General features: G+C 48.8%; 51 protein-coding genes across 54 annotated transcripts; 27 read left to right on the forward strand and 24 right to left on the reverse strand.

Moving 5' to 3' along the window:
- The first annotated feature begins 5305 nt into the window (after positions 1 to 5305).
- On the forward strand, positions 5306 to 7551 carry LDX57_006514 (putative sterol carrier protein). The gene is made up of 2 exons (XM_046088225.1): positions 5306 to 6306; positions 6369 to 7551. Exons 1-2 carry the CDS (start codon positions 5813 to 5815, stop codon positions 7249 to 7251), a joined length of 1377 nt encoding a protein of 458 aa, XP_045944195.1. The 5' UTR covers positions 5306 to 5812; the 3' UTR covers positions 7252 to 7551.
- Positions 7552 to 8744: 1193 nt separating this feature from the next.
- On the forward strand, positions 8745 to 9402 carry LDX57_006515 (uncharacterized protein; the record flags this gene model as incomplete). Its single annotated transcript, XM_046088226.1, has 2 exons — positions 8745 to 8891; positions 8947 to 9402. 2 exons carry the CDS (start codon positions 8745 to 8747, stop codon positions 9400 to 9402), a joined length of 603 nt encoding a protein of 200 aa, XP_045944196.1.
- A 702-nt stretch (positions 9403 to 10104) lies between these two features.
- On the reverse strand, positions 10105 to 10814 carry LDX57_006516 (uncharacterized protein; the record flags this gene model as incomplete). Its single annotated transcript, XM_046088227.1, has 4 exons — positions 10105 to 10211; positions 10266 to 10377; positions 10429 to 10644; positions 10713 to 10814. 4 exons carry the CDS (start codon positions 10812 to 10814, stop codon positions 10105 to 10107), a joined length of 537 nt encoding a protein of 178 aa, XP_045944197.1.
- A 284-nt stretch (positions 10815 to 11098) lies between these two features.
- On the forward strand, positions 11099 to 12089 carry NOP15_1 (nucleolar protein; the record flags this gene model as incomplete). Its single annotated transcript, XM_046088228.1, has 2 exons — positions 11099 to 11132; positions 11191 to 12089. The coding sequence occupies 2 exons, from the start codon at positions 11099 to 11101 to the stop codon at positions 12087 to 12089; spliced, it is 933 nt and encodes a 310-aa protein (XP_045944198.1).
- A 239-nt stretch (positions 12090 to 12328) lies between these two features.
- On the forward strand, positions 12329 to 12625 carry NOP15_2 (nucleolar protein; the record flags this gene model as incomplete). The annotated part of the gene is made up of 1 exon (XM_046088229.1): positions 12329 to 12625. One exon carries the CDS (start codon positions 12329 to 12331, stop codon positions 12623 to 12625), a length of 297 nt encoding a protein of 98 aa, XP_045944199.1.
- A 1121-nt stretch (positions 12626 to 13746) lies between these two features.
- Positions 13747 to 14575, reverse strand: GET1 (guided entry of tail-anchored proteins factor 1; the record flags this gene model as incomplete). Its single annotated transcript, XM_046088230.1, has 3 exons — positions 13747 to 14072; positions 14200 to 14386; positions 14489 to 14575. 3 exons carry the CDS (start codon positions 14573 to 14575, stop codon positions 13747 to 13749), a joined length of 600 nt encoding a protein of 199 aa, XP_045944200.1.
- A 398-nt stretch (positions 14576 to 14973) lies between these two features.
- LDX57_006520 (uncharacterized protein) lies at positions 14974 to 16110 on the forward strand (the record flags this gene model as incomplete). Its single annotated transcript, XM_046088231.1, has 1 exon — positions 14974 to 16110. One exon carries the CDS (start codon positions 14974 to 14976, stop codon positions 16108 to 16110), a length of 1137 nt encoding a protein of 378 aa, XP_045944201.1.
- A 2367-nt stretch (positions 16111 to 18477) lies between these two features.
- Positions 18478 to 19386, forward strand: LDX57_006521 (uncharacterized protein; the record flags this gene model as incomplete). Its single annotated transcript, XM_046088232.1, has 3 exons — positions 18478 to 18667; positions 18742 to 18983; positions 19048 to 19386. 3 exons carry the CDS (start codon positions 18478 to 18480, stop codon positions 19384 to 19386), a joined length of 771 nt encoding a protein of 256 aa, XP_045944202.1.
- Positions 19387 to 19924: 538 nt separating this feature from the next.
- On the forward strand, positions 19925 to 21145 carry LDX57_006522 (uncharacterized protein; the record flags this gene model as incomplete). Its single annotated transcript, XM_046088233.1, has 2 exons — positions 19925 to 19953; positions 20014 to 21145. The coding sequence occupies 2 exons, from the start codon at positions 19925 to 19927 to the stop codon at positions 21143 to 21145; spliced, it is 1161 nt and encodes a 386-aa protein (XP_045944203.1).
- Positions 21146 to 22170: 1025 nt separating this feature from the next.
- LDX57_006523 (putative longevity-assurance protein (LAC1)) lies at positions 22171 to 23834 on the forward strand (the record flags this gene model as incomplete). The annotated part of the gene is made up of 4 exons (XM_046088234.1): positions 22171 to 22303; positions 22506 to 22816; positions 22887 to 23174; positions 23238 to 23834. 4 exons carry the CDS (start codon positions 22171 to 22173, stop codon positions 23832 to 23834), a joined length of 1329 nt encoding a protein of 442 aa, XP_045944204.1.
- Positions 23835 to 25237: 1403 nt separating this feature from the next.
- Positions 25238 to 25789, reverse strand: LDX57_006524 (uncharacterized protein; the record flags this gene model as incomplete). Its single annotated transcript, XM_046088235.1, has 1 exon — positions 25238 to 25789. One exon carries the CDS (start codon positions 25787 to 25789, stop codon positions 25238 to 25240), a length of 552 nt encoding a protein of 183 aa, XP_045944205.1.
- A 373-nt stretch (positions 25790 to 26162) lies between these two features.
- Positions 26163 to 27460, reverse strand: LDX57_006525 (uncharacterized protein; the record flags this gene model as incomplete). The annotated part of the gene is made up of 3 exons (XM_046088236.1): positions 26163 to 26291; positions 26342 to 26628; positions 26809 to 27460. 3 exons carry the CDS (start codon positions 27458 to 27460, stop codon positions 26163 to 26165), a joined length of 1068 nt encoding a protein of 355 aa, XP_045944206.1.
- Positions 27461 to 28716: 1256 nt separating this feature from the next.
- Positions 28717 to 29661, reverse strand: RAD10 (DNA repair protein RAD10; the record flags this gene model as incomplete). Its single annotated transcript, XM_046088237.1, has 1 exon — positions 28717 to 29661. One exon carries the CDS (start codon positions 29659 to 29661, stop codon positions 28717 to 28719), a length of 945 nt encoding a protein of 314 aa, XP_045944207.1.
- Positions 29662 to 29817: 156 nt separating this feature from the next.
- NOP4 (mRNA-binding ribosome biosynthesis protein NOP4) lies at positions 29818 to 32127 on the forward strand. The gene has a single exon (XM_046088238.1). The coding sequence runs from the start codon at positions 29869 to 29871 to the stop codon at positions 32074 to 32076; it is 2208 nt and encodes a 735-aa protein (XP_045944208.1). The 5' UTR covers positions 29818 to 29868; the 3' UTR covers positions 32077 to 32127.
- Positions 32128 to 33214, reverse strand: LDX57_006528 (putative progesterone binding protein). Its single transcript, XM_046088239.1, has 4 exons — positions 33077 to 33214; positions 32766 to 33019; positions 32592 to 32687; positions 32128 to 32485 (listed from the first exon to the last, which is right to left on the reverse strand). The coding sequence occupies exons 2-4, from the start codon at positions 32872 to 32874 to the stop codon at positions 32307 to 32309; spliced, it is 384 nt and encodes a 127-aa protein (XP_045944209.1). The 5' UTR covers positions 32875 to 33019; positions 33077 to 33214; the 3' UTR covers positions 32128 to 32306.
- A 1028-nt stretch (positions 33215 to 34242) lies between these two features.
- AGP2_1 (general amino acid permease agp2) lies at positions 34243 to 34788 on the forward strand (the record flags this gene model as incomplete). Its single annotated transcript, XM_046088240.1, has 1 exon — positions 34243 to 34788. The coding sequence occupies one exon, from the start codon at positions 34243 to 34245 to the stop codon at positions 34786 to 34788; it is 546 nt and encodes a 181-aa protein (XP_045944210.1).
- Positions 34789 to 35219: 431 nt separating this feature from the next.
- On the forward strand, positions 35220 to 35555 carry AGP2_2 (general amino acid permease agp2; the record flags this gene model as incomplete). Its single annotated transcript, XM_046088241.1, has 1 exon — positions 35220 to 35555. The coding sequence occupies one exon, from the start codon at positions 35220 to 35222 to the stop codon at positions 35553 to 35555; it is 336 nt and encodes a 111-aa protein (XP_045944211.1).
- A 47-nt stretch (positions 35556 to 35602) lies between these two features.
- On the forward strand, positions 35603 to 36793 carry AGP2_3 (general amino acid permease agp2; the record flags this gene model as incomplete). Its single annotated transcript, XM_046088242.1, has 3 exons — positions 35603 to 36232; positions 36309 to 36685; positions 36754 to 36793. 3 exons carry the CDS (start codon positions 35603 to 35605, stop codon positions 36791 to 36793), a joined length of 1047 nt encoding a protein of 348 aa, XP_045944212.1.
- Positions 36794 to 37092: 299 nt separating this feature from the next.
- LDX57_006532 (uncharacterized protein) lies at positions 37093 to 37689 on the reverse strand (the record flags this gene model as incomplete). Its single annotated transcript, XM_046088243.1, has 1 exon — positions 37093 to 37689. The coding sequence occupies one exon, from the start codon at positions 37687 to 37689 to the stop codon at positions 37093 to 37095; it is 597 nt and encodes a 198-aa protein (XP_045944213.1).
- A 657-nt stretch (positions 37690 to 38346) lies between these two features.
- On the reverse strand, positions 38347 to 39361 carry LDX57_006533 (putative JmjC domain protein; the record flags this gene model as incomplete). Its single annotated transcript, XM_046088244.1, has 2 exons — positions 38347 to 38367; positions 38417 to 39361. 2 exons carry the CDS (start codon positions 39359 to 39361, stop codon positions 38347 to 38349), a joined length of 966 nt encoding a protein of 321 aa, XP_045944214.1.
- A 531-nt stretch (positions 39362 to 39892) lies between these two features.
- Positions 39893 to 42466, forward strand: LDX57_006534 (transcription factor domain-containing protein; the record flags this gene model as incomplete). The annotated part of the gene is made up of 6 exons (XM_046088245.1): positions 39893 to 40050; positions 40131 to 40207; positions 40292 to 40337; positions 40410 to 41148; positions 41199 to 41450; positions 41504 to 42466. 6 exons carry the CDS (start codon positions 39893 to 39895, stop codon positions 42464 to 42466), a joined length of 2235 nt encoding a protein of 744 aa, XP_045944215.1.
- A 966-nt stretch (positions 42467 to 43432) lies between these two features.
- Positions 43433 to 44503, forward strand: CKB1 (casein kinase II subunit beta; the record flags this gene model as incomplete). The annotated part of the gene is made up of 1 exon (XM_046088246.1): positions 43433 to 44503. One exon carries the CDS (start codon positions 43433 to 43435, stop codon positions 44501 to 44503), a length of 1071 nt encoding a protein of 356 aa, XP_045944216.1.
- A 4459-nt stretch (positions 44504 to 48962) lies between these two features.
- On the reverse strand, positions 48963 to 49980 carry LDX57_006536 (uncharacterized protein; the record flags this gene model as incomplete). The annotated part of the gene is made up of 3 exons (XM_046088247.1): positions 48963 to 49097; positions 49166 to 49740; positions 49806 to 49980. The coding sequence occupies 3 exons, from the start codon at positions 49978 to 49980 to the stop codon at positions 48963 to 48965; spliced, it is 885 nt and encodes a 294-aa protein (XP_045944217.1).
- A 6560-nt stretch (positions 49981 to 56540) lies between these two features.
- On the reverse strand, positions 56541 to 56969 carry LDX57_006537 (uncharacterized protein; the record flags this gene model as incomplete). The annotated part of the gene is made up of 1 exon (XM_046088248.1): positions 56541 to 56969. One exon carries the CDS (start codon positions 56967 to 56969, stop codon positions 56541 to 56543), a length of 429 nt encoding a protein of 142 aa, XP_045944218.1.
- A 120-nt stretch (positions 56970 to 57089) lies between these two features.
- Positions 57090 to 58460, reverse strand: BAT2 (branched-chain amino acid aminotransferase, cytosolic; the record flags this gene model as incomplete). The annotated part of the gene is made up of 3 exons (XM_046088249.1): positions 57090 to 57102; positions 57161 to 58157; positions 58229 to 58460. The coding sequence occupies 3 exons, from the start codon at positions 58458 to 58460 to the stop codon at positions 57090 to 57092; spliced, it is 1242 nt and encodes a 413-aa protein (XP_045944219.1).
- A 513-nt stretch (positions 58461 to 58973) lies between these two features.
- ppk32 (putative protein kinase Scy1) lies at positions 58974 to 62346 on the forward strand. Its single transcript, XM_046088250.1, has 2 exons — positions 58974 to 60639; positions 60690 to 62346. The coding sequence occupies exons 1-2, from the start codon at positions 59205 to 59207 to the stop codon at positions 61988 to 61990; spliced, it is 2736 nt and encodes a 911-aa protein (XP_045944220.1). The 5' UTR covers positions 58974 to 59204; the 3' UTR covers positions 61991 to 62346.
- LDX57_006540 (dipeptidyl-peptidase III) lies at positions 62342 to 65112 on the forward strand. The gene is made up of 3 exons (XM_046088251.1): positions 62342 to 62849; positions 62936 to 63815; positions 63866 to 65112. Exons 1-3 carry the CDS (start codon positions 62422 to 62424, stop codon positions 64979 to 64981), a joined length of 2424 nt encoding a protein of 807 aa, XP_045944221.1. The 5' UTR covers positions 62342 to 62421; the 3' UTR covers positions 64982 to 65112.
- A 105-nt stretch (positions 65113 to 65217) lies between these two features.
- On the forward strand, positions 65218 to 67347 carry LDX57_006541 (putative general stress response protein Whi2; the record flags this gene model as incomplete). Its single annotated transcript, XM_046088252.1, has 7 exons — positions 65218 to 65231; positions 65648 to 66237; positions 66299 to 66335; positions 66389 to 66524; positions 66595 to 66944; positions 67004 to 67268; positions 67327 to 67347. The coding sequence occupies 7 exons, from the start codon at positions 65218 to 65220 to the stop codon at positions 67345 to 67347; spliced, it is 1413 nt and encodes a 470-aa protein (XP_045944222.1).
- Positions 67348 to 68113: 766 nt separating this feature from the next.
- SFH1 (putative RSC complex subunit Sfh1) lies at positions 68114 to 70023 on the forward strand (the record flags this gene model as incomplete). The annotated part of the gene is made up of 4 exons (XM_046088253.1): positions 68114 to 68457; positions 68542 to 69714; positions 69787 to 69871; positions 69925 to 70023. 4 exons carry the CDS (start codon positions 68114 to 68116, stop codon positions 70021 to 70023), a joined length of 1701 nt encoding a protein of 566 aa, XP_045944223.1.
- An 885-nt stretch (positions 70024 to 70908) lies between these two features.
- Positions 70909 to 71666, reverse strand: LDX57_006543 (uncharacterized protein; the record flags this gene model as incomplete). Its single annotated transcript, XM_046088254.1, has 2 exons — positions 70909 to 70956; positions 71121 to 71666. 2 exons carry the CDS (start codon positions 71664 to 71666, stop codon positions 70909 to 70911), a joined length of 594 nt encoding a protein of 197 aa, XP_045944224.1.
- Positions 71667 to 72276: 610 nt separating this feature from the next.
- On the reverse strand, positions 72277 to 73661 carry pex20 (the record flags this gene model as incomplete). The annotated part of the gene is made up of 4 exons (XM_046088255.1): positions 72277 to 72380; positions 72446 to 72563; positions 72669 to 73481; positions 73548 to 73661. 4 exons carry the CDS (start codon positions 73659 to 73661, stop codon positions 72277 to 72279), a joined length of 1149 nt encoding a protein of 382 aa, XP_045944225.1.
- A 391-nt stretch (positions 73662 to 74052) lies between these two features.
- On the forward strand, positions 74053 to 75663 carry sec13. 2 transcript variants are annotated; one of them, XM_046088256.1, is made up of 6 exons: positions 74053 to 74222; positions 74288 to 74332; positions 74428 to 74543; positions 74604 to 74634; positions 74729 to 75138; positions 75200 to 75663. In XM_046088256.1, exons 1-6 carry the CDS (start codon positions 74220 to 74222, stop codon positions 75522 to 75524), a joined length of 930 nt encoding a protein of 309 aa, XP_045944226.1. In that variant the 5' UTR covers positions 74053 to 74219; the 3' UTR covers positions 75525 to 75663. The 2 variants fall into 2 exon arrangements, with proteins under 2 accessions (XP_045944226.1, XP_045944227.1); XM_046088257.1 differs by having other exon boundaries at positions 74053 to 74332.
- Positions 75664 to 76148: 485 nt separating this feature from the next.
- On the reverse strand, positions 76149 to 77147 carry LDX57_006546 (uncharacterized protein; the record flags this gene model as incomplete). Its single annotated transcript, XM_046088258.1, has 1 exon — positions 76149 to 77147. One exon carries the CDS (start codon positions 77145 to 77147, stop codon positions 76149 to 76151), a length of 999 nt encoding a protein of 332 aa, XP_045944228.1.
- Positions 77148 to 77359: 212 nt separating this feature from the next.
- Positions 77360 to 77912, reverse strand: LDX57_006547 (uncharacterized protein; the record flags this gene model as incomplete). The annotated part of the gene is made up of 2 exons (XM_046088259.1): positions 77360 to 77660; positions 77728 to 77912. 2 exons carry the CDS (start codon positions 77910 to 77912, stop codon positions 77360 to 77362), a joined length of 486 nt encoding a protein of 161 aa, XP_045944229.1.
- A 281-nt stretch (positions 77913 to 78193) lies between these two features.
- Positions 78194 to 80970, reverse strand: GCN20. Of its 2 annotated transcripts, XM_046088260.1 has the most exons (7): positions 80164 to 80970; positions 80008 to 80088; positions 79643 to 79946; positions 79413 to 79586; positions 79273 to 79359; positions 78748 to 79216; positions 78194 to 78670 (listed from the first exon to the last, which is right to left on the reverse strand). In XM_046088260.1, the coding sequence occupies exons 1-7, from the start codon at positions 80812 to 80814 to the stop codon at positions 78319 to 78321; spliced, it is 2118 nt and encodes a 705-aa protein (XP_045944230.1). In that variant the 5' UTR covers positions 80815 to 80970; the 3' UTR covers positions 78194 to 78318. The 2 variants fall into 2 exon arrangements, with proteins under 2 accessions (XP_045944230.1, XP_045944231.1); XM_046088261.1 differs by having other exon boundaries at positions 79643 to 80088.
- Positions 80971 to 81688: 718 nt separating this feature from the next.
- Positions 81689 to 82907, forward strand: LDX57_006549 (uncharacterized protein). The gene has a single exon (XM_046088262.1). It carries the CDS (start codon positions 81833 to 81835, stop codon positions 82409 to 82411), a length of 579 nt encoding a protein of 192 aa, XP_045944232.1. The 5' UTR covers positions 81689 to 81832; the 3' UTR covers positions 82412 to 82907.
- A 590-nt stretch (positions 82908 to 83497) lies between these two features.
- LDX57_006550 (uncharacterized protein) lies at positions 83498 to 87956 on the forward strand. Its single transcript, XM_046088263.1, has 2 exons — positions 83498 to 84048; positions 84202 to 87956. The coding sequence occupies exons 1-2, from the start codon at positions 84031 to 84033 to the stop codon at positions 87226 to 87228; spliced, it is 3045 nt and encodes a 1014-aa protein (XP_045944233.1). The 5' UTR covers positions 83498 to 84030; the 3' UTR covers positions 87229 to 87956.
- A 1924-nt stretch (positions 87957 to 89880) lies between these two features.
- LDX57_006551 (uncharacterized protein) lies at positions 89881 to 91527 on the forward strand (the record flags this gene model as incomplete). Its single annotated transcript, XM_046088264.1, has 2 exons — positions 89881 to 91223; positions 91284 to 91527. The coding sequence occupies 2 exons, from the start codon at positions 89881 to 89883 to the stop codon at positions 91525 to 91527; spliced, it is 1587 nt and encodes a 528-aa protein (XP_045944234.1).
- Positions 91528 to 93365: 1838 nt separating this feature from the next.
- LDX57_006552 (uncharacterized protein) lies at positions 93366 to 93974 on the reverse strand (the record flags this gene model as incomplete). The annotated part of the gene is made up of 1 exon (XM_046088265.1): positions 93366 to 93974. One exon carries the CDS (start codon positions 93972 to 93974, stop codon positions 93366 to 93368), a length of 609 nt encoding a protein of 202 aa, XP_045944235.1.
- A 118-nt stretch (positions 93975 to 94092) lies between these two features.
- LDX57_006553 (uncharacterized protein) lies at positions 94093 to 94650 on the forward strand (the record flags this gene model as incomplete). Its single annotated transcript, XM_046088266.1, has 1 exon — positions 94093 to 94650. The coding sequence occupies one exon, from the start codon at positions 94093 to 94095 to the stop codon at positions 94648 to 94650; it is 558 nt and encodes a 185-aa protein (XP_045944236.1).
- Positions 94651 to 97486: 2836 nt separating this feature from the next.
- phoC (putative cyclin dependent kinase inhibitor Pho81) lies at positions 97487 to 99805 on the forward strand (the record flags this gene model as incomplete). The annotated part of the gene is made up of 1 exon (XM_046088267.1): positions 97487 to 99805. The coding sequence occupies one exon, from the start codon at positions 97487 to 97489 to the stop codon at positions 99803 to 99805; it is 2319 nt and encodes a 772-aa protein (XP_045944237.1).
- Positions 99806 to 100812: 1007 nt separating this feature from the next.
- On the reverse strand, positions 100813 to 101675 carry NAT2 (DUF1279 superfamily; the record flags this gene model as incomplete). The annotated part of the gene is made up of 2 exons (XM_046088268.1): positions 100813 to 100964; positions 101063 to 101675. 2 exons carry the CDS (start codon positions 101673 to 101675, stop codon positions 100813 to 100815), a joined length of 765 nt encoding a protein of 254 aa, XP_045944238.1.
- A 361-nt stretch (positions 101676 to 102036) lies between these two features.
- LDX57_006556 (mitochondrial 54S ribosomal protein uL3m) lies at positions 102037 to 102988 on the forward strand (the record flags this gene model as incomplete). Its single annotated transcript, XM_046088269.1, has 2 exons — positions 102037 to 102829; positions 102900 to 102988. The coding sequence occupies 2 exons, from the start codon at positions 102037 to 102039 to the stop codon at positions 102986 to 102988; spliced, it is 882 nt and encodes a 293-aa protein (XP_045944239.1).
- Positions 102989 to 103453: 465 nt separating this feature from the next.
- COA1 (cytochrome c oxidase assembly factor 1 family protein) lies at positions 103454 to 104107 on the reverse strand (the record flags this gene model as incomplete). Its single annotated transcript, XM_046088270.1, has 2 exons — positions 103454 to 103543; positions 103643 to 104107. 2 exons carry the CDS (start codon positions 104105 to 104107, stop codon positions 103454 to 103456), a joined length of 555 nt encoding a protein of 184 aa, XP_045944240.1.
- Positions 104108 to 106261: 2154 nt separating this feature from the next.
- LDX57_006558 (putative JmjC domain protein) lies at positions 106262 to 107745 on the reverse strand (the record flags this gene model as incomplete). The annotated part of the gene is made up of 3 exons (XM_046088271.1): positions 106262 to 106365; positions 106406 to 107374; positions 107478 to 107745. 3 exons carry the CDS (start codon positions 107743 to 107745, stop codon positions 106262 to 106264), a joined length of 1341 nt encoding a protein of 446 aa, XP_045944241.1.
- A 1084-nt stretch (positions 107746 to 108829) lies between these two features.
- Positions 108830 to 109594, reverse strand: LDX57_006559 (putative flavoprotein; the record flags this gene model as incomplete). The annotated part of the gene is made up of 1 exon (XM_046088272.1): positions 108830 to 109594. The coding sequence occupies one exon, from the start codon at positions 109592 to 109594 to the stop codon at positions 108830 to 108832; it is 765 nt and encodes a 254-aa protein (XP_045944242.1).
- Positions 109595 to 109797: 203 nt separating this feature from the next.
- Positions 109798 to 110819, reverse strand: DAD2. 2 transcript variants are annotated; one of them, XM_046088273.1, is made up of 4 exons: positions 110727 to 110819; positions 110347 to 110661; positions 110235 to 110294; positions 109798 to 110117 (listed from the first exon to the last, which is right to left on the reverse strand). In XM_046088273.1, exons 2-4 carry the CDS (start codon positions 110576 to 110578, stop codon positions 109996 to 109998), a joined length of 414 nt encoding a protein of 137 aa, XP_045944243.1. In that variant the 5' UTR covers positions 110579 to 110661; positions 110727 to 110819; the 3' UTR covers positions 109798 to 109995. The 2 variants fall into 2 exon arrangements, with proteins under 2 accessions (XP_045944243.1, XP_045944244.1); XM_046088274.1 differs by having other exon boundaries at positions 109798 to 110661.
- A 548-nt stretch (positions 110820 to 111367) lies between these two features.
- On the forward strand, positions 111368 to 113389 carry LDX57_006561 (shugoshin family protein; the record flags this gene model as incomplete). The annotated part of the gene is made up of 3 exons (XM_046088275.1): positions 111368 to 111663; positions 111722 to 112212; positions 112263 to 113389. The coding sequence occupies 3 exons, from the start codon at positions 111368 to 111370 to the stop codon at positions 113387 to 113389; spliced, it is 1914 nt and encodes a 637-aa protein (XP_045944245.1).
- Positions 113390 to 115077: 1688 nt separating this feature from the next.
- Positions 115078 to 118941, reverse strand: CRM1 (exportin CRM1; the record flags this gene model as incomplete). The annotated part of the gene is made up of 10 exons (XM_046088276.1): positions 115078 to 115550; positions 115600 to 115978; positions 116045 to 116274; positions 116369 to 116839; positions 116888 to 117659; positions 117737 to 118449; positions 118505 to 118576; positions 118640 to 118712; positions 118782 to 118811; positions 118876 to 118941. 10 exons carry the CDS (start codon positions 118939 to 118941, stop codon positions 115078 to 115080), a joined length of 3279 nt encoding a protein of 1092 aa, XP_045944246.1.
- A 2448-nt stretch (positions 118942 to 121389) lies between these two features.
- Positions 121390 to 123576, forward strand: LDX57_006563 (uncharacterized protein; the record flags this gene model as incomplete). Its single annotated transcript, XM_046088277.1, has 2 exons — positions 121390 to 122110; positions 122360 to 123576. The coding sequence occupies 2 exons, from the start codon at positions 121390 to 121392 to the stop codon at positions 123574 to 123576; spliced, it is 1938 nt and encodes a 645-aa protein (XP_045944247.1).
- Positions 123577 to 124088: 512 nt separating this feature from the next.
- HEM2 (porphobilinogen synthase HEM2) lies at positions 124089 to 125299 on the reverse strand (the record flags this gene model as incomplete). The annotated part of the gene is made up of 2 exons (XM_046088278.1): positions 124089 to 124991; positions 125081 to 125299. The coding sequence occupies 2 exons, from the start codon at positions 125297 to 125299 to the stop codon at positions 124089 to 124091; spliced, it is 1122 nt and encodes a 373-aa protein (XP_045944248.1).
- Between the last annotated feature and the right edge of the window lie 6717 nt (positions 125300 to 132016).

Below are 132016 nucleotides of genomic sequence, written 5' to 3' on the forward strand. Positions count from 1 at the left end.
CAGAGCGCTAGCTTCCTGCCAAAGACTGCCAGAGCCAACGTGAGTGGGCCAACGCTTTCCCCCCGCCATGGGAAAGTCTCGACCCGGTTTAAAGGCGGGTTGGGCCAATGACGTCGTCGTGAGGTCTCCAGTACGATCCCTCCTCAGTTTTGAGACTGCTCGGTCTACTGTCTAGTGGTGACACGGAGGGCGATCAGTCTGTCGAGCAACCACTGCGAGAGACGATGACATGACATAGGGCCCTGTATCGATGTCCACAGACTGGACGGAGTACTATGTACAGTACTGCAGCACAGGATGATCGCCCGGGTCCAAGACTTCAGTTCAGAGTGGCAAGGGACGGACCAACCCAGTCCGGCGGTGGTCGTACCCGCCCGTCTCGTTTACCCCGCTTGTCTCGCATTGGTCTGAGCTTCCTCTTCCTGATGCAGTAGGGGTTGCAGATGGTGGTGATCGGCGACGAAGCTACCTCCTTAGCCAGATATGTTTATACTCCAGAGCTCGGGCACAAAGTACGAAATGAGCCTTCCTGCCTCATCCGGACGTTGCCGCCTTTATCGCGTTTCCGTCTCATGCGGCGCTTATTTGCGATGAATGACGGGGATGCTTGTATGCAAGCACATCTCTTCGATTGTCCATGATAAGAACATACTTTTTCCGGGCTACTTCCCACAATGTTGGAGGAGCTATTCAATAGAATCCTTAAATAAAGTGACATTTGTAGTATCGTGAAAACCTTGGGAGAGAATAATCCTATTTTGAGTGTATGTGGGCAAAATTGGATAACGTTTGTCATGATGAAACTTGGAAATCTAAGTTGATATTATACTGAGCGGTAACTAGTCTATTTGTTTAATTATTATTTGTTTAATATATCTAAATTTATCTTAAAAGACTAACTGATAGGAATAAAAGTTAGATATATTATAAATATAATTATCTTATAAGTCCTGATTTCTCTCTTTAGCCTTTTACTGAGTCATTTTTTTAGATCAATCGATAGAAGCTATAGCTCTGCTAATACTGGAGATTAACACATGAATGTCGAATTTATTCTATAAAAAGACAGATACCTTGTCTAAGTATAGAGTAGATTTATTGATTAAACTGTTGTAAAGCGCTTCTAGGATTAAAGATATAAAACTTTGTGGTTAGTTAGCGCGGATTGGCAGTGCTCTGGGATTGTTGAATAGCTTTAGATTTAATTAGATTGAGTAAACTAATCTAAGGCTACACTCAGCAGCATTGATAATCTGTGATATAGATAGCTCATTGTTTTTCAACATGTCAATCTGATTTTAGAAAAGGCGAGCCTTGATGCCATGCTTGGGTTAGAACTGTAGGTCTCTCTTAGGGGCTCATGAGTGAACAGCAGATTAATTTACGCATGTCTTGTTTCCTGATCAAGGTAGTTATGTATTATAAGAACATTGTATCAATACCAATCATTACTCCGGCGCTAGCTATTCATGTTCTTGCGTTTCTTAGGTGTAAACTAAGAGATAATTCCTCTTCTCTGCATTGTGAAGCTGATTTCACAAATTAGTGTATGGAAGACAATGGAGTCGACTCCTTTGGGTGGACAGTGTACAGTTCACCGGTTGATGTGCTATGCTTTGATTGCACAAAAGAAAAGAAATTCCCCGGATCCAGGACCAACGCTCGCATGGGTTTAGATCATGATACCTACTTCAGGGCTGCCTCCCAAGAGCGTACCTTGGCTGACCTATCAGGAAATCTGGATTACTGTCCAGAAAAGGGTTGTTGACTCGATCATCAGGCTGGGGAAGGACGGTTCGTGGATTCCCCAAAGTCTATAATCACATGGACCGTGGTATTGTGGTATCGTGGACCAACCCAATCGATTCAGAGAATGGTGTCGTAATAGTACGTTGTCCCTGGGTTTATGCATTTAACTATTACTGTACGGAAGTAGCTAATCACTCAGCTTGATAAATTATGGAGCCATCAACTCTTGTATGAGGGCCGCTGTAATTCAGCACATATCTCAGTGGGTCACCCCTACCCATCACTATGCGAACTACACCAGACATATAATTAGTATGATTCAATGGACCTACCTACGTGTACGAACGGCGGAGTACGGGTGATCTCCACCCTACATTCGTCCAGCTCATTCAGCATATGATCCAAAGTCAATCACCAATTGTTCCCAGATTGCCTATATCACTCAAGCATGCCACACCAGCCCGTCCTGGATGATACAGATGTCTCTAGTCAGTATACGAGGATATCTCATGAAGCGATACCGCTCACGCGTGACTCATACCAATCTGCACCCACTGCAGATCCTGGGCAAGGCTCAGGTGACATGACGCGGCCGACTTTGAGAGCATATCTTCCCCAACTACAGAGGGCCCAGTAAAAGCAGGAAGAACGAGAGAGGAGACTCGAGCGAGAGCGTCTCGAGGAAGCACTTAGTGGGGGCCCTCTGGTATATCATAGCAGTCGGACAGAACTATCCAATACTATTATATTCAGGGAGATATAGCTAGGTCAGACATAAGTTATCCATGAGAGAATGATATAGTACAAAAGACGTAAAGAATTCATTTCCAGTTATTTTCCACATAAGCTAGCTTGGAAGAGTTCACTTCTGCATACATTCGCAACTCAAGCCTTTTCTCGCAGCCGGCCTCTCAGGGTTATATGTAAGCAGAGCCTTTAACTACGCGAAGGCCTCTGCCAGGTATCAGCTCCAACCCGTAGAACTAAGGCATGACAGTATATGAAACCAAAGAGCGGTAGGATGGGGCTGACAAGCCAAGATATATGACTTACAGAGTACCACCGAAGTAATGATCGAAAATGCCGCAAGTGTGATGAGAGCTTCTGACTAAATACTGTGTCTATACCAATCGAAAGTGAATCCAATTTGCTCAGGCTCGCCTGAAGTAAGCGCATGAAGAAGTCTACGTTTCTCCAGGTCCCGACAGAATTCCTGTTTCGAAATAAATTCCTCGCCCAAGCGATTTTGGTCACTATCACGATTGTCGCCACTGGCTCGCTCAGCAGTAATTGCCTCGCCGTGGAAACTGTTTAATAACGACCTGTACCATGCTCCAAGGCCATAAGCATCCCATGAATTATGCGACCCATGACCATATGCCACCTTTCGTTGAACATTGTTGTGACAAGAGTTGCCACTTCGCTACTTTCCATTGCATCGGTTCTTTCGTTCAAAAGTGACTTAGTGTGCGCAGCTAATTCCGAAACAGTTACATATTTATTATGCCAACATTTGTCCATGATATCGTCAATCAGCGGATTGCCGTCTAATGCCGGAAATTCCATATTTTGTAGCAAGTCCACAACCTTAGAGCCATGCTCGTAAAGATCCTCGGCAAGACAGCGATCTCCATAAATCTCAAAGCCATAGTTCATCAAATAATATAAGGAACCAAGGGCGAGCTGTTCCGTTCGAGGAACAAGAAGACCAGGAATGCCACATTCTCCTTGATCTGACTCCTTGTTATTGAGCATTCTACCATACAGAGCCATGCAAGCTTCGTAATTTGTTTTAATTTTCGCCGTACAGTCACAACCGGATAGCTTTAGTCGATTTCGGTCCAGTAAAACATTTTCAAGTCGTAATCACTATAAGCTAGGTTGAGAGACTCTAAGAAAGCGATAGCTTGAGCGAGATCATTCATCTATTTTTTCCGTAGGAGTAGAGATTCTAACTTCTCAACTTTAGTAATTATCATAATTTGCTGGTCCCGAATATAATTGTTTTGTATTCTAAAAAAAAAAAGGGATTTGTCTAAGAGAAATTAGTAGATAGTATTTTAACTGTTGATTAGGGTCGTACCTCTCATGTACTCGAGGAAGATGCCACTACTAGAAGAGAGAGAACACTGCACGATAGAGGAACAAGGCGGATTTTGCGAGGATACTTGATAATAGAGCTAAAAATCTGAGGGTTCAGATTCTACTGGAAGATGATTGCATAGTAAGCACAAGGAAGTATATGATAGATAAAATTCACTAAATTGTGAGATAAACTCCTATTAGGATCTCAGATCCCCAAATCCACTAGGCCCTCTTCCAAGCCCCATTGCTCTTTATATAATTACCACTGGCGATGCGGTTAGGGCATGGGTCTCTTTTGGTTGTCTTGCCGAGGTGCTCTGTTTTTTGGATGATGCCACAGTTATTGCAGCCGTTAAGTTCCCTGGTTATCCCGGGTGAATCAACTCTATATCTGCATAAATATTCAATTGTCTCAATAAGCTTCTGACACATGATGTTCCTGAGTACTTCTCTCAGGCCAGCGGGGGAGGTGCTTGAGCACATGAGGCGCCTTGGTCAAATATTCGCGTCTACCAGTCTACCAGTGGCCGAGCAAACTTACTCATAGATACCACCCGGCCCACTATGGCCCAGCGGATTCGGGATCGAGGTTATGGGCAAGGCCTTTCAGTTCAAGCAAATCCTGGATGGCTGCTCCAGTGAAACCTCTCATAACCAATTATACAGTCCAGGGAAGCGAGCCGTACTGTACAAGCACGACAAAGTAGCCAATAGAAATCCTTGACATGGCCGTCGGATGCGCTGTAGCCGCAGGTTGTCCTCCTCATTTTCCACCATTTTTCCCACCACTGGGAAAGCTGTATTCAAACAGCTTGCTGAAATAATGCAGCGCTCATGCAGTTCTCTCATGTGCAGTTGCCCTGGGGCAAGTCATCGTCACTAATATGAATCAGCACAACCGCAATCGACTTGGGAGCATTTTGAAGACTGATACTTGGCTTCCTGGGAGTATTATACGAAAGTTTGCTAATGTTAAATACAATTTGTCGAAGATTATACAGCGTGAGTAACAGTTCAAAGTTAGAAAATCAAGATAATTGCTTCAGATCTCCGCCTAGGCTCGGAGGGTTTCCGGTGGCCAGAAATCCTAGCAGAAAATATACCGAGTAGTAAAACAATATTTGATCAGTACGAACAAGCAGCTATGTTGCCAGGGCCTTAACCAAGCGGATCGATTAACAAAAGACGTGAGCGAGAAGACCGTATTTAACATTGCGTGGATATAAATGCACGGATAAGTGGCGGATAAAGCTATGATACGCTGTATATTAGGACTTTATATCTCACCAAAAGGGCCAACATCAATCATCACAACCAACTCTTTATTTAGGTGTGCATAATCATTCATTTCTTGTCATTTTCTAACACCTCAGTGGCCACCTGGCGTCTAGAAATTTGCAATTCCGGGTTATCTACAGCGGCTAGAGAACAATATATATATTTTACTCCGTAGAGTATCTTGGAGAACAGAAGTCTGTCTACTCGGTGTACAAAAGTCTATTGATCCAGGACAGAATCTTACCACTGATCGTCAACTTATTCCCCGTGAAGGTATCCTGGGTTATCCCCACTACTCGTTAAGTCCAACCTGGACACATGTATGTACCTACCCATACAAATTTTACATGCGCTACCCTTTTCACGTGGGACATTCTCCACAAGACAGGCGACTTGATTACCATAAAAGGGACTCTGCCGAAATATCGGGAAACGATCAACTACAAAGCGTCTACTTGAGCATTGTGCACCTTCATATGGTTATGCAGGACCGGGCTGCATCCTCGGGACCTCGGTCGCGCGGCAAGCCTCTCCCCCGCAGAAGCCACGGCTAGCTTCGTCGCTGCAGATCATCCCCATCTTCCCCAACAACTCATCCTTAATTATATTACTTCCACCGAATCTACTCGATTCCGACATTGTCTTCATCCAAGTCAGTACAAGTCTGAATTATTTATCTCTTCCTTTCAAATCCTCAACAATGGGCAAGAAACAAGCATCGCCCGCCTATGTCCTGGGTGTGGGAATGACCAAATTCATCAAACCTCGGGGCAAGGTTGATTATCATGAGCTTGGTTTCGAGGCTGGTGTGAAGGCTATGCTGGATGCGCACATCAATTACGACGATGTAGAGCAAGGTGTTGCTTGCTATGTGTACGGTGACAGTACCTGCGGCCAGCGCGTCTTCTACCAGTTCGGCCTCACCCAGATTCCCATCTACAATGTCAACAACAACTGCTCCACAGGGTCCACCGGTCTCGCCATGGCTCGAACTATGGTCTCCCATGGCGCCGCCGACTGCGTGCTCGTCGTGGGTTTCGAAAAGATGAACCCGGGAAGTCTTCAGTCAGTGTACAACGACCGCGAGAACCCGACAGGCCAGTTCGGAATGATGATGGCCGACACAAGAGGTGTCACCAACGCTCCGGGTGCCGCGCAGATGTTTGGAAACGCCGGTCGGGAGTACATGGAAAAGTATTCTCTCCCGGGATTCTTCGTAATACATCATGCTGCAGGAACTAACGTAAAACGATTAGGTACGGTGCTAAAAATGAGGATTTCGCCGAGATTGCGCGGGTCAACCACGAGCATTCCAAGCGCAACCCATACTCGCAATTCCAGCAAGAATACACCCTCGAGCAGATCAGCAAGGCGCCGATGATTCACGAACCCTTGACCAAGCTCCAATGCTGCCCCACCTCCGACGGCGCAGCCGCAGCCGTCATCGTCTCCCAAGAGTTCCTGGATGCCCGTCCGCATCTCAAGGACCAGGCTGTTCTTATCGCTGGTCAGCAGCTGGCGACGGACAACAACACCGTCTACAACCGCAGTGCCATCGATCTGATGGGATTCGGGATGTCCCGAAATGCGTGCCGAGCGGCCATCAAGGAAGCTGGCGTCAACGTGAAGGATATCAAGGTGTGCGAGTTGCATGACTGCTTCTCAGCCAACGAGATGATCACCATTGACGCGCTCGAACTGTGTGAACCCGGGCAAGCGCACGAGATGGTCCGCAAAGGCAACATCACCTACGGGGGCAAGATGGTCATCAACCCTTCGGGTGGTTTGATATCCAAGGGCCACCCTCTGGGAGCGACTGGTCTGGCGCAGTGTGCGGAACTGGTGTGGCATTTGCGTGGCTGGGCTAACAACCGGTTGATCGACGGAACTGATGCCGCTTTGCAACACAACCTGGGCTTGGGCGGTGCGGTCGTGGTGACTGTGTATAAGCGAGCCGATGGCAAGGTAGCCAGTCCCGTCTCGTCTGACACCGTTGCAAAGATAACCGGCCTCGGATATAACCCAGCCGTCGAGGCCAAGGGGTTCACAGCCCAGCAGGCTCAAACGGTTCGGAGTAAGAAGTATAGCGATGAGTGGGCGCTGTCCGACACTCAGGAGAGAGTGCTGGCTCGGTTCTAGACCGGGATGGCATGCGCTTTGCCGACGCGCCATCGGAGATTCTTACGATCTGCATATCTCAGTGATTCCCCTGCAATTTCTGTAAATGTAAAGTTAAATTCCAGATCGGTTTCAATCGAATGAAATGTGTTCTGTCGAAGTGCAACGTCTAGATTTCTGATAAGATAACTGATAAACAAAAGCCTTCCGGGAAATGATTCCTCCGGCGTGGGATGACATAAGCGACGCACTCCGCGGAATGATAAATTTTCGCGTCGATTTTCCGCGTTCCTTCCCCCTTTCTTCTTCCACATATACCAGGTCTCCATACCCTTGTGGATGGGCTCTCCATTCCGTCTGCAAATTTAGATTTGAGACCGAGACTGATATACGCGGCTCGTTCTAATCCCATCGCCTGCCACTTGGATAGGTTTATCCTGTCCGCTCCGAGGTCGTTTGGGTTCGCTTTGAGCACACATCCCTTTTCGAGGGAGATTCGCAGATTATGATCCAGTTGCATTCAATTGCCACATAATACAAGCTGTTGGCAGTCGAGAAGCCCGCCTTTGCGTGCGCCACTCGTTTGGAAGAAGATGATCTTCCCCGAAGAACGAATGCTTTTTGCTCATCCATCTTGATTGTTTAAGCCACTAACGCGCAGGTGAAACGTCGAATCCAGTAGTCTCCAATTACAACCTGGCACATTCGAAGCCTTGTCCGTCACATCTATGATATTCGAGGTCAAAATCGTGCCAATAGTGAATCGATTGGACATTGTCCATTCTTCAAATTCTCTCTCGTGTTGCGTCCACTGCCAATTCTTAGGTGCGGTGGTACGTGTCAAAAGTAGGGAGATACATTCCAAGCCAAAATCTTCGCCATAGTATTTTCGCATTGTGAACTGTCGGTGGAATGTGTGTGTGTAGCGCGTAGGAGGAATTACTGGTCATCAAGCACCTTTGGTATGCTGAACCGGTCAAGCCTTGGGGCGTCCCAGCATGGCGGCGCCTGCGGCGAAGGGGCTTTTCGACGTCGATCATCTTTGGCATGCTGCGTAATCAAGGGCTAGAAGGGTTGGGACCTGGAGAGCCAATGGAAATGACTGCCATTGAAGCGTTACGGATGCTCATACTCATGAGGTCGATGTGCAGTCTTCTACCCCTTGCTTTCAATCAAGGCACATTACTGACGTGTCGGACCTTAGAGCATGCGCAATTGCCATTGCACGAGAGGATGCGAACCAGGCGGCATCAGGAATTCGGTTTTCGGATTCCATGCCGTGGCACGCTCGAATGTTCCTGGTGTAGCCCTCCTGTTAACGCCCTCGCTCGTGAGTGCTATAAAGCATGCCGTGAGGCTCGACCATGTTGGTAGTTGTTCTGTTTCTTTCGACCGTCCCATCTGGTAGTTTCAGCTGAATCTTGGCTATAGAACGTGTTTGTTGACTAGCCTATCCATTCATTATACAATTGTTCAATTCTTTTGCGCTCCGCTGTCTATTCATACCAAACACAATGGCCCGTCTCAACCTTTCTATCCTTGCTGCATGCCTTTCGCTGTCTGCCCTGACGTCGGCTCTGCCGACCAAGCGGTTTGACCCCATGGCCGACGGTGACTTGATCCCCGAAAGCCCTGCCTCGATTGCCGAGATGTCCCTGCGTGTGAGTTCCATTTTATAAACCATTATCTGAGTGATCATGAGGCTAATTGAACTAGTCTACTGTCAACTTCTTCGACGACATGGAGCAAATGTGGAAAGAGGACCAGGCTGAGAAGAACAAGAAGCCCGGTGCTGCTACCGGCGCAGAAGCCGAGTCCGCTGATGCCGTAACTTCGGCTGTTCCGATCGTCCCTATGCCCCCTACGCCCAGTGAAGAGGCCGCTCCCAGCCAGCAGTCGCACGCACCCGTTGAGATCAACAAAACAAACAAGGGCGAGACGTCCGAGACGTACAATGACGGCCAAGAAGCACAGAGTGCTCCGACTCCGGCCCCTTCGCGTGCTATGAGTGAGCCCCAGGCTGAGGAGAAGCCCACTGCCACGACACCGCAGGCCAGTAGCTCCGCCAGTGCTGCCGCTAGCCCGTCGGGAAGCGTACACGAAGTCAAGGACAACTTTTTCTCCAAAATCCCCGTTGTCGGAAAGATCCTGAGCGGCGGTGGAATTGCTTAGATTGTGTGCGGAAGAAGTGACTGGTCTGAATGTACAATGCAACTGGAACATGACAGTGGGAACGCGTTCTTTTGATTTTTATTGAAGGAAAATTTATGTGTCTTTATGTTTTATGCCACGGTGTTTATTGGAATGGTTTAACGATGCTTATACTATAGGTATAAATCTTAGCAAATAACAATATGACTACAATTCCTTGTAAGCGGTGAGTTTTTGACTTTCATGTGTTTTTAACTCTTTTTCTACTTAAGAGCCCTTTTCTAGCTGCAGCAATGCACCAGCATGTGCTTTGCTCATGCTACAATCACTCAGGAGCAGTCTAACTACGGATAGAAATCATTAGCCATGTATGTACGGAGTAGTTATGATCATATTTACAATAACATTAGTTTTCCCTGACTGAAAGTTGTGCTGTACAAGCATATAGTGGTCCTGACGGGTGATCCATAAGCCCTTTGATGTAGCCCACCGATTCTCGAGGTTTGTTGGGTGCACACCCAGCGTTTCATGGCGGGCCGAGACTGCTATCTCCCCGATATGAGGATATTCTGAAGAAACCCTTCAAGTGCATGGCAATATTGCACTGTATTTGGTAGTCCAACTCGCCTCCGAAGGCCTGGTATAGCACGTCATCACGAGCGTAGGCGTTATATCCGCCTGGTTATCATCTAGAAAGCATTTGATCGGAAAGACGTGGGCGTTTCATGAGCTTTTATTCTGGTTTGCCCGCTGCTGTCCCTCATAGAGGCCTGTATAATACCCTGCAAAGTACCAGGACATCATGAGGTTCTTCAGGCCTTCGTCTTGTACTATTCTCAGCAGTCAGTAGCCTGATTTCTCAAATCTAATGCTCGGGTACCTACCTTGCGATATCGCTGCATGAGGCATGGCCATTCCCAGCGAATTTCCTCCAGCCATCGAATTGCCCCCGGTTGGCTGCGTTTCGAATGATGCATTTTGTTCTCCATTGGAGGGCTGTTTCAGTTAGTACGGTTCGTATCACGCAGATATTTGGCGGTGACGTACCTTCGGAGCCTCTCTCAGTGGCGGCTGCGCAGCCTCAGTTACATCACCGACGGCAGCGGCCTCTTCGCCAGCGATCTCCGTCTCCATGGGCACATCAGCGACCTTGTCATCTGGATCTTCTTGACCCGGTGCATCGTCCGGGGTGAATTCCGCGGCTTCGGCCTCTCTTAGAACATCCTCAACATTTTCCCCCTTAGCTTGGATGCTGTGATAGAGCTTTGTGTATGCGTTGGATGTTAGATGTGATCGTGTCTGGAGATATAGAGTAACTTCGAAGAACTCACTTTGTACTCGTCGACCGCCTCGTCCCAACTCTGGACAAGGGCCGAATCATCCCAGATTTCCTCCTGTGTTAGAGCCTTGGTTGCATTCTTGGATTTCCCCATGACAGCTGGTACCCCACAAAATAGAATAGAGTAAAATAAAAGCAGAAAGAAGGATACCAAAATGATCAAGACTATTACCAATGTTTTGTTGCTTGGTCTTCCCCAAGAAACATCCAGACCGAGGGCTTACTACCGGGCGGACTCACCGCCTTCCCCTCCCGGCCGGAGCGCAAGAAGGAAAAAAAAACTAAAATGGTTCCTGCAAAAAAGTTTCCGTTTTCTTAACTGCGTCTAATTTGTAGTGCTCATTCACAGCCTACAATTGACTCGATCTTGAAAAAGTCATGGCTCCTAGCAAGAAAGACAACAAGCGCAAGGGTATGTTTTTTTTAACCCCCATCGATTCTGTTCATTTGCTGAAAAGTCTCTTATCTAGCTGCCGCTGCCGCTGCCGCCGCCGACTCTCCCGCGAAGAAGACCAAGAAGGCGGATGCGAAGCCCGCCGAAGCTCCTAAGGAGGCCTCGAAATCGATTCTGAAGAAGAGCAAGGGTGATGGTGCTTCTTCCGAGAAGAAGTCCGCCTCGAATGTGAAGTTCAACGGCGAGCCCGCGAGACAGATCAAGCCTCGCAAGCGTGCCGCTGATTTCCTGAGCGACGACGAGGACAGCGAGCCCGAGGTGGATGCGAAGCCCGCCAAGGCCCAGGCTGAGAAGAAGGCCAGCAACAAGAAGACTAAGAAGGAAGACGGCACTGCCGCTCCGGCCGCGAAATCGAAGACCGCCAACGCCAAGGCTGTCCCCAAATCGAAAAAGCCCGAGGTTGTCGCCGACGAGTCTGACGATGACGATTCCGTTACCTCGGAGTCTGGTGAGGGTGAGGAGGAAGAGGACGACCGCACCGTCGCTCTTATCAAGGGATTCGAGAGCAGCGGCGATGAGGACGAGTCGGGAGATGAGGGCTATGACCCCAGCAAGCCTGTTCCCAAGATTCCTGATTCGAAGAAAGCCAAGCGCAAGATCTTGAAGAAACAGAAGGACGAGAAGTCTGGCAATGGAGAAGAGCCGGGTGTCGTATATGTCGGGTATGTTCTCCCCCTCATCGTGTGCGCTTACGTTTATTTTTGCCTACTGGTTCTAACATTTGATGCTATAGCCGTATTCCCCACGGTTTCTACGAACACCAGATGCGCGCATACTTTTCACAATTCGGCGAGATTCTTCGTCTTCGTCTTTCGCGGAACCGTATCACCGGTCGTTCCAAGCATTACGCTTTCGTGGAATTCGAGTCGGTCTCCGTTGCCAAGATCGTTGCCGCGACTATGGACAACTACCTGATGTACGGCCACATCCTGAAGTGCAAGTACGTGCCTTCGGACCAATTGCACCCGGAGGTCTTTAAGGGCGCCAACCGACGATTCAAGAAGACCCCCTGGAACCGCATCGAGAAGAAGCGCCTCGACAAGGGCAAGACAAGGGACCAGTGGTCTGAGCGTATTGGGCGCGAGCAGAAGAAGCGTCTCGCCAAGGCCGAGAAGCTGAAGGAACTCGGGTACGAGCTCGAGCTGCCGCAGTTGATGAGCGTGGACGATGTCCCCGTCCAGGGCGAGAACAAGGAAATCGAAGCCTCCAAGCCCGCGGAGGAAGAGACCCCCAAGGCCGTTGAGGCGCCCAAGGAGACGAAGGCTGAGAAGAAGTCCGATGATACCCCCAAGAAGTCCAAGAAGGAGAAGAAGGGAACCCAGTCGGTGACTGAGCAAGATACCCCCAAGCAGGATGGCAAGAAGGGAGCCAACGAGGCCGCCGCTTCGCCTGCCACGAAGGCTGGACCCAAGGCTAAGAAGGGCAAGGGCAAGGCTAAGGCCAAGGCTTAAATAAATCCGGCGATGAATTGTTTTGTATTTCTCAAGTAAATAGCATAAATGATGTTTTCTTTCACCGAAGATCGTTAGCAACTGTCTATATGTAGTTGGTTACTTAAGATATGGACTGCCTAAGGTACCTACTCGGTGGTCTATGCAAGTCATCACATGATTGGCCAATGCTCGTCTACGTCACATGACATTAAACTAGACCTAATATAGCTAGCGCCGTTGACCGAAAAACGAAAAAAAAATAAGGCTACAAAAAGCTCCCACATTTTTCTTTTCTTCTTTTCTCTCCCAACTCCTCGCTCAAAGGATCGCATTCAAAGCTCACACACAGGAATCCCTCCACCGGGAGGATTCCTCTCATCAAGCTTTGGGGAAAGTCCCCGGACATCCTGTCCATTTTTATTACGGTCAGGCAATGCGGAAACGCGCCGCCATAGAAGCAATTTGATAGCGGCTGACTGCCCTATTCTCTCCCGGCATTCATGACTATATCCGACGCCGGTTCGTCTGGTGGACAGAATGGTGGTATAGCGGGGTGTCGGAGGGAGGTTGTTCTATTGGGTTGCCTTTCGTCGTGTTTGAATAGTCATGCGATTGCTCGGTAGGGTTCTTGTGATCTTACCTGGGTAACTCAATGGGGCTCATTCTTGAGGCGAGGAGTTCATTTTTTTTTTCTCTCTTCACTTTCCGAGTCTGTAGCTTATGGCAAAGCGGTGACTCAGTGGCGTTTGGATGAACGTTCGCTGGTGGCACAGAAACCCTGTCGAAGGGGTCGGACTCTTCTCATCTTCTCTCTGGGACTACTGTATTACAGTGGTCTTGTCTGTCTTTGCCTTTTGCTGCTTATGTTCATATGATGATATACAAATCATAGAGTCAAGCCCTGAGATCCCTACTACGGTATGGGGTTATTGACGAGAAACGATTTTTTCTTATATCTGAAGAACATGCCTCAAGCTTTTGAGATAGCATACTATTGTTAGCTTTATAATGTCATGAATCCTACCAATGAAACATAACCGAGTGATTTTCTTCCCTGTCTCCGTTCAAACCATTCAAGAATATTTTTCATTATCTATCTTTACATTCCACCAACCTTCATCCGTAGCATAAGCATTAAATCATTTCGTCTTCTGAGCCGTCGCTGCTGGAGCAGGACGTGCTTTCCCAACCGCCGCCTGTCCCACGATTGTGACAATCTCTGCCAACGCCGAAATCGCCGTTGCGCACACGTTGCTCCAGACCTGGATGCTGACCGAGCCCATTGGCGCTCTCGGGAACGACAAGATCCATGCGATGTAGTAGGGCACCCAGGCCTCCGGAAGGGCAAACACGGGGGTTTTCGAGTACCAGAATTGCAGGAAGATTTTCAGTCCGTTCGTGCTCAGCCATCGTGCGATTTTGACGCTCCATTCGAAGGAGGACTTTTGTGCCGACAGGGCCTTGTCTGTTTGGATTGGTGTCCTGGATTAGCATCCTATCTTGCGGAGATCGACACTTTCACATGGACATGCGGGCCTATCCTGTGGGAAAATGAAGGGTAAAGGGAGTATGAAAGCTCGTTCCAAACGTACTCATTTCCTCGTACTCCTCCATGGTCTTGTCGTGTCGTCTTCGCAGCTTGGCCCACTTTGCAAATTCATCCTGGGAGCTGGTGTTGTTCATTTCCCGCTTCAGCTGGAGAGCTTCGCGTTTCAGGCGGTTCTGTTCGCGCGCTTTCTTCGACGTCGGAGTAGGGAGTTTCACGTAGAGAATCCATAGCTATAGGGAGAGAAAAGAGATGGTCTGTCAGTCGGTCTGCCCACAGTGTTGTTGATGATGATGATGCTGGGACGGTAAACAGCCCCAAGAACAAGAACATACCAGGTTGTCGATTGTGCTTGCACCAATGGTGTTTACCAAATAAATGGCCACATGCACGAAAAAGACAGTCCAGATAAGGGACAACATTGTGCAGGTAACAAAATGTCGATGGTTCTGTAAAAAAGAGGCCAAAGAAGTCGCAGAGAATCAATCGCACACAGCAGGTTTCGGGAATGTGGAGAGCGCCACGAAACCCACTTGCGCCGGAAGGGCAGAGGTTAAATTAAGGGAATTCAAAGAGAAGAAGGAGAAACTGCCGGTGGCTAGACAGGTCGATAACACCAGTGGAGAGGACGAAGAGGGAACAAGAGGCGGTGTTTTCCGAATGACGTTGTCACGTTTTGAGGTGTCGCTTTTCCCGCTCGGTTGGCGGCGTTTCTGCCCCTCCGTTCAAATAAACAATTATCCTCCTCTTCTTCATGGTTACATCTTGATCGCCATGCTCATAGGTGGCTGATCTAGCCAATGCTGCTGGTAGACTCCAAATGTCCTCTCCAGATGATGCTTTCCAAGACCTCGCCCGCATCTTCGCTACCAGGAACAATCGCATTCTTGAGATAGAGATCCTTCCTCCGGCTCTAGGCCCTCTCCTACAAGATGATTGCTCAATAGGTATCAGCAAGAAATGCTTGGTGCAGGCTTTTGTGACGGCTCGACGTATTTTCTTCCAGGACACCATCTGCAAATTGGACCGTGGCTCATCCATAGCATTCAGAGATGGAGATGCGGATGCGATTGCGACAACAACCCCGGAGAGGAAGTCCGACGACCTCTCCATCTGCTCCGAAATTATCCTTCTCTTCGATTGCGAACATCTGACCGCGTGCAACTGGCGAAAGAAGCGCCTAGCCAGTCTCGTGCAGCAGCATGAGCTCGATCCCGACAACAATGCTGCTCGGGAGACGCTGCTTCAAGAACTCAATGCGGAGATGTCGCTGCTGACATCTTTCCTCTGCTCGCCATTGCACAGACACACCAAGTCGCCGACGCTCTGGCAGCATCGGTTATGGGTCCTGGACAGGATGATTCACTTACACAATAATGGCTGGCTTCCGCAAAGACCGGACTTGGCCAAGCCACGGCCTCTTCGGGATACTACTCTACAGAGTCTCCTTGAAGATGAACTTACTATCGTGCTCCGCGCAGCGGAGTTGCACCCAAAGAATTACTATGCGTTTAGCCATATGAGACAACTGCACGGCATGCTGTCGGGGTACATGGAGAACTCTTCGAGTTCCCTCCGACTGCTGGCTGAACCAATCGTCAAAACAATGTTGGATTGGTGTCAGGCACATCCGACGGATATATCTGGGTGGATGTTTACTCTATACGTCTTGCAAGCAATCGAGGACCGTGGCGCCCAAGAAGGCGCGGTTAGCCGGGTATTTCGCTTTGCCGTGGACATTGGCTGGGAAGGAGAGTCTCTGTGGACGTTTGTGGATCTGTCTGTGAAATATTTCGGCATTACAGGACCGACTAGGGGGTATCGGTCCTCTGGCCTAGGGTGCACTGCTACTGACCAAACGGAACGAGAGCATGGCACGCCCGGACCGAAGCACCCCTGGAAGGAATGGTTAACCGTCGCACAAGATCACCGGGCCAGCCAGAGTAGCCAGAGTTGATATCGTTATCGACGGGACATTGCACTTGAACTTGGCCAGGAGGCTAGCCCCGATGAGACCTCTAGTCTCGAGCGAGGCGCAGTCAGACGCTGTGTTGTTAGTCTCTCCCCGGTGGTTTGCATAGTAGGCTATGTTAAGACAAAGAAGTTCGTGAGATTACGAAGGTTTTGAACGCCAACGCAGGTAGAAATAAACGCCTCGCTTGCCATGATGTTATATAGTAATAATCTGCGCCAATGACTCCTAACCTTCTTCACTTCGTCATTGTAGAGTATCCAAAATGAAACTTGCGCCTCCAATCTGCGCAAACATGTCGCCCTCAGGGTCCTTGCCTTCACAACTTTCCAAGAAGATACCGGACGGCTTCTAAGCAATAGACCGCGTACGATTCCTTTCCAAGAAAGCGTTGTCAAAACGTTACAGCAACTTGCGAGTCGGAGCGAGTGGACAGAAGATCATGCATCGGCGGACAGACGGACACGAATAGATAAGAAGCGGCAATGAATCTTGGATTTGGTCGGTGTGGTTGGTAGAGCGCAAGAGTCTCTAGAGAGGGGGAGGTCATTTCTTTTTGGCAGCTTCAGCTTGGCGGCGTTCATCGGCTGGAGTGACCGGGAAAAAAGGTTAATAGGAGTTCACAAACCAAAGAAAGAAAAAAAAGACACAGAGAGAGAGGGGGTCATGCGGGGATAGAGACATACCGAGCCTTTGCTTTTCACGCATGATAGCAGCGCTGCTTTCTTTGTGTCGTTGAAACTCGCTGCCAGTCATCGTGTTCTTAGTTTTCTGTATAGGCGATGCACGTCAGTGATTTGAGATGAAAAGCGCAAAGAGATGCTCCGAAAAGACAAGAATGGAACCGGAACAAATGCAGAAAAGAGGGTAAACTTACGACTGCGCTCTCGGCCTTCTGGTTCTTAGCGCGAGCCTTTTCTCTCTGGTTTCCACGAGTCATTTTGAGAGGGAGTATATATAACCACGATCTGTGAGGAAGTGCTGGTGCCTGGATGAGGGATTTTGTCTTGGTTGACGGATAAAGGAAAGGGGGGGAAAGGGAAGCGAAAGTTTTCTTTCTGTCTAGAACGTCTGCCACTCTTTTTTAGGCCCCGAGCCGCCGCCACCCCGGCATTCCATCCCCTCTTTTTATCTTTCGTCCTCTCTTGACTTCGTAGGCCTCACGAGTCACGGCATGACCTTTTGGTCTCTCTTTCTTTCGTTTTGTCATTTGGACCATGGATTTATTCTCTTCGACCCCTTTACTAAACCCCAACAGCAATCATCAAGTATGCCCGTGACTGTTGACATCTGAGCCGAATTTCTTCGATTTGCTTTAGTTTCCATCCTCGGCCGCTAGAAGATTCTAGCCTCGCTATGATCCCGACGGATTTATTTGAACCGTTCTATTTCAATGCCTAGGAGGTCCAAGGCGGTTATATGCGACGACTAATTGGACGTGCAGAGCGTCAGGCAGGGAAGCTGTAACCGCCTCGGCGGGTATCGTGCAGTGTGCAAAGGAATCTTACTATATATAGGTTTCGCATGGGTCTCGCCAGTGCAGTAAGGCGCTTATTCGCACCATTGACAGTCTATCCGATCGGAAGAAATGGAGAGACTTGAAGGAGAGGCAAGTCGAGGGCCAATGATCTGATCCTGGCAGGGCGATCAGGGTTTCAAGCCAATGCCAATCTTGCGCTGTCAACCACTCCTTCTACTGTCCCCGGCATGACACTGTAACGCACCCTACAGTCTGGTCAGGCATGAAGAGATTGGAAGAGTCTGCATGCCCCATCCCAGCGCTACGAGATTCTCTAGCATCTCCCCTCGATTCACACTTCCAAGCACCTCAACACGGTAAGGCTTTGTCCGAGATAATAGCCTGAAGACATAAAAATAGCCAGGCGCGAGAGAATGAATGGCCATTATTGTCCCTTTGGGACTCGGTGATGTTTCAGGCCCGGCTCCTGTCAACTATGCCTATTGTTGTCTTTGTCTGGGCATTATTCATTCACTCCATTTTTGTTCCTACTGCAAGATTCCCTCGGATGAATGGTGTTCCATTGTAGACTCCTGTCATTGTCGTTCTTTCTTTTTATCCTCGACTCGACCTCGTGGCTCTTTCTTTCTGTCTTTCCTTCGGTTCTTTCTCTGTACACGGTCCTGCTGGCCGGCCCTTGTGCTTCCACCTTCCTTTTGTCTTATTGTTTACTCAGCTAAAAGCTGCTCAACGAGCTCTCGTCCTTTTCTTGAATCAATATTCTCCAGAACATACCATACAATTTTGCATGATCGAAAGTTAGAAACCTCCGCGCTTTTCAGTTAAACTATCCTGGCTTTTCTTTTCTTTTGCCTCAAACTCAAACATCAACAATGATGGCGTCTCTGAAAGAGTCCTTGGCTGGTCCAGGATATGTCGTCTTGAACGCTATTCGAGTCTTGAATATAATTGTTTTTCTGGACATCATCGCCGCCAATGTGGTCATGCTGGTGAAGATCTCGCTGTTGAACAGCTTTTTCTTTTTCGAGGCGGTCACCCACGCCATGGTGGCCGGAGTCAGCAGTAAGTTGCACTCTGAGGCATTAAACACACTCATCTGGTCGGGTTGCAGTTACTGACAGGCCCGCAATATATAGTCTTTCTAATTATCTCCGAACTTCCCTTCCTCCGCGGATATTTTGATCGCAACTGGCCATTGCTGGGTCAAGAATCCGGATTTATCGCGCTGGCTATCGTGATGATGATGCTGGGCATCAGCGTTCTGGGCGATCTCAACACCCCGGCCACCAGTCAGGAGTCTCTGGGGCTTGCGTTCTGGCGTATAGTGCTCTCTGCGGGCATCCTGGCCATGGTCATGAGCGTGGTCAATGTGATTTCGGTAAGTTGTGCCTTGATCTGGTGAAGAGCAGATGAACATACTAATGGTTGATCCCGGTTGATAGAGTTTCCTCTTCACGAACCGTGATGCTGGTGTGAGCGCGCGTCATGTCCGGGTTTACGGAGCGGTTGCACCACAGAAGGTTGTCACGCGAAATGGTAGCCAGCGGTCTCTTCAGCTGGGTCTGAAACGGGAAGACTCGCTGCCCACTTATAGCCCTCATTCTCCGGTGAGAAGGCAGTCGTCCATACGGAGCATGTCTCGATTTCCCCTGAAGATCTCTCGTCCGGTGAATCCGGTGAACTTGAACGATGCGGCGTCGTCCAAATACTCCAGGGATTCATCGGGGGTTGCTATCCCGAACCTGGCGCATCACCCTGCAATGCAATCAAACCATGTCTGAGCTTCTTTCGATGCTGAAACGGGGGCGCCTTACTTTGACCCTTCGGCTGCTCCATAGGAGTGCTATTTACGACGGCGTTGTGTTGAATGGAAAATTAGCGGGTTTTAGGGGTTACCGGAGTCTTATTTCTTTCCGCTTTTCTTTTTTGCTTGCTCTCGTTTTCTCTTCTTCTTTTTTTTCTCTCTTGTCTCTTTTTTTGGTGTATTTGTTGATTGTTTATCTTCTCCTTTTCTTTCCTTCCTTAACCTTTGCGCACAAGGGCTTTTTTCGGGTGGATAGTAGCAATCGTTAGTTTGATAGTGAAATTCTACCTCGTTGCTTTAGTGATTGTTTGTTCTTCAGATGGATGTGATTGCAGTTCAAATGAATGCGATCTTCTCTGTCTGATGGAGTATAAGTACCTAGTCCGTAGAAGTATACAAGCGGCGCTGTGATTGGGGACCGGCATTCTTGGCACGTTCGACATCCGCGGGCATTCATCTTTCTTGACGCCCGTCGAACTTCTGTCCTTTCATTGTTCCGCCATCGTCTGGTCAAGATGGTTGACCTCGGAATCTCGTTTGCAACGTGCGTCTGTCCAAATCCCTGAGTGTCTGATTGCATCCTGTACTAACGAGTCGACTACAGCGTCAAGTCGCTCTTGATCTTCTTTGCCCCCGTCTTGATTCCCCGTGTCATTAATTACTACCGAAGCCTCCGAGTTGCGCTCGCCTCGCGCCCCCAGCCCCGGGCTCTCCCCGCCAATGCCGGACGCGCACTGAATATCCTCTTCTTTTCGACCCTGTTCTGTCTGCTCCTTAGCCTCCCGTTTAACCCTCATGCCCCCGGCGAGAGTATCTTCGCCTTGACGCGCTCGCGCATCAACACCTCGACCGACGTCCTTTTCAGCCGACTGGCGCGATACCGGCCCGATAACACGCTGACCGATGCGGACACGCTGCTCCGGTCGAAGTTGACGTCGGTGGGGGCCCGCAAGGTGTACCTACGCTTCGGGCCCGAGACGTTGACCGGATGTCAATTCTGCTCGCTGGACAATGTGAACACCTACCTACTCTACTACCTGCCGTTCAACACGCTCCTGCCGCATCTGCTGCACATGGTCATCGTGGGCGTGGTAACGTCGGCTCCGTTGGCCGGCCGCGAGGCAGCCAGCTGGCGCAACAAGTTCACGGTGGCGGGACTGGCGCTGGCCGCACTCGACCTGTACGTTGTCTCTACGCGGGACCCAGTGCAGTCGGCGCCCGCCTCGGTGCGGGCGGGCATCAAGCCGCCGTCGAGCCTGTACCATCAGATCACCCTCCTGCGACCGCTCGCGCTGGCTATCTTCGACGGCATCTGTGCGTTTCTGATCTACGTGACGGCCACCAACCGGTTCTTCTTCGCGCCGCCGTCCCAAGCCGACCAGGTGGATCAGCTGGTGAACAACTCGCTGTCGGCGCTGACCGGGGCCAGCGCGAAGCTACACGCCACGAGCGTGACCCGTAATGCGGTGGTGCGGGACAAGTTGCTGAAGGAGCGGGATGACAGCTACTGGCGCACGGTGGTCGAGACGCAGGCGGACCAGGGCCGCATCGGCAACGGGGACCCGAGCGTGGACGCCACGAGTATCTGGGAGGAAGAGGAGGCGGTTCGAGCCATGTCGCAGGCGATGGGCGGACAAGGAGGTGTCGATATGGCCAAGCTGGGGGTCAATGCGGCGGAGTATGTCAACGGGGTGACGGCGGGGTTGGATAGCGAAGGGGAGGTGCGCGGTACATAAGGCAGAGGACAGACGATAGGAGACCGAAGTGTGTAGATAGATAGTGACGGCAATTGCAGACTTCGTACACATACAGACTACATGTACACTGTCGAGATGACTACCTGAGTATACAATGGAGTACTTGTAGATTGTACAGTACGCGTACGATGACCCGACAGATGTAGATCAACGAGGGTCCGGCTGAGCAGATGAGTAACAGAGTAGGGTCCAAGCCCTCCAATCCCCCCAGCATCTCCCAATGACAGGATCTGGGATCTGCCCATGACTCCTCCTGTCGACCTTCATTGGGGGAGACCTTGCGGAGTCCACCGGATTCAGGAAGGCTGGCGGTGAAGGACGGCAGGTCCGCCATCCGTACGGAATACTTACGCAGTACCTCGCCTCAGTATGGCTGGTCCACGGCGCCCAGCGGTACCGCGTACGTAACTGCGGGTGGGCCGTCCCTCTTTTGTGAAACACTTTTTTTGGTCTTTCTTAGTATACGACGAGTTGTTTTACCCTGATTAGTTGGCCACACGATAAGTTGATCAGATTCAACAGATAAAAAGAACAGATAGCCTTGTTTTTTTGTTTTTTTTTCCTTTTCTTCTTCTTCTGCCTCCTCCTTCCCCAGACTTGCTATTGTTTGTTGAGGATTCTTTATTTACTCCTTGTTGAATGTTGATAGATTCCTCTTTCAGGTCTCTCCAAGTTTTCTTGCTCGTCCTCTTTCTCTGTTAAGAAATTCCTCTTCCTCCGACCAGTCTGGTACTCGGTCCCCGTCCACGTCCAGTAACCCATTCATCTGCTGATTATTCTAATCTGGTTGATCGACCAGCCCAACGTACCCGCGGCGGAACCGCGCGTTTAGTGCGCTCCGTCTGGCCTGTCTGGCCTCCTGCCCGGTCCCCGCCATTATTGGTCACCGTCTTCTTCCTCTGCCGTTCTCCCTCTCCCTCCCTCTCTTCCTTTTCCTCAATTCCTTCCTTCCTCGTTACTCCTCTCGGGATCTGGCATCCTTTGAAGTTTCGAGTCCTCGAGCCATGGATAAAGACCTCTCCGCTCCGTCACCATCGGTGACGGAACTCAATGCCTGCGTTTCCACCTCGACTACCAGCCATCGGCCTGTCGCCAAAGAAACCACGTTCCGAGAATGGATAGTGGACAACCAGATTGGTATGTCTCTTTTCTTGGAGGATGAGCGGATATGACTGGGGGATTATTTTTGATTTTTTCCCCCCCTCTCCATATATCTCGTATCTCTATCTTCTATTTTTCTGTTTTCTTCTGTTATGAATTGGTCCAACAATGTCACCGACTGCAGAGGATTGCAATCTCACTCCGAGTATGATTGGCTAACCCGTCTCGTGGTGCACAGGGATCTCGTTGACAACGCTTTCGATGTTATTGGCCGTTCATCATCTCTACCCTTCGCTTAGTCCCTACACCACCCCCTTCTTCCAATTGTCCTACTACCAGCCGGAGTCCGGTCTCTACATTCAAGGCTGGGACGACATCTACTTCGTGGCCAGCGCCGCCATCGCTTTCACGGCCATCCGGGCCATCGCTATCGATTGGGTTTTCCACCCGTTTGCCCGGTATGCCGGACTGAAAAAGAAGGCCGCCGTGCGATTTGCCGAGCAGGGCTGGCAATGGATATACTACGGGTTCTTCTGTACTTTCGGACTGGTTCGTACCGCTGCGCTGCGTCGTCGGTGATCGCTCTGTGGAACTTGCATGCTGACTGGGAACGCGCTAGTATATTTGGTCCAATTCCTACTACTGGCTGGATAACGGTGCCATCTGGGCCGAATGGCCGTCGCGGGGCGTTTCGGGCACCCTGAAATGGTATCTGCTGGCGCAACTCTCCTTCTGGTTGCAGCAGATCTTCGTCCTCAACATCGAGGAGCCGAGGAAGGACCATTACCAGATGTTGACCCACCACTTCATCACCAGCATCCTCCTGAGCTCGGCGTACATCTATAGCTTCTATAACGTCTCCAACGTGGTGCTGTGTTTGATGGATATCGTGGATCTGCTCTTGCCGGTATGTTGACGCTAGGAATGGCCCTTTGCTACCAAAGTCTGGACTGACCGACGAATTCCCTAGACGGCGAAAATCCTCAAATACCTCAAGTTCGAAAAGACGTGCAATATCGCCTTCGGCGTGTTCATGGGGACGTGGCTCGTCACGCGCCACATGATGTACCCGCTGCTGTGCTGGTCTATCTATAAAGAAGTTCCCGCGAAAATGGCGTACGGCTGCTATTCGGGCACCACTGCGGAGATGATTTCCACCGACGGCTATCCCGATAAATTCACCTACCTCTTCTACCCGTTCCTGAACCTCGACGGCCCTATCTGCATGAACCGCACGATCAAGTGGATCTTCCTATCCTTCCTCCTGTCCTTGCAACTGCTCTCGATCATTTGGTTTGCGATGGTCGTGCGCGTGGCCGTGGGGGTCCTTCGCACTGGCAACGCCGAGGACAGCCGCAGCGACGATGAAGAAGATGAGGAGGTCAGTGCCGGGAGCAAGGACAACACCCACAGCAGCGTCGCCGCCGCCGAGGGCACCAATGCCGAATGGCGCCGAGCCAACGGATCCTCGACCGTTCGTCCTCGAGGACGCGGCCGGGTCGGACTGGGCCCGCAGAGTGACCACAAAGCCTTGCTGGGCCGTATTGGCTGCGACAAACCTAGCTAGATGAAAATTTCCCAGTCTTCTCGATATACCACTTGAATTTTCTTCAGCTCGAACTTCTTAATGCTCTTATGGATATGGAATGGACATGCGGCGTGACCGATAAAATGACGAAGTCACCGAATCATTAAAATAAACGAAAAGAAAAGAAAAATAAAAGAACCCCAAAAGAGAAAGAGAAAAGAAACAGAGGGAGGTTGAACATTACCTCCCATGCTTCCCTCCCCCCCAAACCTCAATACACATACACAAGATACGCCCTCGAATATTTCATGCCAGCTGGATGTGTTTTCTTTTTATTATCATTCGAACTCTTCGTGTCCGCATTTGATACCATGAATTTGGTCGATCGTATAGGCGTTATCTTTGCCATTTTTCTTTTTTTTTTTTTTTTTTCTGTTACTGCTGTTTGCTTGTTATCATTGTTGTTATTATATCCTCTCCCGTTGATGATTTACATCTGATAGGCATCATTTCAATCATGCTTTTTTCGCCTTCTCTATATCCTTACTTGGTATTGAATATCATGTCATGTCATTTCCATGGATGGTGCCATAAATCTTGCTCGTCTCCGTCTTTCTCACAAGGAACCTGAACGAGGGTAGGTAGAGAGGAATCATGAATGGACGAGGCCATTGCATTGCATTGCATTGTAATTGCCAAGTTTCCGAGGACAGACACCCTTCGCCGTTACCACTCCTGCTCCGTAACCAGATCCATTTGCCCCATTTCCGCTGTGCCTTGCATATCTCATCTGTACAGGGGGAGAGAGGTTGTCCACCTGAACTTACTACTCTCTCTGTAGGCCACAAGTAACTAGTGACTTAGCCGAGAGATCCTTGCATAATCGCCTCCGGACCATTTCGATCAATCGAGATTCATTCGACAGATCAGATGTGGAGAACCGCCTTGCTTCTCTGGACTACTAGTTGACTACCTAGTACCTACCAAATGGTTGAAACGGATCAATTCCCTAAGCAGAAATGAGTGGGGAGATAGGTGGTCATGATAGGACGTCTCTATGTTTTTGATCGCAGTTCCAGGATGGTAAGTAGCATATGGATGGACTGGGGGTGTTCGGTAAATAGTAGTATTCAGTTCCAAGAGATACCTAGGAGATTTTTTGGCATGAATAACCTAGTTTTAGCTATAGAGCCAGGAGAATCAAAAGCTGGTCATGTGGATATGTGATGCCTCTTCTCATGCCCTTGTTCATTACCATTTCGTCGTCATCAATCGTTCTGTCATAAGGTAGAAGTAGAAAAAAAAATCAAAAAGAACAATCATGAGGTGCGATAACCCGCCGAAAATAGAAGTTGAGAAAAAAAAAAAAAAAGAGCGAAAAGAAACGAATGGGTGTTGGGCTATATCCAGAAGTCCTGAACGAAAACAAAGGAGGTTATATATTACGTAAGAACTGATGCATTCATTTCAGAGTATGTCGTAGCTGTAGGGATCTCGAGATCAAGTATGTCTCCACGCATCTGGTCCTCGTTCCAGAAATACTCCGGAACTCGATTGACTCTATGCTGTCGAGCGAGGAGGGCTGCTTCGTCAACGCTGTCCGAACCGAGGCCGCATTCTTGTTGCGTCGTGACGAAGTCGATCAGAACATGGCGGATGCGGTCCCAGAGGGTACCCTGGCGTTTCCATTCCAGACGTTTGGCAATCCGTACCATGCGGGACACGATCCAGCACCGGTCCCCCGTGTCCCCAGGATGATCCCTGGGATACCCGCCGTTGTTCAGGAAGAGCCAGAGGATCGAGGTAATGCTGGGATTTGTGTGTGGATTCAATTTCCTGACTTCCATGCCCAGCCATTCAAGATATCGGTCAAAGTTGAGGGAATTCATATAACAGTCGTAGAGGGCGACAGCGAGAAACAAGAGGCAAGCCATGCCCGTGTATTCATCGATGAATCGAATGTCCCGGATCCCGTGGTCGTAGTCGGGAAGCATGGTGAGTATGGAATGCAATTGCGTGCCGCGGCTAAATTGCTTAGTGCTCTGGCCCGGGTTACTAGACATTAGAACAGGAGGGGCGATCAACGCGGCATATTCCAAGTCATGTAGGCGGCGGAAGAATCTCAGAAAGTCCTCGCATGCTCGGAGCTTATCACACTCGCTTTCGGGCCCCTCATCCGTCGTAGAATCGTGAGGTATAGAAAAGTGAAGATCATGAGAAAGAAAGTCAACCCCGGAGGGTGGGATGTCTGGTACTGTGCCTGTCCAAGGTAGCGAGGTACTAACGATTGCCTTCGGGGCACAACTGAAATCAACCCTGCACGAACGGTCAGTCTCCAGACCCAGTGGGGCCAAACATGGTCGGGAACTACCAATAGAGAACTTTTTCCAAGAAAGGACTGGAGACGCGCATTCCTCGCATCCCTCCGCGATTTCTGATCATCGACGCCAGCCCTCGAAAGTGCATACGCTCGATGGAAGCATCTTTAGACCATTTCTTCTAGGTGTCAGATAGCTTTCTTCTAAAACCAGGAGAATCCTACGAACCTCGATAACAGCCATGGTAGCCACTGAGTAAATGGTCCCGTCATTTTGACCTGTCGAGTCTGCATGAATGCGTTCGTTCATCATCCTCAAGGCTCGCATCTTGTGGGTAAGACTTTGAACCGACTCAGTCTTCCCCTCTACACCTGCGCGATGCTTGGAGGCAATAGCAAGCATAGCTTGGAATGGAAGATCGTCATGTAGAGCGAATTGCCGAAATATTTCCATCATGGGGTTGTCTGTAATGCGATCGACAAACTTATACATCATAGATGGATAGGTCACCACAACTTTATAATTCGTAAGCTCCCAGCCAGGAAATTGTGAAGCATCATGTTCTTAAGAGGAGAAGAGTATAAAAAGAAAAGACAAGCAAGATATTCTAAATGCACACCGCAAGGTGGACTCCCACTGCGTCCTCGGGACAAAGGGACCTCACAACAGTGAAATAGCAGGCGAGCAAAACTTACAGTGTTGGATCAATTCATGATCCGCATGACAGATCGGGATAGGATAGCAGCCAAACGGGTCCCGGACGCCCCCTTCCCCAGGAGAGGCGCGGGGATCTGAAGATTGGAAGCTACTCATTACCGGAGACGGCTCTTCTTCCCGTTTGATAGTCTGGACTTTAGGGATTAACAGCTGCGAGGAGGGCTCTTGCCATCCCTGGGCAGTGCCTTGCTCCTCGTCCGTGGATGGTGACTCGCGCTCCGACTTCGTAGGAGAATCATCCTGCGCATCTTTGATCCGAGGGGACAGCCCCGAAGCCGCAGGATTTGAGGCGGGACGAGTACTCCAACCGCTAACCGGTACACGAGAGGTCCCCAGTCGAGCAATGCTGTCCAAGCGCCGCTGATGCATGTACTGGCGCATTGCATGGCGGCGGACCTGACGTCGCGACTCGCTATCGGTTACAAGGACAAATTCGAAGCTCCGAGACTGGGAAGCTTGCTGATTCGCCCTGGAGGACTGGTTGTTCCTGGACGATCTCGGGTTGCCCGCCTGATTACTGGCGAGTCGGCGGGCAGGCGGAGCCCCCGAGGGACCAGCATCAATCAAATCCTGACTGTTGACGTCGGGCCTGATGCTTGGCTCGGCGTCCCTGCTACCCTCTTCCCCCATCGTCTCATGATCCGGCTCGGACCGGCGAATGAATAGCACAGATCAAGCCGTGCGTTGGAAAGTAGTCGGGTGGGGAAGAGGCTTGTCCAGTTAGCTTGTCGGTGGGGAGTACCGACTTGCTCGGATAAATGAAAGGGTCCCTTGTTTTCCCGAATCTAATTTGTTTAATTGAATTTCGGCCTTGACTGTTTCCCGAAGAAACTGCCTCGATGCGAGAGACAGACTAGGGCCGCGTCAGATGGCACTGGGGCATATCAAGAGAAGACGAGTCGGGAGAGACCAAGACTGAGAGACTCCAATGTTCGCCGTTGGCCCGATTTCCCCTTTGGGCCTGGCGCCCCACCGTGACCGCACGTGACCCTTGACTCAGCGGCACGTGCCAATCGGAGGCATTAAGGCTGCCTGCTAGTTTAGTGGATGTGACGGCTTTGATGAATTGATGTCCAGTGCAGATTACGCGACCCTTTAGTCGGTGGACCAGCAGTCAGATCTACCGTCTACTCGATCATGACCATCATTACGAAAGGAAGGAAACACGTTTTTTTATGCCAAGCAGTTTAACGCCTGTAACCTTCGTATTCCCATGCAACCTTAGCGCCGATCGCCACGAGACCCGAATTAACCGTCCCATGGCTGATCCGACGAGCAAAGTATATTCCAGGGCTTGTCAAGTTTCAACTACTCCGTCTTCCGGAAATACTTGTGGGATCGTGGAGGACGTTGCAGGCGCTGTTCGATGCCAACCGACATGGCAGGCTCCACATTGCTTGTTTTTAAGGTTATTTATTTCAGATCAGATCCTCCCATGAAGTGGATACTTGATCTTGGCTCTCTCCGTCTCGCTGCTTTCCAATGATGCGAGTCCCATTGGTCATCTCGCTGGTGGCTGTTGCCCCGTTCTTCATGCCACGGACGAGGTTCCAAGGATGTCAACCAAGGCAATCCTAGTTTATGCCAACCCCTGTAAGCCAAAAAAAAAAAAAAAAAAAAAAAAGAGAAGGTACATGTCCGTGCCGGAAAATACCCCTAAGGTTTTTCTGACGAGATCGAGTCGTAGGGACTGCATGCCGTGTGATTTGCTCGCGAGAGCTCTTGGGACAAACAGAAGTTTCGCGAACCTTATGCGACGAAGGAATCTGCAGAGTACCGTCGAGTCAAACGAAGGGAAGACGCGTACTACCTTGAGTCTCGGAGGAGGACTCGGTCAATGACGCGTTACCTCGTTGGATTTAAGACCAGGGAAAATGTAGTCATAATCAACCACCGCTTTCTCGAAGATTTGTCAGTGCCGCCATTATTCCTTCGCTCATTTCCCCCTGGTCAGGTTCGTTAGCCCGGTTGTTTTCGACGGCGCCCTCCACTTGCGCACGATTCTCTTCTGATCTTTCCGAAGTCATGGTCAGACCGCTTTGATCGAGCCGTCTGGTCTCTGGGCGTGAAACGTCCCCTGCGGGAGCCGTTGCCCGTTTGGCAGATTCAACTCTGAAATCTTCCCGGACGGCATTGCACCACTGGCGCACTTTCTTCTCACCCCAGCCAGGCACTGAACCGATCTGCTCCGGTTGCGCGTTGATGGCGTTTTGCAGGCTCCCGAAATTCGAAATCAGGCTGGCAGCGTCGGACTTGTTCACGGTTCTGGGTGTGGTGACAAACTCGACCAAAGACTCTTTGTATGATTGCGCCTGCTGCGTGCGGATAGCCGTTGGTTGAGAGTTTTCCGAGGATTTGTACAACTCTAGATAGTGAGCGGCTTCGGGGGCTGACCAGCACAAGATCAGCGTAAGATTGTTGATGAGCGATGTCTTTGACAATTCCTTCAGACTGTCTTCGTGGTTGGGGATGTCGACCATAATGAGCAGGATTCGAAGGAGATATTTCCCTGCCATCTGCCGGATCCGAGAGTAGATGTATTCGGGATGTAGTCGGTGGTACTTCAGTGACAGAAACAGTGCGCAGGTAGTGTTACCAAGCACGTAATCAGCTGGGATATCGGCATATTCCCACGGCATGAGTTTGACATGATTCAGGATTGGGTTCCCTTTCTGTCTGGTTGAGACTAGAATCGCTGAAGGCCCGCTCCTGTTGGCAAGCACTTGCGGCGTTGGTTGCTGGACCTTTGGTTGCGACGGTCGTGTAGGGACAGAGCGCGCCGTCGAGGACGAACGACTGTTGTTTGGATCAGTCTCATTTTCACCGGCCATGATTTCTGCAAAGACCCGTTGCCTACTAGTATCTTTGCACAAGCTTGACATGATGTAGTCAAATGCAGCCTGCGGTCTCACCGCCTGGACCCACTTTTCCCTCCCCAAAACATCGGCGGCAATTTTTCTGCCGCTGATTTTGCTGCTGCCGAAAGAAAAAAAAAGACATAATCTGTCGCAGTGTTGGCTGGAAGCAATCAGGCCAGCATGGGTAATTCTTCCGACAACAAAGACACCTCCAGTCCCGAGGTGGCTGACACCGCTATGGAGAACGCGAAGAATGATGCGACCAAGGGGGATTCGACCTCCAATCAACCCAAGAGAACTTTGTTCGTTCGATCACTTCCCGCCTCAGCGACGACGGAGAAGTTGGCGGAACATTTCTCGCAATCCTACGTGATCAAGCATGCCACTGTTGTCACTGACTCGGAGACAAAGCAGTCCAAGGGTTACGGATTCGTGACCTTTGCCGACGTTGACGATGCGAAAGCCGCATTGGAGGAGCTCAACCAGTCCACTTTCGACGGGAAGAAAATTCGAGTCGACTACGCCCAACCGCGCCACCGAACAATCGACGAGAAACTGGGAAAAAGTGTCCCGTCCTCCGCTGCCATCGAGTTGAAGAAGCAGAGGGAGGATCAGAAGGAATCCTCTCTGCCACCGAAGTTGATCGTCCGAAACTTGCCGTGGAGCATCAAAGAACCCGATGACCTGGCGGTCCTTTTCAGAAGTTTCGGCAAGGTCAAACAAGCCATTCTCCCGAAGAAGGGCAAGGGACTCGCTGGTTTCGGTTTCGTTGTTCTACGAGGGAAAAAGAACGCCGAGAAGGCCCTGGAGGCTGTGAACGGCAAAGAAGTCGACGGGAGAACACTGGCGGTTGATTGGTCCGTGAAGAAGGACGTATGGGAGGATCTTCAGAAAGAAAACCAGGAACAGGAGGACAATGCCGACGGAAAATCCAGCGATGTCGACATGGAAGATGATGCCGAGGCGGCGAAGTCTGACGAAGAAGACGAAGACGATGAGGACGATGAGGATGACGAAGACCTTGACCTGGATGAGATGGATATGGATGATGAGGACGTGGAGGGAGGGGAAGAAGAGAAGGAAGACGAGCGTAACGCCTCTACTATCTTTATTCGCAACCTGCCCTTCACATGTACGGACGAGTCGCTCTACGATCACTTCACTCAGTTTGGTAACCTTCGATATGCGCGCATCGTCGTCGACCAGGAGACTGAGCGCCCTCGAGGAACCGGGTTTGTATGTTTCTGGAAGGTCGAGGATGCGGCCGCGTGCGTGCGCGATGCCCCAAAACAACAGGATCACGCCGCGGCGGACAAGACGTCAAACAAGAAAGCATCCACCGGATTCAAGCATTCGGTCTTGCAAAACGAAAACTCCGACCCGACCGGCAGATACACCATGGAGGGTCGTGTGTTGCAGATCTCTCGTGCTGTCAGCAAGTCGCGTGCTACGCAACTCGAAGACGAAGGCGTGTCGCGGCGGCTTGTCCGTGATACCGACAAGCGCCGTCTGTATCTACTTTCGGAGGGAACCGTCCCTCAGAACTCATCACTCTATAAGAAGCTTTCGCCGTCCGAGATCAAGATGCGAGAAGACAGCTACAAACAACGACAATCGTTTATCAAGAAGAACCCGACACTTCATCTCAGCCTCACGCGACTTGCCATCCGCAATATCCCACGCCATGTCACTTCGAAAGATTTGAAACAGCTCGCTCGACAGGCAGTTGTTGGCTTTGCCAAGGACGTTACGGCCGGTCTGCGCCAGCCCCTTTCCAAGGATGAACAACAGAGAGCCGCCGAAGAAATGAGAGAAGCGGAGAAATTGAGAAAACAGAAGGGACAGGGAGTTGTGAGACAGGCTAAGATCGTCTTTGAGAGTCGGGATGGCAACAAGATCGAAGAGAGCAGCGGAGCAGGCAGAAGCCGAGGCTACGGCTTCATCGAGTATTACACTCACCGTCATGCCCTGATGGGACTACGCTGGCTTAACGGCCACGCCGTCGAGGCTCCCAAAACCGCCACCGAGGAGGATAAGGAGAAGAAGAAGCGGCTCATCGTCGAATTTGCCATCGAAAACGCCCAAGTTGTCAAGCGCCGCATGGAACTACAAGCCAAAGCGCGCGAGGCGAAGAAAGAAGACCAGAAAGGCGACGGCAAGCCGGGCCGATTCGGAAAGCCAGGAGGACGACCGGACAGACGTGGTAAGCCGGGTAGGGACGATTCGAAGAACGACAAGGGGCCCCAGAATGGGACGAAGAGAAAGCGATCTGAGAGTAACGACAAGGGTCAAGACGGTGATCCCGACGAGCAGAATAAGGTGGCCAAACGCAACCGAATCATCGCCAAGAAGAGGATGCAACGCAGGACTCGCAAGGGGAAGGCTTAGTTGGTGGACGGGGAGACAAAAGTTAGAGAGATATAATGGCGCACAATGCTTTCTTGTAATTAAAATCAGTAACCGGCATGGTTAAATTCGAGTTTATCCAAAAGCACAAGAACCCTCAAATGCATCTGTAATGATTTCCATCCGTCGCGGGTATAGAGCCTTCTTCCAAAGTGCAGCAGAATCGCTCTTCCAAAGCAAAGCAAACATCATTCAAATTTCCGTCCATCACTTCAGTAATTCGTAGCATCCTGGACCTTTCCCACAATGTTATATCTCTTGCTAAAGAAGGTAAACCATTCTTCTAGCACCGTCTTCTCCTTGTCCTCGAGGTCATACCATTCGGGAACGCAGTTCTCGGGCTTGAGGGACGAACAGGCCAGGGCTCGAGAAGGGTCTTTTCCTGCAAATACTGTGCATTTGGTCAACTCAGGTCCATCTCGCCAATCTAGTCTTCTGAACACGGGACAAAAGGCAGGGCCAACGATGGGAAGAAGCAGGAGAAAAAAGCCACCTACCGCGATACTGCCCACTAGGGCTATAGGCGGCGTTCTTGCTCACGTCAAAGACGATTCCCTTGATAGCGACCAGAGTCGGACGATTGGGGTCCGTGCCTGTGAAGGAAATGAATAGATTGTCAGCAGGCAAACCGCGCAAAGAAAACCCGAAGACGCAATGTGGGCAGGGCAGACCATCGCATTTAGACAACTCTTCCATGGTGATCGGGTCGTACTTGGGGGGGTCAAGCTGAACCGGCACCTTGGGCTCGAAGCGTTTCTTTCCTGAATCCTGGGCCGACATTGTGCCAGTTGGTCAATTGCAAAGGGGTTGTTGGTTGACTGTTCAAATTGCGACTGCTCGGTTTCCCGGCAGAAAACAACGCGGGGCAGGCGGGGAAAAGATCGGAGGTCGGCATTACCGTGGGTCAGAGGGAGACAGCTCTAGTCTACCGGATCATTATTAATATTAATTACCTCAATCTGGGGAGATGGACCACGCGGACGGGCTGGTTTTGTCTGGTACAACAGCGTCAAGCTCTTTCCCGGGTCAAACCCTTTCAATGCTGCCGGAAATGGACATCTAAGGCATCCTCAGGCTCCCCTGTGCAACCTCACGTGGTGTAGAACCCGTGACGTCAACGTCCAGCTGTTCCAGGCATTTTAAATTCAACCCTTGAAGTGTTCAACTAATTACTCCGTATCTCCTCTGCCATCTGCCAGACTAATTTCTAGAATATCAAACAAATCCTACTTCTATCCCAATGTCGTCGTCACATCGGTCAGAAAGAAGCCCTCCCGAGCCCTCGTCGTCCCCTCGTCCTTCGCAATCCGGGGGTCCCTCTTCGAGTCAAGTCCCCCGAGTCGACGGGAGAGGCCATCTCAGAACGGGCTCTCCCGAGTCGGACTTTTCGCATTATCTCCATTACGACGACAACGATTCTTTCTTCCCGCCCAGTTTTCTCGGACAGAAACCGCCGACGCAACGCCAGCGACAAGTGTCTGAATTGGGTGATACAGTCAGGCAGCACTAAAACCAAAGTTCCTCTTTCGTCCTTGAGACAAAGAAAGTCAGGAGACGTGCTTGAAAAATGCAAGAGAAGAGAGTTTTTTAGTTCTTGGGACTGCAAGCAGAGTACATCCTGGAAGCAATCGTTAGGGCCCCACTCCCCCGGACTGGTGAATCCCAGCATGTGCTTCTGCCACTGTGGGTTTCCCTTTGAAGGCAGAAGTGCTTATTTCTCTTCTGATTTGCCCCTCTACTTTAGTAGTGCGTCGTGCATGCATTCTAATCTCTCGGCACTTTTTTTTTTTTTGGGCTCTCTCCCTGTCCCTCTCTCTATTCCGTTTCCCTCATGTCAAGCCTAATGCTCCTAATGCTACATTAGTTAGAGTTAATGACATCTCGCCTAGCCAGTTACTAGTCTGTCTGCACATTTCTTGTTTTTTCTTTTTTTTTTTTTTTCTCCTTCCTCCCTCGGTTCTTTTCTTCTTGATCCTGCCTTCCCTCTCAACTCTCAAGTGCTCCCTCATTTCTTTACCCCTCCATTTTCTTTTCACCCTCTCTTCCCCATGTTTATGACCCCATCGCTTTCATGAATTATTTTCTCTATTCTCTTGAACAATATTTTCCTCTCATTTAGTACCCTCATCGTCTTAAGTGATCATCACCATGGTCAATTCCAATTCAGATCTTGAGCGTGCGCCTGGGGTGGGGCCATCCCCCGCGGTCAATTCTTCTGGTCTGGCAACGGACAAACTGACCAAGAGAGTCGGAATCTCAGCCAACTTGTCGGAGAAGAATGTAGCAGACGATAGTCGTGCAGGATCAATTGACGATGAGTCGATTAAACCAGCCTACGATCACACCCACCGCAAGTTGAAGCCCAGGCATATCCAATTGATTGGTATAGGCGGCACAATTGGTACGGCGTTGTACGTCCAGATTGGCAAGAGTCTGGGAAAAGGCGGTCCTGGAAGCTTATTCCTGGCATTTGTCATATGGTCAGTCCTCGTCCCTTCTATCGATATGCATCTTGTTCTCGTGCCCCCGCTTGCTATTCTTCCGGTCCCCTCGACACCGCGATATCTCGGACGTCCTCGGCCATTGGTAAGTCTCCGGGCCAGAAAGTTGGAAATAGCATGGTCTACATGCTCCGAATTGAACAAGAGAACCAGAAGACAAACATTGAAAGCAAACCCTTCCCACCAGACGTAAAAGAGAGCAGAGAATAAATCCCTGGTCTCAGAGCCCACGCAACATACCATGACCTGCCACGTTGCCGCGGGGCTTAGGAACCCTTGCCTTATGCCCTGATACCTTTTCTTTTTGGACCTATGGAATCTTATACATCTCTGAGTTATAGGTGCTCGGTGATCCTGGCTATAACCGTTTGTACGCAGCCCCAACCCCCAATTCCACGAGAAAAAATACCCACAGCGGCCTTGTATTTGGTTCCCTCGCAAATTCTACGATTCCAAAAGCGCCTTTACCTACACCCGGTGTCATTTCAATCGCTCTGTCGACTTCGAAGTTTTGAAAATCCCATTGCAGCCATGCAGTCTCCCTGCCCTCCTCCCGGACTCTGCCCCTTCCCTTTTATTGTGTAGCGTTTACTGAGACCAGGATGATCAATAGGTCTGGCCGAGATGGTCACGTACCTACCCATTTCCTCGCCCTTCATTCGGTTTGCCAGTCGCTACGTCGACGAAGCGTTCGGAATGGCCGCTGGATGGAACTTCTTCGTCTTCGAGGCCGCCATGGTGCCTTTTGAAATCACCGCATGTAGTATGATCATCAACTATTGGAGTGATGCGGTGCCAGTGGCAGCAATCATCGTGATCGTGCTTGTACTTTTTGTGTGCGTTTCCTCGTCTGCAGTGGTGACGCTGGCAGTGTCTCCAATTCTGATTCGTGATATCTTAGACTCCTCAACGTCTTTGCGGTTCAGTGGTACGGGGAAGCAGAGTTCTGGCTCTCCCTAAGTAAGGTCTTGCTCAGCGTGGGCTTGATCTTCTTTACTTTCATCGTGATGGTCGGGGGCAACCCTCAGGGCGACCGCTTCGGCTTTCGATACTGGAACAACCCCGGAGCATTTGCAGAGTATTACAAAACGGGAGATCTCGGTCGATGGCTAGGCTTCCTTGCCTGTCTGATTCAGGCCAGCTTCACCATCGCCGGCCCGGACTACGTGGCCATGGCCGCCGGGGAGACAGTGAACCCTCGCAAGGTGCTGCCGAGCGCCTTCAACGGTATCTTTTACCGACTGACCTCCTTCTTCGTCCTGGGAGCCCTTTGCGTCGGAATCCTAGTCCCGTACAACGACGAAAAGATGGCCGCTGCATTTGGCAACGATTTGCCTGGCGCCGCCGCTTCGCCCTACGTGATTGCTATGGACCGACTTAACATTCCCATTCTTCCGCACATCGTTAACGCCATGGTCCTCTTGGCCGCCTTCAGTGCCGGCAATAGCTATGTCTACTGCGCCAGTAGAAGTTTGTACGGGCTTGCGCTGGATGGAAAGGCTCCGCGGGTGCTCATCAGGTGCACCAGGACCGGCGTTCCCATCTACTGCGTGGGGATCGTGCTTCTTATCGCGCTTCTCGCTTTCCTTCAGGTGTCCAACAGCGCGGCCGTTGTCCTGCAGTGGTTTGTGAGCCTGGTAAGTGCTTTCCCGTCTGCCGGCGGCTTGTCGCTGGGGTCGTCTCCCACCTTTTGGTTCTAATCCTGGCATGTAGATGACTGCTTCGCAATTGATCAACTTCTCGGTCATAACCTTCACATACACCCGCTTTAGAAAGGCGCTCATAGCACAGGGCATTCCCCGCCATAGCCTTCCCTATCAGAGTCTGGGTCAGCCCTACGTCGCGTACATCGCGCTGGTCTGCACCAGCGTCATGGCCTTTGTAGGTGGCTACGAGGTGTTCCTGCCCGGCAATTGGGACGTGCCCACCTTCTTCTTTTCCTACACTATGATCGGAGTGTTTCCGATTCTTTACTTTTCCTGGAAGTTCTGGCATCGTACCGAGATCAAAAAACTGGAAACCATTGATCTGGTGACGGGACTTGACGAGATCGAGACGTATACGGCCAACTTCATCCCGAAGCCCTCTAGGTAAGATGGAGAGAGACGGTCCCTACTTTCCCTATCTATCTGTTGGTTTGAAGCTAAATGTCGCGCAGCAATGTGTTTTCACGATTCGCCGATTGGATCTTCCAGTAACAAACAGCTCTGTGTACTTGGATGCTTAAGCAAGTATCTTGGATATCTTGGAGATAGGAGGAACTGCTTGTCTATGATTCTGATACGACTGATGACATGAACGTGTAAACAACGCAGGACAACGTGATGATAGGCTCGTGCGTGCATGCAGTGAATAAACATTGAGGCCAAGTCCATTAGTGGTTAACAACCAATAAGATAGAGATCAAACAAAATACAATCCTCAACATACACAGTAGCAAACCCCACAGCAAAAACCCTCTAGCATATATGTACAGCAGTCATAGAATGGAACGCGATTACTCTTGTCCCCCTCCAGCGGCCTTCACAGCGTCCAACCTCAACTTATTCCGCTTCCCTAGCACCCGCAGCGTATTCTTCTTCTCGATGTCCGTCATCTGCGCCCAGTTCGTGATCCGCGATAGCGATCCGTCCTGATTAACCACCATCGGTCCCAGGTGGTCCAGCGTCACAGTGGAATCGCCGTTCCCGCTCACGTCGAGCTTCGGGGTGTGCGAGTCGGCGCTGCTTGCGTCGGGGAGCGCGAGAGGTCGATGTGTTTGGTCTTTGTTTGAGTTGGTGTCCGCCGGGGTTTGCTCCTCCTGTTGTTGGTGGTGTTGTTCTTGGGCTTTGGATGATTCGGTCGACATGGTGGCGTAGGATTTGGAGTGGTGGGCTCGGGAGGTAGTAGCAAGGTCAGAAGGACACTGAGGATGGAAGATTGAGAAAGCGCTGAGTCGGGCGGGCGATTGAGTGTGGATGAAGTGGAGGGAGGAGGAAGAGGAGGCAGACGATGACGATGCGATGTGCGCGAGGGCGGTGGATGCGCGGGACGGAACCAGCAGCGGATTCAGGATGAGGTGGAACAACGTTGCGCGAGAGAAGGACATGTACATGTCTTGGATTGTGACGGGTTCTCTTTTATGTTGAAGGGAGGGAAATCGGGGTTGGATGGTGCTGGAAGGGGGTCGGAGGTTCTTGGTTCACTGATTGACGTATTTGAATGCTGGGGGGACTGGTGTCTTTTTTTTGTTCTCTTCCGGTGGGTTTGGCGGAGGATTCTAGAACGATCGTCGTTTAGCGCGGATGCTTTGAGTTTGGTTATTTGGTCTTTGGTTCAACTACAATTGATCTATTGATAGCTTGGAGAGATGATTCATACGATGTTGTAGTTGAAATTCCGACATCAATTGCAGTGGCTGAAATGCCTGCAATTAATGTTCTCAATGCTCGTACTTTGAGTTCATAACAGGTGTCTCATCTTCCCTGGACTATACATTCTAATAGTGCATGTAATATAGTTATCCGCATCGTTCAAGGGGGTATATCTAGTAACGCTAGCAATATATGCATGGTAATATGGGTGGCGACAGAGGATAAGGGCAAGATTTGTTGCAAGAGAGCGCAGAAAGGAATCGTCCTGATCGTCAATCATTCAGCCCAAGCTCTCGCGAACCAACCGAGCTCTATTTAATCGCTACGAAATTCATCAGCCGATGCAATGCAGATTCCACTGGCCAATTCTGCTGCCAGTTGCCGACTTCGAGGACTAATTATCGAAACCACCAATTGACCTATAAGATCCATTAGAAGAGCCCAAGTATCAGTGTCTTCCAGACTCACCGAGGCAGTGACTCCCTCTCCAACACCCTTAATGCTATGCCACCAGCCTTTGGGAATAAACAACCCATCGCCGGCTGACAGGCGCGCCTCGAACCCTTCGCAGTCCCCGCGCGACTCCGGACCCGAGGTGGTTATACCATCACCCCAAACTGCCGCCTCGAGTAAGGTCCTTTCCTGGCCCTGCATCATTTCCTCTCCCCGGAACGCTGCCGCGCCATGGTCACTGCTCCTTCCCAGCTCCCGTCTCACCGACGCAAACACGGTCTGGCCTTTATTGGGGGCGATCAGTCGCACAACTTTCTGCCCCGCAAGCTGCACGAAAAGGTTCGGATTCGGGTCGCGGTGAAGGGGTGTATATGTGGGTGGATATCCGATCCACACGTTGGTGTCGTAGATGTCGCCACGGCCTGCTTGTGACACGACAGAGGGTACCGGAAAATCATCGCGCAGGGTCTGCGGCAGATCGAGCAGTTGGCATTGCGCCATATATAGACGTGCAGTCGGCGATTGGGTCTCCGCCGCACGCATCCACTCCAGGAAGAGACTCAGAGGGGCATGGAATTTCCGGAATTCTACCTCTCCGCCTCCCGGCTGCCCCTGCTGGACAGATTGGGTGAGTTCCAGCGGGACAAAAGCGTCACCACCGTGCTGTTGCAAGTATTCCGTGTTCAGTTGCGACGCTGAGGGCGAGGATGAGGATGATCGGAACCAACGCGTTACGGCCGGAAGGTTATCAAAATTCCCGCGTGGCAGGACGATTGGCAGTTCTGGGGCGAAGCATCTTTCGCGGAATCTGTCCACGTTGACGTCGTCGAGAATGTCAAGAGGGCGGAAACGAGACACGGGAGGCTTACTCTGGGTGGTGACCCAGCTTCGTCCGGAGGGGGATGATCGTGCGGCTAGACATGATAATTGAGTCCGGACTCTCGAGTTAACGTGAAGCATTCCAACTAAGGCGTTGGCAGATGTTGCTGTCCCTGGTTCTCGAAGGAATGAAGAAAACCGGGCGCAACTCGGCAACGGTCGGGAGTCGGGAAATCTCCAGCTCCGGGCGCCGAACGATGAAGCAACTCACTGCTCTGATGGTCCGTACGGAGGTAAACCGACTAAGAGAAACCTTTTGCGAGGTTGTAAGGAGGGCTAGGGTATGAATGCACAATCGACCTGTTCAGTCAACCGACCGGGGTGGTGGGATTGTGCTGTCAAACCGATCGCGAGAACTGGCCTCTAGCATACTCGCGCATTGTCCGGGTGACCAGTTCTTGATCAGGATTCTTTTCGAAGGAAAATGAAGTACCTCACGATCTCTGGGACACAAGCTGGATCGATAAACGTCAATCGACCCGCCAAGTCTGGGGAAAACGGAAAACCCCGCGCGGCCGTCGACGGACGGGAAAGGGAAAGGAATCTCTCCGCGCCTGTCGCTGCCACCTTCCGCTCCAACTCCGCTTCTCTCCTCCCCAAGAATCCGTCGCGATGTCTTCAGAGTCCCCTCAGGTGGACGTGACGCCGTCCCGGCCGCTATCAGGCGAGCCAAATCCCGCCGAGGCTGGTGACAGTGCCAAAAGGAAAGCGGAACAGGCCAACGGAACCCACACGCGCTCCAAGCGGAATCGCTACATCTCCATCGCCTGGTATGACCCCGGATCTAGATTCCCCGAGTGTGGGATATCCAGAGCAGATTGGCGCTGACCACTGATGGAAATCCTTTTAGTAATGAATGCAAGCGTCGCAAAATCAAGTGTAATGGTCAAGTGCCGTGCCAGCGCTGTGGGCATCTCAATCTTGAATGTGCGCAAATCCCCTTTGGCGATGCTTTCTCCGTCCGAGAGTACATCCTCGCATATACATATATCGTCATTAACACGAGTCTAGGCCGATATGCGCCGAATTGTTGCAACAACAATTTCAAGGACTCCGAGTGCGTTTCCTTTCAGGTATCTGTTCGCCCGTTTCCGGTCCCGAAAGCTAACATACACATCACTACCAACAGGGAATTCCGGTCGATGAAAGATCAAATCACCGCTCTCCAAGACCAGGTCAACAGCCTTTTTACTAGTCTCAACGATCTCCGATCCCAACGATCTTCTCTCGGCTCCCCAGGACTCGAGAACTTTTCCCGAGATGGCTCGCAATCGGTCTTCACCCCGATGCAAGTTGGCCTGCCTAAACCACGCATAAGACACCCCCGGTTCCAAGGGCCCACGAGCTCTGCCTTCAACTTTGACGTGGCAAGATCTAGTCTGCAGAACATGGGCATCGCCCCTGCAGAAGAGGTCATCACGGATGACCTTACCACCGCGCATGCTACGCCCGCCGGATCGCCTCCTCGTGTGGCTCCATTGGTCCCCTCTATACATCCGACCAAGGATCCCATATGGGCCATCAATCGAGCGGATGCTCTGCGTCTCTGTCGGATCTACGAAGAAGAAATTGGCATCATGTATCCGCTCGTAGAGATCGACAAGGTTACCCGTCAGGTTAACCTGCTTTACACATTCATGGAGGCCGCAACCCGCACTGGATTTGCCCAGCGGGGACTTCCTGGATCGGACGGTCTTCAGGATGATAACACAAATATCTTGAAGATGATCATTGCGACGACACTAATTGTCGAGGGCGGCGGGCAGAGCGACCTCGGTCAGCGTCTGTATCTGAGCGTGAAGCCCGTCATCGAAGCTAAACTTTGGGAGCCGCTGAACATCAAGTCAATCCAGCTTTTAGGGATGGCGGTATGTATTTCATAACTTGGTAGTGAGTAGGTTCTGACTACGACGGCTAGGCAACGTATCATTTCCACACCGACGACGATGCCATGGCCTACCGCGTCATCGGCCTTGCAGCGCGCATGTGTCTCGAGATGGGCCTACACCGACGAGACGCGCTGGCTAAATCTTTTCCGGATGAGGAGCAGTGGCCGGAAATCGTCCGCATCTTCTGGGCCATCTACACCCTGGACAGGCGCTGGAGCTTCGGGACTGGATTGCCCTTCGTCATTCAAGACGAGGACATCGATCCCAGCCTACCTGAGCCGGTAAGTTCTGAATGAGATACCAAGATATAAACCAGCCGTGTTGACCGGAGTAGGATGCATCCATGCCCTACTTAAGGTGTATGGTTTCGTATAACCGCATTAGCTCCAAGATCTGGTACTCCGGGCTAGGCTCGGAGGGGATGACCGATGTGCGACGGGACGAGATTGGTTATCTGGACTATCAAATTCTCCAGTGGTACAAGCAGGTGCCAGACACCCTCAAATTCTATCCCGTGGAGTCTCCCAAGCACGAGTCAGCTAGTCGGGGACTTCGACGGTTGCGGGTGCTTGTGTACCTTCGCATGAACCAGCTTCGCATCCTCATCTATCGTCCGATCCTTCACTCAGCGGCCAGTATCGCCGAGGACAAAGGACATGCCCAAACGGTGGTCGACGTCGCCAAGGACACTGTCCGCGTACTGACGCGGCTGAACCAGACTTCTGACATCTACCGCACCCAACAGATCACCTTCAACTACTTCCTTGTCGCTGCGCTAGCTGTTCTCTTCCTGGCCGTGTGCCATGCACCGAATGAATTCAACCGGCAAGTGCGAGATGAGTTCTACATGGCGCTTGATCTGGTCAATGGCTTCAGTACAAAATCGTACGTGTCGAAACGATTGTGGAAGACCATCAAAGGGCTCCGCAAAATCGGCGAGCGACTCGGCATGCTGGTGCGTCCATTCGGGTCTGACTCGAACGATCCGCATTCGACGGCAGCGGTCGCTATGGCTGGCTTAGCCGGTCACCCAATCGAGGACATCTCGATGTACGGGCCCGTGAATGCGATGGAATTGGGGAACAGTCCGTTGAACGGACTGCAAATGAGCCAGGAGCTCACCAATCTATTCGAGGCCGTTGGGGGATTCGGCAATTTCATTGCACCCAACGCGAGCCACGACGGTATGCACAATTTTGTTGGTCACGACGGAGAGATTCAAAACACGGGCGAAGGATTGTCTGGCGTTTTGGGGGATGAAGGGGAGTTCGCTCGCGTCATCCGAGATCTATTTTGAAGGGCGCTTGGTTCTAATGTTGTCTGTATATACATACTTGGTACTTGTCTTGCCTTATATAATACCTACTGGGCTGGCCAGGATCTGCTGAACCAGGTCCTCCTCCGCCTCTGTTCTTCTCGTGTAGATCTGTGTGGATGTGATGCCCCAGGCCTAGATGGAACGCGCCTGAAGATCCAGGCCTCCTCCAAGGCGGGACACGTGACGGGGGGAACGGCAACCTCGCTCGACGTTCTTCCTCGTCTCCAGCTTTCTCTCTGTCTCATCCTGTCCCAACTGGTGACGGACCGCCTGTGAATTCACTCCTTTTCGCCTTCTTGCCCTGATCATTCTGCATCGAACGGTGCCTTAACACCTGCTGCGCGACGCCATTCGTCCCATCTCTGGACCAGCCACTTTTTTCCCACCGCCCCACGAAACCTAATTTCGGAGACCCCTCGACTCCGTCGATCGATCACTGCACCACCACCTTTCCCACTTCTGTCAAAATAACCTCCAACTGCAATTTGCTCGTCGCTTGCAAACCGTGCTTTTCGGTAATTTCGATGCCGCGTTGAAGACGGTCACCGTTGTACGGCCATTGCTATTCCGCCAACGCCTCTTATCATCGCACAATAACCCGCCGGCCCGCACCTTGTCATGACCCCTCAGGTTTCCGGATAGACGCAATCGCTTTCCATCCCAGTTCCCGACAAATCCCGACGATCGTGCATCTTACGACAAGCTTCCACTAATTCTGCCCCTTTCTGCAGCTTCCAAGGCTGATATATCGGACCGCCCGTGAAATCGGTACAGGTCTGCAACCCGCGCAGTCTCTTTCCGAGAGCATATCGAAACAGTTTTCATCACCATCTCGGCAACGTGTCGAGAGAGACAGGTTCGGCGTTGGCCGACGGCCTAGACAGGCTGGATCTGAGTCAACTGTCTGAATCAACGCCCTCGTCATCCGCATCCGACTCGTTCGATATGTCGTCGTCGGAAGGCGCCCCGGAGTCATGGATCTCCTCGTTCTGCTCCCTAATGGGCCATGAATTCTTCGCGGAAGTGTCGGAGGATTTCATCGAGGATGACTTCAACCTGACGGGTCTGCAATCGCAGGTGCCCATGTATAAAGAGGCCCTCGAGATGATCCTCGACGTGGAACCGGAGGAGGATGAAGACGAGGAGGAAGAAGAGGAGGAAGAGGATGACGATGACGAAATTCTGGGCGACGAGAAGCCCCCTGGATACCGAAGGGCCAACGATCGCCGGCATACGCGCGTGGCCAGTGATCTGAGCGTCATCGAGAGCTCGGCCGAGTTGCTTTACGGACTGATCCACCAGCGTTACATCACCTCGCGCCCCGGAATCCAGCAGATGCTCGAGAAGTATGAAATGCAGCACTTTGGCGTCTGCCCTCGCGTGAACTGCAGCGGCTGCAAAGTTCTGCCCGTGGGCCGCTCCGATACTCCCGGCCAGGAGACCGTGAAGCTCTTCTGCCCCAGCTGCCAGGACCTGTACACGCCGCCCAACAGCCGATTCCACTCCGTGGACGGGGCCTTCTTCGGCACCACGTTCGGATGTCTGTTCTTCATGACGTTCCCCGACCTGGACATCAGACCTCAATGGGACAACCCCCTGGCCATGCAACCTCCCCGATCGTCCTTGCCTAGCCTGAACAACCAGGTGTCGGCCGAAGTGCCTCCTCCCAATCAGCCCGCGGAGATCAACGGCATGCGGACGGTGAACTTCAGCCCGGGCCTCGGCAAGGGCAAGGTCTACGAGTCCCGAATCTACGGATTCCGCGTGTCAGAACGGTCTCGGTCGGGGCCCCGCATGAAGTGGCTGCGAATGAAACCGACCGACATCACCGAGCTCGACGAGCTGACTCGCTACGAGTCTATCCACGGATCGGCCGACAACGAGGGCGATACCGAGATGGGCGCCGCTGGCGGAAGTGCACAGAACGCGGCGATCGCAAAGAGAAAGAAGGCGCCGATGCGACGACGACGATACAACCCTGATCAGATGAGTATTAATGGAGCGGATGCACCATAGTTAAACGAGGTGATGACATGTTTTTTTTGTTGTTCCAGGTCTTTAATTTAATGATCTCGTTAGGTTAGGTCGAATTGAAGAGAAAGCAATGTGTTTGATTGATTGATGTGACTGGGAGATGAAGAAGCAAGCTGCATTTCCTTTTATTTTTCTCTTTCTTCTTTTCTTGTTCCCTTTTTCTCTCTTTCCTCCTCTCTCGTCCTTCATCCTGTCCCGTCTATTTCTCCTTTCTACTGAATTCGTTTCTTCTCATTCATGGTCTCGTTTCCTCGTCTCCCCAGTTCTACTACGCCTAGTTTCATCTTTCCATAACCCATGTCTCCTTGTCTCCGATCGACTTGAAATATCTCTCTTACATTTCCTGTTCTTTTCTTTTTTTCAAAGCTGCATCGAGGCGTCGTTGAGTCGAGCTTTTTCGTCTTCCTGGCGTACAGATTCAAGTTTGAGTACAGTTAAGGAGGAATTCATGGAATTGAACTTATTCAGATACTAAAGTGCCTGCGGGTTTGATCGTATAGATTATAAAGCTTCGATCGAGGGCATCTTTGAAAGATATTCGAGATGAGAATGTGTTCGACACTACTGACTAGTGGGTAGAATTTACTTGATCGCATGTGGCGATATCGAGACAAATCTCCGATCAATTGCTTTGTCTGAATGTGACTCTATCCAAACCTGCCAATTCCGACCACGGGCCAGAGCAGGTCTACGCCTAGAATCGATCCTCACTGGACGAGATGATATCTTTTCGTATATTCCATCGGGCTAAAAGAGAAAGGAGATGAGAATGGCCCTTCGCGGATCTCTTGCCGTACAAATGAACGAATGAGAATCACATTGGCCTCACACTGTAGAGTCAGTACGTAGCAACGCCCGTAGTTCGCTCGATGTTGGTGTTACTCTTCCAACACATCGACGGCAGCTCCGTGAAGCCAAGGGCAGTCATTATCAATTAGAAGGTAGCCCTCGACCACGAACCCCAGACAACCAACCGCCTTTGTGTGTTCATCGACACCATGGACGGTAGATACCGAATTCAGCTTATTAACCCACGAATGACGACGTATCGCGCGAAGCTTCTGAGAGGCTGGTGCTAGCGGTCAATCACCGGGAGGTGAAAACCAGTCGCCCTTCATTGGTGAGCTGCAGAGGGTGAGATGTTAGTTTCCTTCATGTAGACTTGCATCTCACGGATGTGTTGGAATGGGCGAATTTATCCGTGGGATCTGGACTGGGTGGGATGCCATGGGGCCCGATGGAGAAAAAAAAAGGACGAGCAGGTGAGTGACGGTGACAAACAATCACTCTGACACCCAACCATGCCATCCTTTGATTGCTGAAACAGGCCACTGCAAGTCCCAAGGACTAAAGACGCACTAATAGCTGGGCTTCAGGAAAGATGAACGGTATCAGCACTAATGACCCTCGCACGTGGTGAAGTGATGGACCGTAATCTTCAGAACTCACGGACACATCCTTTCATTTAATTTTAGCGATTTTGGGATAAAAAAATATTCGAATCACGGAAGCCGGAAATTAAAGGAAACAAAAATCAAGATCAAGATAAAATACAGGGGCATTGAGTACGGAGGAAAAGCAAGGCAAGACAAAGAAAAACAACCAAGGGGGCCAAGACCGACGATAGACTCACGTCAATGGACCGTCGGGATCCAAGATTGATTAATTCATTTCTGTCATTCCTTGCAGGGGTGGTGCCTTCGTATCCGTCAATATTGCGACATTTTTCCCTTCCAACGGCGATAGAACAACCATATCGCCATCAACTTTGCATGGGGATCAGAATGCAACCTCCTCAAATACTTGTGTCTCTCGGATTTCGCCGGTATTGGACGCGATCATTGGCTTGATTGAGCCGCGTGTGTGTGCAACCTTACTTCACGAATCCAAGCCCAGCGCCGACATGCCAGGCTACTGCACAAGAAATCGACGCCCGGCGGATACGAGCTTCTGGTCAATCCGGCAGGTATCACCAAGGCTACCGAGATGAATGGCCGAGCTTTAGTTTATTGAGCGATATCTCCGGGTCCGACCATATTCTTGTGTCTGGGGAGAGTGCAACGTTGGAGGCCGGATGGTGACTAGAGGGAGAGACTAGCGACTAGATTAATTACCGTAGGAATGAGTCGCCACATGGACTGGTGATGTTTAGCCTTTAGGCGCCCAGCTAGTGCCAGCAAACGGCACGCCCCTCGACGATGGGATGGAAGTGGAATGTTGGACGGTTGGACCCAGGGGCCAACCATTCCCCTCCCCTCCACACGCAGCCGATTGTCAGCATTCAGTTTTCTGACCTCCGCCCGTCATTGGCCCGCTCGCTGTTGATCTGGCTCTGGAAGAGCATACCCGCTTCCTAGGCCGGGAGGACCGCCAGCGCGACGGACATTGGCTCCCCCGCTAAGGACCCAATCTCTGGGGCTCGAATGGAAGAGGGATCCATGGATGGGAGGAAAGTCCGCACTGAGGAGTCTAGACTAAAAGGGAAACCGACGGTTTGTTAGCTGTTAGTGTTACCCAACCCAACCCTGGAAGCGATACGCCCACGAAGAAACCCCTCTCCAAATGCTAGAAAGAAGAAAAAAAAAAGACAAAGACGTAATTGATTAGATTAATAACAGAGGGGGGTAACCAAATCAGTTAGTTCCAATCCATGAAATCCATCCCGGGAGGCTGAACTCGGCCATACTCCGTAAACACCTTTTAATCCCGAATGACTCAGGAAGTGGGGTGGGAAGGAAACAATTAACAGAGATAAGGTCAAGTAAGACAGTTGAACGACGGTCTATACTGAGAGGGGCAAGAAGGCTTTGAAACCTCTTCGCATCGCCTCCCCTCAAAGTACCGGTACGGAGTCGCAGGTCTGGGTGCTCCGTACGGAGTAGGACTCTATTCTTTAGGACAGGATTTGCAGCAAGTGAACCTCGTCCGGGTCACACATGGTCAATAGTCGACAGGCTAAAGGCGGCTCCCGGGCCAGGGCCTGCAGGCGGTCGTCGAATGATCATGCACGGTACCACGTCATGCCAGCTTGGTGGAGGCGCAGCTCGTACGGTCTAACTCGTGCGGGCTCTAATCTAGGAATATCCTGGGCTCTAGACGGCCAGAGGTTCGTTAGAGGTCTTCCTCGATGCAGAGCCCCACTGCAGGCATCGATAGTGACGGTGACGGTGATAGTGATGGTGATGGTGATGGTGATGGCGATGGCGATGGCGACGGCGATTACAGACTCGAAGATCGATCATTGTTGATTAATGATCGTAACGAAAGAGGAATGGTTAAGGGTTTGTTGACCATGTCGAGGAAGAAAATCCACGAATAGGAGGATGGAAGGTTTCACCGGAAGCATCGACTGGCAACGGCGGATCGTCCCGGCCATCCTTTACCTTGTCTTATAGTTAGGGGAGTATATTAGAGATTAATATTCGTTGAGAATTACTCATATTGAGTCAGCCTGTCAAGAAAAGGAAGAAACAGGAAGAAACGAAGAAAGACAAGAAAAGTAAAAAGAAAAAAGAAAGAAAGAAAAAGATCGCCGGCAAGTTCAGTCCGGAGACCAGCAACAAAACACGTGCAGTTGTCAGTGCCTTCTCGTCCAGGTTGGAGATCCTTCGCAACATCCGCCCCAATTCCAGTCGGGACGACGATGGCGATTGGGGTCCGTTTTTCCTCCCGCGCGTGCGGAGTACGGAGCTGTGCTGCTTCTTGTTCTTTCGTCTCCTCTTCCTCCGTACGTACTCAATACTACTCCGTATGTCGAGAGCAGAGCGACTCGCATCGCTAAAGAAGTCACTTCGTTAGCTCGGTGGGACTCTGGTCGCGCACGACGATACACCGTACACGAGCCATCTTGCCGATTCTCCAGGCGACTCTCGACTGCAGAGCTCCCTGTCTAGCGTCGTTCACTTCAGGCCCCCGAGGTTCCACCCGGTTGGGGGCCAACCAATTGTCGATGCCTTCGCGATAATGAACTAACTGGGTAGTTGGAGGAGGCTTTCCTATTGATTGATTTGATTTGATTTGGTTGATGGATTGGAGTCTGTATCGCTCGAGAAATCTAGACAAATAAAAAAGAGAACAGAAAAAAGAAAGAAAAAAAAAAAAGGACACCCTCGGTCCAGCGCTGCCAAAACGCCCGTAGGAATAGTGCTTCTATCGGTCTCGCCAAAAATTCACCCATCCATAACCCCAGCTAGCCCGTGTTTTGCCCGCTTCTCCTTCGCCCAATAGCTATTGAAACAAACACGATAACAATAAATGAAAATCAAGGAGTGGAAAGTAGTCCAAACACAGAGGTAACAAACAAAAATAGAATAGAATAGAAACATAGGCCCATTTAACCGTCAGAAGCCCGTAACCAATAATCGTATCGGTCATCATTAGAAATAATAATCAACAGTAACCGCGCAAGGCATAGAGCCCCGCCGGAGACCATTTCAGCTCCTCACAGCAACGGAGGAAACGAATGGGGCGAGCATGGGCCTGATTCCGGTGTGAGAGGGCATGCCATGATTGATGGCTCGGCCGGTGTAGATGGCGACGAGCGATCATCACTGTACACTTGCGACAGCGGTGGCATCTGAAGGCATGGCATTAGCGCTTGCTGGCTTGGAGGCTCCGAGCAGTCCGGTGGGGGAGGGTATGTACCGGGATATTGGGCTCTGCAAGGTGGTGGGGAGTCTGGCACAAGTCAATCCCGGCCATAGACGCGTAGCTCATGCTGAATGGACTAATGATATCTTCGTCGGAGTAGGCTGGGTGTCTCTTGGTGGGCCCCGCATTGGCCATCGTAACCGGAATGATTGAAGGCACCGGCGTTCCGTATTCTCCGTGGACAGACATATCATGGTAGGAGCTGTGGATGGAATGGTATGGGTGCGGTTGCCCGTACCCCGACTGTCCGTAGGGATCCAGGTGTGAATACGAGGGGTATGAGAAGACCGGCGGCGGCGATGCGGAAAGCTGGCGTGTGCACTGGTGGGAGAACAGGGTCCCCCGCTCTTCCTGACTTGAGTAGCTGTCATAGGGAGCAGCTCGTTCCGTGGTGTGGCGGGTATGGGCATTCGCGGCCGTGGACTTGGGGGCGCGCTGCGTCTTTGCACGAGACTTGGTAGAGTGCACCGTCTTGGGTGCTTCTGGCTTCTCGAGGGTCCGTTCCGGAGACACCGAAGCCGTGGCAGCCCGCTTCTCCAGATCCTCCAAGCGCCGCTTTAGCTTCTTGCCTGTTGCACCCACCGATGGTCAGATCCACGTTTCTAGAGACGGTCTTTTGAGAGGTGCCACTTACGGTAGTTCCGCTGGGCAATGCGATTCTGGATGCGGCGTCGTTCGGCAAGATCTGAGATCTTGGTCCAATCCTCGTTAGGGTTGGCGTTTGGACTGAAAGCACTACTCGTGCCATGACTCGACGAGCTTCTAGTGCTAGGAGATTGGTGGTAGGAGTAACCAGCGGAGCGGTTCATCTTGAAAGTCAAACCGAGGTGGTGGGAGTAGAAGTAGGGTGATAGGACAAAGATATCAATGTATTGGAGCAAGGTTTAGAGTAGTGGATATGATCGAATAAATCGATGAAGGATGGACAGGTATGTTGAAGGAATGGGAAAAGTGGATGGAATCAAGAGGAGAGAAAGAGAGATGAAGGTTGACTATATAGATTTAGATCCAAGTAGATTAGGTACCCGTCAATATGATCAGCACGCTCCATCAAACGAAAGCTAAAACGAGGGCCAGAAATCCGTATTTAAAACAAAAACGGAGCCTTGGTCGATCAGCTGGAGAGAGCCTGTAGCTTATGCCTGCTAAGCCCCGGTCTCCGATGTGACGGACGAGTGAGTGAACCGTTGCGATAACAGTCCTACTCCGTGCTCCGAGGAATTCCATTATTTTAATTAATATATTAATGTATTAATGTGATAATGTTGGCTTTGTATTTAATCGGAAGCAGGGTTTCTGGAATTTCCCTTTCTCTTTTTTATTTTATTTTTTATTTTATTTTTTATTTTTTATTTCTTATTTTTCCTAGTTCAGGTTAGTTCTGATCATCTTGAACCTTCCTCTATTTCGATTTCGATTTCTATTTCTATTTATGATTTAATTGCTCAGAAGATCACTGTTTGGCGAAGGGGGGACGGAAGTGGATGCCTTGGGGCCTCGCAGCGTATGCATGGCAAAACCATGTGTTGGTAGGGAACTTTTCCCGAATGGATGCGCCGATGTGCAGGGCTGCGTCACTAATGCCCGGTGTGGGCTGAAGGAATCCCAGAATGTGAGGCTGTCGAACGGACCCCGATGGCCGAGAAAGAGCGAGCATGTCCTGCGTAAAATAAAATACGCTCTGGTTGTAAGTCAAAAATGAATAAATAAATAATAAATAAAAATGATAGAAAAAAAAAAAAGCAAGCAGGGAGCGGACCAGGCAGTGCTGAGCCAACAGCCCGGAGTCGGTTACCATATGGTTCCCGCCGGCTAGCTCGGTGCAGCGACGTGCTATATGTGTGTCTACTCTTGATGATTGATGATGATCAATAGTGAATGCCTACCATGAATCACCCAGCTTTAAGATTCGATAGCTCTGCCTACACCCAGACAGACTTCTGAAGTCGAAGAGCCTACGCAGTGCGTCGTACAAGCCTACAAGGCCAGGTTCCCTTGACCTGGCCAGAACGATCTGGCTCCCTCGACCGTCGTTTTGCGCCCCCTCGAACCTGTATTTTTGGCCCTCTAGGTTTAATTTCCTGCTGGTGTCCCGTGGAGGACTCCAAGAAGAACAGATTGCCCAAAATGGTATAAACGATGCAAGCCAATGATGGGCTGAATTCCTCACCTTGCAGGCAAAGGGTTGAAACATCTGCAGTGCAGCACCGGGCATTTTCCAAATCGGTGGATAGCGTTTCTAGTTGCCTCCCAAGCCGGTCGAATTCAGGCAGAAAAGGGGATAGCGCGGGGACAGAGAGATTGAAAAAAGAAAGCAGATGGATCGTGATCATACATTAGGCCCCTTGCTGGTATGAATGGTTGACCTTGCACGAGGTGTGTGTGGGGGGAAAGAGGGGGAAAGACAGACCGGACCGGACGAGCATGGATGTTCGGAGTTGCTCTTGACTGCTGTTGAAAGTGGATCCCAGTTGGTTTGATTTCCCAAGGAAAAAACAAACGAGGGAGCCAATGGCCATCGGCAGGCATGAAACAGGCCAGAAATGGGTGCGTGGCTTGACAGGATGTTGCTGCAAGGAGGGGGCTGAATTTCGTCTTTAGTGCGTCGTCGTGACTCTTGCCCCGGGGGTTTTGTTGGTGGTACAGTACCAGTCCTCCTGGCCTTCCGGTTTGGCGATAGAGTCTACCTTCTTTGTTGATTTTTTGATGCCTATGCTGGTCATTCGGCGATCTGCATCAGTATGTCCGAGCAGGTTTACCGTAGACCTCAGTTGAGTCAGTGATCAGGCTGTGTCACCATTATTTATTTAGTACGGAGTACACGCATCCCCCATTCGGGTCAATCTATACCGGACGCCTGGGCTATCATTATCAGGGTGCCCCTATTGTGATATGGTTGATTGGAGGGGGCCATTGTCACATTGACACATTGAACATTCCACTTGCACGGAGCCCAGAGCGGAGAGTGCCTTTGGGTCTCGGCTCCAGCCGCCCAGCCGTGGCATTAGTAGTTTAGTACTAGCAGTATATTTTCCGTACTAGGCTAGGTACCTACTAGGTAGAGTCTAGACTGAGCAATTTGTTTTAGTGTACCAGGTATCCGTACATACCTGGGTAGTACAAAGTACCTAATGCTATCTCGACGCAAAGGAGGTAAAAGTAGCGACGGTAGCATGGTGGGTATGTATCCATGGATCTCTTCAAGGTACCGGTTGCGAGGGGAGCGTCACATGTTATGAATCGAATAGACTTTGGGTCTACATCGCTATATTTTTATCCTCCAAGCAAATCCCTTCCTCGCGATAACAAGCGCTTTGGGGGTTAGCGTTAGTACTTGGTGTTACCAACCTCACTGAGAGGGTGTCCAGCCCTCCAGCGTCACATCCCTCGATCCCGATTCCCCAATTCACGACGGGATGGAAGCGGGCCATCTAACTGGCTTCCGTCCTGCGCCCGTCGTCTGCGCATGGGAATTCAAAAAAGACAATTCCATGAGGAAGCGGCTGGAAAGTGAGCGGCGGAAGGTGCACGGTCTCGACTTCGGCCACGTTGCACCCCTTGATCTTGGCAACACACTAGAGGATAAAGATCTCACCTGTCTCCAAATGGATGGGTAGGCTTTGATGGCAGCTGTGATTACTGATTAGTTTATTCGAATCAATCCTTCTCTCGTAATTCCTCAGATCGAACCTGTCTTGAAGAATCCTGACCCGACGACCTTTTTGATTTGCAACTACTAACCGAGATTCTCTCTCTACCTTTGCGGGGCCGGACGACCGGTGGACCCGATAAGTCATCTGACATGCGCTCCAGGGAAACCAAAAGAGCCTAAAGGGCACCTGGCACAACATCCTCCACTCCAGCCTTGCTATCATTTCCCTTCATCCATTCATCTCCTTACTTTCCCTCCCCCCTTTGGGTAAAAAGAAAAAAGAATAAATTATCAATAACATGACGTATTCCGTACAACAAATCAACATGATAAAAAGAAAGCAGGGCCCCCACCCACCCTTGACCCAACATTCCAGGCACCCTGGCTGGGATAAGGGGGCTACGAGGCCAACATGCTGTGCTATAACATGAAACCAGTTAGAACGATCAAGACTCTTGCCTGATTAGGACACTGCTCTTGAAGAAGTCTGTAATTATTAGAAAAGATGGTGACCGAACTACGGAGTACTCTGATGTTCCCTCCCTTCCCCCTTGCAGGGATGGGAAAGAGTAAGTGGATGTCACCATGACAGTGTCTGGCTGGCACTCGGAATCCCGAGACGCTTTTTTTTTCTTTTTTCTTTTCTCGCCTTTCTTTCTTTTTTTTTTTTTTTTTTTTTCCCGTCTTAATCTGTGGCTTTTTCTATTATTATTGTCTATTGATTAACTGATTTAATTAATTTAAAATTAGGCTTGAGGCTCAAATACCGGTACATGTCCCTCATGGCATGATTTATAATACGATCTTCTGCTGAACACCGGGCAGTTGCACTAACTGAAAGGGGCAATGCTGGCCCAAGGCGGCAAGGCCCCCCATGTGTAGGGCTGAAGAAAGGTTCGTCCATTGGCCAGTGCTGGCTTGGTGTGACTCCTCGGGTCCTCATGCCAATCACCGGTTTGGACGGGGGGAGGGACGTCTTGTTGATCCTGGCTGTGTTCTCTTGGCCTGGGCACACATCCTCCTCCAGTTCGCAACCTCTGGATCACCCATGTAACCCTATCTCGTATGAGCGTTCCGCAGTTATACCCCGTTTGGGCCCCACGGTCCGAAAATTACATACCACACTACTTTGGGAGACTAAAGTATGCACACTCATGCCCGCGTGCAGAAACCAGCTCATCTCTGCATGGTGCACAGTAATCATCTAATTTGGTCTCAGGTCCGCTGGCGGGCTTGGTCCCCGCTGGTTTGGTTTGCCCGGCATGACTCCCCCTTGGGTGTCTATTATCATTGGACAAGGCGTATCTCACGGGCTCCTCGAACATTCTAGCAAACATCTGGAAGCATTTGGCCCCCGAGGAATGATGGTGGGCGTAATTCCTTAGTTAGTGCCGGTGATAATATCCCTATTGCTCCCATGCTTGGATCTGCAGTACGGTGTACTTACTGTACGGTGTAGGTCTGACGAGGAATGTATACCGTCACCAACCTAGGTGGTGAACCAAAGATGGAAAACGTAAAAGAAAGATCTAAAAGAGAGAAACAATACCTAAAAAGAGAACGTAACTGTTGTGGGACCAACATCGTTCCATGGTGTCATGATGGGGGAGGCAGCATACCCGCAAGTCGACCCCGAGGAGCCGCTATTCCTCCTGCGTAAATTTTTGCGAACCGAGCTGTGGAACGCATTCCAGAAGATTACGGATTTCAGCCGCGGAGACGGTATGGGGTAGTTAGTTTACGGGGCACACACACACACACACACACGTGGTCAGACTTGCTGGCTGACGGCAGGTGGTGGACGGGAAACATGGCTTGGCTTCTTTTTGAGCCGCCGGGTTTTCGAGTCTGCGAGTCTCGACATTTCTATTTTTCGCTACTTGGGATTCGGTCGGGTCTGGCGGGATCGAGTCCCACCTGACAGACTGATAGACACGGAACCTGCTATGGGAGTACTTCACCTCCGATACCCTCCGTCTACTGTGTAGTTGAGTACACCTTGACGAACATCTCACTCCGCCTAATCTGATATCAATTAAACATCTTACTTTTGAACTGCCTTTCATGGCGGTGCTCACTCACTAGGACTTCCCGTCTCCATGCTTATCCGGCCTCTCCGGTGGCCTTATTTGCTGGCCTTGGGTATTTGGAATCGATAAGGACCGGGACTTCAGTCCCAGCGGACGAAGCCACAGCGGTCAAAGCGGTCGGGCGTTCTACTCTGCCTCTGAAGAGATATGGCTCCCTGGGTGGCTTGTCTACTAAATAACACCATATTCCTAATCTGGAATTTAGGCAGTTGTGGCAGAAACGCGAGAGAGAGAGCCAGCCCCTGCCGTATTGTGGTAAGTGAAGTCTGAAGAGTTTTGAATTATTTAGCCAGCATAGAGCAACTAACTACCTATATGATACTTGACGTCGCGTTCTTCTATCAAACTGCACGTTCTATATACTCACTCCCATGAGCTCAGGACATCCCTCTCTTCCAAAGTACTGAAACAATTACAATACTGTACGGGTGATAACAATAGTAACAAAGACACTACAGCTGCAAGAACCTCCATGCAAACCATTCCCTGTTCAGCTGCAGGATCCCAAGAGCCTCAGGTGCCTTAGCGTGGTGCGTTACGCGGTGACCAAGCCTGCAGCCGTACGGCGTGTAGTTTCCCTCCTTGGGGCTTGGACTCTGGGAGAAAAACAAATCCATCTACTGTACTCCGGTCAGTTGCATCCATGATAGCCCATGCAGATGGTCTAGTACCTAGTAGGCAACTGTTTTTCCTGTTTAGTCGGAAGCGACGGTGATAGCGCTCGGACAAAACGGACACCCTAAAACCCGATCTCCGTTCTAAACTGGGTGGGGATGTCATAACATAACGTGGAAATGGGTTCAGATCATGGCACCATCATTGGATCCCTAAGGCGGATGATTGCACCATGAGGAGGGGGGGAGGAGCATTGCGGCTCACCCGCAAAAAAAAAAGGAGGTGAGTCAAGTTGCGTGCATTGTTTCAGGCCTTTTTTTTTTTTTGTCACTTGGTCGTATTCCAAGGGCCCACACTGGCAACTGACACAGCCTTGATCATCCGGCCGGGATCAACATTTTAGTTCTTCTTAGGGGGGAATCCACTGGACCACTATCCACGTATTGAATGAAATGACAGTGAATACTAACTACGGAGTATACGGAGTTAATGGGTAAACTAATCAATAAATGAACATTTTGATCGTTCCCGTCCCGCCCCCGACGAATTGAATGGTTGTCATTTTGCTCGATCGCTTCCCGCTTGATTGTCGAAGGGGCCGAAAAACAATCCACACAAATAGAATGATGATATTAAACACCTACTGTGGAGTACCCAAGTGAACTACGGTCTACGAAGTCTACTCGGGCTCCGTACAGCTAACTAACAGTAACAGCATGCACATATCGTACGGGGAGTTCTGCAGCGCAGCTACCAGCCTCCGACCTGAAACTGATTTGGCCCCAAGTGCCCCGTGCAGAGCGCACCATGAGGAAGTTTTGGAGAATCTAATGCAGGTTGTTTGGCAGTATGGAGCGTATGGCCTGGGGCCTAAGTTGGTCTGCCTTCTCGTCTTGCGTCTTTGCTAGGCAGAATTCATGTCGGCCAACGACGATTGCGTGGGTTTCTGATTTCTATGACGATATGAATACCCTAATCAACCTCCTTCGGTTGCACTGCCCAGCAGATCAGCCTACCTCGTAGATTGTACTGCCTTGATGTTTTTCGTTCTTGGTTGTTGGACATCTTGGATAGTACGTAGAATATGGGTTTGCAGAGGACATGGAAGAATCGACGGTGACATGAGTACTAGATTTGCTATTCGCTTCCGAACGGGAGAGTCGGGGTCACCAGACTCCCGACTAAGTCTAGGGTAAATCTGGACAATGTAAATCCAAATCCACTCTTGCAAGTGCTGCTTTCTGTCGATACTACTAGGCCGCGCTGCCCGGCCGCTGGCGGTCAACACCAAGACGCCCGGGACTTCCAGGCGATCGAGTCGTCCCACAACTCGCGCCTTCCCGGAATAGCCAAACTGAACAAACAGAATCAAGAATGTTCCAATGTATATGAATGGATTGAGTGACACACTCCATGCCACGTCTGTAACAGCGGCGCTCATGTAACATCACGGGTAGTAAACAAAATGACCGAGAAACGAAGATAACCACCCTCTTTTACTCTAAAATCCACAACAGGAAAATCAATGCCGACTGACCTCCCCATTGGGTAGGTTAGTCGTTCACAGAACATAACTAATAAGACAGTTAGCGCAAGTGACTCAGAGCGGACGAGGATACAGGCACAACTCACCTCCAGTGATGGTCCTCATCACCGTACTGGATTCCCTCGATCCAGTTCTTCATCTGGAGAGCGATCTCACCAGCTTCTTCGTTTTCCTTCAACCCGCAGTCCACCGACTTACCCCGGTAGCTGATAGACCGCACGGGACTCACGATAGCCGCAGTACCAGAGCCAAACACTTCGACAAGTCGTCCCTCGTCAGCCGCTTCGGCAACCTCCGACATTCTGATCTTGCGCTCAGACACGGTCCAGCCCTTCGGCACGAGTCGCTCACGGGCGAGCTCGAGAACGGAGTCTCGGGTGACACCCTCGAGAATCGTTCCATCCAAAGGTGCAGTAACCAGCTCTTTCTGTCCCGTCTCCTTGTTTTTCAACGCAACGAAGAGGTTCATGGTACCGACCTCCGTCACGTATTCTTCCTCCCCGAAGAGCCACAAGTTTTGCTGGAAGCCCCTCGAGGCGGCATTCAGCTGAGGCAGAACGCAGGGGGCGTAGTTGGCACCCAATTTCTTGTCACCAACGCCGCCGGGCCAGGCTCGGACGGCATAGTCGGTGGCCTCCAAGGAGATCGCCTTGAATCCGGTGGGGTAGTAAGGACCAACTGGACTTGCGATCACAAACAAAAGAGCAGACCCGGGGGGTCCGACGCCAAGGGTTTTCTGCGTACCAATCATGGTGGGCCGGAGGTAGAGCGAGTATCCCCGAGCGTCGGGAATGAATCGACTGTCCAGATTCACAAACTCTCCGATCAACTTGGTCAAAGCTTCGCCGTCGACGGTGGGTAAAGCAATGCGCGACGAAGACTTGTTAAACCGCTCCATGTTCTTATCCGGGCGAAACAGGCGAATTTGACCTTTGCTGTCCTTGTATGCCTTCATGCCCTCGAAGCACTCGAAGGCGTAGTGAAACACGCATGCCGAGGGGTCCAAGCTTAGGTTCTGGTAAGGTACAATCTGGGGAGTGTGCCAGCCTTTGTCCGCGGACCACTCAATGGAGAGCATATGATCTAGAACGTTCCCAATGCGTCAGTGACTATCGAGTATCGACAGCAGAGCAGAGGTCGACAGGGGGTCAAACCGGTGAAAGTCTTTCCGAATACAAGGTCTTTGGCCGCCGTCAATTCTTTCGGCGTGGTCGTTTTCGTGACGGCGAGTTTGGCAGGGTCGAGGCCAGCTAATTGCGACGCAGCGGCCGCAGAGGCACTGAAGTTCCGCTGGCATAGTCTGGCAGAGGACTGGATTGGCAAGGCACGCGGGGCGGCAAAGCTATGCAACGCCCTGCGGCGAGTCAAATGAAGAAGGGATTTCATGGCCGAGAACAATATGTTGTCAGTTCTCATCCGAGAAGAAGGTCGTCGAGGCAATATAAACCGGATTCTTAAGGCGTAGACAGGCAGAATTGAGGGAGGTGAAAGGCGATGAACTCGCGGACAGCGGACTTTTAAGGTTGATGATCGGTGACTCTTTTCCACGGACCCCGGAGACAACTCCGGACGAGCCGATAGCCGATCTAGCACGGCGAGCCAATCAGAGCCTGGTCAACCTTCCTACAACAGACCTTCAATTCTGACTCACAAAAGAAGAGTCAATCGATTCATTTCTCATCAACTTGACTGGCAGCTCAATAAGCCGATTATCCGGTCAGAACAAAGAGAAGAGCTGCCCTGATGGAAGCAGGAAGGCCGACCTCGGATGGGGGCGGCCGATGGGGCAGGCGGTGAGAGATGCTCTTCTTTGGGGCATCGGGCTGGCCCCTTTCACGTGACGGGGGAGATGCATGAGGTGGAGGGACTCGAGTTCATCGCAAAATAAGCATCCCCGTGTATAGAGCTGGCCCCGGTGGAACCCACCCACTCTTCCACCTTCTTCCTTCTTTCCCCTCTCCCTCCTCGTCACTCCCTTTTTTGTCCAGTTCTCTGGTCGTACTCCAATTTCTAAGCTGCAGCTTGCCGAGACGGCCTCACATGCGATTGCGGTGGATGCGATGAGCAATTGATTCGCATATTTGCCTTGGATTATTCTTAGTAGATCGTGTGTGACTGCAGGAAGGAAACATGTTCTCCTCGGCGCTGAAGTCTCTGAGTTCGAACATCTCGGCGAACTACCAGATCTCTCCTCATGCCACCGTGGTTTCGGGGCCCTGGAAGATTCATGACGGGAAGAAAAAGTCCACTGGTACCACAGCATCTATCTTCATCTTTGACAAGAAAACACTTGACCTGCGGTCCAGTGGGCTGGGGAAAAGCTCCAGCTCCTCCACAAAGAAACTGCAGGAGGATGTTGTTGAGCGCCTGAAGCGGGAAGCTGGCAATCTGGCCCGACTCAGACATCCCTCTGTGCTTCAAGTCCTGGAACCCGTAGAAGAAACTCGCAATGGTGGGCTCATGTTTGCTACCGAACAAATAACCGCCTCTCTCGCAGGGCTTCTGCAAGATAAAGACATCCAAGAGAGTTCTTCACGAGGTGCCACCAGGTCGACGCGCTACATGGTGGAAGAGCCCGATGGGACGCGAAGGAGGAGAGACCTCGAAATCGATGAGCTTGAGGTGCAAAAGGGGCTGCTGCAGGTGGCCAAAGGCTTGGAGTTTCTCCATGAGTCGGCTGGCCTCGTCCATGGGAACCTAAACCCCGAGGCCATCTATATCAATGCCAAATCCGACTGGAAGATCTCTGGCCTTGGCTTCGCGGGTCCTCACGACTCTTCGGAGACTCGCTCTTCACTGCCACCGCTTGCGTTGTCGGAAGTCCTCTACCAGGATCCCCGTCTCCCGGCGTCAGTTCAGCTCAACCTGGATTACACGTCTCCGGACTTCGTACTGGATTCCAATGTGACCCCGGCTGCCGACCTGTTCTCCTTGGGGCTTATCATCATCGCTCTCTATAATTCGCCTCATGCGTCCCCGCTGCAAACCCACTCCAATGCATCTACATATAAGAAACTGCTCAGCTCCCCATCTACCACTCCATCACAGGGCAACAATTTCCTCAGCTCCGGTGTTATTCCGAGAGATCTTCTTGCCCACGTGCTGCCTAGACTGATTACCAGACGCCCCGCTCAGCGTCTGAATGTGCGCGGATTCCAACAGTCTCAATATTTTGATAATATTCTGGTATCAACGATACGCTTCTTGGAGTCGTTGCCCGCGAAGAATCCCAACGAGAAGTCGCAGTTTATGCGTGGGCTACAGCGCGTACTACCCGAGTTTCCAGTCTCGGTCCTGGAGAGAAAGGTTCTTGGCGCACTCCTGGAAGAGATGAAAGACCGGGAGCTGCTGTCTCTCATCTTGCAGAATGTATTCGCCATCCTCAAGCGCATCCCTAATGCACGACGAGTACTCCCGGAGAAGGTGGTACCTCGGCTCAAGGAGGTATTTCCAACTGGAAAATCCAGTAACGACCGTGATTCAAAAAGAGATGCTGGTCTTATGGTCGTGCTCGATAATATGAAGGTTCTAGCGGAGAATTGCTCTGGCAAAGATTTCAAAGAAGGTTGGTCTTTCCTTTCATTGCAACTCTAATTTAACGTGCTAATCGTTCAGACATCCTTCCCTTGGTACGACTGGGCTTGGACTCGCCTACTCATTCTTTGGCGGATGGTGCAATCCGATGCCTTCCTGTCATTCTGCCTACCCTGGACTTCAGCACGGTGAAGAACGAGGTGTTTCCACCGATTGCTGCGACATTCAGCCGTACAAGCAGTCTTGCCATCAAGGTTCGCTGTTTGGATGCATTCACTGTGCTTTGCGGCGGCTCTGTGAGGGAGGTAACGATCGAGGATGATTTGTCTGGCACGGCCCAGAAGGACAAATCGGTCAAGTCTTCCATTCTGGACAAGTACACGATCCAGGAAAAGCTCGTACCGTCGTTGAAGGCAATCAAGACGAAAGAACCGGCTGTCATGATGGCGGCCTTGAACGTGTTCCGTCAGGTCGGCACGATTGCGGACACCGACTTTTTAGCATTGGAAGTTCTTCCGGTCCTGTGGAGCTTCAGTCTGGGGCCCCTCCTGGACCTGCGCCAATTTGGGGAATTCATGGCTCAGATAAAAACCATTTCCTCGAAAATCGAGCGCGAGCAGACAAAGAAACTTCAGGAGCTCTCTTCGGGAGGGGGATCAGGCGGGTTCCAAAACGGTGCCGACAGCTCTTCGAAAGCTTCCCATAATTTGCAGGTTGATACAGATTCCACGCGAGATAACTTCGAGCGGCTTGTCCTCGGACGAGGACAAACCGCCCCGGCCGACCAAGATACGAACTCCTGGGGCGATCTCGTTTCCGGAACGCCAGCCACGCAAAAGCCTACTCCACAGCCTGCAACTGCAACTACTCCCTGGCCATCCAATACTGCTGGTACAATTGGTAGAGCTGACACTCCTTCGAAGCTATCCAATTTTAACGTGCGCTCTATTACCCCGGACTACAACCTGAGCACCTTCCCATCGTTGGAGCCGGCCTCGTCCAAACAGAAATCACCCAACCCACCAACATTTCCTGTCTTGCAGCCATCGTCGTCTAATTTATGGAACATGCCCCCTCCTTCGAACAGCCAATCTCCCAATCAGCTGTCACCCTCCCTAGGCTCACTGGCTAGCATGAAGACAACCGGCAACTCCATGTCCGGATCGATCTCACAGCCTGTGGCCCCTAACTACTCTGCGTTCTCAATCCCTCCCCCGCCGTCATCACAAACGACATCTCCGCCATTCACAAGTGGACTGGCAAATTCCGGAAGACCCCCCTTCGGTGGGAGCACGACGTCTAATTCGTTCCTGCAAACCAGTGCACCGCAAGCACAGGCGCCTCAAAGACAGGGGCTCGAAAAATATGAAAGCTTGCTATGAAAGCTTACTATGGAAGGGGGAGGAAACTGATGGATTGAACGAAGAAGCTTTGTTAAGGTTTTTGATCAAATTTTCTTGCTTCGCGATATTTCACATGCAGGAACCTTTGCTCTAATCTAAGAGCTCGGCATCTTTGAATATGCATCTATCTACTGACCATGCTTTATATCCCATTCTGTTTGAGCACAATTTGAATATCATGCAAAAGTTCTCTCTCCTGTTTATAACTATCCCACGAAGCGTGCAAATTTTCCTGACTGTATATCTTATATATCTATTGGATTCAACCCGGGAACGACCATGAATCCGGCATACCTAGTCTACCAAACATGAACACATTTTGGCCGAGGGAAAACCGAGTTCAAGGAATATATAGTCTGCAATGCTGAGGACTAGACAGGTCGTAACCTAATGCCCATACATGGGAAATAATGGTCTCCACTCTTGCCAAGCAATCCATGCGCAAGAACACCGGGCGAAGAGACGCGAAGCTCGCCTCGCGGGCCGACGTCGAGGTAAGGAGTCAAGTCGAGAGTCGAGAGTCGAGACACTCCACGATGCTCGCCCTTCGCGCTTTGAGGCGCTTGCCGTCGGGGCCTGTTTCTGTCTCGCTCCACCGCCCCTCGGACTCTTTACCCCTCAGTCGTCTCTGCTCTCTACGTCACACCCAACGTGCCTACTCTTCATCTCCTATCAACAACAGTTCCATCACCTCCCATAAAGACCTAACCATGGATGCCTCGATTAAACAGCATTACCTGGCTGATTCCCCGCCTACGGTAGTCCGCCTGGAAGTTAAATCTCACTTCGAAAGTCTGAAGGATGCGAAGCTAAGGAAATACGCACATTACATGAGCCGGTTCGCTCCCCATTTTCCAACCATCTTCGCGCCCTCCGGTTTAGTCTAGCTAGCTAACGCAAAACCGAACTTTAACCTCATTCTAGAGCTGCTTTCGAAGGCACTCGCATAACTCTACGTCAAGTCTCTCCCGAGTCCGAACCTATCTACGACCTCATCATCTCTTTGCACCGCGCTTGTGATGGAAATTGGCCTGAGCTTGCCCGTAAGACCGGGGTGAGTGACGAAAATGTCCGGTTCTTCTTGGAATATGCTGGCCAGTTCCTTGGGAACTGCGGCAATTACAAAGGATTCGGTGACTCGAAGTTCATTCCCCGATTGCCTTTGGAAGCTCTCGAAGCATTGGCTTCGATCACCCCGGAAGCCAAGGCTGCCTTTGAGAAGGCAAGCAGCGTCGGAGGTGGCATCTATGAAACCCAGGAACAATCGCTCATGCATCTCGGCTACCCGGAAGGCAAGCATATGACAACCTACTACCCCGACTCGCCGTCTATCACCAAGGATGAAATCACAGCCATTGGCGACATCATGGAGCAGAAGGGATTGCCCCTGGAGAATACGCGGTTAAGGAAGACCGCCTCCGGCGACTTCGAGCTACTGATTGCCTCGGGAGTCACTTCGCCCCCAGCCCGGGACAGGGATCTTGGCGATGTTGACTCCTTCGACCTGAGCGGAGAGTTGCAAGGAAAGAAGCTTCGTCTTGTCTTTGGAGATCACTTGGAACAGATGGCGAAGATTGCCCACTGCATCAAGCTCGCAGGACTCAATGCAGCAAACGACAACCAGAAGCGGATGTTGGACGCGTATGCGCGTTCGTTCGGCGCAGGATCGATCGAAGCATTCAAAGAGAGTCAGCGGATTTGGGTGAAGGACCAGAAGCCCGCTCTGGAAACAAACATTGGATTCGTCGAGACATATAGGGACCCTCACGGTGTAAGAGGCGAGTGGGAGGGATTTGTTGCTCTGGTAAGTAAGCACCATGTTCATGTGAGCGGTGTTAATATTAACTCGAATAGGTCAACATGGAGCGCACGAGAGCCTTCGGAAAGCTTGTTGACAGTGCCGAGACCATGATCCCCAAGCTCCCATGGGGCGATGACTTCGAAAAGGATAAGTTCCTCAGCCCAGACTTCACCTCCCTTGAGGTCCTGAGCTTCCAATCGTCCGGTATCCCCGCTGGTATCAACCTCCCAAACTACGATGATATTCGCCAGAACTTGGGCTTCAAGAACGTGTCCCTCGGCAACGTTCTCGGGGCCAAGGCTCCTAACGAGCCGGTCCCTTTTATTGCCGATAAAGATTTGGAGGTGTATCGCAAATGCCGCGATCCCGCGTTCGAAGTCCAGGTTGGTATCCATGAGCTTCTGGGCCATGGCACGGGCAAGTTGCTCCAGGAAACCGCTCCGGGAGAGTACAACTTCGATGTCTCAAACCCTCCTGTGAGCCCCGTCACAAACAAACCGGTGTCTACTTGGTACAAGCCGGGTCAGACCTGGAGTTCCGTTTTCGGAGCCATTGCCTCGTCCTACGAAGAGTGCCGCGCGGAATGTGTCGCGATGGCGTTGAGCTGTGATTTCGACATCTTGAAGATCTTTGGCTTTGGGGATGGAACTGAGAACCTTACGAACGAGGCCGGCGACGTCCTTTTCGTGGCCTATCTTCAGATGGCACGCGCTGGATTGGTCGCGCTGGAGTTCTGGGATCCGAAGACGCAAAAATGGGGACAGGCGCACATGCAGGCCCGTTACAGCATCTTGCGAACTTTCCTCGAGGCGGGTGGCGATTTCGTCCGGCTTTCTCATAGCAAGGATGATCTTTCGGACTTAGAAATTCATCTCGACCGGTCTAAGATCTTGAGCCATGGAAGGCCCGCCGTGGAGAAATACCTCCAAAAGCTGCACGTCTACAAGAGTACTGCCGACGTTGAAGCGGGCAAGAAGCTCTACGATGATATCACCTCGGTCGATGAGTGGTGGGGCACCAAGGTTCGGGATATCGTCCTGAAGAATAAGATTCCACGCAAGGTCTTCGTGCAGGGCAATACTATTCTGAATGGCGATGAGGTCACGCTGAAGGAATACGAGCCGACCATTGAAGGCCTGATCCAAAGCTTTGCCGAGCGTAATGTCTAGATTGGACCGGAGGAACCTAGGCCCCGTTGCGAAGGCAGGGAGCGCCTTCTGTCGGTCGAACGTTTTGAGAATAAATGAACAATTTAGCTATTGCACAAAAATATCTATCAATCAAGTTCTCCAAACCCCACTGTCTTCTGGAGGATGCTGCAGGCGTAGAATTTGACGGTCGACCTTTCCAGGGCTGTTTCCATGCGAATAAGGGTCCTGGGCGGGTTAGGGGTAAAGGGGGAGGGATGGAACAAATAATGTTTGTAGATAGAGAGCGAGAGAGGAAGAAAGGAAGGAAGAGGAAAAGGAAGAGAGAGAGAGAGAAAGCCGATACGGTAAGAGGGAGGGACAATAATACCACTAGCCGACGTTAACTCCAAAGCTTCCCGCATCGAAAGTCGCCCGCCGCCAATGTTTCTCTAAGCGCTTCCTTCCATCCTCTTCTTCTCCTCTTTCATCGCTCTTGCCTACCTGTTTGTTCGCTCCATCAACTCCCTCTTTCCCGAGGCCGCCGCATTTCCCCGCTATTCAAGTCGCAGTCGGCTTTGATATACCTCTTGCAGGTCTCTATCTCATGTTTTAATCAACCCTGGAATTACTTGGAGAGATCACCGATAGCTAGCCATCTGATCGACCCAAAGGAGCCCGGAGTCTAGGTCTCTTCCGATCACCTAGACGACACTCGCAGCTGAACACTGCGGACCTCCAACAGGAGTTCTCGGCCATACGCGCTCGCAGCGGATTCGAGACAACCCCCGACACCTTGTCGTGGCATCGAAGTACCCCTGGCTCGCCTCCCACGGCGCGGCCGCATCATCAGACGGACTCCGCAGTGGAGGACGACGACTTCTATACCGCGCCGCCGCCGCATTCCCCGTCCTCTGAGGCTTCTTCCTCTAGCCTTCATTCGTCCCGTCCCCCACCATTCTCGTCCTTGATCTTCCCCCCTGCGACCGATCCCAATCGCGCCAAGGAACCAGCTCCTCAGCCCCGGCTAGCTTCTCCGCCATCCGACGAGGAAGCACCTTTAGAACCGGACCCGTCCTCCGCATCTCTAGTCGCAGAGACCAAAGCTTCTTTCAGTTCCGATTCCAAGGGAGATTCCCCAGGCAAAGCAGCAGACGACGGAGAGCCCCCTCCTCCGTACACCGAAGGTTCTAGCCCCATCGAATCATTTACATACGTGATGGCTGCAGCAGGAGGCGCGTCGAGTATCATTACTCAGGTGCAGCAGGCCGGAGGGCCCCCGATCAATACTTTGGGAGGTGCGATACTTTTGTTCTTTGAGAAAATGTTCTGGCCAACTGACAATCGCCTTACGAATAGATATCGGCGGAGACGAGCACATTACTCTGGATTTGCGGTAAGGACTTTCTCTGCCGTTTCTATATTTGCGCTGTTCTAATATGATTACAGAGGGACGCGGTTCACGCTTTCTCGAGATGAACTCTTGACGCTGCCAGAATTCGTTCTTCTCTCCCTTTTCCCGAACGGTCTGCTTCCTGATGGGCATATGGGCACTTTCCATGAAGGCGACATCTACCCCGTTGACGTAAGCTACCACTGGAATCCTGTCTGAATCGTCTCCCCTATCGACCATGTCTAATCAAGATTATCGCTAGTATGATCCCGCCTCACTTCAATACATGCTGGACTTCTTTCGCTCCGTCGCCCAATCAATACCGTCGTCCTCGCCGTCCGCATCGACCTCGCCAGACCTAGACATGTCGGATTCGATGCAAGGGTCTGCCAGAGACATGCTACAGGACCGGGCCGGGATCATCGTCTTGCGCGAAGACCTCGATTTCTACGCGATACCGCCCCGCCCTGAGATCGACCACGCAGAGATGATGGAGGTCAAGCGTGCGGCAGCCAAAGCCCTGTTGAAACAGGACGGTATATTCTCCGGTCTACGGAAAAGCGACGAGGTTGGGTCGACTGAACAGCACCTAATCGAGATGCTTACAGCAGGGTAAGCCTAGTCTCTTCCGACAAGGTGAACGAGGCTTACATCATGCTAATGTTTACCAGTGGTTTTGACCGTGACGATCGCTGGGGCCATCGTGCTCCCGAACCCAATAAGGCGGTGATTTGTAGTCTGGCGCTGGCTAAACTTCGTACCGACATTCGGGGGGATCTGTCCAACAATAACGCAGTGGGTATGGCACAAAAGCTCCTGCTTTTCTGGAGGAAACCAGCAAGGAGATGCTGGTGGGAAGGAATCGAGCTGGAAAATGTGGATGGCATCGAGGGCAAGGTCAAGATATGGATCCGGAGAGTATGGACTTTGGAGATGGTAAGAGAACTGCGTCTATACCCAGGCATCCGAGCAAGCTAACCATTCGCTTTGGCAGAGTGTTATTGGGCTCCGATAGCCATAGGATTGATTTGGAGTCTTTCTTGTTTACTGTTTGCGCTTTTGTTCCCATCGATCTACTCTTTCTCGCGCCGTTCTCGCATTTCCGATCCACCCTTGGCCGATGCTAGACACATAGCACTGCAGCACATCTCTTCCTTCAAGGTTCTTTTCAGTCGATCTTTTGCGTTACTGACGATATCCCGGTTTACTCCTTGCGAATCTTCCGATGCAGGCAAAAGGGGAATGGCGTATTCAATTATTGGTGCTCGAATCATTCTGTTTATAAATTAGCATTGACTCTCTAAGTGGTTGTTAGTATATATATCACCGCTTCTGGCATAGTATTTCGTTTGTTCATTTCCCCCGGTGGACATAGTCTGTAATGCCTGCAGGCCGAGGCATGCCAGTGGTCGTTCATCACGTGACGTTATGGCTGGAACAGGACTAGTGCAAGCGGCGCTGGGAAAACGCGAAGAAGCAGAAAAAGGCGGAGCTCGACCGACCGCGATCACCGTCAGAGGCGCTTGGGCTGGATTCGTGCTTGCTCCAAACGTCGCTCGGGATTTGTCTACTTTTTTCGAGGTCGACGCTTCCAATAAGACAAGGCGCATTCACTTCTGACCCGCGTGTCATCCCCTCGGTCGCTCAAATTTCGCATTCTGTTATTCACCCTTTCATCCATCCCGTCGAACGCCCCCATCTATCCATTTATTTTGTTCGCAAATTGAAGCTCCTCAACCAGCGCTGGAAGGGACATGTTCCTGTCTACCTAACCAGCCAACATGTCCCCTCTTAGAGGCTATATCACATCTTACCCCCCGCGGGTGCGCCAATATGGGAACGCGCTTCTCACTCCTATCAACCCTCCCACTCAAGTCGGCCCTACGCCGCGCACGACGAAACGCGGAACCGCTGCCATCAACTACGCCGAAGACGGTTATGATGATGATGATTTTGATGACAGCGAGGGGCCTCGGCGGCCCACCGGTCTGAGAAGCCTCCGACGAGAAGAGTCGACTTTTGATAAAGTTCCCTTGGCGGAAAAGCTGGGGAAAGAGATCCATGCCCCAGTCGAGGTTCAAGGGGTGTTTCGGGATTGGATGATAAAGAGGATGCTACGGCCTGCGTATGTTTTTACTGCCCTTGGTCCGACTGCGGACTCTGGCTTGATATTCGCGAAATGAGCACTAATCCAGACCGTTTTCTCTAGTTGCGCGGACCAGCTACAGATCCAAGCACAGCTGCCGTTAACCCTCATACCGATTCGAATTGATTTGGAAGTACCGGCGCATCAACCGCTGGAGCCATTCCCCTTGCCGCGAACGGCCATAGACCCCGGGATCAATCTCACGCTGCCTGGGTATAGACGACCTGAGCCGCTGCCCGCCTATCGTATCAAGGATACCTTTCTCTGGAATCTTCACGAAGCTCTCGCAACCCCGGAGGAGTTTGCTGTCGGATTTGTTCGTGACATGGATCTCCCCAGTCCGCAGGCGATGACCATGGCGATCAGTAATCAAATCCGTCAGCAATTAGAAGAATTTGCCGGAGTTGCACTGCATCCGCTTTTCCAGAGTACACAGCACAAGCCACCCTCCGCCTCCCAGAATGGACTGTCGCGCGATGTGTCCATGACCCCGGCTCTGACACACGCGGCTACCCCCGATAGCAGGACCAATACAGTGACGGTCACCAAGGAAGCCCTGATCAACGACAGCCTTCTAAACCCCGATGATGCGTATCGGTGCATGATCAATCTGAACATAAACCTGCAGAACAAATTGTACACCGACAAGTTTGAATGGTCATTGCTGCACCCTCCCGGAATGGCCGAGGACTTTGCCAAGATCACTTGTGCCGACCTAGGGTTGGGTGGAGAATGGGTTGGTGCCATATCGCATGGTATATACGAGGCTGTCTTGAAACTCAAGAAGGAGGTCTGTGAAAGTGGCGGGCTCATCAGCGGTATGGGAGGATACGGGAACGAGATCGACAATCAAGCGGCGAATGGCGCCGAGGCCGGCTGGCGATATGACCCCGAAGGGCTTGGAGACGAATGGGAGCCCAAGGTGGAAACGCTATCGAAAGAAGAGATCGAAAAGCGAGAAGGTGACCGCGAGCGACAGATCCGCCGGTTACGGCGAGAGACGGCTCGGTTCTCATCTACCACCGGCATCACTCCAGAAGTTTCCCGACAAGGCAGTGGGGGCTATTTCGACATTGACAGCGAAACCCCATTGGGTCGAGGCGAGCGCAGCAAACGAAAACGACGCTTCCGCAGTATCAGTCCAGGCGCGAGAGGAGGCACCCCCGGTGGGCGAGGAACTCCGGATACCGGCTCAGGGGCTGGCTACGGTGGCGGCGGTGGTACACTCTCTGATTGGTATGTCTTTCTCCCCTCTTTAAAGCTACTCTGTCCCGTATGACTGACTTTGTTTGTTTTCTTTGTCATTAGGGAACGTCAGAACTGGCGATGCAGCAACTGTATGGTCTGGGGCACCGCGGTCTGGGCTGTCCGGGATGGGCCTTCCGGTCCTAGGGTAAGCATCTCTTACACTTGTCGCAGTTTCATTCTTTCTAACCCTTTGTCCAGACACTGTGCCACAACTGCGGTCTTCTCTATGAACGAGACAAGGTTGCTCCGGAATGGTCGAGGGATTTGCACCGGCATGATATCCCGATTGGCCGGTGACCACCGCGGCTTATTCCGTCTTTTGGAAGTAGTGAGATTGACCGATCCACTGGTCAACTCGCCCTGTTCCAGCTCGACCCAGTTCATGTACTTTTTTCAAACATGGCCATGATATTTCTAATGAATCCCTTATAGTCAATACTCGGCGCATTTGATGTGGTTTTCTCTTTCTTTCTTTGCTTTTCTTATTTCTTTCGTCTTTTTTTTAATGTACTTCCCTGAACCTTGCAGAAAACCTTCTCTACCGAATGTACTCTCGACCGATGAGTTGTCTTTCACATCAAATGTTTTTGCTGGCTCTTCAATCTTGAAATTATTCATGTTTTGCTATATGGGTCTGTATACTGATCACAATGATTGACAGGAGGGGATTTCTCTTTTTGTTTCTTTCTTATGCTGTTTATGGAGAACATGTATGGTTTTGAATGGGAGGTATGATTAGATGCAGTTAGTGTGAAAGGGCTGAAATAAAGGTGTTTCTTTTCCCCTACTATCTTATCGGACATATTGCGCATGAACCTGCGTTGAAGGTTCTGTGAACGATATATCTTACGGCAGGGCAGGTCTTCTATTCGTTTTCCAGGGCTCTTTGTTCGGTTCAAAAACCAAACTATATTTTGGTGGCAACGGAAACAAGCAAAACTAATATAGCGACGAGCTGTTTCATTCTATAGGGCTATTCTCAACATTATCCGTCCCCGGGGCCCAACTCTTATTAATGATGAACATGTCGACCAAGAAAGACGAAAGCAAAACAGGATAGATTATCCAAGGTGTGGATGAATTCATGTAAAACGAATGGAAAGAGAAGAGATTGTCTGTTCTCGGGCTCTAGGGCATGCTTGCTTGCTTGCTTCCTTTCCGAGAAAGAGTATTTGACAACAATCACATTAAGCAGTGGCGTTTGAAAGATGCAGAGGTCTCAGTTGGATCCTATAATTTTCGGCGGTTAGTAATGATATGGAAGAAAGAGAGAGAGAGAGGGGCGAGAGAGGAGGGAGAAACATTTGCTCGTCGTCTCATCGGCGGCTATTCTACGGGCGAAAGACAACGACGGGATATCAGGAAGGAAATGAGATAGGGAACTAAAGACTTACGGACTGAGATCGCTTCCTCGAGGATGTTCCTTCCCCCGATGCGTTTGGCCTGCCGACGAGCGGCCGATTAGCCCCCAAGCCAGAGCAGATGATGTTCCTGTTGCCCTCGATCCTGATGCCCGTGGTGATGTGGACCTCGACCGAGGGGGTCCGCGTTCCGTCGAGGACTCCCGTCCGATGCAACGCCGCGACGATGGAGGCTGCCATGTCCCCGAGTCGGGCTCGACGGTGCGGCGGCGCTGCGTGCCCTGTGGCGCTTGCAGTTGGGACGGAAGGTGCAGGAGACACGGCGGATGCGGGTCGGGATGCAGAGGAGGAAGGGATGACGAGGGAATTTTCATCCCCTTTGATGCTGAAGGATGAATCTATATAGGTCGCAATGGGAGGTTGTTCTTGCTCGTCACTCGCCACATCGCCCTCGAGGTCCTCGTGGGGGTCGTTCTGTTGGGTTGCCTTCGAGTATGGCGGTGGTGCCGGCTGTACAGGGTTCTGTACTTCGGAGAGCTTGTGCGAGTGATGGAGAATAGAGTCCGATGGTGGAATCATTTTGGGGGGTTGGTTCGTTCAGCTATGGCTAAATAGGCTGTCAGGATTGAGTACCAAGAGTGGTGGTAAGATGGATGGGAGAATTGAGGTAGTCGATATTTGTATTAGACTACCTATGTAGGGAGGAAATAATCCGGACAATCGATCCATGGTCATAGAAAATGTCTGCCTATAGATAGAAGTGGTAGAGTAGCACAAGGAAGAGTGCATCAATAGACTAGTCACCAACGACAATAGGATGATCAACCGATAACACAACACGGCAACCTCGCCGAGGCATTTGTTCGTGACCATTGGAATAAGAGGCCAATGCGAAGGGCGAGTGCAACGTTGCCTTGCCACAATGCTGCCTACCCCCCTTATTGACTGCTATTGTTCTCGTTCGTCTGAATAGAGTCACGTGCCGTGTCAATAGCGGAACGCCCTTCCAGCAAAGCAAAGCAAACGCATTCCAAACCCCGAACAAGCTTTTGGTTCCGATCCTTGCGCCTTGGCAATGTTCAACCTGGCACAAACAAGTAGGGGACGGACAGAATACAAAGAGATAAAGAAAGAGATAAAGAAAGAAAGAAAGAAAGAAAGAAAAGGGGGTATCAAGCTAGACATTTGTTCAAGCCCAACGATCGCCATACGCCAAAGTTGTATTATCATCAAACATCTCATCTTCCTTGATTCCATTGCCCACGGGGCGAGCGGAAGAATCACGCGCAGTATCTAGATAAGTTCGGATGGTCAGCATGCGTCTCTATTATTCTTCGAAACTATTGCACCGGGCTAACCTCTGTTGTTTGTTACGAAAGCGTAGTTGTGTTGGTCTGTCGAGACTGTGGCTCGTTCTTGCTTCGATTTCAGGCCTTCTGGATAGTGTTTGCCGCCAGGGTGTAAAGGCTGCAAAGTCTGGATATTAATTAGCGTAAACAATAGTCGGTGTCAAGTATTCGATTATACCAGCGTTCGTGCCACGCCAGTCGAAATCCCAATAAATCACGAACTGGTACTGACTTCGCGGAATTCGTCTCCTTCGACATGGACTTCGCGATCCCGAATACGGCGCATCAAGGCAAGGAAGTTACTTTCTCGAAATTTCTGGCTTTGGTCATGGCTGACACTCTCTAGTAAATGCCCTGCGGTCATAGCAAGCTCGTCCGCATCGTTGGCCCGCGCTTGCGTACCGTCGTTATTGGACTGCGGGATGGTGTCCGATCCGATTCTAATGACTTCGTGGGGCTCATTTGCGACGGGGGTGTCCGATTGAGCAGTCTTGTTGGTAGTTTCTTCCTTGTTTGCCTGGGTGTCTTCGACATTCTGTGACATCATGTCCGCACTGGCCTGCTCAAACGCGGCTTCAAACGCAGTTTCATCAAACGTTTCTGCTGGCGGTTGCTGGGTGGCCATGGTCTCCGCGGCGGGGAAAGAGTTCATGGGTGTTGCGTGCAGGGGAAAGCCCGGTGAAAACGACTGGAGGCCTGGGGCGAATCGCGGATGCTGGTGCTGGTGCTGCGGCTGTTGCTGCTGCATATGGGGGGCTTGTTGCTGTTGGTTCATGAACTCATTTTGCCACCCCTGATGGGAAACGGCGGGGGGACCCGTGCGTTGATCGAACGTGTGCGATGGCCCCGACAGCTGCAATCGTTGGAAGTCTGCAGCCCAATTTCCATGATCTGCGGGATGGGACACCGCATGGTGTGGAGCATGAGTACCGAATGGACCTGGTGCATGCTGTAAATTCGGAATTGACGGGCCGGCTGAATTGGACTCAAAGGCGGCGAACTCGGGGTCTAAAACTCCTTGACTGGGGGCTTGGGAACGGAAACCCTGCAGAGCCGAATGTATGAGTGTGAGATGTTCTCGGCTGTTCGGAAGCTACGAGTAGGACTTTACCTGTGTATGCGCTTGTCGCGAAACCAACCTATCCTGTTGGAGAGTTCTGTCGACAGAGGCATTCTTTTGGAAGTTTTGAAGAGCATTCGATGGACCACATAGTGAGTCATTCATGATGGTCAGATGTCACAAGCTGTGAGTTCCAAGTGAGAGAGCAGATTAGTGTATGAACATAATGTAAGACATGATGACGAGGAACGAGGGCGGGGAAGAGATGCACACACTGTCAGGATAGACACATAGAATGGAACGAAGGGGAAGGGAGAACGCTAGAGGAGAAGTTGGACACTCTGCGCAGCAAGAACAAGAATGGCGAAGAAATGAAGGCAAATGGGAGGAAGACAGGAGAGGATAGAGAGAGAGAGAGAGAGAGAGACCCGTGGGGTAAATCGACCGAAGCCGACCGAGGTCTATCTCACGTGCCAGGCATGACCCAACGTGACCGGACCGATAAGATAAGATTGCGCTAACGAAACAGACAAGCTGGCGGTGTTTTGCCGCTGCTCGTTGCCTGCCTGTCCGTTCCTCTTCGATCACCACCGCCTGCTTCAATCATTCCACTCCATTGCACAAGAGCAACTTGGGCTTGTGGGCTGCATCCTCTCTGTTTACTTGCTCAGACTTTGCTATCTTCTATTTCCACCCCCAAGGAGGTCCTCCAATTGGGCAAACATGGTGCGGCTCTCCTTTCAATTGGCTGTCAGCGCTGGATTGTTAACCTTTCCCCTCGAGGTCGATAGGCGGCTGCTCAGGTCATCTCGAATTCTGGACATGATGATATGATTGTATGTTAAGGTCTTGCCTATATACTTACCTCCGACGTCAATCATACGCCCCGATGCACCGATCCCCCTTTTACTGATTTGACCATCTGGTATAGCACGATGCTGGTCTGGATTATTACGGTCGACGATTGGCAACATGCTCGTCGGATAAGACAATAAAGATATTCGAAATTGAAGGCGAGACGCACCGACTAATTGAAACACTGAAAGGGTGAGCCTCATTTCGCCATGTGTGTCTTCCCCCTCCAGTCGCTGACCTTGAGTGAACCAGACACGAAGGTGCTGTGTGGTGTGTCGCATGGGTGCGCAATCCCTTACTCCTTTTTATATCCGGCTCGACGGCCTTCTACAGCGGTGCAAGCATTTACTGATTGAACTTCCCGTCGCATTCTGCAGGCCCACCCTAAATTCGGCACTATCCTGGCTTCTTCTTCGTACGATGGAAAGGTGCTCATCTGGCGCGAACAGCATCAAAACTCGACTTCCCCTGTGGCCGGCAGCTCCTGGACCAAAGTTTTTGACTTCTCTCTCCATACCGCGTCGGTGAACATGGTCTCCTGGGCTCCCCACGAGAGCGGATGCTTGCTTGCTTGCGCTTCCTCGGACGGCCACGTCAGTGTTCTGGAATTCCGCGATAACAGCTGGACTCACCAGATCTTCCACGCTCATGGAATGGGTGTGAATTCGATCAGCTGGGCCCCTGCGACGTCTCCTGGCAGCTTGATCAGCTCAAATCCCGGACCCGGCCAGCAGCGGAGATTTGTCACTGGCGGTAGTGATAACCTACTCAAGATCTGGGACTACAGGTACGTGTACCAAGCCAGTTTCCCCCCGTATTTTCCGCGCTGATGAGCATCCTCTTTGCAGCCCGGAAACAAAAAGCTACAACCTCACTCAGACCTTGGAGGGTCACTCGGACTGGGTTCGAGACGTTGCTTGGTCGCCGAGTATCCTGTCCAAATCCTACATCGCATCCGCTTCGCAAGACAAAACCGTTCGGATCTGGACTTCCGACGCATCAAACCCGGGCCAGTGGACTAGCCAGCAACTCGAGTTTGACACTGTCCTCTGGAGAGTCAGCTGGAGCCCCAGCGGAAATATTCTTGCCGTAGGCGGAGGCGACAATAAGGTTAGCTTGTGGAAAGAGAACCTCAAGGGACAATGGGAGAAGGTAAAGGACATTGAGGAGTAGACTTTTTTTGCTCTTTTCTCTTTAGTTTCATTCCCGATCATGCTATGTGTCTTCAAAAATAAGAATTGCCCTTTCGAAAGCCATTTTTCATGTTCAAGATAGGGGTGGTCTAGCTTGTATGAATAATTCCGTATCCTCCAAGGCGCCGCGTTCTCTTGCAAAGCATATGGTGGTGTATGTTGACAGACTCCTGCGGCCACCGATAGAATAGCAAAGGGCCCAGGTGTCTGGAGGGGGGCCGGCAATTATTCAGGATTTAACTGTGCGGCATGAGCCACAAGCCTATATATGCCGTTTAAATATGGATAAACATAACAGGACCTTTGCTGGCGGTCGAGGATATTTATATATATATATATATATTTATATACAAGATCAACTAACTTGGCTTTGGTCCGAGATGACGGTGGACAAAGTAAGTTTGATTTAGATATCCGAGGTGAAATGAATTATAAGGGGGTGGGAGGGCTAATTTCTTCAGGGATGTCGAGATGATACTGAGCAGGAGCATTCCCACCGACCACATGCTGGGACCAAGCCTCCCGGGATCGTAATCAACAAGTACATTGGGAGACCTTTGACCGATTCAATCGGCATATATTTCAATCCATGATACTGTGCATCTCACCTCGACGGAGTGTCTTGAGTCCTGGGAAGATCTTTATCTAGCCCCCAGCCGGCAGCAAGGAGCCATTTGACCTCCTCGAGACTAAGACCATTGAGTTCAGGGTAGATTGACCACACGCAGAACCAGCCCATGATACATATGACTGCGTAGACTGCGAATGTCCAACCAGGAGAGAGAAGCTCCATCATAGGCAGAAAGGTAAGTCCGACAACAAAATTTGAACCCCAGTTTGTCGCCGTGGCAATTGAAGACCCAAGTGAGCGAACATTGAGAGGGAAGAGTTCAGATTGCTGCCAAGGAACATTGCCGAGCCCAAATGCGTAAGATGCTGTGTATACTGTAAAGCAAAGAAGGACCACCATTGGTAGCAAGGAACCAGCCTGGGCAGCAATATTGCTGTCTGTTCTTGCTTGGAGGTCGGACATTTTCGGCAGTTCCAGAGAAGGAAACGCTAATGCGCAGGCAAGAAGAGAAATTATCATGAAGGGAATGGAATAGAGGAGGATGCGGCGCCTGCCAATCCGATCAATGAAGACAAACGCGAGCATTGTGAAAACAAAGTTGGTCATGGCCACTGATAGTGCAGCGAGTGTGGGTGAAGAGAATGAAAGAAGGGAGAATATAGTTGCCGAAAAATACATCAGACTGTTGAATCCGCATAGCTGTTGTAATCCTTGCAGCATCATGGCGATAGTTAGTGCTCTCCGGTTTCCAGGTGTGAGAAAGAGATCACGGGCACGCTGCGTCATGCTGTGCATCCAAGGCGAGCGAATTTGAGGCGCATCGTTGTAGATATTCAGCTCCTCTTCTTGTTCAGCTATTTCCCGTTGTATATCATGCAGAACCTGCTTCGCGACGCGTTCTCTGTATGGGTGGTCTTGATATACCTTCATTAAAGAGCGTATAGCATTGGTTTCGAGCCCAGCTTGCGCTGACCAGCGTGGGGTTTCTGGTAGCACAAGTACGATTCCAAGCTGCAGCACTGCGGGTACCATTCCGAGTCCGACAATCCAACGCCAGCCTCCAGGTACAGATGAGAACAGCCAGCCAATGATATAGGCTATGACTTGCCCCCCGGTGATCAATAGGCAGAGGATCGTAACTAGTCGTCCTCGGGCATGCGGTGGTGCCAGTTCAGATATATACCTGTAGAAAGAACCGGTCAGGGCATATTCCTTCCATCTAGAGGATGCACAAGGGCCCAAACCTACAATGGAGTCACCAAGCTAGCACCGCCGACAGCCAAGCCAACAATGCTCCTCCCAATTATCATGCCCGATACTTCGCTGGTAGCGGCCTGTAACAATGCACCGAGCGCGAACAGTGCATCTGCAACCAGTATGACTTTCCGACGGCCGAGCCTGTCGGCCATGACTCCTGCAACCGGGCTTGCAATCAATGCAAATAAGCTCGTGCAAGACGTGATCAGGCTTTTGTCCAACGTATTAAGGGGGCGATGAGATAGATCGGAGTGAATGGACACGAGAGTGGACGAAATAACCCCGGTGCTTTAATGATATAAATGTCAGCTACCTAAGTAAAATTGCAGCTTCAACTGGTGACGGTGACACTTACTCATATCCAAACAAAAGTCCACTAATCCCGGCTGAAAATGTTAAGATCCAGATGAACCAGCCTCCCGAGTATCCTAGCTCCAAATCCGGGGTATGGATATCGTCATCATGTTGATGCGAATGGCTAGTGACAGCATCGTTCGAGAGCAAGGGGGCATTCGCGTCCGAAGGATCATGTTCCGTCATGATTTTAAGGTTCCTCTGCTTCTATCACAACATCCGCGCTCATTCCATCCCCTCAGACAGTTGAACAGGGACACGTGGCAATTGAGTTTCAGAAAGACAGGAACATCCACAAAAGAAGACAAACAAGAACCAACACAGACAAGCATGTAGAGTCGGACGGGAGCCGGGGAAAGTACAGAGTACTACAGAAGATGGTACGGGATAGATAAGGATAACCGATAGACGTCCAGCCCGGGGCGGTGGCGCTTGGCAGTCCACCCACGGGACCGACCCACTTAACCTACTCCGTACAACAGATTATACTGAGATTCATGCGTGATGAAATGAAGTGATGAGGTATTTCACATTGACCACCAGCCTAAGGGCTTATTCCAGAGATAGATATAACGACCAAGGAACGGTCTGATTAGTGGGCTACCGCAACACCAGCTTCATTGGCCTGCGCACTGATCTTTTTCTTGTAGGCATTGACAGTGCCATCGAATTTCTCCACCGTGCCGTTGTCACACACCCAGAGACTAGTGCAGACATTCTGCAGCATCGTCACGTCGTGAGACACCATGACAACACCTCCTTCAAAGTTCTGTAAAGCTTCGGACAATGCGTCCATACCTTCGATATCAAGGTGATTGGACGGTTCGTCGAGCACGAGAATATGAGGGTTCGTCAAGGACAAGCAGGCGAAAGCGACACGAGATTTTTGACCTCCGGACAGGAGTTCCATTCGCTGGAGACCTGTCATGCCAGTGATACCGAAGCTAATCAAAGGAAAGCCAAACGTTAGTCGCCCTTCAACCAGGTACGATTTATATCAGGGGATGGGTCTCAAACGTACGCGCCCAGATGTCTCCGGTAGTCCTCATCCGTCTTTCCAGGGTATGTCTTTGCCATGAAGCTCACCGCACTAGTAGTGAGATCCAACGCATCCACGTGATGCTGGGCGAAGAATCCAACTCGCAGCCTAGCATTTTGCGAGATAAGACCAGAGGTGGGTTGGAGCTGGTTTGTGAGGAGCTTCAACACAGTTGTCTTACCGGCACCGTTAGGTCCAACAATGCCGATACGGGAATCAAGCTGAACGTCAAGGTCAACATTCTTAAGAAGGGGGCGGTCTTTGGTATATCCAAAGGCAACCTCGGACATCTGCACAATGGGAGGAGATAGTTTCTCGACCTCTGGGAATTTGAAATGAACCACATAATCGGCCTCGGGGGCTTCCAAGACGGGCATCTTCTCGAGCTTTTTGATTCTCGATTGTGCCTCGGACGACTTGGCCGCGTTGTACCTGAATTTGTCGATAAACGCTAAATTGAAGTTGTCAGTCTGCTTGAACAATTGATTGATATATGGGGTACCGCACCTTGCAGGTGTGCCCGTTCAGCCATCTGCTTCTCGTATTCACGCTTCGCATTCTTCTTCCTCTCCTCCTTCGTCGCATAGAAGGAATCTGTGAAAGTAGTTAGCTCGGGTCTATCGACACCATGACCGCAGGAAACTCACCGAAATTGGCGCCCTTGTAGTAATCGAGTCTCTCGGAGTGCTGATGCATGATATCTGTAGCAACCTCGTTCAAGAAGGCTCGATCGTGCGAAACCACCAGCACGGTGCTAGGATAAGACTGGAGATAATTGGACAAGAACGTAATGGACGGAACATCCAACATGTTGGACGGTTCTGTACAGAGTTAGGCGTTTCCAGTAAGGACATGAATAGGTGAAAAGAAGGCCTACCATCCAGCAGAAGTAAGTCTGGTTCGCAGAACAAAGCTCGGGCGAGAGCCAATCTCATACGCCAACCACCAGAGAAGGTCTTCGTCGCAAATTGCTGTCTTTCAGGCGAGAAACCAAGACCCGCCAAGATACTGGCCGCACGAGACTCTGCTTTGTCCGACTCCATCTCTGCAAGCTTGGAATGAATATCACTCAGGGTGATATCAAGGCCCTCTCTCTCATGATCCAGTCTGGCTGCATCTTTCGAGGTGTCTGCCATTGAGGATCTTTCCGCTTCGAGGGAAGCCAGCTGTTTCGAGATTTTCTGTGGTAGAAGGTTAACACGCATATGCAGGCAAAGTCGATAACAGAGATGGGATACTAACATCTTGATCGGCCAGCAGGCGTTTGCGCCACACGTCGGCATCCAATACTGCTTGGATGGCAGGGGTATCATCGCCCATGATCTAAATTAACAAGGTCGACGTTCAGTTATGGGCTCGTTGGAGAGAGACATTGGGGGAGGGAAACAAGTGACCTACTTCTTGCTCGACGTGAAGAATTGATATATGGCTAGGAACAGCCACCTCTCTGCGGCTCAACGCCCGCAGAAGGGTACTTTTACCGATACCGTTTTGACCCACGAGACCATACCGACGCCCATAGGCCAGAGTAAGAGAGGCATCAGTTAGGATACGGAGGCCACCGACAGAAATATCGATACTGTCGACCTTGATATCCTTGCTCTTGGCCTGTGAGTCGGAACCCAACTGGAGAGGATTGACAGCCATAAAGAATTCTTCGTAGGACATGGTACTGTCCGGTTGGTTCAGAAGACGTGACGATTCATACTGCACGGTCTTCATTTGTTTCTTCTCCTGCTTGGCACGAATCTTACGTTCTGCCTTCTCGAGCTTCTTTCGGTCTACACGAGACTCCACCTTCCTAGAGTTGGCGGACTCCAGGTCCACATTACCTCCAGCAAGGCCTAGAGTCGAGGAAACGTTCCTCTGGGAGCCAACGTTGATGGCCTGATCCAACTTTTTGGCAGTGAATGGCATCTGCCGGCGCTCCCCGTCGACGTCATCAGAAGCGCTCAGCGAAGATATGAACTTCTCCACTAGGTTTCTAATAGAGCTTTCATTCTGGGGTGAGAAATCTCCCGAGGCGGAAAGCAAAAGCTCGGTAACCATATCAGCAGCTTCCGATATAGGGGACGGAGCGTTAGCGTCCTCGACGTAAGCCTTCGAGGCATGGGTCAAATATCCCTATAATCAATTAGGCCAAACTCATGATCAAAAATTATTATATGCATATGTATCACCCGGGCCCTTACCACAGAATACTCTGAGATCACATGGTCAAGACCAGGAATCTGTGACTGGAGTTCCGCCTCCATTTTTAAAGAGGTATCTAGGTGGCACGGGCTCTAAGAGATGGCAGAACGGTTAGGGAGGGGAAATAGGGAAAAAAAATTGTGTGCAATAATTGTTTAGCTCACAAGAGACAGTATACTGACAAAGCAGCGCTCTTTACTAGCTGTTGCACAGCCTAATTTCTCTAAAGGGCACCAACTTACCAAGACAGAGAGAGAGTCGCGGGTTTGTGGAGTTCAAGCGGTAAAAATGGTTTAGATGCCTGAGGTTAGTAATTGTCAGGTTTGCACTCGCCAGCCGAACGGTTCTTCTTGTAACTATCCCTTCCGATCAAACTCATTGCCTGTAGACCCATTGTTGACTATGTATTGGCGCTACCATCTTCTTTCTTCCATTCATTTTATCTTGCTAATTCTTTTGCGCCAAAATCCCCAAAGCAACTTGGGCTAGTAGAATTCAATCGTGTGTGTACAATTTTTATGTACACAGTTAGATCTCGCTGAGTAAGGGAGGGGACGATTTTGCCGCTCACGACCGCCACAGCTGTTCTCCTCGCAACTACTCATACTCAGTTGGTTACCAGATAATGGATTTAAGCTCGAAGCTGTTAGCTGTGTAGTACCGCTACGGAGTATATACACGGTTGGTTAGGTTCGGACTTCAGAATTAAGGGCAGATAGTAGGTACTAGCTGTTAGTCCGGCGTACTCCGTAAATCTCTTAAATTATGACGATGATCCGATCTAGCAGACAAAGAATGCGGGCCCCTACGATCACGTGAGAGGGGCGGTGAACGTGTTGGCCTTGCTTGACGTGGCTTGCGGAAGAAATTCTGGATGGCCGACAAGTCCAATTCTGACCTCCCGGGTAGGCTTCAAGTTTCAAGGTTTTACCGATCTGTGGAGTTGACTGGACGAGAGACCCCGGTCCAAAACATGACCGAGAGACTTGCAGTTGCAGCAGCAGTCCACGTTCTCCTCCAAGAAATCGGATCGATCACAGGAGATCGACCCCGGGCGCTGCCAATCACGAGCGTCCTACAGCATCAACGACACACTCCGGACGAGACAAACGGTTGGCACAATGGGCAACCGCCCGAGAGCGAGTGGGTAATCGGAATCCGGTCCCCTGTCGTCATCTTTTGGGGGGCGCGGGAATTGGTTCCAAGGACCCAACCCGAAGCATGGGAAGCTAATGACCAACTAAATTGGATAAACCCTCGCAAAGCTTGGAAACTGGAGCATCCCGGCCGTTCCCTCGACGGCGATTCCTTGGAACGCGCGGTTGCCATGATTTATGATAGATTAACGAATATCTTGTTTGGCAGGCTGCCTACAGAGCACGGTTCTGATTCTGATTCTGCTCCTGGTTTATTTATTTACCGAGTAACCAGTAACCAGGGAGTAACTAACTAGCTCGCTAGTTAGTAGTAACCTAGGGAGGATTCTCAGCCAGCCCGGTCTGCAGATGCTGACTATCAAGTGGGGGATCGGGCCAGCCGCGTTTCAGCCAGCGCTTAGCTGTCCAGCGACGGATTACGGAGGGCAATCGAATCGAAGACGATAGTTTAGACGGCCGGAGGGGCCAGGGCGGGTTCTAGAATTTAAATTATCCTCGATAATGACTGGTAACCGGTAAGGGTTCATTCTACCTAGTAGGTCATATCTATCCCCGTATCCCTTGAGAGGAGGATCTATCATTCTGTTTATCAAACGATGACGATGAATCTTACAGTCTTACATAACCTCAGCCAGCACCCGTTCGGCAATCCGATCATCTCCAGGGGATCGTGCACACTAAGTCATTTAGTATGGCCGGATTTTAAAGTGCGAGATTGTGATGGTTCTGGGATTATCTCCCTTCGCTCTCTTTCTCCCTTTTTTCCCTCCCTTGTTCCTTATCAATAATTCTAAAAGAAACTAGAAGGGAAAAAAAAAAGGGAGAGAGAACCTCCCCCTAGGGAGTCCTGCCATAGTTACTCCCCAAGAATATCTACACCGACCTACGAACCCGCCTTCTGTACATAATAATAACGATACTAATATTGTAGTCCTGTTATATCTCCGTCCGTCGTGCTTCCAGAAGCCTCACTTCGACTGTTGCGTATCCATACGGAGTAGAGCTAGAACCTTGTTGTACTCAAGGAGCATTTATCCTCCATTTCCTTACCTCTTCCTCTTCATCTAATTTCCCTCGTACCTTGCGGTGGTGTGCTGGGGGTGGGAACCTCCTAGCGTGACCCATTCATTCCTCTCCAGTTAGTTTTTAGTCTAGTTTAGTTCCGACTCGAACCAGACGAACATCGCCCGTGGGAAGGAAAAGAAGGTGGCCGCCGCGTCCCACTCGCTCGCTCTTCTCGCTCTCTCTCTGGCTGGCCTTGCTTGGATCGATGACCTCCTCGTCTTATTATTTTTATTATTGTTGTTGTTGTTGTTTTTATTGTTGTCTTTCTGCTGCTTGCTCTGCATAGCTAAACTCGCAGCAGTCAGTCAGTCTTCCTTTTTTCCGTCTGCGACTGTCAGTCCGAGCTTCAGTCGCCGTTGTAGTCGTTTCTTTTCTTCTTCTTTTCTTACCTTTTTCTTTTTTTCGTGTTCTTTTTCTACTTTTGTAATCCGGTCTCCCTGTCTTTTCCTCCTTCCCCAGCCCTTGACTACATTCCTTTCGGTCTTCCCTCGACCTTCCCCATTCCTTCGGTGTCCTCTAAACACCCTTCCCTCATCCTCCCCCTCACCTGCAGAACAACCATTCACGCAATTTCGCATCGCGCTTGTTATTGAAGACAAACCCACATTGCCCCCCGTGCATTCTATTCTTTGCTTCGCTTTGCTCTACTCTGCTCGGTGTCTTTCTTTATCCGTGGTCCTTTCGCGAAGCATCAAATCTAAGCATTTGCAAGTCGCATTTATCTAGATGTGGCGAGCCAGCTAATTTTCCTTGTGCATCATAATGCAGATGGGATGCCAGTTACCTGTATTATCGATGTTGCTAATCTAAGCTTCATGGTGCTTTGTTATTATTCCCGGCGCCTATAAAGATGGAGCATGTGTCAACGGTGAGTGTCCCTAACGATTTCTGTCCATCTGTGGTCTCAAAGGGCTAGAGGAGAGGGCAAAGAACATAACATGGCCTTTGAGGGCCCGGGTCTGCTCTGCTCTAGTGGTCGCTTTGGTACGTGATAGTCCGCGGAACTGACAAAGATTCTCAGCTATGTGCAACTAGCACTGTTGGTATTGCAGCAGCCGGCCTTGCTCTCGGTCGCGTCGACCGAGATCCCCCCAAGCTCGGACGATTTCGGAAAAAAACCTCCCCTCTGCATAATCAATGCGCGCATACAATAGACTCGCCCGAATCTCCGTCATCTAATAATGTACGCCCGATATCTCTTCAACCTGCGGTGGCGACGGAAGATCCCTCCGAGATCCCTAAGTCCAGCCCCGGAAAATCGAATGGCACGCCCAATGAAGACCACCCTGGATCTATGATTTCGCGGAGGAAATCTTCTCTTGCAGGGATACTATTACGTCGCCGCGGTCAAACCTTGTCAAATCCACCGCTGCGCATCGTGGAGGATTCCTCACCGGCCTCCCATAGCCGGCGACCGTCCTCGTCCTGGATGCGACGCCTATCATTTCAACCTGAGAACCGTTATTCTTACCAACCCCCTCATTCTCCATCAATAAACGGCCCTGCGAGCCCAGGGCTCGGTTCTTCCGGCCAGCGTCGAGCGCCGAATAAACTTGTTAAGCGACCTCCATCACAGCACGCCATTCCTCTCTTCCCCCACGCCCCTCCTTCCCCATCTGCATCTGCACTACGCAGACCGGCGACGAGCTATCAACGGCGCGAGACTGGGGGACACAAGGCGACTCAAAGTCTGTGCTTCGAGCCCGGTTTGGCACCCGATTCTGCAAGCCAGGCTCCGGTCGGACTCTCTACAGACAATGGGGGTTGGCGGCCATATTTGAACGCGGACCCTACCGTGCTGTCTGACAGACCGATTCGCAGATTCTCAACCACAACAAAACCCAAGGACCAAGGTCTACGGCGAATTATCCCTCGAGCGGACACTTTTCCGGCTTTGCTCCTGGCGACTTCTCTGATCAACAAGGAACATAAACAGAGTACTCGCCACGAGGAATCTGCCCATAGCTCCCCAGTCGAGTTTCGCAACCCATTCAAGCCCACCCAAACTATATCTTCGGAATCGGAAACGCATTCCTCGGCAGAGACCAAAGGTCGTCAACTGTCGTTGGCTGGTGAAACAGATCCTAAAGCGTCAGCACCAAGCCCGCGACTCGTGGACGGCTCGGCACTTAATAATGGCTCTCTCGCGCATCCCAAACGCAGAGCGATCTCTTCCCCTCTACCCAACCTATCCAAACTGGAAGGAGCCCCCTTCCCTGCTCAACGATCGAGACGGAATATAACTGACCCAACCGTCTTCGATCGTCCCCACCATTCTTCCCGGGTGGAAGCCTTCCTGCCACTAACCTCGGGAGTCATGGCGCCACGAAACAAAACAATTCCCCGTTCTCGTGCCAATACAGGTCACTCTCAAGACATCGGACAATATCCGCTTCCATCAGACACGATAGCTTTGTCGAGTTTGTATGGGTCTATGCGTCTTCGTTCTAAGCGACATTCGATCGCTGCCTCCGATCCCGCCTCCACGGTTATCGGATCTGATGATACCCGTATCTTCACATCTGGTGACGAAGACGACACGGATTTTTTGAGTGACACCGCTTTCGACTCCATTCGCACGCATCTTACGACTAATAGTACCGCTGGTCTCCAGGCGCCCCGGATTGAAGCCATCTTTGACCAGGGTACACCGTCATACTGCAGAAATTCGGAGTCAGGCAAACCCGGCGATTCCCATCAAACCAGCAGTCGTAATCCCCAAGCCATGAAAAACGGCCCTCATGATCTCGGTGAAGATGTAGCTTCCATTCGCTTCTCTACCCAAGGTATCCGAGAGGCTGATGGCCTGGGGGATGGCGATAGCAAGATTTCCTTTCCATCCGACCTTACTGACGATGAGGATGCTCTCAGCCTTGTCGCTGCGTTACCCGGGGAAGCAGGGGAGCAGATTCTACAACCTTGCGATTCGCCAAGAAGAGCAGCATTCCCTCTGCGGATCGCCGGAACAAATGCGCGGGACTTGACTCACGAGTCTCTGGAAGCTTATCCGAGAGTAAACATATTTGACTGGTCCGAACAGCCAAAAAACGATCGTGAAGCTCCAGGGTCCGATGGTCGACCACGTACCGTTCACGGCAAACACGGGCCTGAGGCTCGGGGAAGCCGTCCCCACGGGCGGAAGGCGCCAAGCACGTTGCATCTACGAAGTCAAAGTGTTCCCGTGTCAAGGGAGCCCCCGACGACTAATGAATCACGTCAAACATCCGGCAAATTTGGAACTTGGGGCCTGGGGAGTAAAGGGGTAAGCGAGGATTGGGATAGTGACTTCGAGTTCGAAGATGCGGACGACAGCACCGCCAGCGAGGGTATTAAGCCGAATAGGAATCCCGATGTTCCGCAGCGTGGTATGCTAGTGCCCCAGGCGATAATGGACCGGCAAGCGAGTCTCCATGGGCAATTTGGACAGGTGCAAGAGTTGACCCTGTTGGTTGAAGAACTCAAGCGCCTTCGGCATCAAGCTAGCTTTCTCGGTATCGTCCGTGGCCCGTCGAGTGAGTTATGGAAGGAAGCAGAGGGTATAGTCGACCTTGCCACACTTGATGATGAGGACGCGAATCCTTCCCCTCCCGGATCGCCCTCTTCTCTTACCTTCAGTTTCGATGATTCCGAGGGCGAATCCTCAACAAATGACACCTTCAAGCGGGCGAGTGGAGAGTCCTGGCAGCCTTCTTTTTCAGAGCACTCAAACTCCATTCACTCTCACGCGGCGGATGATAAGGAAATCCCCGCCAAGGCCAATTCCGTGTTAGATTTGATCTATCGACAACGAGTGTCCCCGGACCCGGCTTTGAACGAAGCTCAATTGCCCAAATCCAAAAAGCTCCCCTTCGATACGCAGTCTCTCCGCGACCTCGTCATCCGCGCCGGCGTTGTCACTCGTGCTTTGAAAGATGTGATCCGCAAAGCAGAAGGGGTTGCTATCGACCCCAACGAGATCATACACACACCCAACCCGCCATTCAGTCGGATCTTCAAGAAACCCTCCAGTGAGCAGTTGTCGAACTTTAGGACTCGCTGTGCTGCTTGAAGCCGCTCCACCCCCGCCTCAATTTTCCATTGTGAACTAACGACGATTTCATTCGTGTCCACATCCTTCTTATTTCCTCTGTATTCTACAAATACCTAACCGCCCTGCACTGGTTGGTGTCTGGGTGTACGAGATGACCTGAGAAACCAAAAAAAGCCCACGTTCTCATGGACTTCCCTCCTTTCACTTCTTTTCCCGCATATTTTTCCTTATTGTCTTTATTGCCATTGTTGGGAAGCTGTTGCTAATGAATCTGGTTGTCAGAAAAGAATTCTGTTTTGTACAGGTGCAATTGTTGGTGTATATTCTCTTTATGACTTGTGTTTGCATACTTTGGCGGTTCTTGTGTGAGCATTACAATGTTTGGCGATCTTTGTCGCTCTTCTTTCCTTTTTCTTTCTGTTTTACAGTCATGCCCTCCCCGGCTAGTCTTTGCACTCGGCTGGTGGGCAATGGTGTGGCCATGCGCTATTATCTTGCATTTGGAAGAGAACAGCACATGGGACATCGGCGTGCACTGCAGCATGAGCATTGATGGGTCAACTGATATGACTTTAAGCCCAGTAACGCATAGAGGAGACTAATATGATGAGAAATTTTCCATGACGCGTTAGGTCAACTGTTTTTTCCCTTTCTAATCGACACGACGTTGGTTCATATACGGCCAGATTGTGTAGTCAGTACGGAGTAGATCCTGGGTATGTAACTACATCCATGTGAGCCACGTCGTATCACCATTTTATATTTCCTGAATTCCTGATGGATTGTTCTATATCTACCGCGGAAGTCGTCTACCCCAAACAACCAGGGCCTGTCCCTTGCCATTGAGTGATCACTACTGATTACGGAATAAGGTATCAACTTGTTAGTACTACGCAAGCGGCGTACTCAGTAAGGAGGTACTGTAAGTCTGTAACCACGGGAGTACGATACTTGGTAAGTGTCTTACCCGGTCCCTTGCACCCCACCAACTAACCAACTAAACCGATGGTCCGACAATGGCAGATTACGGATTGGATGGGGGCCATGCGGGTTCCTGACACTAAAAGAGATTGACGCCCCACCTGCCGTGCCGGGTTTTTATTCAGGGGATGGCAGGTATCGCTGTACTCCAGAGATGTCGCCTTGCTTTTCGATGTCTTGATCTGCTACTCCCTGACTTGGATTGGTGCAGGGTACTACTGAGTGCTTCGTATCCGTATATTGATTGTTTCCCTAGGATGGGTGGAGTCGGCTGTTTACAACCCTGGATTTAGATTAATAGAAGAGGGCCTGAACCTACACCAAGGCCGTACCTGCATATGGTAGGTTCATACAATTCATGATTATTGGAACCTCTAGGTAGGTAAGCACAGCCCTGGCCGTTTAGACCATCGAGGGCAAGTATCTGCCACGCCATACTCCTTACCACTTAGTAGGACTAGGGGCTGAATCCTCCATAGCTAAATCCTATCGTCCTATCTAGGTTAAGGTGTCTACCACTCGACCGTATGCCCCCAATCTAGGCTTGTCAGGCCTCCCCACATCGAGTTACAACCATAACAGACCATCTAGACCGCTAAATCGCTGAATCGTTTGCTTATGTAGCCTAGGCTCCTAGCTCCTCTCCCTCCGTCTTCCCTCTCTCCCTCTCTCCTCTTCTCTTCCTCCCCCCATTTTTATCTCTCCTTTTCCTTTTTTTGTTTTATTTCATCACCACTCTTTACCTTCCTTTTGCTCTGTTTTCCCCCTTTCCGGCATCTGTTGTTTTTTTTTTATCTTCTGCTTTCAATTCTTTTTTGGTTTCTTCTTCATTTTTTTTTTCTTAAATTCCGTTCCATCTTTTATAGATTTTTTTCCAGGCCAAGCCGCTGCCATTCATTAGGGGAACTCAGGCATATATTCATTCTTTCAAATCGCAAGACCGCATATCAACTCAATTCCATCATTCCTTGACTAGCAGCCGTCGCTCTTTGATCCAGTCAACCGATAACATATCCAACTAATTATCTCCCGAAACAACTTGACAAGACCCTGCTTTCTCATCTTAAATGATCCTCAGGCATCAACATTCAGGGGTTGACTTTTTCCTTTCCGTTCGACTTCACTAGCAAATCCAGCGCTCGTCATATTCAAACTGTTTGGGCTCCATTGGAGTCTCCGACTCGCGATTCATTCGTAATCACAAGTCAGGACGATCATGCACCATCACCATCAACATCAGCAACTGCCACGCCATGGCATGCATATGGTTCGCCGCCGGGGTAGCATCCCTCACCTCCGACAACCAATTCTCCTGGGCCATGAAGCCCCGACCCTGGTAAAAAGGGAACCCATGCCTTCCACAGAAACCGGCAGCTCAAGTACACAGACCTGTGGATCAGGAGACAACTCTGGTAGCTGCGAAAAGCCCACCAGCACGACAACAACCACTACGTTACCCGTTGTCCTAGGAGCAGTGTATGTTACGGAATTACTTGACCTGCTCGTTTCCGCCTCCTTCTACCCCGCCGCGGCTGACCACCTAGCAGAGTTCCCATTGTGTGTGCCGTACTGGTTCTGATTTATCTCCACCGACGCAATGTTAAAAAGCTCAGGAGTGAAGATGCCAATGACAAGCATAAATCCCTCGATTTCGGATTGGATTTGGGGCCTACTGCGGGCGGAAAATCCATGCGCCAGACAGAAAAGCCAGATGCAGCATACAACCATGCCAAAGGAGTGTCGCTGGATATTGGGCCAAGTCCGTACCTGCTTCCCCCGGGCCTCCAGGGATCCAGGGAGTCTCTCCACTCTCTTTCAAGGACTATCGGCGTGGCGGATGACAAATACCGCTCTGCTACGTATGCCCCAGGTGACAGTGTATCAGTCAGGTCGCATCAAAGGGCCTTGCACGACGACGCCTCGAGCTTCGCAGGCTCGACTGGAAAAGGTGCCCTGGGCGAAGATATGAATCAGGGCCTGCTTCGAAACGCCCAGAGAATGTCCCGCTCATCTCCGCCGTTATACAATTCCCCCCCTGCCGATCATGGCACAATTGGTAATCATCCGGAACACGACCTTGGCTTCCAGTTGGACCTACCAAGAAGTCCAAGCCCCGTCCTCATCCCCGGTGCTCCAACAATCAATGAGCCAATGGACATTGCAGGCGGTGCCAAGAATACAACTGCCACTGGCTCAAGCTATGAGAACACCAACGCACAGACAACCTCAAACAACGAATCCGCTGGCTCGCATTCAGGCGATCTTGAGATCAATGGTGCGCTGAAGCCTTCTGTTCCAGCTGTGAATATCCATGGAGTTGCGGATACCCCGGGATTCGACCCCTCAGCCTCGAATGCACCTTCTGAGGACGTGGCCCGCTCTCAGCGTCTCAGCGTGGACCCTCGCCGAGAGACTCGCCGGATGACCCTCGGCCTTCGTCCATTGCCTCCGGAGGACCCCTCGGACAACCCCGAACAGCGCGCCAATCGGATCCGGTCTTTCTACAAGGAATATTTCGACGAGAGCAAGACTGGAAGGGAGACCACCTACTACGGAGATTTCGGCCCGGAAATGTACCATGACGATGGCTACATGTACGACTACGATCCAGTTCCCGCACCGTTTGCGGAGCCGGTGACTCGTCGCGCTATGACCCCACCGCCACGCGCGCCTCCGAGATTCCAAGGAGCAAGCAGGCATATGGCATCGGGTTCGGTCAGCGGCTTCAGTGAACGTTTTGGATCCCCGGGTCCTCGGGCCTTTTCTTCTGCCTCTAACCGGATGCCTGGTCCTCGCGCACCACGCAAGCCCGCTCCGCCTCCCGCTCCCCTTCAGATTCTGCCCACCCCACACATGTTAAACGATGATTCTATCCTGGGAGCCATTGATTATGCACCCGGAAAGAGCTTCAGAGACCAGAGGGATGGTCGGCCGGAGACCCCCCTAGGTGGGTTGCGGCCCTTCAGTCCCGGTATGCGAGCTCACACTCCGCTTGTCTCTGCGTTCAATGAGCTCTCGGCAATGCCAAGCCCGTAAGTGTTAAAAAGCCGATCCAAAAAGAAGGATGAAACCCAAGTACTGACAACCTCTAGACACGCATTGCGCAAATCGGGAACGTACGACAATTTGGACTTTGCTCCTCCGCCTCGCTTCAAGAATACAGAGACTGCAAGTGACGCCGGCAGCATCCACAGCAACCGGACTGGGGTTTCATCCACCCATTTGCATAATATTCGCACTGGTGCGTACCGTGTCAGCCGCCTACCCGCGGATACTGTAGGTACGAAGGATGACTTGAGGTCGAACCTTCGTCCGACCTGGGACTTGCGGCAGTAAATATACGTGTATCCATTTGAATTTTGCGTTTCCACTTCGATTCTTGATGTAATGATTGTTCTCTGTCACAATATATGTGGTAATTTGACACCGCATTACGATTCACCCTCTTGTTTTTATCTTACATACTGGCAGCCCTTTGAAGGAAGCCGAGTCAGATCCGCAATATCTTTTTTTCTTTTGGATCTCGTGGAGTACATGCACATAACATGATGGGGTTGGGGATTTATTTGTTATTATTTGATGTTTATTAGAATCTTTGAATTTCTTACCTGAAGGCGAATGCGTTTGCATAGCCTGGTGGCTTTTCCATCTACCGTAGGTAGGAAATAAGCTTCATATGGGCTTTGTGTTCCGGTCTCGCCTCTTGAAAGCCTCTCCGAAGTACTCCGTCGTTGGTCCTATCAACCGGGCAGTGCTGTCCGGTAATCATATTACACTTTGGTTTAATATAATTTTAGAAACCGAGGCCGTATTTGGTCCGTAATGCCCGTGATTGTCCTTTGGGGGTACTCTGTGCCAGTCTTCTGCACATCAAGTCAGAGTAAGTCTACTTATGATAGAATACCTGAATCAGATCGCCCAGGGGATTACATAACTATGACTATGAGGTCCTCGTACGCAGGCTTGCGCTTCTATAATTAACTATTGGTGGCAAAATCAACACGCCGGGATTTACTGGTACCGAATTTCTGTTTCCCACGGAATCTTCGTCCACTAGTTAGGGCTAACTAGGTGACGGCTGCTTATTTCTGTACGGAGTGAACACGAAAGGGCTAGATGTTCGAGAATTAATGCTCACTTGTTGGAGGTCCACAGCACATTGTAAAGGCTACAATAACTAACCTAATTCCATACCTACAAGACCTCGGGTAAATTGTATTGTAGATACAGTACCTAAGGTACCTTACCTTACCTGCTGTATGTACGGAGTACCCACGGAGTCCCCACGGTGTACCCATGGCTTGTATACCTTAGTGGTATCAGAATGACAGTACCTTACCGGCAGGCGTCTAGGCGTACCGTACCTGAGTGACGGATAAGGTACCTCTCCATACCTTTAGTTCCTAAGTTAGTGGTAAGTTTTTCCGCTTTCACTCACCATCCCCCCCACCCCTTTCCTGCTTGCAGGCCCTCTCAATAATACCTACTGTATGTACAATAGATACTACCGGCCGCTTTCGGTGGACTCGTAATTTGGGTAGGATTCGGCTGCCGCTCTCTTTCCATCTCCACTCTCGCCCTCTCTTTCTCGCTCTTCTTCTCTGGACCCATTTCCCCTTCAACTCTTACCTTCTTAGATTGCCTTGTGAATCTGTGAATATTGCATTCTGTTATCTCATGGCATCCTCTTTGGTTTGCGTAAGTTGCTTTCCTTGATCGATCCGCTCGGATGGAAGGATTTCCTTGACCTCTCCATCGATTTGTTGTTCTTCCCCCCCCCCTGACTCTTATCCACAGGCCGACCCTCGTCAAACCGGATTCTTTTTACGCGCTTAATCCCGCCTCTTCTACTGGAATGTTTCGGCGGCACTCTCCTTTGCGCGCAATCTTTTACAATAATTGACTCTCGTTCTCTCGGATTTTCTAACGCCTGAGGAACGTTCGATCCCTCGCTCAGTCCACTTTAATCAACATTCCGGCTCCAGCCGCACCGTTCGATATTAAGAGAACGTAGCGGACCCGTTTCGACTTAATTTACACCGTCCTTGCGGCGCCTTTTGCCTGCAACGCAGTGGAAGCGATTGAATATCATTCCACAAGGCTTTTTTAGTTGTCGGGACAAGTGAGCACCGGGCCAATCGTTCATGATGGCACAATCATCAGGTATAGTCAATTCATGCACGATTCCCCTTTGCCCCGGAGGCTAAATGTTTTCTAGTTGCAGTCCCGGCGCCGACGACAAACAACAATGATGCCGCCACGCCGACACAAGCCGACACAACGTCGGTACCGCCGGCTGAAACTTCTACGACCTCCCAGCCCGAACCTGAGCCAACAACCTCTTCAAACCCCCCAACGTCGTCAACGTCATCAACGTCGTCAAGCTCGTCCACATCCTCAAGCTCAAGCTCATCGAGCTCTACTACCACCCAACCGCAGCCGACAACCTCTAGCGACCCCCCTACTACATCCTCCACTGAAGAGTCTTCTACCAGCACCACTGAGGCTCCCACCACCTCCCCTGTCGTTACCTCGGTAATCACGGAGTCACCTACCGATGGGACCACAGGTCCACGCACTCTGACAATCACGTCAACCGCAACCTCTCTCCCAACTCTCTCCACAGGAGATTCAGCAGGCAGCGCGTCAGCCACGAGCGGGTCGTCGGCTACAGCATCGGCTACCAGTACGGCTGCAGCAGCCGGAGGCTCCGGGCTTTCGGCCAGTGGCACAATAGCTGTTGCCGTCGTCGTACCAGTTGTTTCCGTTGCCCTGATTATCATCGCCGCCTTGTACTTCTGGAGGAAATGGAAGGGAAAGAAGGCAGCCGAAGAGGAACGACGGAAGGAGGTGGAGGAATACGGCTTCAATCCGAACAACGACCCGACGCTTCCACCTGTAATGGGTGGCAGTGCCTACGAGCCTAAAGACGACACTTCCGGATACAGAGGCTGGGGAACGACTTCTGCGGGTCGCAAAGCGTCGACAAATCTATCTAGTAGCGCTGGAGTCGGATTGGCTATGTCTGAAGCTGGAAGCGCGCCTGGTTACCACCATGCCGCCACCCCGAGTGACGGAACTATACAGTATTCTGAAGGGCAGGCTGCTGCAGAGACCGAGCCAATTGGGGTTCTAGGCGCAGCACCGGTGGCGGCAGCCAATAACCGAAATACAGACATCCATCGCGGTCCCTCGAACGCCTCATCAGCGTATTCTGCAGCAAACCGGTCGGAGGCCTCGGAGGAGAGCCACATGTCTGCAACTCATCACAATGGCGCGTTCTATGATGACAATCCCTATTACAATGACATGCAACCGCAGTATGGGGCGTATGGCGATGGTCCTTATAGCGGCAACCAACCTGTGATCCGAGACGTCCAGGCACGGCGCAATACACGCATTGAAAACCCGGCTGTATTCCCCCGGCAAGGAAACGCTGGTATTGCCCAGAACTTTTAAGGACAGCCGGAAGGTCTATTCTGATATACATTCATCGGAGCTGTCGCCCGGGAATGGAACCAAGCCTATCTTGTTTGTGGCACATCATGCGAAACTCGAGCTCCCTTCTCGCCCAGGTCGGTTGAACATCGCTTACCGATCTCTGAATGGTTTTTGTTCGGCTTGAACCACCGGGCACTAACCGTGACCTTTTTTTCAGTCGTTTACACTCTCGTTCTCGAATCATACGCGCCTTCTTTTTTTTTCCGTTCCATTTTTCTTTCGTCTCATCTTGGATATCTTTATCTTGGATATCTTCTTCTTTTCTTTTTGTCGCCGTTGACTTGAGGTTTCCGTTGTGTTTGATGTACCGAGAGTCCTGATCTATTTACTTGCTATTGTATATTCCACTGCGCGTTGTTGTTAAGTACCTTGATATATCCCCCGTTTTCTTCTCACCTTCTCTCGATTCTTTCGTTTTCGATGGTTTGCTTGTATATTGATGACTCTTCTGACCTGCCAATGGCAGACTGGAAGTGTTCTTTTTTTTCTCTCACTTTCGTCTTCATTCTTCCTCTCAACCTTTGTCCTTTCTTTCTCTTCTTCTTCTCCTTTTTTTCTTTTCCTTTTTCTGACATAATTGTTCTTAAGTTTGGTCCATGGTCCTTAACGCGACATTGGATTGTTTGTTTTGGCTGGGACTGGATAACTTGTGGTACCAAGGGTATATTGCTCGCATTTCCAACTGTTGATAATCGAGTTCCGCTGCTCGGCGGCGATCCGGCTCGGCTCTGTACGTCTAGAGATCGGACAATACCATATATGGGTCCTGCAAATACTGTACGATTTACTCCGTAGTGTAGCGCATCTCCACCGGAGTCGCAGATAATCTCCGCGGACCGGGCTGGGCGGTCAAGTTGATGGGTGACTAAGCCTAGTTGGCTGGCCCGGGGAAAAACGTGGGCAGATGGAAGGCGGTGATTGGCGGCAGACGAACAAGTCAAGCTCCCCACTTGGCACCGACCCTGGTCAAGTTCAACTGGACTACGAACTACTACCTCCTCCATACTACCACCTACTCCCTCGCCGTTTGCCTTAGTCCAACGAACTAGACCACCTGCCATAAGTCCTTTTCGCTGACATGGACTTGAATGCCCCGACACGAGTCCCATCCCCTTGCGTGTCTGCCGAATAGTCGTTTTCACTTTCTTCGGAAGTCGCCTTCGAGTTACCCGCATCGATTTCTTTTCTATCTTGCCTTCCTCTCCCCCTCCTTCGTCCAGGCTGACCCAAAAAGGTGCCCCGCACTCTGGAGTCTTCAATTCGTCCAAACATCATTTGCAGCTGTCTGTCTCCCTTGACCATCACCATTCACTCCAGTCCTGCTTCTCCCTCCTGTGAACGAGGGGCTTTTCTGCCACACATGCTCTTCTTTCCTGCATCTAACCTCTAAATTCCCGGAAAAGGTCCGTGGCTTTTGGATTGATCCTGTACGACGAAAGTACTACAAACCTATCCCTACGGTTAATAAATACCACCTATTGCTATTCCACCCCTTCAGTGGCTATTAACGTGCCCCACATCGGGCTGCTTCGCTTTCTATATAAGTGTTGAAGCACCCCCTGTCCCGTCCTGTTGAGCTCAAGGAGGGGCAGGTGCCGTTTTCTTTTACATCTTGCTTCTCTGCCCCTTGCTTGCAAATTCGCCGGCCGCGGTGTCTCCTGCGCTTCCGAACGATCCCCCTCTTCTTGCTCAGATCCCAGACGGGTGGTGATCCTTTCTTTTCCTTCCCCTTCTCTCTCTTTTTCTCTTGCTTCTCAACGCAGGTGTATCGGGTGTATCTAGGTGTCCAATCAGGTCATAATGTAGGTGCACCTCTAAGCTCTGCGGTCTCACTCCCCCCGCCGGAGAACTGCCTTGAGTAACCATTAGCGGAGAATTGGTCCGCTCCTGGTTCTCCTGACGTCTCGTGCTAAATCATTGCGGATGCAGGAAGTTTGGCAAGCAAATCCAGCGCAGGCAGCTCGATCTCCCCGAATATGCCGCCAGTTTTGTGAACTACAAGGCTCTAAAGAAGGTCCGTCGACCTGGACTCTGCGAAACTTCGTCCTTCTTAGCTAATGCTTCGGCGGCAGCTTATAAAACAACTTAGCGCAACTCCGAGGATTCCAGCGCAAAACAGTGCAGATGTTTCTAGGGATGTGCCCGAAGCGCAGGCGGCCCTTCGCGCCAACAAAGAGGTTTTTTTCTTTAGGCTGGTATGCAATAACTCCCTGCTTCTTGAGAATTAGGAAGCACCGTTGACCTGACGGATAAAACAATAGGAGCGCGAGATAGAGAAAGTCAATGCTTTCTATTTGCAGAAAGAAGCCGAGGTCTGCTATTTCCACATCCATCATTCGGCCCAACAAAACTGATCAAGGGTCCCAGTTCTCCTTGCGATTGAAAACACTTATCGACAAGAAACGGGTCATTCAGTCACGGGCAGCAACACATTCCAAAGCACCGGCGAATTATGTTGCCCTCTTTGAAGGGTTCCAGCAATTCGATGGAGACCTGAACAAGTTACAAGTGGGTTCTCATATCAAGTCTATTTCTTCATATACTAATGTTTACTGTTTTCTATTAAAAGCAATTCGTTGAGATTAACGAGACTGCCATGTCAAAAATTCTAAAAAAGGTTGGTGCTGGATGGTGGTACGGATGTTATATACCAGAGGTAGCTGACAAGATGATTAGTGGGACAAAACTTCAAAGGTCCGAATTCTTCCATCGAGCTCTCCGGGAGATGAATATCTACGATTGGTCGTGCCAGTTTTGCTTACACACTCTTATCTTTATATCTCAATAGTCTCGCATGAAGGAACTGTATCTACACCGAGCCGTGGAGGTACAACCGTGCTTCAACCGCGACGTTCTACGTGATCTAGCTGACCGGGCCACGACCGCGCGTTTGGAACTCGAGGCATGGGCGGAAGGCGAAAACATCCAGTTTGATACAAGTCGGCCCATTGATCGAGCCGGAGCTGTCCAGCCGTTCGGGTCCGATGAAGAGGACCTGGATCTCCAAATCCTGCAGTCTGCCACCGCGGGCAATCTACAGACATTGCGCGAATGGACTGCCAAATTGCAGGCTTCCCCTGATGCCCGAGATCGCGCAACTCGCACATTCCTGGCTGCCATCAACGAATTTTCGGACGACGTGCTTGCAGTTCTCCTTGAAAGTGGCCTAGTCGACATCTACGCAGAAGACGACATCAACGAGCGCAATTGCCTACATGAGGCGGCTATTTCGGGGCGAGAATTTGTGTTTAAGGCGGGTCTAGCAGCCGACGTCGACGTCTCTAGATCTGATGTCTACGGCAGAATACCTTTACATTACGCCTGTATGCATGGCCGCGTCGAAATGGCTCGTGAGCTGCTTGCGGCGGGTCCTCACACCGTCGACATTATGGACCATGACAATTTTACCCCTCTGATCCACAGCATCGTGAAAAATCATCTCGCATGTGCTGAACAGCTATTGCACAACAATGCCCGCATCGATCCAGCCTCCGAATCTGACCACATTCCGTTGAATTTGGCTTGCCAGCATGGGTCGCTTCCGATAGTGAAAATGCTTCTCGAGAGAAACGCCCAATTATTGCCAGATGCGGAGGGCCTTTATCCTCAACACATGGTTGCACGTGCCTCACAGTCGCCGCAATTACTATTAATGCTCAAGCAACACGGCGCGGACCTCAACCAGCGCGACAAGCTGTACCAGTGGACGCCGCTCTTTCACGCCGCCAGTGAGGGCTGTGTTGGCTGCCTACGTACCCTCCTAGAGACTGGTGTCGATGCTGACGCAGTGGACGAAAAGGGTCTGGCGGCCATGTACTATGCAGCATGGGAAGGCCACCTGGAGTGCATGCTCCTTCTTTGGTCCCGTCGTACCGATCTCCAGTCACCGCGCAAACCCTTCGGCGTTCTAGATGGCTTGCAATTACACGAACCAGGCTTCACCGGAGACTCGCACATGGATGACCCGGCGGCTCTTGACAATGTCGAAACAGTAGACGGGATTCCCGATCTGTCTCTGCCACCACCCATCATACCTTTAAGACGCTACGGCCATAACTTCCTGGACAAAAAGGTTTTCATACAAATTCTTTTCGACCCCGGCAGTTCGGGCTCGATCTCTTTTGATCAAGCTGGCCGCCACCCCGCCGCCCGATTAACTATCTCATCGAAACTGTCTGATTTGATTCCACGCACCATCATGCTGCCGATTCAGGAAGATTCGCGGCTAATATCATTCCAAGTGGATAACTTGGAGACCTTCTCCGTTGATTTCGAGATATTCCCTACCTTTGGTTCGAAGGTGATTGCCAAAACTGTTGCGCTCCCAGCAGTTTTCAGAGCCGAGCATTCTAGCATGGGGTCTTGCTGCTTGCCACTTTTTGATCCGCGACTACGGTCAATCGGGCAGTTACGGTTCGGTTTCCAGGTCATCAAACCCTATCATGGCGACCCGTTGGAGATCACACATTTTGCCACATACTGGAAGGCGACGAGTGCCATTGACTCAGAACACAATGGTCTAGTAACCGGGTCCAGCCTTTCGGGAGACCACATCCAACTTTTTGTACAGCTCACCAGGGATAGAGTCCCCGTCCTTCATCCTCGTTTCACAATTGATCACCACGGCGTTGGTATCCCCATCTGCCATCTCACTTACGCTCAGTTCCAGGCCGTAGGCGCCGAGTTAGGTGTCAAGCGGGCGGATATCGTGCAATACTTGCAGGATTGTGCCGTTGATGATCTGCCGCAAACGCACCGCCTGCTCGCTTCCTCGTTCCTTTCTCTGCAGGAGGTGCTTCAGCATTTGCCCCTGAGCATCAATGTTAATTTGTCTATCCTTTACCCCTCGGTCGCCGAGGGAGAGGCACTGAATATGACGTCATTACCAGATGTCAACACTTTCGCAGATGCTATCCTGACCGAAGTCTTCGATCATGCCCGTATTGCTCGGGAGCAGAATCCCGATTTCATGCGTTCGGTGGTGTTCACATCCTACAATTCGAATATTTGCATTGCTTTGAATTGGAAACAACCAAACTGTAAGTCATACTCCCTGGGAATCGGAGTCAGGGAACTGGAAGCGGAATGGGCTTTTGCTAACGCAGGCACCTGAAAGATCCCGTCCTTCTTTGCAACGATCTGGGGCAAATTCGGGATTTGGCTCGTGATGTTGGATCATTGCCAGGAATTGATAGCAGTGGGCGTGCGTCAATGTCTATAAAAGAATCGGCAAGAATTGCACAGGGCAACAATTTCATGGGATTGATATGCCGGTCTAGTCTCCTGGTGCGTACCCTCCTCCTCAGTCCTTCCAGTCGCATTTTCTGTGATGAAGCGGAGGTGAATCGGGAACAGTATACTAATGTGTGATCCATCGGGTGCTGTAGAATGTTGTACCGGCTCTGGTAGAGACGATCAAGGAGCTTGGCCTAGTGCTTGTGGCCGACACTTCTGACGAAGTTGAACCGCCGGCGCCCCAAGAGGTTTTGGCAAACTCAAACACCATGGGTGTAGCTGACTGGGCCTATCGAATGCCTGATGGAGTCAATGGGATTATGAAGGCCAGTGGCATTCTCAGGTTTAATGATATGATTGACATATGATGCACATGTGGTGGCTATAACCGACTTCTTCTGATTACTTCGTCATATTGTTGATCCTCGATATTATATAGCATACCCTGGATGATGTCAATGGGATAACAGGAGACGGCGATTGAAGGAGTGTTCTTCGACAACGTCATATTCGCAAGACGAACAGCCGGCTCTTTCAACTGTCATTGGTTTGGTTCTTTGTTTTCCACCGACGGGTTCGGCGTTTTCTTCTTGTCCACCTCTGCTTTGACGGTCCGTTCGAACAATAGCTTGTTGGCGGCAGAGGTAGATAAGAGAGGAGATAGGCGCATGGCTATGCGCCCTGTGAATTAGATCTAACATTAATATACATCAAGTTACAAGTACCATCTATATAGTTTTACACATCGCTATGCCACCAAGGCGAAGGACAGCACGGGTAAGGAAAGACAATGCAGAAGTGGAGGTGATCGCTCGCAAGCAGACACTCGTGTTGATGAGGTCGTCTCACTCAGGACGAGTGATGGAGGACAAGGGGGGAAAGGGTTTACATGCCCCTGGGCTTCCCTTTGACAATGTCCCAGCCCCACTGTCTCAAGACCTTGACAACTTTGGGGGTGATGCCCGCTGTCAAGGGCACGCGGATGAAGATCAAACTCTTGTGAATGGCGTAGGCGAGGGCCAGTTGTGTCCATAGGCCTACGGATGAAAGCGAGCAGATATCAGTCAAAAGTGTTCCTTTGCACGACAAGAATAAGAGGAGAAGGGGAGGAGGGGGGGGAGGCATTGCGACATACTGGCTTCACCATCTGCCTTGGGTTCTTCAGCCGCAGGTTCATTGGCCTGTTCCTTCGTGGCCTCGCTGGTTGGACGTTCAGATTGCGATTCAGTCTCGGGTGCGCTAGGCCAAACGGTCTGAATTGCACCCTTCACGGATTCCAAAATCACATGTTCATAGTGCCCGATGCGATCCACGCCCAGCAGACGAACAGCGGCGAAGCAGATGGGGAAATCCATCGCCGACAAAAGCAGATACACCCAAAGAGCAGACCAGCCGTATTCGCGCGAAAGCGTCTTCAGTCGCTGCGAGAGCGACCCCGATTCTCCGGATTGCGACGAGTAGCGTTTCGACTGGGACGAGTTGAAGAATCGCCGGAATGTTGCCGATTGTGGCCGGCGAGCGAGGTTCTGCGCTGCGGATCTTCCGAACTGTGTTTGACTCCGGAAGCTTCGGCCTTGGTGGGGGGTAACGTTCGCCCCGAAGGAGAATCCCCGGCGGAAGATGGACGGAGACGAAGGCTGACCGGGCCTGGCGAATTTGACCTTGATTATAGGCGAAACTGGCGCATGTTGGACCAGCTCAGAGAACTGGGATAGCCAGCGCGATGCAAAGGTATGTCGGGGAAGCATTGCTTATGGTTCGAAAGACTGCGTGTAGGGTGGGACGTAGAGATGGTCGTTGTAGGTGGATTTATTCTCTGATGTAAGAATTGGCAGTGCAACGAGAATTAGAACAGATGAGAGAAAGAATCAGTGACGCGCCAATCTCTGCAACAAAAGACAAACAAGAATGGCCAGAAGTCGCATGAAGGAAAGAAAAACGGCGAGACGATGATTATTGCGGACTCGGATCATCGGAATGTCCTACCGCCTTCCCTCTCGGGGGAGGGAAAGCTTCCCGTAGTAAAAATCTCGGACTAAAAGAAGGGACAGACCGTCGACATCAATTACGCCCCTGCTTCCCCTTCAAGCAGACGAGTCCCTTCCCACCATGCCTCCTCGTCTACCTGGGAAGCTCACCCAGCTTCCTGTCCTAAACAGGGCCCCGGTGCTGGTGATTCCCACCAACCCTCTCGCGCGAGCCTTTGGCATCCGATCCTTGAACCCTCCCAAGCCCTCCCCATTCAATGTCGGCCCTAATCTGCCCATCCTGAAATCGACCCCCGCGGCGGCCTTGGAACGGAAAGCCAATACTTTGCCCCTCAGAACCGGAGCTATCGCCATCAAGAAGGGAATGACTGCTGTCTATGACCCGGAGACTGGAAAGCGGATTCCCTGCACCGTCCTGCAGCTGGACCGAGTCGAGGTGACTTCGTGCAAGACGCGGAAAACGCACGGGTACTTCGCCGTTCAGCTCGGTGCCGGCTGGAAGCACTCTAGCAACATCACGAAGTCGCTGCTTGGTCATTTCTCCGCCAACGGTGTCTCGCCCAAGAGGCATGTGTGCGAATTCCGGGTCAAGGACGCAACTGGCCTCCTGCCCGTTGGCCAAATGATCCACGCGGACTGGTTCGAGCCGGGCCAGTATGTCGATGCGCGATCCAACTCGAAAGGAAAGGGCTTTGCTGGTGTTATGAAGCGACATGGCTTTGGCGGTCAGGATCGCAGTCACGGTGTCAGTTTAACGCATCGGTCACTGGGTTCTGCAGGCCCTAGTCAGGGTGGTGGTTCTAGGGTGTACCCCGGAAAGAAGATGGCGGGTAATATGGGAAATGAGCAGAACACAGTCCAGAACTTGAAGATCCTCAAGGTTGACAAAGATAATGGCATTGTTGTCGTCAACGGTCAGTATTTCACCTCCCACCCGCTCTTGTGTTTCAGAACCCCCGAGAACTAATCGTTAATGTGGACTAGGCTCCGTCAGTGGTCCTAAAGGCTGCGTTGTCAGGATACAGGATGCTATCAAGAAGCCCTGGCCTGAAAGCGCCACCCAAGCAGAGTAGGCGGTCGAACTGCTTTTGCTTGGGCTTCTTCCTTTCCACACGAAAATGTACTATAACTTGATTATTTCATTCAGAGCGGCGGTATATACTACATAAATGATATCCTCTTTTAACCATTCGGTTCTTCCCTTTCTCCCGTTTCTCTGCCGCTTCGGCGCTTCCATCAAGGGCGGCTTCCACGGCGATCGCGATTGCGGCCAGGCACTGATTGGCCAAAAAGATGAGGTCCCTTTGCCTCTCCTCCAAGAAGGGTCGAATCGCGAATGCCAATGTGGAGAAAGCTCGATATGATGGAGGAGAAGACCCAAGAACAATAATACCCGAAGATCACATGCTCAGAAACGCCCCATTATATGCAAGGAAAAGATGTTTTCTAGATGTACAAGGTAGGTATCTCAAAGTAGCACGCGATAGATAGGCCGTGGTTGTGCAGACCAGGACAGTCTTATGACCTCGACGATTCATTCAATCGCTTTGTTGAAACGGGTCGGTACCATCAAGTAACTGCACAACCGTTCCATCCTCCGTCTCTAAGCTCCACTCCTCGGTCCGGAACTACATGATTGAAAAAGCATTAGCACAAGCATTTCCAAAACACGATGGAGGGGTGGAGAGGGACGCTTCGGCATCAGAGTGCAGGGTGGGATCACGCACATAACTCATCCGGTCCGGCCTCAAGCTTCGGAATCTCATCCGGCCTTGAGATTTAGTCCCTTTGACCCGAAACGAGATATCAATGCGGCCGTGTAGCTGGTTCATTTCCCCACTGATCCATGGGATCTTCTGGGCGAAGTAGATTTCATCTCCGAGGATCTCTCGGGCACGGGGCGAGGTGCGAAGCGCATAAAGGGTGCTGTTCACCACGCTCGAGGACGACTTCTGATAGTTGAAAATGCCGAGCATCGCCGCGCCGACGACGACCGCAAAGACCGGAAGCGTCCGCAGCCAACGTCGCTCTGAATTCACGGCAGGGAGTTCTCGGTCTGCCCGCCGTTCCATGAGAGGGCCCGAATTGGAGCGTGGGGCGGGAATCAGATTGCGACGAGCGTAAGTCTGGCTGCCATATCGAGGCAGTCGTGGGACTGCGATCCGTCTCGGAACGCTTCTTGTCGCAAACATATCGGGAAGCTACCTGAAAAAAAGGGGAACGTGTATGTGAGACGGACAGCGAGGAATGCTGTGACAAGGAGGAAATTGAGAAAAGCTCTGGGGGAGGGTGGTGATTGAAGATGCGAAGGATCTCGGCGGACGATGGGCCATGCGGCGGGAAACTGCCAAACAAGACAAACTTCTTCTGCCTCCGTCGCCCACGCACCTTGTCCTCTCTGCTGTCTCGGCTCGCACCTGTTTGAGTTGGCTACATACCTACTCTATACTCATGGCAACTACAAGGCTTCGTAAGGTATTTCGGTATCCGGATGATGATTCGGGGGGCGAAGAACATGGTCGCGACGACTTGGATGAAGAAGGTTTGTCAGGCGATCGGCCTCGGTCTATAATGATACATTAGCACCCATCCATCTGACCTCTTTTTTTCTACAGAGCAGGAGCTGGTGATAAGTAAACTGAAAGCACAGAATGAACGCCAAAATACCGGATACAGCGTAAATGCATGTCTCTCTAAGCACGCCAGCACGTCACTAAGTGGTTGATCGAATTGATGTGCAGGTCATATTCAGTGCGATCCCAATACTCCCGGCCATCATGCTCGTTCCGCTCACACTCTCGGGGATATTGAGGCTACCTGAACGGCTCTTCTCGTTCTTGGGCTTGCTCTCTTTGGTTCTTACGTCGTGCATCATGATATCTTCACCGCCGCAGCGTTCAGACCACAAGAGCTCGGCATCAAATTCCCGAACACTAGCAGCTATCTTGCGGTTTTCTGTCCCCATGAATGCTGCCATATGTGGATTGTTGGTGTTGGCTTGCTTGATGGGCTCTGACCCGAGACCCACCCCAAGTGATCAACTGCTGATATACTTTGTCCCTGGAGGTGCGTTCATTCCCTTATCCTTGCTTCATTCGGAATCCTCCTCGAAATGAAATATGATATGATGAGCCAACAGATTCAATCGTCTAGTCATGTTTGCAAGTGTTATGGTTGTGCGACATACCATGGCTACCGTTGAATTAAGGCATCTGGAAAATCTGCGATACGAATACAAAGGTGCCTAGGTGGAGAGTCCAACAAAGTGGCAGGCACTTAAAGTTTCTCTCTGCCCTGTAAAGGCCTACAATGTAGATAATTGGGTACACGTGTTATGATTTCGATGAAAATCCCTGTCCTTGACCGAGCAATTCACGGATCAAGTTGTATAGCTGCTCCAATGGCCACATCCTCGCATCTACAGAGCTACACCAATCTTGTCTGCAGACCGTTTAGTATTGTGTTGCCAGGCTGGGGGTTCATTCATTGATTCATTCCAATGGTCGATTCCAAAGTCAGAGAAGACCTATCAAAATTTTCCAGCGCAGGGTCGATCGGTATTTCTTCATAATCGGTAGAACGGGTTGGCTCGTGTCCCCCTAAGTGAATTACAGCGGCAGGCCGAGCCGCCACCTGAGGGTGCTCTTCTAATTGAATGCTACTGTTCACCATCTGGTCGCGTGTTTCGTCTGCCTCTTGTTGGTGCCTCATCAGTCGCCCGATTTCATCATCGCCTGCTTTTTTCAACCACCGAATATTCGACTGCCTGAAGTCAACCAAGCTCTCCACGCTACGCGGATCAGCGAACGCCCTGGTATCATGGCCGAGTAGGGTGCTCGTTGGTTCGAATGGCCTCATCGTAGGATCTCGACGACACGCAGCACAGCTGCACCTCTTTTCACACTTGGGACACACCCATGCATCTGTCTCCATGGTTTCTTGAGGCTGTATATTAAAAGCCCTGAACAGACTGCCGTAGCAATAATTAGCATGGCAGAGTGAGCATGAAGCCAGCTTCCACATGGGTTCTGTGTATCTGCAAATATGACACCGACCACGTTCCTCGTTAGTATTGCCTTTCCTTCGCTTTCGGGCGGGGGTTGAAGCCTCCGAGTCACTGGATTTATCCTCTATCCTTTCGTAGACTGGTTCAGATATGTCCACCCACGGACGCCTCTTCAGTTCCTCCTGGCATATTTGTGCCGGGGATTTCTTGGCCATCTGAGATCTCGCCTCTGAAAATGTTTGAAGTAAGCCGGTTTTTCCTGCGCTGAATGTCTGGAGTTGTTGTCTCCATATTTCATGCTTCCCCGTCAGCTCCTTCCAGGTGAATTGTTCAGCCCATTTCAGCCTAGACCGGCACCTACAGCTCCTGCCCATGATGTAGCACTCCATGCAAATATCATACGTATCGTCCCCGTCACCGACGCACCACGGGCAAGTGAGAAACCTATTGAATAAATTGCTCCGGCAATAAGAGCATGTGATACTGCCGTCAAAGGGAATATACTCGGTCTCCTTCTCGTCTGGCGTATCATTCTGAAAGCTTTCCGACAGCAGTATTTCGGTATACAAGTAGAAGAGTTTTGCGAAGTCTTCCTGCAGCTTTTGCGTGGCTCGTGTGTGGGTCGCATGGCCTTCGGCAAGAAGACTAGAATAATGACCTAGTGCATAAAACACAATGGCCTTGTTCTTGTATTGTTCGTCTCGGCAAACCATTCTTGCATGCGGTAGCGCTTCATCAAGGGCCAATTTCAGGGTATCCGCGGTCGTACGATTCCACGCTATCTTCATGGTCCTTGTCCCACGGTTCCAAACCTGATGCGCCGCCATTGGGGGAACAAGGATGAAATCGCCGGGTTTCTGTTCGACAACGTAGGTCTTGAAGGGCGCCCCCTTCCAAGCATTAATTTGGGCAAAATGATCCTCAACATCAATATCGTGCCCCAACGCAGACATCCAGTATTCTGAGACAACGTGACGGTCCTTGCTCTCAGTCATAAACCATATCGAGGAACCAGGTTTGGTGACCTTCCCGTATTCCGTCGAGCCGTCCGATGCTTCGATCATGATATTTTGCCCGAGACTCGCACACATTTCCTGATGGGCTGGTGTATATGTTCCCTCGTGACCTATGTAGCACATCAAATTCTCCGCGCGCATACTCGACGGAAGGCAGCTCATTAGATCTCCGACTCTTGGAATCACCTCTTCTTGGTTTGAACATGCCTCGGAGGCATCCGGCTTGTTTAGGTAGAAGAGAAATGGTGGTAGGACTGACTTTAGGTGGTCATGCCATTGCTGTGGACAATCAATGTCCTTGAGATATATGCGCTGTCGATTGGGTTCTTTGTAGTTGTATGCATTCCACTGGTTCGTAAGAAGGGGCAGATTCTTGAGATAATGGCCAATTGTGAGTGGAAGATTGGTCTTGGTCGTCAAATTCCGCGCAGTCTCCGCTGTTGTTGGTGAGAAACCGTGTTAGAGTGAAATTGTAATGCAAACAGACGTATGTATCTGTATCTGAACCACAAACAATATAGTGCCGGGGCAGCCACTCACATTTCGTTGCATATTCCCCTCTCAGCCACTTTTCGGAGAATAGGGAGTTGTCCAGTCGTTCATTGAACCCTCCCACAACCAGGGGCATGCCGCCCAAGACAACGTGGAGCTGCACTAGTTTCTCAAAGCTCTCCAGGCCCTTTGCGTCGATGGCGTTACAATGGAACTTAGGCGCCCACTCAAAGCTCGGTGTTGATCTAACCAGAGCAGACACGTCTAAGTCAGGCGGAAGAGGCTCAAAAGCTGCCTTGGGGCGTTGGTTCGGCATAGTGGCAAGTGATTGAAGGAAGTCCGGCGCGTGGTATTGAGAGGTGGGCACAGAGACATAGTTCACCCTAAATCATGGTGAGAGAACTCCAAAATTTTACACGCCAAACCAATACTCTTTTCAAGGTAAAGAGGCAGACAGGTGTGTATAGTATCTGCGCAAGTGGGCAGGTGCGCGACGTAGGTTTGGAAATGATGAAGACAGAGGGCACCCCTTGGTGCGGTCAAGAATAGTAGGTAGATCAGAAGGGCGGCAAAGCTAATGGGATGTTTAGCAGGAGGGAGGGGGAATGAACTGAGGAGTGTGGTAAAATTGGCCTCGAAAGAGGTGATCCAGTCACTTGGGACCTGTGGGTAGGTAATGGTGACCAGCAAGCTCGGTTCATTCGGCGGGCTTGTTACCCTATTCATCTATACTTCATACTTCACATGACTTTCGTTCTTTCTGCTCTAGTCCTTTTAAGTACACTTCGCTTTTATCTTGCTCTGCCCTCTTTGCATCAATTACATGTTAGGGTGTCCTTAATTCAAGAGCTACGGCATACAGTTGATTCTAGGCTAGCAGCACAAGAGTTCAAACCAATATAGTAATTTTTTCTGGGCCTTGTCCTCTCACTCCCCCGGCTCATAAGGAAAAGGCCATTTAGCAACAACGCTTCATTCATCGCTTCCGTTTGCGGGGAGCTGGCTCGCTATGGCTAATTCTGCAGCAATGCCCATGTTTTTGTATACTAAAATGCAAGAGGCAAGGCAGTTCGCAGTTTAGCGACACAGCCAACACGGCTCATAGTCGCCTTTCAGCTAGTTACCAGCGAAGCCACACCGCGGCGGACAGCAATGTAGTAAGCATACTGGAAGTTGGTTAGAGACAGAACTGGTTGTTCTCTTCCAGTCGCTATCTCAGTGTCTCCAGTGCGTGGTACTTAAGGTTAATATAGATCTGTCCCCTGGGTCAGCATCCTATGCTACCTCTAAGGCTATGCCGAGTCTCACGATTCCTTATGCAGGCAGATTAAGTTTCCAAAGCTGAGCGCAGATCTTCTCAGCAGCAACAATTCAAGAGCAGACGGTTTGACTTGACAATCTCAGGTGTCATGCTTCGGGGTTGAGTCTCCTATACCAAAATGAAATTCAACGGCCCCAACTATCTCGTTCCAGTGCATCATAGCCCCAATTCCATTATCCCCACAGGCAAGTGTCTTTTGAGTAGGATAAAGGATCGACACCCAGCCTCCCTGGGTTGGTTCGTCGTGGCCCCATTCATCTCGTAGAATAGTAAGCTGCTTTTTAGTAATAGGGTGATTCCACATTGCAGTGTTCATCGCAGGCGCTACGAGCACAATGGGCTTTGTTTTCTTGAAGCTCGAATCCACAGCTCCAGTTGTGTCCCAGGCCCTGAGTACAGAGAGAAGAAGATTGTCCGAGAAGCCCATTGTCATCTTCGCCATTGTATTGGCAGAGAGAGGAGCAACAAGTAGCAAGTGTGCCCACTTTCTTAGCTCGATATGCAGAATTGGCATACCCCGAGTCCATGGGTTCTTCCATTCGTCGTGATCCTGATAGATAGCATCCACGCCGGGGATCTGTCGCAAGGTCTCCAAAGGCGGCTGCTCCGGACTTTGGCCCATTAAGAATTTCGCCGCTGATTCTGTTAGAATAATGCGAATTGAAACATTTCGATGGCGTCCAAGTCTTTCGGCGATGCAAGGCAGTTTTATCGTTGCAACCGATCCACTTGCTGCTAGAAGAATATGGATTTTGCCGTCTTGCGAACACTGTTCGGCGGAGAAAGGTATGGGTACATGATCCGTCGGTGTAAGATCGTTGCTGGAAGTTGGGTCGTTAGCCATCAAGAAATGCTTTTGTCGTGCTGAATGAGAAGGGCTGGGTCTGGGGGTCAATGCAGTGGGGGAACGGGCTGGAAGATGGTGTAATTCAAACTGCCACTTGTGTCCTTCTCGGTCACCCTATCTATGACGCCACTAACCCCGCCTTTCCTTCAGCATTATTGTTTTTCTCTTTCCGTGGTGCGCGAAATACGGTGTATACTGCCTTCAATCCGGCGCGGCTTGAGCAGTTAGTGAGCCACACAGCCAAACCCACTGTCGCGTAGGTGTGATATACATTAACGTCGTTATATTGATTCTTGAGCTCCCAGACTATTATCTAATTCTCATTCACATCGTATGCACAGATATACTACCCAAAGGATATAGCAACAGTTTCCCGCCCACAATCGTATCTCTTAATCTCATGCGTCGTCTGGCTGATCTGCAGGGATCCGGACTAGAATCGAAGGCATCGCCGGGACATCACTTTGGACATCAGTATCTGATCGGGGCGCTGCCCCCTGGTGGACGGCCGAGGCTTTTGCTACAATTTCCACAAACACAAAACATTAGCACTTTTCTTCCGGTAATAACTAGTAACAGATGGGGTCACTTGAAAAAATGTATGAAAGGCATTTCATAAAAGGCCCGTGTCACTTACTGGATGCCATGTTGATTGCTTGTAGCACGCTATGCCAATTGGCAAGGACACAAGCAATAGCTATGATATGACGTAAGAGAGAGTAAAGAGGTAATCCAGCAGCGCAACAAACCTTCTGTGCCATCTTTCAGTGTCCCCAGTTTATCCTCTAAGGCTTGCATCTGCATCGCCAGCGCACTGCTCATGTCGCGAAGCTGTTTCAGACTATCTAGTTCGGATTTTTTTGATGCAATACGGGAAGCCAAAGCTGACGATTGCTGAGCATTATGACTACTTGGCTGGCGAAGACTCGGTGCAGCAGACGAACCCGAGAACATCGAGTTAGCGCGTGCTGAATAGGCCATGATGGCAAGCTCGACTTAATCCGTCGGGGTACTCAAAAGCCGCTTCATCCGCAGCTAAGCGATGTGAGATATTGCTTCGACAACTTCTTGCTTCTCAGCATCATAATTGGAGAAATACAAGGGAAGGGACAGAAAACACGGTACATACCAATCAATAATATGGTCGATCCGGACGCTCAATCCTAGTTGTATCTGCCGCTTTGCCAGGCGGCTGCCCGATGAGGTTTACCAGCATTAGGTAAGTTGGCACTAGGCCCAACCAGGACAAACATCAACATTCCGAACTCTTTCTGTTTACTACTCCGTACTCTGCCCCGAATATCACCACTCCATCGTACTAGAACATCTTGCAATCACTTTATTCAGAAGCCAAAACAAAGCGCATTGCGACTCATTTATTCGCATTGGTCTCTACAGTGAGACCTCCAGTACATATTGCGACTGCTGGCCAGGGATCGGCGTGCAAAATAGACAGGCAAGCAGGGAAGCAGCTCGGCATGCAACATGGCCCGCCTGAATGAATCAACAGCCTCTGTGGAGTCGATCGAAACCCGTGAGTTCTTCCTTTGGGAATATTCCATTCAATCATCTTCTACCTTGTCCAAGTGCCTAACCTGGTGGGGCTTTCTCTCGTTTTCAGTGAAAAGGAGGTTTGTGAGACAGAATCGCGAACTCGCTAGGGTGAATTCGATACAGTCACTTCGTATACGCAGCTTAGAGTCTGAAGTTTCTCACTTACTTGCCGAAAATGTCTCCCTGAGGGAGCAGACGATTGCCCTCGGTCAGGAGATGGAAAGGTATGAGGCGGCCAAATCACTGCATGACGGAGTTCACGATATCAAAAACAAACTCGAAAACAAGTTGAACGAGCTTAACAATCTGGTCATCGGACTGGGCGCCTTACCTCGCCAATTCAATAAATCCTATAGTGAAAGAGTTGATGACGGGAGGCAGAGAAATTCCGCGCAGTTGAACTGGGACCTTAAGCACGATGAAGCAAAATATGAACGGAATTTCTCGCCCGAACAAGATTGGAGACTGCCTATCATACCGGAGGATGGAGATTTTTCAAGGGACAAGCCAAGGTTAGTCACGAGCAACATCTTAAAGTATCTCTCTTGTTCCTTTTCTCAAACAAAATAGGTCCTTGGAACTGGATGCGTCGATGGAAAGCACGGATACGCCAAAATCGCAAAGAAACGAGGATGGAACCACTCGAACTAAGCTTGAAGAGGACACTTTGTGTCTACAGCCAGGGGCCGATTTTGCGGACAACAGACTTGACGATTCTGGCATCGATGATACGTTTCTTCCACCTACACTTGAAACAAGGAAAAAGCGAAAGTACAACGCGTCTTGGTCAGAAAAACATTTCAACATGACATCCGAATTAATTCAATCACACGATAACCTGGAAGACACCCAGGGCACCGAGGTCCTACTGGATTTCCGTACGGAGAGCGACACTTTTGCGGCAACCCCAGCAGATGATGATTTCAAGTTTAGCCGACCGACTATCGTAGAAAAGTGCGAACGTGTTGAACCATGTGGCGATACGCCAGTCCAAGGATCATTGGAGATGAAAAGTGACTCGATGTACCATGGGCAACCTAAGCGCAGGGCGCTCAAGCCAAGTATGTGGGAGTCCAAAACTGCATTGAGTCGCTTGCTAACAAAATTACAGAGAACGCAAACATGAATACAGTCTCCTCGGGCCGGCGTCGGACTCCAACGAAAGGGAACCATTCTGAGACACCTTCCTTTGTCGGCGACGCAATTGGTGGAGACCAGACCACAAAATCAACAACAGTTGATGAGAACAATTGTCATGGAGAACGCAAACCAACAGAGATATGTGATTCCGCGGATCATGCGAATCATCGAGATGAGATAAAACGCAAGTCGACTACGACAAAACCGGACCGCACAAAAGAAGAAGCAAATCCTTCGTCGGCCTTGACCTCTTTGACGAACGAGGCACCAACAGCACCTTCCGATCCGCCATCACGGCCCACCAGGCGCCAGAGAGCAGTCGTTAGCTATGCGGAGCCGAACTTGCGAGACAAAATGCGCCGTTCCAACAACGAGCTCATAGCAGCAGTTGGCAATGGCCAATCACGAAGGTCGTCGAGTTACCAGGAACCGAAAATAGACACGGGTGACGAACTCAGTGAACGTACGATTCCCCGGGCCAACTCCAGGTCACTGGACATGGATGCGGCAGCACTTGTTTCAGACGAGTCTTCTGCGCACCATATGGATTCGGTATCACAGAGAAAACGCAAAATCTCCCCATCTTTGGACTATAAGACTGTATCCAGCAAATACGACGCCTCTAATGACTCAACAGAAGCTTCACCCATCAAGATGAGTCCCAGCTATGATAGGCACTCAGTGCGCAAAAGTACCATCGAGATACAAACAAGTATGGAACGACATGCACGTCAGCCAGTTCTCGAAAACATGAGCGATGCATCGATGGAACTTGGGGGGAAGACAGCACCATGTACGAAATCACAACCTCGGCGTCATTCCTCGAATCAAAGGTCGCATTGGAGGGAACAGCCACTTCAGCAAAGTAGGGCTGTCTCGGGCAAAGAATCGCCAGACGCTTCCTCACCATCTTTTTCGGCTATGGTGTCTCCCTCAAGCGACCTGGTGATAGATGAAACTTCTGCCTCGTCAACGAACTTCCAGGCGCCTAGCTCAGGAGATCCCCATACTCAGTCGACCGCGTCAATGGGGACCGGATCAGGCCCAAAAAAGCGAGCCAAACGGGTGTCTGCCAGACGGAGAAGCATGATGCTGTGATTAGCAGGTCAAATTGACCAAGTAATGGTGTATTTAAGTGAAGTTTTTCCATCCGAGGTTCATTGCGCCTATTACGTATATACCCCCTTTGCCATCTTGGAATTGATACGATTTACTGGAACAAAAAAAGGTCGCCCAAATTAGCTATATTCATGGAATCCGGCTTATGTCCAAGGTTAGGCCAGCACACTAAAGAAGATTGATGAGAGCATACATGTTGGGAGTCGATTTTTCTTAATATTGTAACATATACCACTCCGGTACTTAGGTATCTTCTGTTCAACTCAAGCCGATTGAGGTGCTTGTCCGATCCGAATAACGATGCTTTCAACGGCCTTGATTGGTTCTAGGCATCTTCTCGTAGGCATTAGGACTTCGCTTTCTCTGCTTGTACTTCCCATGGTGTTTGGAGCATTTTGATTGTGCTGTGTTGTTTTTTTGCTGAGAGTGATTCGGATGTACTTGGTCGTGATCATGGCTGCTGCTTCTAGCATTCCGTTGATTCCTCTCACAGTCACTGTCTGAATCAACGGAGCTCGAATCTGAAGACTCCGACTCTGAGCTACTTTCGCCGACAGGGCGGCTTTTATGGTAGATGCAACACACTTTGATACGAGTGCCCCGGTGCAGTAACGTTAGAGGCAATTGGATTATTGAGAATGAAAGACTAGGATTCCAATAAAAGTAAACTCGGAGAGCACACACCTTTGGAACTTTTCTTGCCCATTCCTTCATTATCTACAACATCCTCGCTCCACCGTATGCGTCTGGATGCTGAACTATCCGGACCGTTGGCGCTGACAGAGGGATTGTTTTCGGCCCTTAGTCTCAGTGTACCTTGCGTACCGACTGAAGTTTCATCAGGCTGGCGTGAAATAGACTCAACCTGGGATCCTGATGACGGTGTTCCCTGGGGTGTCTGCAACGATCGCGACATCGCCAAAAGTCGGATTCGAAGTTTAGAAATATCGATACTCGAAGAGATTTGGAAGTCGATAGCGCCGCTCGGTGACGGTGACAGGGTTGGACGCAAGACGGAAGGAAATTCTCGTATGAATATTCCGTAATATGCTGTGCAAACTATGAAACGAGAGATGTCAGGAAAGCCACCCGTCGATTAGATACGGCTTTGGGGCCTCACCGCCTTTGGCGCCCATTAAGATGCCCCAGGAATTACTCTGTAGTTAATCCGAATTGGCGACTTACGTCAATGCCCATCTGTCTGGCACAATGCTTGATGACCTGCAAACTCCGAACAACTCAATGGCACGGCTTGGCGCAATACAAGTTACATTCCCTATCTGGCAGTATTGAATCAGATATAATTTTAGGGCCGAATCTCCGTAATCAACTGTATACATGTCGTGTATGTGACAATCTTGGCCCAGGAACAGAGGTCCTTAGGGTATCAGCGTTGTGATGGCGGGCAAGATCCAAGGTCACATAACAGATGCTGAGTGTATGGAGTGAACACAATGGAAAGACGGCTACATCAAAAAACGGTAATGCAAACACGCATCCTGAACTATGTGATGGAAGGCTAGTAATTATTCGATTCAAATTCCGTAAAAAGACCAGCCATCGAGCTGGTCTTTGTCACCGGCAGATTCTGACTTCTCCATGCCATCACCAACCTCTTCAGAAAACGAAAGTTGGGGGGCGAACTCAGGGCGCAGTTCTTTGTCTAGTCATAGCTCGTCTTCTTGGTCCATCTCAGATGGTTTTAGAAGGCCTCCAACTCTCATTGCCCGATCGCGCTCAGCCGCTTTGGCGTCTCGCAAAGCCTGCTCTCGCTCCTCTGCATATAGCTCGGCATTGTCGCCTGCGAACTCTTTGAGGGAGATTAAGAAATCCCGCAAGTGAGTTTTGAACTTGTTGAAATCGTCGTTGAACGTAAACAGCCCGATGACGAATTGCTTGATTTGAACCCTGTGCTCTGAGTTAGCCGATGTATTGAACAACCTATGACAGCCAGCGTGAAACACATACTCCTGGAGGTTCTTGAAAGCATTTTGCAGGAGATTTGCGACATATTCCTGCAAGAAATCCTTGTTCGATGTTCCAAGCGGTGCTTGCTCTGGGGCATAAATTGGTTCCTGCACCTTTCCGGATTCGATGAAGTAGAACATGCGTGACAGGAGCATTGCTTGCGATTTGAACCCTAGAGAGGATGAGTCTTATCCATAGATCAGTCAGGGAGGGATGCATACCGGCTTTATGATCACTATCGGTAAGAACAAAGAATACATCCTGCAGTATCGCAATATAGAACTGACGGAAGAAGAAAGTTGACGTCTGAGCATCCGTCTCGGCCATGTTGTTCATAAGCTCAAGGCACATCGTAAGACCAGTGTTCTCCACTTCGCGATTGTCATGTTTGCTGGCCCACATGCAGGAGTCGATCACAAATTTGAATTGCGTGGCATCGAGCTTGAGTAGGGCTGGGAAGCAATATAGATTAATAGCTTGAAGCAATTTGAAAAACTGCACGCGGTGCTCGGGATACTCGTGGAAGTCCTTATTGATCATCTCGAGTGTGCACTCAAAGACACTCTCCATGATTAATGGCACTTTGTCTTCCATCAGGTTCTGAGAACGTATATTAGTCTTTGTCGGGGCTGCGGAAAAGGAGGCGAAGCAGTGGGAAATACATACGTGTAGTTTATGGATGATCGTTGTCATCACATTCAAAACTTCAGCTTCTCGTGCATCCGGAACATTACGGCTGTAGTCCAGCAAAACGGCCTCAAGAAGGGGCGGAACAACATTGGCATTGACCATCTCCAAATCATCAGCTTTTTGTACATAGGTGTCAATCAGCTTGAGGATTTCTTTTTTGATTGTTCTCAGCCCTCTGACTTTGGGGGTCTTGGTGGCAATTTCTCCTAAACAGAGTTAGTGGCTTGCATAGGGATTTAAAGAAAAGGCGCGACGAGAATATAATTGCGGGGAGGGGATAAAAGCTGGGCGAGGCCATACCGTCTTGCAAAACAGCACTACTTATGAGCTCGCTGGACGCTCGGAACATGCTGAGCATGTCATGATAGATACGTCCGAGTTGGGAGTAGAAGTAAGTGCCAATCGACGAACATGCAGCAACATTTGTTTTCATAATGTTTCCAACGATCTTGATTGTTTCGCCGTCCTGGAGAATGGACGAGTTTTGATTGGCCCGAGAGATAATCTCGTCCCAAGCGGCATTGGGCAATGACATCAGGTTCTCAATCAGTCGATCCTGGAGGCCTTTCTGTCCCTGTGCAGAAATCATGTAGCCGCATGCCTCGTAGAAAGTATGGACCTGCTGTGGTGAAAGGTCGCAAGTGATTTTTCTCATATTGCGAACTATTTCTTCGATGAAAGGCTCGTTTTCTCCCGGTTGCAGAGCAACGAAGTGACGTCTGCACTTATTCGCAATTTTTATGAAGGTATCGCAAGCCATGTCCTGAACACCTAGTAAATGTTAGACGACGTATATAGGACCAAGAGCCGGCAACCCACCTTCATGCGTCTCGTGCATGAATTCAAAGAGCTTATTGACCACTGTCTTCAGAAACTTCCAATGGGCCTTGAGAAATCGGGGGTATTGCCCCACGATATACATGATATTACTAGCCACGACAGCTTTGTTGTCTTTGCCACGCTTCATCTCTGTAAGACCAAGAAGATCTTTGATAACAGTGACAAGGAAGCGCTTCTCGGTTTCTTCGTTCATGGCTCCAGAGATTGACCCAATTGCCCAGCAGAGCGTATTACAATTGGCCCACGACCACTCGGACCCATCGACTTGTTTGGCCAACTTATCAATCATGATATTCTCGGTGTCAACGACGTCGAGATGCGTGAGGTAAACCAAGCACTCCCGTATTGTTTTGTAAAGCTGGATCGTGTCGCTTTCTTTCACGAACTCCCGCACGATCTCCCCTTCGTCATTTTCGACGATCAGAACTTCTTCGGGACGGACCATTTTTTCTATCATGACAGTACGCAGGCTTGACAAGACCTCCTCATATTTGTGCTTGCGCAGAGGGTAATTGGCCAATGTACTGGGATGCGGCGCCCCTCCATTCGATAGACCACTAACACCCATGCTCACCAGCGGGTTGATATCAGTGATTGGGAGCTGTTGCATTTCTTCGTACAATTCTTGGACAAGACGCGTCCAGTATTCCAGACAGATCTTGAAAACCTCACGATCATCGATCTGGCTGATGCGAATGAGATAGAAATGCGCGTGAGTAAGATAGTCTCGGTTAGGAAGTTTTTCGATGAGCTGTTGCACGCCTCAATCAGTACACGCATACTTCATTGCGCCACAAGGCAAACCGTGAATGAGACCTTGGAACTTACAGTGAGATGGGCACTGAAGAAGCTGCATAGAAATAGTGCCAGGTTTAGTACGAATTCCTGGTCCCTCGAATTGCTCTTGGCGAACGTCTGCTTCAGGTCCATTGACAAAGGGATGGTCTTTGAGACGATCGTCAGTGTTTCCGTGAACATGTGGATCAGCCTCTCATCGTAATTGTACGGGTTGCCTATCTGCAGCCCTCCAATCTCAGTGAGACACTTGAGCGTCACATTGCGAAAGTCGGGGATATCCAGGAAACGGTTAATGAGCGTGTTGATGATGGTCGTCTCAAAGATGTATCCGAGTGGGATCCAATTCAAAAATCGCAGGAGGGTTTCTAGTGTAGCTTTGACTAAGCTGGGTTGGTTCGCCGTGGTGAGAACTTCCGAGCACAGTTGAAAGATTGAAGAAAACTCTTGCGTCATGGAAGTCTTCAGGTTCCGTGCCTTGACCGAAGTCATTTGGTCCTGGGAAAAATCGAAGACCTCCTCCGACAATAATCGAAGAATGGACATGTTGTTTTCGCAAATGGACAAGCTCGTATGGCACGACGAAATGATTTCGTTGATGAAGGTTGGCCAATTGTGCGGCCATTCTTGTTTCAAAATCGAAACAAGCACCAGGTTGAGTTTGTTCAGGAAAGCTCGCTCACTTCTAAGCTTCTCTTCCGAGTTGGAATTCTCGATGATGAAGTTGACAATGAAGTTCCGGATACCTAATCAAGTCAGATCGATTCAGTACAACCTAACCACCTCCAACGACCCTCCTACCTAGGCATTGTTCTCTTGGCAAGACTTTCCAGCGAGTCATGATGACATCGTCAAGAACTTGGAGAGCGAGATCTAATGTTGTCAGCGGTCAGTCTCCGGGCTTGAACATAACTGGAACGGCAGAGGTCATCACACATTTGGTTTGCGGATACGACGACTCTTGAAGGATATTCCCTACAATTAACCAAGCGTCCGGGTTTTGCTTGAACTAAACGTTGAGGATAAGTCAAAACAGTCTCTTATGGCAAGATTCTCCGCACAACACCAGTGGGCTCACCTCCGTTAAAGTCTGCTGGGCTTGTTTTTGCTTGTAAGGTTAAAAGAATGCATTAGTAAGTTGGACAGAGAAATGAGATCTAGCCGAAACTCACCAGGTCTCCTTTACCCTCGTAGAAGGCCCGGACAGTGTTGTCCAGCTCTTGGATGGAAACCGACATCCCGGTCCGGATATCAGCAATACTGTCCTCTGTATGGCCCTAACACGGCAAATATCCTAAGCCTAGGAGGAGAGGGTGAAAGCCTCAGCTCAATTCAGGTGAAGGCGGCAGTTGTGTGAAGGAGAGCAGGAAGGTTAGGTTGAATGTTTTGGTGGGGTCGAGCTTTCTTGGAGGGGTTCGCCAAAGACGTTTAAGCTTGTCGAACAGACTGCGAGCTGACGGGGTAATCAAATGGCCAAAGACGGGGTGGGGAAAAGTCAGTAACTGCAAATATGACTTTTTGTCAGAATTTAATGCTGTGCAGACTACTGGCGGTGAGAATAAAGGCGCTTTGCTTGAGTTGTAGGGACTTTGACGGGGGTCCTTTAGTGAGTTGAGTTAAGTGAACCACGACCGCGAGCTTAGTCATCAAAGCCTACTTCTACCTAGGGGGTACTGTACCGCCTACTTACTTTGTAGGACTAGTGGTCCTCACTTCCGCCAGATATCCAACTCTCATTTGATTCTGAGCATCTTTGAGAAAGGCCCGATGGGTAAAGGATATTGAATTGAAGGGCGGCACAATCCAGCCTCACTTGGCCTACACTGAGGACGCCGATGTACACCTCGCCTTGTGGCTTATGCCCTGTGCGTAACCTAACATCCGTAGCCGCGTGCCTAGGGTTCTCTGAGGAATGATTTTAAAAAATGAGAGTCGATAGGCACAGTACAGAGTACACCGTACATATTATCTTGATGAATGATATAACTACCTAGGTACCCAGCAAGTGTGTCATGATCACCTCGCCGTAAATAGGTGCCGAGCTATTCCGGGAGTATTGTTTTATGGGGGATCCTGACCCACTAAGAGTAAGCACCTCCCCGCGGCCGCCGTGTCGCGCTTCCCTGGCGGGTATCGAGAAATCAAGAGGGCGACTGACTGACTGCCAGAGGTGCGAGGTGAGAAGTTGCGCATCGCAAGGAAGGATAATAATCACGGGCCCCACTCACCTCCCCCTTTTCTCGAGGTGGCGTGTCGCCTGAGCGCGCCATCACACCCACTAGGCCGAAGAAAGTGTACTAAGTGTACTAACTTATGTGACTTCCCAAGTTTCCCCCCCCTACTGAACCTGGTCTTTTGGACCAAGTGGCCAACCAGCGGCTTCAGATGGCGCGGTGTGGCCGATCGCGCGTCAAGTCAGAGCCAATTGACTTCGCATCAGCCAGCTGGCAGCCGCATCTTTCAAACTCGGCAAAATTGATTAAGAAGTTCTCATCATTATCGTTAGGTAGGTAGTACTGTACCTACCACCCCCGGGGCCTGGAGTCCAGACCTACGTGCCTCCTACGTGTCGTCTGTCTTATTATTATCGTGTCAATAACATAATTAATTACTCTGGTTGTTATTGTTTGCTTCGCTTCTCCTGTATCGACCCCTCCTACTAACCTTAACCCCCTTGTCAAGACATTTATCTTCTGATTGTTACTATTGGACCTCTCCCCAGTGGTCTACCCCGTTGTCCCTTTTGGAGGCGGCAAAGATAAAAAGGGGGGGTTGGAAATAGAAAAAGAAAGAGAAAAGGAAAACGAGAAAGCACAAGAGAAAAAGAAGAAGAAGAAGAAAAAAGAAAGAAAGAAGAAAAAGAAGAAGAGGAAAAGACAAGAAAAAGCGAAGGGAAAATTAAAACACATTAAAGATCTCACTCGCTCTGGCATATTACATGTTGGATTGTGATCGCTTATCCCACTCCCCTCCCATACCTGACAGTACAACCACGCTACACCCCCCTCCTTTCTTTGCTTTCCCTTCCCCTCTTTCTTTCAAAACTACGGAGTACCTACTAAGCTTGTCGATTGGAGGCGCTGACTTGACATTTCTTCACGTTCCTTCTTCCTTCATTTTCCTTGCAAAAATCCAGCACTGAACCCAGCGTGGTCCATGTTATTGCTATGATTGAGCGTCATATGCAATAAGTCTTCTTTCTCATTTCAATTCGTCCACTATCCTTGTACCCACTCTCCCTCTGAATTGTAACCTCCAGGGGCGTGGGCTTTATATCTCCGCTAAACGCTTTCCTTTCCCACCGCGCGAATTGCTAACAATACTCTGTCTTGAAATCAACTTCTTGGCTTCTTATCCGGCCCTTTGTTAACACTGGTTGTCAGCAAAAGCGGCACTCAATCTTTGCTCTGTTTACTTTAGCTCGCTTCTTCGCTGTCTTTTCTCCCACTTGTCTTCGCGATTAACCTTGCGCGTTACCGTCGGCGCATGCAAGTTTGTATGGAATCTGATGGTTTCGATTCCCAACGTGGATTGAAAGGGCCGAGACCTGCGATTTCACCAGAGCAAGCAAGCAAGCAAATATAGCGCCCTTATCCGAGCAGCGGGAAACGAGACTTCTGAGATTGGATTTTGCTCTGCCTCTACTGAGCTCGGCTCGTGCTCAAGCGCTAGCGACCAATCATATCATGGCCGCTTCCACCTCTGCCTCGGCGATGGACGATCACGAGTCGGAAGGAGACTACAGGGCGGACCACAGTCCGTCGCGCTTTACGGCAGTTAATGGAAAGGATCTTTTACTTTCCGGGGGTTCTGCAACTACCCCCAACGGGCCATCGAACAATCAGGACCAGCGAGATGTCTCTGACGGCTGGAAAAGGCATACTTATGAGGATACGTTGTCTCGACACGACGATCGAACCCGAGAAAATGGCACTACAGAACATGAGCAGGATGATCAACGGTCGCACCGCTCGCTGTCACGCGGTGGATCTCCCATAAACAGGGGCAAGAGGAAGCGGTCAGAATCCGACGAGCAAGGGGATGATTATGTGTCACAGGAGGGGCCCAGAAGCCCGGCCTCTCGCCTAGATGAGAGTATGGATGCTGCGGCGCAGCCACCGACGTCCAACGGCAATACAACCATCCATGGCGATCGTGAGCTCAAAAGCAATCCTACTACTACGGTCAATCTAAGATCGGAGGACAAGGAGGCTTCAAGGGCATCATCGACCAATGCTGGCTGGCATGATTATGATTCGCAGTTGATTAATCAAGCACAGCGTGCGCAGCAAATTGACGCCTCGGATGCTCAGTTGGCAGAAGCACTCCAGCGCGAAGCTCATGGCCAAGATGCAACTCAGAAGGACTGGGGCGTGATTCATCGCACAGGAGAAGTGCAGCTGCACAGTGACCACACTTCACCAGTATCTGCTTTTCCTCACGAACGGCAACCGACGGCCGTTCAAGTTGCGCCGAAAAGAAAACGCGTTTTTAGCAACAGAACTAAAACTGGCTGCATGACTTGCCGAAGGAGAAAGAAAAAGTGCGATGAACAACATCCAGCATGTAGGTTCTCCCGGCGAAATCATTCTCTCAGATCCATCCTACCAAGCCGTACTTGTAAATAGTACCCCGCGAACTCTAACCTAGTCATAGGTAACAACTGTATCAGGGGCGGCTTCCTCTGTGAGGGTTATTCCTCCAGGAGTACATGGCAAAAACCTTCAACCGCAAAGACGCCCGTTCCGCTTCAATCAAAGGACGGATATGCCGATGTCGGTGGCCAATACATACACGAAGTCAGCCAACACCATGACCGCCAACATAACCTAAATGATCAGCTTGAAGCAAGCAAGATAAGGCCAATCATTGTCGACGATGGTGACCGATCCACATCCCAGTTCAATACGAGCCCTACAGGCCCCCCCTCAAATCGCGGCTCTTGGTCTAAGCGGAATTGGCCAGGCACAGCGCATCCCGCCTACATTCCCGAGCACATCGCTAAATCGGATTACCGTGAGGTACCCTCGATCCACGAATTGCCCCGTGAAGGACACCCGAAGACCGATTATCAGATTGTTCCACCCATCCGAGAGCTTTCCCACGCACATGGGAAACAAGGCGTCTCGTTATTCCAGAGCGGTATTGATCAGCGGCCAACCATTCCCAGTACTATAGACACTACCAGTCCTCAAGCACAAGCACGGATGGCTCTAAGTATTGAACATCAACTGTCTACTCGCACCGTGTCCGGCGAGGAAACGGAAAAGGAAAAAATGATAAGGGGTGAACTCTACAGACCGTTCGATGTCCACCTTGTTGAGGAACGTGAGCGGTGCAGGACGGCACTATGGCGGTTCAATAGCGCATGCAACCCTGTCTCGGGGCTAAATGCAAAGGAGCAAAATCGTCTCCTGAAGGAAGTTCTGGTACTACAGAGCTCGCCAGTTGGCTCGCCGTCAGCCGTCTCTTCGCCCCGGCCAGCAGGAACAATTGGGCAAGGAGCTCTTGTTGAGGCACCGTTCCAGTGCCACTATGGGTACAACATTCACATTGGGGAGGATGTGATGGTATCCGAGAGCTGTTTGTTTGTGGATGACTGCCCTATCACCATCGGTGCCCACACATGGATAGGCCCGAAAGTTACTATTCTCAGCTCAATGGCTCACGCGAATATGCAGGAACGGAAAGGCACGCAAAGTCGCTACCAAGGGCGACCTGTTACAATTGAGGAGGACTGTTATGTTGGTGCTGGTTGCATCATTTATCCTGGTGTTCGCCTTCGACGCGGGGCTTATGTAGCTCCGGGGGAAATAGTCAAATCCGACATTGTAGCTTATGGTTTCCAAGGTCTCAAACCAAGCTACATGTGATGAGGTTGTAAACTAAGTAAAGATCCTTGTTGAGTACAACGTCAATCTGCACCTATGTTATATATTATGATCATGAAGCCGCATTGCACAGCAATGTGCAAACTAGTGAAACGAACTGGAGCCAATTGTTCTACCGCTCTTGCCTTCAGCCCCAATCTTGGCCAGGTGTTATAGTCCCCTTGGTTCTGTCTCTCCGCTCGGGCTAATTTTTTTTGAGTTCACCGAGAGATGTGGAATGAACACGAAACAAGTTGATTTTCGGGTCAAGGCTACTTATACGGAATCTGTACACAACGCTATGTGTCATATATAACCGCCGGTCTTGATGGTGTGCTGTGCTATCTTTGCCAGGAAGCCTGTCCACAGCCTTCCAGTGATAGAGCGGCAACACCAATAACACATAAGCCGGCAGATAGCCATCGATGCTAACCCAAATTCCATAACTACACCGTTGAATGAAAACCCACGAAGCACTGGACGCATAACAAAGATGACAGCACGAGTTACACATGCTAAAGCCAATCCAAAAACTCTGGTACAAAATAACTTACTACAATTCCGGCCCCCGCTCTAAGGATACCCTCTGTGCTTTCAAACGCCATTGACTTCAAGTCAAAGACGCCGGCTTTAGCACCCGCATGTATCATGGCATATTCGCCACTCACTTGGTAGGCAGCAATTGGGAGGTCGCTTGCTAGCTCCTTGGCGTCCCTTATAATATCCAAGTGGCTGCCCGCAGGTTTCACCATGATGATATCTGCGCCCTCGCCCATATCGCGCTGCATCGCACGGCGGGCCAAACCCCGGCCTCCTGGGGGTAATTGATAGCATCGGCGGTCTCCGAATGAAGGACACGAGCCGGCAGCATCACGGAAAGGGCCATACAAGCAACCACTAAATTTTGCCCCGTAAGACATTAAGAGGACTCGGTGGGCAATTCCAGCCTCAATGAGTTTTAGTTTGATAGCACGCACTCTTCCGTCATTCATATCCGACGGTGCAACACAATGAGCACCAGCAGCAGCATAAGCCAGAGCAACATCTGAGATGCGATCAACAGACTGCGCATTGTCAAGAGTTCCATCCTCCCGGAGTATTCCGCAATGGCCATGAGACGTGTACTCGCAAAGACATACATCCGTTACAATGTAAAGCTGGGGAAAGCGCGATCGAAGAAGACGAATGGCCTGCACGACTGGGCCAGAGGGATCATCTGCAGCGGTTCCCAGGGCATCTTTTGCAGAAGGATGAAGCGGAACACCAAATAGCATCACCGAGCGCAACCCTTTGTGAACAAGGGGTTTCAGGAAAGGGACAAGCCGGTTTAGTCCTCTGCGATGCTGGTTAGGGAGTGATGGTATGGGGGTCTCTTCATCCGGGTTATCAGTGATGAATAGCGGATAAATCAACATTTCCTAGCCCACAATTAGTACTTGCAGGAAGTTTAATTTCTTGGACAACGCGATAGTCTTTGGATGTTTATAAAGAGAGAAGGAATGCACACCTTGGTAAGTTGTCTTTCGGCTTGCCATGACCGGCTCAATGGGTGGCTATAACCAGCGTGGAGGTGGCTTGAGATGTCACCTGATATGCTAACACTTGTCGCAGCAGTACTTGTGTGCGATCGAGCAGTAGCTTGTGACCGGGCACGGGATATCTGAGAGCTGCGGTCGTCATGGGCATCTCTGAAGGCCAGATCGGAAACAAGATTAGAGAACGACATGGTATGTGTATAGCGAATATCAATTCTGGGTATTCTTGTTCTTCGCCTTTTAAGTGTGTTGGGGCAGGATCTCAGATTTGAGAGTTGGTTCAAGAAAGAAAAAACTTGCGAAGCCTCTACTCTAGATGACGGATTAGCTTTAAGAGAGTTTTGGTCTCAGTAACTAGTTGCAAAGAAAGAGCCTTGATTACTAACAGTAATAAGATGTATTATGATAGGCCCCAGCGATGGGCACAACTTGTTTTGTATTAACTTACATACCGAGTAACCGTCTCACCGCCCAACCTGTCACGGGCTACCGACTGAGCCACCAAAAGACTAGAATACCAAGTCCCCAGACTTGGCTGCGCATCGCTCTATATAGTGGTTCTTTGTGGTCGTCCGTCACACCAAGAACCACTATATAGAGCGATGCGTGTATCAAGTCTGTTGACTTGGTATTCTAATCTTTTGATAGCGCAGTAAATAACTATTTAATATTAATAAAAATATTCCATCCATTGAAAGCAAAAAATAGTCAAAGTATATTTATTATTAACTATTATATAATGTTAATTTAAATCAATTGTAAATTCGATCTTTAATATAATTAATTAAATTAAAATAAAACAATCCTATGCCAAAAGAAATTATTTTTATGATTAATTGTTGATTGATTTACTGCATCCTGTCACCGCCTATCTCAAATAGCTAGGCTTGTCACAATCCAGATGTTGACATTATTGAGAAGCTGCTATCTTTTAAATTATTTACTTTATTTTCATTTTAAAAATGTGTTTTATACTTTTTTACAAGCTTTCGAGTTTCGAGCACTTTAAATCAACATTATTTATTTAAGACTTTTTATTTTATTTTTTAAAACAATTAATATTTGTTGTATTTGATTTAACGTTATTAAAAATTATATAATTAATTGCTATTTCATTAACAATTAATTATATTTAATTATTTTAAAATTATTATATATTGAAAATGATATTATTTCGAATTAAAATAAATATAATATAAATATATAGATTTTAATATAAATTTTGAATATATTAATTTTATTATTTATTTATTATTTTATATATTAAAAATATTTATAAATATAAAATTAAATTTTTTGAAATTCTGATTTTTTATGTAATTTAATTTAATCTTGTAACTGCAGAGGGTAGGTATTCTATTGCTAAAGGACGCAAATCCGTTTTTTCCTAAAGTAGACATTCTGTTTCTTTTATCTACAAATAATACTTATTAAATATAAATAATAGCTCTAGAGCTACCTTCATTAAATTAGATAAAAATTATTAAAACAATATATATAATATTTTGACTTTAAAATCTCTTATCAATTTTTAAATAAATAATCTAATAATATTATAATTGTGACGGCCTACAAAGGAGCTTAGTAAAAAACAAGTTTGTTTATGATTCTTAGTCAAGCAATTTTCTCATGGAAAAGAAAGGAAATATTTAACAAAGGATTTTAAGATTTTTATATATTAATGAAATCTGATTAGATATAAGAATTTTTTACTTATTATTTCACAATTATCAAAAAAAAATTTATGTATATTAAGATATTTTTTTGTTCAATTAGAATCTTTTTTAAAAATTTTTAAAATAAATAATTAATTATATCACATGTCGGATTATAACAATATCTTTTTTTTTAAAAAAATCGATCTCGCAATTTTATAAATTTGTTAAATTGACAAATTATTATTATTATATTTGTTTAAAAACTTATTGTTGATTGTAGTGAATTAGTTATTTAATTATTATAATAATTTTGATTTGTTTAAATATTGATCATGAAATTTTTATAATTTAGATAATATGTTGTAAAAATTAAAAACAAGATATTATATAAAATTTGATAAATAATTTTTTTATTAAATGCGATAATGCAATTTTTTGTTATATAATTGCAAAACAAAGATCTTTTTAATTATTTATTTAAATTTTTTTAAAATTCAATTAACGATTTAAAATTGCGGAATTGATTAATTATAAATAAAAAATTGATTATTTTATAAAAATTAAAACAAATTGAATATATATTTATTAAAAAAATTTTAATATAAATATATATTCAATTTGCTTTATAATTTTATATAAATTAATTTATTGATTATTAAACTTGCAATTTAATTAATTTAATTTTTAATTTTTAATAATAATATATATTTAATTATTAATTAAAGAATTTATTGATTTTTAATATTTGTCAATTTATTGTTTTATCTTAATTTAAATAAATTTAATTTGGTTTTTTATATAACTTTAAATTTATTTTAATTTGTGAATTATATAATAAATTTTTATTTAAGTTTGCAATTTATCGCAAGATTTAAAAGATATAATTCAATCGAAAAATATATAGAGTTTATAATTTTATTTTATCTAAAAAAAATAATTTAATTAATTTGTGTTCAAAAATAATATAAATAAAATTTATAATAAAAAGCAATTTTAATTAATTATTTTGATAATAAATTATAAATAAATAAAATTTTTAAATTAAATATTGATTTACAATTTTTATATGATTATATATAAGAAGCTTTTGATTTAAAATCAATTTTTGTTTAATTTATAATCTTAAATAGAGTTCTTTTCAAAAAACAAAAATAAATTAATTATTTTGATTTGAAAAGATTGATTTTAATAATTTAATTTATTAATATATATATTTAAAAAAGAATTAAATTATTTTTATAATGATTATATTTTTATAATAAAAATAAAAATGATTTATTTTATTAATTGATTCACAATCACACATATTTTATTATAATTATATTTGTTTTTTAGATTGGTGCAAGCAATGAAAGCGTCGATAAAACAATCGATATTTGTTAATATGGTCATGATTGTTGAAGCAAAAGAAGCGACTAAGTCCGATCACTCTAAAATGGCCGGAAATTAGAATAAAACATACATATCACAATTATAGAAATCTTGGGATTATCTGTAGAAATCAATTTCGCAATTTATTTTGTATTTTATCAAATAATAACATGATAATAATTGATAAGCAATGCTACAACAAAATAATAAGATTTTAAATGCAACATTTTTGTGAATTAGATATATTATAAAAATAAATATATTAATAAAGATAATAAAATAAAAATATAATACATAAAAAAATAAAATAAAAAAATTAAAAAAATTAATTAGATTTAATAATGAACAAAATGATGATACAACTATAATAATATTTTATATTTAATAATAAAATCAAAAACATTTAGATTGTCAATATAAATTTATTTTTTTAATAAAATAATCACATTAAAACATAAAATATTGCATATAACAAATTTTATTATATTTGATGTAAATAATATATCAACTCATAATATATTTAATTTTGTAATAATTTTTTTTAATAAAAATATTAGTATTTCATGATTCTTTATTCAAATAAAATCAAATCATTCATATTAACATTTGAAAAAATTAATATTGAATTATATAGATTTGAATTAAATAATAAAAATATAAAATGAATACAAAATGTTTAAAATAATTTTAAATAATATATAAAATAATTAATACAATTAAAAATTTTAAAAAACCTTATATATTATTGAAAGAGGGAGCAATTGAATTAATGTATAATAAATATAATATAATTTTAATATAAATGAATAAAAATTTTGTTTCTTAAATTTAATTTCAAAAATAAAATATAATATTAATTATAAAAATATTTTATATATATCTTAATAAATAAAAAAAATTTTGACATTATATTTTCACCAAAAATTTTATTGAACAAATAAAAAGACTTTATAATTTTTGCAAATTAATATTAAATATAATTTTATATAAAAAGATATCAATAATAATATTAAAAAATTTATTTATAATGTTGCTAATAGATAATATAAGAAAATAATTATTTATTTTATTAAAATTGATTGTCAAATAATACCATAATATAACTTTAATAATATAAATTATATATTTTGATTGATCATTAATTTGAAAATAATCAATAATAAAATAAAATTATATAATATTTATATAAAAAAATATGTTTTTTTAAATTTTAAAAATAAAAAATGAATCTTGATCAATAATCAATTATTTAAAGAATTTTTAATTATAAATAAATAATTGATAATGACAATATTTTAAGATCTAATGTTTTAAATAAAATTTTTAAAATCATATTAATTTATTTGATAAATTTGTTTACAAATATAAAATATTTATTATAATCATTATTATTAAATAAATCAATAATAAAATTTATAATAATAATATAAAATAATTCAAACATAATATTAATTAATTGTCAATTATTATATGATAAGATAAATAAATACAAAATTTATTAACAAAATATATAAAATATTGATTAATATATTTTTTAAATAAAATATAATCTTTATAAATGCAAAAGTTTTTAAAATAATTAAATATTTATTAATGTTTTGATAATTATTATTGTTGTATATTAATTTAAAGAAATTATTAATAATTATATATAAAATATAAAATTAATATTTTTTAATAATTTCATTATGCGCAATATAACATTTGATTATAAAAATCATATCATTATTTAAAATATAAAACAAATTTTTTATATCAATCGATTCATTATCAATTGTAACAAAGATTTTTATAATTTAAAATCATTAAAATATGCAATTCAAATATAATTTTTAAATTTGTTTGACAACTTTATTAAAAGAACAAATATAAGAATAATATTAAAGTTTTTAATCTTTTTAAAAAAGATGGACAAAGAATCTTTAAAAATATTATTAAAATTTTCAAAAATATTAAAAAAATCTTTCAAAACGTTAACAATATCGATATTAATTATATTAAAATTGATTCAAAATTTGTTTTTTACAATAATATTAAAAAATTTCAATAAAATATCAACAACAATATTTTTTTGTTAGATTAATAATAAATAAAAAGTCAAAATTATTATATATATAAAAATGTTTTAATAAAATATATTTTGACATATTTTAATTTATCATATTAGTAATAAAAAAATGATTCATATAAATAACAAAAATCAAATAATTTAATTTAAATAATATATTTTATATAAAATCTAAATAAAATAAAATATTTTTATTCTAATAAATTAATAATTTTATCCTGCCGCTGTGAAAATGCAATTAAAAAATAGTATGAGTTTAATAAAATACTTTAAAAAAGATTTAAAAAGATTTATTCGAAAAATCAAAAAAAAAATCAAAAGTTTTTTAGAATATTTATAAAAAATCTTTTAAAATCGGTTTTGACATAATAAATAACATTTTTATAATTTTTGTAAAAAAATTCTTAAATCAATATAGAATTAACGATTAAAATTAAAATAATAAAAAAACCAAAAAATTTTAAATTAATTTTATAAAATCTTAAAAACAATTTTTTCAAAAATGATAAAATCAATCAAAATTTTGTAAAATAAAATTTAAAGATTTAACGTATTTGACATCAAATTCACGTTTGTAAATAATTGTTTGTAATTTTACATTATAAAATTGTTATAACATTTTTTAATATAAATTGCATATTTTAATTTATTTTCATTAAAGATTAAAATATAGTTCAGATAAATTGTTATATATTTATGAATCAAATTAATGAAAATATCATTTATAAATTATTAAAATGTAGCCGACTTATTAATTAGTTTAAAAAATAATATTTGATATTTATAAAACTTGTATTTAATTTAGAATATTATTAAATTCACAAAATTCAAATACATTTATATTTAATAAAATTTTTATTTAATATTTAATTTTGTGAAAATCTTTGCACAATTTAAACAATTCAATAATTTATTTATAAAAAACAATAAATAATGATTTTTCTTTATGATCGAGTTTAATTTTTGATAATTTATACAAAATTATAAAATTTTTTTAATTTTGCAATTATCAAAATGGAAAAATCAAACAAAATAAAATTAAAAACAATGAATTTTCTTTGCAGATTTTTCATTGAATAAACTTTAATGATTTTTAATTTTGTTCTTAAATATGAATATAAAAAATTATATTTTAATATATATTTTTTTATAAATACAATTATTCTAATCATTTCTTCGTTGTGAAAACAACATGTTAAATATTGATTTTAAAAAAATGTTTATAAATTCATAATATAAATTAAAAATCTGAGTTTTCAATTAATCAATTTTTGTAAATTATTTAAAAATCATTTTTTCATCAATAATTTTGTCAATTTATATAAATAAAATAATGAAATATCTTAATTTATTTAAATAAATTTAATATATAGAAACATTGATCTTACAAATATTGATCTTAAATCTTTTTTATCTAGATTTTTCAAAATCATTTTAAAATTATTTTTTCATTTTTTCAAATCTTTATAAATATTCATTTTATTCGATATAAATTTTGTTGCGGACTTTCTTGATGTGTATTAAATCAATTATAATAAATATACATATTTTATTGATTTAATTTTTATTTTAATTATTAATTTTTGCGCATTATATTTTTTTAATGTTCAAAATTGATCTTAAAATATTGCAATATAATTTTCAACATTAAAATCATTTATTAAATTTGTATTTTTTTTCAAAATAACATCTTTAAATCACAATAATCGATTACAATAACATTTCAAAATTATTCAATAAATTTACCATTTTTTTTAAAATCATATTGTTTTATTTTATATTTATAATCCAAAAAAGTTTTACATTCAATA

This window comes from Aspergillus melleus (genome assembly GCF_016097325.1).
Source record: "Aspergillus melleus strain CBS 546.65 chromosome Unknown contig3, whole genome shotgun sequence".
Classification (NCBI taxonomy): domain Eukaryota; kingdom Fungi; phylum Ascomycota; class Eurotiomycetes; order Eurotiales; family Aspergillaceae; genus Aspergillus; species Aspergillus melleus.

Coding starts and splice junctions, on each gene's coding strand:
- ppk32 (XM_046088250.1), top strand. CDS start 59,205: ATGTTCTCCTCGGCGCTGAAGTCTCTGAGTTCGAACATCTCGGCGAAC. Junction 60,640..60,689: donor TGGCAAAGATTTCAAAGAAG/GTTGGTCTTTCC, acceptor CTAATCGTTCAG/ACATCCTTCCCTTGGTACGA.
- GCN20 (XM_046088260.1), bottom strand. CDS start 80,814: ATGGTTACCGAGCTTTTGCTTTCCGCCTCGGGAGATTTCTCACCCCAG. Junction 79,587..79,642: donor AGACTTACTTCTGCTGGATG/GTAGGCCTTCTT, acceptor AACTCTGTACAG/AACCGTCCAACATGTTGGAT. Junction 79,360..79,412: donor CTACAAGGGCGCCAATTTCG/GTGAGTTTCCTG, acceptor CTACTTTCACAG/ATTCCTTCTATGCGACGAAG.
- LDX57_006549 (XM_046088262.1), top strand. CDS start 81,833: ATGGCCGACAAGTCCAATTCTGACCTCCCGGGTAGGCTTCAAGTTTCA.
- LDX57_006528 (XM_046088239.1), bottom strand. CDS start 32,874: ATGTCGGCCCAGGATTCAGGAAAGAAACGCTTCGAGCCCAAGGTGCCG. Junction 32,688..32,765: donor AGAGTTGTCTAAATGCGATG/GTCTGCCCTGCC, acceptor TTTCCTTCACAG/GCACGGACCCCAATCGTCCG. Junction 32,486..32,591: donor CCCTAGTGGGCAGTATCGCG/GTAGGTGGCTTT, acceptor CCAAATGCACAG/TATTTGCAGGAAAAGACCCT.
- LDX57_006540 (XM_046088251.1), top strand. CDS start 62,422: ATGGTCTCCACTCTTGCCAAGCAATCCATGCGCAAGAACACCGGGCGA. Junction 62,850..62,935: donor TACGCACATTACATGAGCCG/GTTCGCTCCCCA, acceptor ACCTCATTCTAG/AGCTGCTTTCGAAGGCACTC. Junction 63,816..63,865: donor GGGAGGGATTTGTTGCTCTG/GTAAGTAAGCAC, acceptor TAACTCGAATAG/GTCAACATGGAGCGCACGAG.
- NOP4 (XM_046088238.1), top strand. CDS start 29,869: ATGGGTAATTCTTCCGACAACAAAGACACCTCCAGTCCCGAGGTGGCT.
- LDX57_006514 (XM_046088225.1), top strand. CDS start 5,813: ATGGGCAAGAAACAAGCATCGCCCGCCTATGTCCTGGGTGTGGGAATG. Junction 6,307..6,368: donor GGTCGGGAGTACATGGAAAA/GTATTCTCTCCC, acceptor TAAAACGATTAG/GTACGGTGCTAAAAATGAGG.
- sec13 (XM_046088256.1), top strand. Junction 74,333..74,427: donor CTGGACATGATGATATGATT/GTATGTTAAGGT, acceptor CATCTGGTATAG/CACGATGCTGGTCTGGATTA. Junction 74,635..74,728: donor CTGTGTGGTGTGTCGCATGG/GTGCGCAATCCC, acceptor CGCATTCTGCAG/GCCCACCCTAAATTCGGCAC.
- DAD2 (XM_046088273.1), bottom strand. CDS start 110,578: ATGGCCTATTCAGCACGCGCTAACTCGATGTTCTCGGGTTCGTCTGCT. Junction 110,295..110,346: donor ACTGAAAGATGGCACAGAAG/GTTTGTTGCGCT, acceptor GTCATATCATAG/CTATTGCTTGTGTCCTTGCC. Junction 110,118..110,234: donor AGCAATCAACATGGCATCCA/GTAAGTGACACG, acceptor TGGAAATTGTAG/CAAAAGCCTCGGCCGTCCAC.